Raw genomic sequence first — 116,097 nt, 5'->3', positions numbered from 1 at the left:
ATTGCCTCAGAGTGTAACCATCTAAATCCTACTAAAAGTTAACTCAAAGATGACCAACCCCTTTAATGTAACATCCACTGCCTTCCCTCTCTATAATTACTCACTTATATCCATAACTATAACTACTTATAGTAGTTATTTTGTCTGCTATAATAGCTACCTATAATTTCTTATTTAACTAATCATCCATCATTCAGAATTACACTGAGGAACAAACACTTTCTTTGCCTTTGGTTTTTAATTTTCATTCAAATCTCCCTTTGTTTTTTTTCATGTGACTGGCCATGCAGGGGTTAACTGTGCCTGGTGATGATACGTCTGCTCTGTCCTGTCATTCATACGCTTGTGTAGCACTATACCTGTCTATCATTGGATCCTGACCTGATTCCTAGCTCAGAGGCAGATGCACCATTCTCTTTTGTAAATGGACATTTGTTTAATTAATTGCTCATTTTGTTCTTGCACTGTCAGGCAGACTCTATTTCTCCAGCTATGCACGGCTGCACTGAAGGTGGCGAAACTCTAGGGGCAGATGGCTCTGTCCCAATCATTTATTAATGCCAACTGGTCATCGGAGCCAGTGCTAATTACAGGCAATGTCAGCTAATCCTGCCATTGAGAAGCCTCTGGCTACGGTCTACTGACAGTATGGTTTTATATCAGCTCGCTGGAGGGACCTAGACAGGGACAGTACATGCAGTATTTATGAGGACTACTCATCCCTATAAGTTTGTTGTTGCTACGCTTTATGTAACAGTTCTGTAACTCCACTACAATAACATTCATTTATAAAGCAAAATAATAAAAACAGAGATTATTTCTCTGCATTGCCATGAGTTATCATTCAATATTTTAAAAGATATGACTGGACCATTCCTTTCTACAAGCGGTATTAGGTCAGTAGTGCTTTTCTGAAATATATGACTATTAAGAATATTGTGTATCGTTCATTATTCCCCCGTCATGTGTCCACATGGCTGATGTATAATACTTCACATGACAGAGGGGCCACCAAAAACCCTATAGCCAGCAGTGTCATAAGGAGAGTGCATGAGGCTTTGGTTAAAAAGAAAGGACAGGGCTGAATACTTTGGAAGGAACCCCTCTAGCTACATTGACAATGGAGGCTTGAATGAAGCAACATCAATGAATTTCCTACACAAGATGAAGGTATGGACTCTGTATTAACACTTCCTGCCATGTGTTCTGGAGGCATCATATATGGAACTGTTCCTTCCAGTGGCGAAACTATAGAGGTGGTCACAGGGGGTCCTGGGCCCAGACTGTTTCCTCTATAGTTCTAAAGAATCCCCCCAGCTGCTACCTTTGAGTGAAGACTCCAGGGAGGGAGGAATGGCATCAAAATGGGCCGGCGTGGAGGGGGAAGGGGGTCGGCAGTGGGAGGGGGAGTAAATCGGTAGGGATTGCCATTCGCCGGGCCCCTCCAAAGATTTTTTTCGCTGGGGGGCCAGATGTAATACATTAGTTACACCACTGGTTTCTTCATCTATCCTTCTGCGCTTTCTAGGTTATTATACATTGAATTGACACTGGAATAGTATAAATGTTGCTATGTGCCTTTAATTAGCCTTCTTAAATATATATATATATATATATATATATATATATATATATATATATATATATATATATATATACAGTATACATTTAAAAAGCTCTCTACATTTATCCATTGTAGAGAGTGTTAGTGTTACTTCTAAGCTAGGTATGAACAACTTAGCAGCCTTTCAGATATTAGACTGCAGTGCCCACATCCCAAAAATTGCTGTTGGGGGTACTTGGAGTTGTAGGCAGGCCCAGACTGGCGATCTGTGGTGTCTGGCAAATGCCAGCGGGGCTGCTGTAAATTGCCATAGACAACCACTATTTAGTGGACTGGATGGAAGCTGTTTGGCCTTCTGTCTACTTGAAATGCCAGGGCCTATTTTGACTACCAGTCCGGACCTGTTTGTAGGTCAACAACATAACAGAGCAAGAATTTGCCCATCCCTGCTTTAAAGTGTGCCCCTTCCTCTGTGGGATATAGTTTAAAAACAAGTGGATGGCTCAATTGTTAAATAGTGATATAATGTTTTTATTTTTCAATATGCCCCTGTAATGCTGATCACAAAAGGCAGAAAAGTAACCAATTTCACTTAAACACTCTTTAGTTCTATTTTGTTGGAGTCTGTACAGAACACTGATCTTCTTCCATCAGAAAACACAAGGCTGTCCTCTCTTGACTTTGCCCTTACACTGGTGAGATATTTTTGTTCCAAGATGCAAGCCCAGATAAAAGTTTAATTGTGTGTTTTTGTGACTGGCACTTGACTAGAGGACCAGAGAAACTCTAACTGGAGGCCCTGTCTGTCTCCTATCTCTCACACAATTTCCGTCCTTCTGGTCAGCAGTGGCTTCAGAACAACAACAACTCAAGAGAGATTAAATTTTAATGATACGTTAGAAAGGGCTGATGTAATGGATCATCAGTATAAACACTCAACCATGACCACTGAGGACTGTATACATTACAGATTTACACATCAGCCTCAAAAGTCTTATCTCCTGGGAGAGAACAAAACATTATAAATTATATATATATATATATTTGTGGAAGGGATAATGAACAGCATTTATGAAAAATAATCACAAATTTAAGCAATGGAACTGATTTATTTAATGTAACAGGATATTTACTTTGTGATGCCATTACAGTTGATCAAATCTGATTTAAAGCAGGCCATTTACAGGAAGATGTACTTGTTTGGCAAGGTCACCAGATGTGAATCTTTGCATGGTTTGGCCACCTATGTTGTAATTTTGATTGTTAGCACTTTGAGCCCAATATCAGATATCAGATAAGGGGTCTAGCCATAATTTAGATCGCCATGCTTGAAGTCTTCTAAAAAAAACATTTAAACATTGAATAAACCCAACAGTATTGTTTTGCCTCCAATAAGGATTCATTTTGTTGTAGTTGGGATTAAGTGCAAGGTAATGTTTTATTATAACAGAGAAAACTGGAAAATATTATTAAAAATGCTAATTATTTGATTTTAATGGAGTCTATGGGAGATGGCCTTCCTGTTATTCTGAGCTTTCTGGATAATAGGTTTCCGAATAATGGATATCATACCTGTAATATCTATCCATTTGCCTCATGTAAACTTTAATTGGGGGGCATATTAAAATTAAAGTTTCATGCTGTTATGAATAGGTAATATTCCTTATTGTTAAGATATAATTATCCACCTTCTAACAAAGGGCAATAATTCTTTGCATTAAAAAACAAAAAAACAAATGTAACCGGGATAGTGGTACTTTAAGTCTGTTTGCAAGCATAAATAAATAAATAAAGATTAGTGGCTGCGGTGCTTGGGTATCCTTTTATCCAGGTTGGATGAACATAAAATACTTATGTATGTTTAATGACTCCTTACAGGCAGCAAATAAGAAAGGATATGGTTTCAGCTTCAATAATTGGACTAACAACCCCCTCCTCCCCTTTCCATTTCACTTAGGGGAATCCTGTCTTCCTTACTTGCCTCTTGTACTGAGTGCTGGACCGGTCCTATGGTGAGCAGAATTCATATGGTACCCCTGATACTGTCCACCATATGCTATGGACTACATAACTTATCTTTTGACTATTCCCATCTTTGCCACTAGAGGGCAACCAAGTAATGCAAACAGGAATGCATTGCCAAATATGGGTGAGACATTTAAAGGGCCAGTAACACTATAAAGGAAAATATTTGTATTTACATTTGAGGATTAAATCTGTTTGTCCATCATCTCTCGGGTCGTAGGGGTAGTTATCCCACCTGATCCCTCATTAGCACTGCTAACAATACCTTCCCCCACTACTCAGCTGAAAATTGTACCTAAGGGCTTTATAGCGGCAGTTCGAACTGTCATTCCTAGATTATGGAAGAGTACTAGGCCGCCCACGGTGGCTGAATGGGTAGTGGAACTTAACCAGATACAACGTATGGAAGAATTGTTCTCATACACAACCAAATCCCCTACCAAGTATATTGCAACCTGGGCATCCTGGACCCTTTTCAAATCTTCATTGGATTATACCCATGCTTTAGCTGCTGTATGATGTCCCTTCATGGAACGGGTAATGTCTGCATCTGTGAACTTTGTTTTCCTGTGAACTTGATGATAGCTCGGGATGATGATGTTGTTGCATCCTTAGGATTTATTAGATTGTGATGTGCTGATCCACCCTTGTCTTTCTATTCTTTTGGTGACCCTTGCTACCACTGACTAAGAGGATGATACTGGGTTCTACTTATGCTGTTTCCGAGATGTTGTCAATTATTGTGTACTACTGCTTGCACTGACTGTACATACATCTTGTGAATGCTGCTAGGGGTCACTCCCTTCTGATATAATTTTTTATTGTTCTTAATATTTTATGTTTTCTTCTTTCTGTATATTGTCTTTGTTTTACCCTTGTGAAAAAGAAAAACCAAATAAAGAATATGTAAAAAAAAATCTGTTTGTCCAGCACTTCGTGGAAGTAACAGTCCTATTTTCTATATGTAATTGCAACTGGAAGCAGTAGTTGTCTGTACCCTTTCCAGTGGTGTAACTAGTCATGGTGGTGCACCCAGGGCCCCTGCAGCCCCCCCAGTCCCCACTGAAATCGTTGCCGGTGCGCACCTGGCTCATGCGCCACTAAATTTACCACTGTGCTGTTGCCCACCAAGGGGGTGCGGGTCCAGGTGTGATCACACCTCCGGTATTTAAGACACTGACTGCTTAGCTGGAGTTTATAAGGGTTGAAATAGAAACAGTTAGAAAAGGCTGTGTAATCTAACATCAAGGGAAACCTTTTATCTGGTCAAAAGCTTTCAATTGCTACAAAAGCAATTAATGATTCTAAAAAAAATATGCTATAGCTATTAGGGATGCACCGAATCCACTATTTTGGATTCGGCCGAACCACCGAATCCTTTGCAAAAGAGAAAGATTCGGCCGAATACCGAACCAAATCCTAATTTGCATATGCAAATTAGGGGTGGGAAGGGGAAAACATTTTTTACTTCTTTTTTTTCTTCCTGCTGAAAAAGGCCGACTCCTGGCCGAATCCCGAACCGAATCCTGGATTCGGTGCATCCCTAATAGCTATGGTAAAGTTTTATAATTGGGGCTTGAACATATAGTCATTTTTACCCTCTCATAGCTGTGGAATATGGCACCTTTATCTGCTGTTGCTGACTGCAACTGCTGAGATACAAACCATGCTTTCACATAAGGAGGAGGTGTATAGCAGTGATCCCCAACCAGTAGCTTCCAGTCTCTTGGATGTTGCTCTCACTGGCCTTAAAGCAGGTGCTTTTTTTTGAATTCCAGGCTTGGAAGAATGTTTTGGATGCCAAGTAGAGTCTCCTGTAGGCTGCCAGTCCACATAGGGGCTACCAAATAGCCAATCACAGCCCTTTTTTGGCACCGCAAGGAACTTTCTTCATGTTTGTGTTGCTCCCCAACTCTTTTTACATTTGAATGTGGCTCACGGGTAAAAAAAAAAAGGTTGGGGAACCCTGGTGTATAGTGTATTTGTAACAAATTGGAACCTCTAGCAAATATGAATTTCCTTGCCCTTTAAGGAAACTATGCTTGTCCTCTAAGTGGAACCATTGCCGATAAAATGTATTGTATGTTCAATACATTTTATTTTTTGCTTACAATAGTCTTTGTGAGTTCCTCAACCATTAGTTTCTTCAGGCTGCAACCAACATACTGATGCTGTGAGTCTCTGACAAATTTAACCTGATTTTACTGGCTGATTCCAGCACCAATTTGCAATGCACTAGTGACATACAGCTTGGTTGAGTTGTAAGAAGAAAAAAAAAATTGGTTTGAGGAAGTGCAAAAACATACACTTTTCCTTCAAAAACTGTATGAAAAATGCATAAGAAATACCTATTTGTAAAAAAAAAAGAATTATCCATTACAGCCAGTGTGCATGTATTTTTTAATGAGAAATCCCCTTTAAAGGAATAGTAACACCAAAAAATGAAAGTGTTTTCAACGAATGACAATATAATGCATTGTTGCCTGCACTAATAAATTGTATGTGTTTGCTACAGAAACACTACTATTTATATAAACCAACTGCTATGAATCTATAGGGGCCACCATTCAAGCACAGCATACACAGTGGATAACAAATAGGTTCTGAAGAATCCCATTGTATACTACAGAGCTTATCTGTTATCTGCTGTGTATCCGGTGTCTTTTCTCCTTTTTCAGCATTGAATGGCTGCCCTCATGGCAACACAGCAGCTTGTTTATATGAACTATAGTGGAGTTGTTGAAGCAAAATGAATTTCTTATTTTTCTGATATCAACCTGGTCAGGAAGAAAATGTCTACCTAGAGTTGTTCTGGGCTGTGGATGCAGTCTGTGGTCAGGAAGTCTTTAGGGGGTCCCACAATAATCTTATTGCTGGCTTGTGGGTTCACTTAAACGTTTGTGTGTAAAAAAAAATAACGGAAAAGACCATTCAAAAAATTCACTTGAAAAACACAGGTATGGGAGCCGTTATCCAGAAACCGTTATTTAATTCTGTGAATTACAGGAAGGCCATCTACCATAGACTCCGTTTTAATCAAATAGTTTTTTTTTAATTATTTCCATTTTCTTTGTAATGAGAAAATAATACATTTTACTGGATACCAAGATATAATTAATCCTTATTGGAGGCAAAACAATCCTGTTGGATTTTATTCATGTTTAAACTATTTTTAATGGATGAAATTATGGAAAGATCCTTTATCCAGAAAACCCAAGGTCCCCAGCATTATGGAAAATAGGTCCCATACCTGTAATAGCAAAGCAGGTAATTTGAACATTTCTGAAAACCTGTGATTTTATTCCTTATGAGAGTCCTACAGCTTCCTCTTCTACTCCCTACTCTTCTCTTGTGTTCTCTACCCATTCTCTTTTCCCCAGGGATTCTCAATAGATCTCCTTCAACCTCACCAGATTTGCAGGGCTCACAGTTAAAGAAACATTGTGCTGCCCCTTCTCTATAGATAGATATATATATATATAACATACTCTTTATATGACAATGATTTTATAGCTGCATTTTTCCTAGTCTTTAAAATTTGGGGATGGCCAATAACTAAGTCCTAGGAAACATACATTATGATAGCATTTGAGTGGAGGAAATGTTACTCTAACAAACAAAAAAATAAACCAATAATTGAACAAAATTACAAGCTCATGGAGGTCACTGTGGCATTTTCTAGCTACACCCAGCAGCCTACTTGCCAGATTTACAGATTATTACCCCTTGCAGGATGTTGAGAGATGTTTTTGATGCGTGCACTCCCCTATATAAGAGAGATTACATCTGCAACCTGGGGGAACTCCTAATGAGATTTTTGGAATTGCCTTTGCGGGAGATTTGTAAGAAGATCTCATGTGCCTGTTTAATAAGTAAACTCCATGGGGTGACATGTTTGTCTTCCTTCTGGAACCTGAACCTACAGTTATTAAAAATGAAAATCTCTCCCGGTCTCTCTGCCTGCTGAAACATCAGCTGGAAAGTAGAGATGGAGGTGAAAATAAATGAGTTTGAGCCAAAAACACGTGTTTGCTGCCCCTTGATAAAATCCCAGGGGCTGCGATTACCAGACAATCTCGAGAAACTGGGCAGGTAAGTCATTCTTGTGAGTGCTTGGGAGGATTAGGGGTTTTGCATGTATAGTACAAATAACTTTTGGAGACAGATACAAACCAGCAGGTATATAGTGTATGCTTATTTTGATATAAACGGATATTTAAATAAAATATCCATATATTGTTTCAGATATTAAAATATATGTATCAGTATGGTTGTATTCAGTTACAAGAGTTCGTTTTTGTTGCTACAGATTTAATAGCTGCTCTCACTTTTTTATTTAAGTGCTGCAAGTTTTATCTTTCATTTAATGTAAAAAAAATATAAATTAAAAAAAATGTATTCTGATACAGCTTTGTTTTTGCTTGATTTGGGTTGTGGACGTGCCTAGCCAGCAGCTAGGTCTTTCTTAAACACAATATCTTAAATCTTTTTGCATTCTCTTGCAATAGACTCCTTTGACACAAAGGTTGCTTTGAGTATACAGTACATACCTCTGGTACCAAGCCTGCCTATATCTTGAATCCCAGCTATAAGCTAGGAATGGACTGTTGTTTTGTTTTAGAGAGGAAACAATACACAAAGAAGAAATGCAGTTCTTAAAAAGTGACGATTTTTAAAAATTACAGTAAATCCCCCCCCCCTCCCCACCTAAAAAAGTAACTTTAATTTCAGAAAGTGATATATTGTTTTCAGGCAAGTATAAAAAAGTGGATATTTGATTAAGGTGCCCATGGTGCCTGTGTGGAATTTATCTCAAGCTATGACTCACTAAATTGATTAGAAGTTGTAACCTGTCTAATATTTAATACAGATTTATCACAGTACAGGTATGGGACCTGTTATTCAGCATGCATGGGGCCAGTTTTCCAGATAATGGATCTTTCCATAATTTGGAACTTATTTTTTTTACATTTACTGTATCTAGTTGTAAACACTGATGCTATAAGACAACTATTTACAGACAATCAGCAGTTGAGATCAATTTTAACTGCAGGAGTTGCAAATGCTAACAGTGCTTGGGACCTGAAGGTGAGGGCCTCAACACACAATGCCACTTCCACAGGTCAGATTGGGGGGCTCCCCCCATGCATTTGTTTTTCTTGCAGCGACTGGGGGAGGAAAGGGAGAGTGTGGGCAGGGGCGCCGGTGACAGATTTGAAACAGGGAGCGGGTCTGGCCCAACAGGCGCCCACGAAGCCTATGGGTGAACAGCGGAACACATAACCACTGCAAAAAGCATCACTATGCAATTGATAAACTACCTTGTAACTACAACTGCATTTCCCTTCCCTGCAGCCCTTCCACTAGTAAAGTGATTTGGACAGTTGATAGCTCAGCCCAGGAGGTATATGGGGCCTAGTGTGGTTCTGACTGATTAAGTTTCAATATATATTTATCAAAAAAGTCTAATTTAGATTGTAGGGGGTCCTAAATTTGATATTTCGCTCAGTAACTTCTAATTATGCCACTGCCAAAAGACAAATTTAAAAAGCCTGTCAGGACAAATGCCTGCTGCCTATCCACAATGTAAACTCACAACACAGTAGGGGTCTGCCATTCAGGATTTTCCCAACTAAATCAGGGTCATTGGGAGGTATGATTTCTGCAACCTGGCATTTTATGACACATGTCACACGGTGCTACTTGTCGTGGCTACAAAACGTAAGAAAATATCCTACCTAGACAATGCGGAGAGTTGTCTTTGCTAAAACACGTCACTATTCAAAATACATCATCCAAAGCACTTATTTAGGCTAGAGCCACATGGGGCTGAAATCAGCCTGCTGAAATTTCAGCCCCAACCATGGGCAATAGTTTCCCTCTTCTGTTCACATCCAGAACTATTGTGTTGGACTCCACTGCAAACAGACTCAGTGAATTTCTACAAAGAAAAACAAGACTTTGCATATCATGCTAAAATCCGAGTGTGTTTGCGCCAGAGCCGGCAAATGGTTCCAGATGCAAACAGAAGAGGGAGGCTACTGCCTATGATAGGGTCTGAAATCGTCCTTTGTATTTCAGCAGTCTGATTTTGGCCCAGTGTGGCCCTAGCCTTAGGGCACACCTACCGGACAATGCTATAGATAAAGACAAAGCAGCACCGATGATGATTTTTTATTTAATCATGTGTACAGAGGGATAGGTTCCTGAGGAAATGCTATTGCAGAAAAACAGAATAGGTCGGATGTACCTATGTTTATTACTGCATATAGTAATCAGTTTAATGAAATTAAGAGTATTATTAAGAAGTATCTTCCAGTTCTTTATGGAGGTCATAAACTTAGGGAGGTCCTTAAGAGTGGGTTTTGTTTTGTAAGTAGTAGGGCTCCCTCCTTGGGCTGTTTTCTGGCACCAAGTGAGTTGAAATTTGGGAAAAAGAGAGCAATATGGTTTGGTACAGTGGGCCCCTATGGATGTGGATCATGTTGATGTGTGACTCCTTTGTATATGCTAGTATCAAAAACTTTCCAGTAGAGTAATGTAACAAAGAAAGTATATAAAATGAGGAGCTATGTGAAGTGTAACACATGTGGTGTGGTTTACTTATTCTGCACACATCGCTATACAATGCGGTATCTAGGCATCTGGTATCTACAATGCAGTATCTCTGCATTTTACAGATTGTAATGGGGGTAATACATCTTGCTTGCAGATACAGGGGACTGATAAAGTTGAAGTAAGTGCACGTGGAGGAAATCCACTGAATAAGTTATTGAGAAGAGAGGTCAAATGGATATATCTTCTAAATACAAGACAACTGCATGAACTGAATGACAAATGGGATGTAAATTGTTTTGTTTAAATTGATATAGTAGGTCTGCTTAGGATAAACATTTCCTAATTGTTGCTGAAGAATATTGACATTTATATTGAAACACTTTTAAGTTTTAGGAAGGAGATTTAAAAACAAAGTATCGATTATAGCTATGAAAGAAGATATGAGGATATGAGTTTTTAAAATGTCATTTCAAAAATAATAGTGTTCATGTTTTAAATGTTTAACATTTAAAGGGGACCCGTCACCCCAAAAAAATATTCAAAATCCTATTTAATCACATTAGTCAAGGAAAATGAACTTTAATTACACAATATAAATTATTTGAATCTTGTTCCCTTCAGTCTGGGAATTCATAATTACAGCAAGCAGGCAGGAGCCATTTTGTGGACACTGTTATTAAGGCCAGTCTTGCATCATCTTAGAATCTTGTTTGTGCACCAGAATGGGGGACCTGATGTCCATCCCCATGCCCTGGCTACACAATTAAACGGCGAAGAGAACAGGGGAATGTGGGGAGAGTGACATCTAGGAAGAATGGAAAGGGAACGTAATTGTCTGCCCCAACTCTATGCCTATAGCATAGAGGAGTGGCAGACAATATTTGATTAACAGCTGACTGAATGCTTACAACAGCTATGAATGCTTTAATAAAAAACAGAAATTGGATTTCATGTTTAATTTGAAAAATACTTTTATTATACATATTTTTGTGTCTGGGTGACAGGTCCACTTTAAATGTGATTTTAAATAGAGTAAATATGTTTATATTGATAGAACTTGTAAAGAAGGAAGGGGGTTATTTCACAATTGTTTTTAAAGTGGTATTATAAGGGTTAATTTTGTGAAGGATGGGAGGAGAGACCATGATGTCAGATCTGTTAACCTTTTAAATTCTGTGGTTGTCTACTTGATAATGTGCCCACGGTCGGACTAGGCCCCTGCAGATCCAGGCCTCCTCCTTGCCAGGCTTTTGGCACCACAACCCCGCCCAAAAGTAACTTTGAATATAAAGATCACATGAAATGAAAATGCTAGACGGCTGTTGTAAGATGTCATAGACAGTCACTATTTAATGGGCCTGTGGAGGACTGTTTGAGCCTCTATGTACTTGAAATGCCAAACTTTATTTTGAATCCCAGACCAGATCTGCTGGGTACTCACTTCCAACCACCTAAAACCAGCCCTAGCAATACCTAATTATTGCTATCCCCTGTAAAGGGATCATATAGACATATATGTGGCTGTGTGTTTACAATAGGTATGAGGGGCCTTGGCAGGAGGGGTGTGGGCTCTTTGGGTGAGGATTCCAATGGTCCCAGAAACCCCAGATTGACACAGGTTTGAGTAATTGAGTCACTGCATGAATGGAGTGTGCTTATAGCAACATTATGTGCAAGGGTCTGTGCAAAGAGATAGCATAGTGTTGTGTAAAAGACAAGTATACCAGTGTGATACATGAGCGTGTATAGTTCTGTATGAATGGGAAGAGAGTACAAACATGAGAGAGGATAGTGTACAGAGCTATGTGAAAGTGAAGTGAACAGAATACATATAGCTTTGTGAAAGGGAAATGTTTACTAATATGTGAAAGGAGAGTGTATACCACTGTGTGGAAGGGAAGGGTGTAGAATTAGCTAAGCAGGGAGTGCATGCAGGTGTGTAGAAGAATTAGCACCAGACAATTTCCAGTGGGTAGGGTTGCCACCTTTTCAAAAAAATTGTTAGCGGCCTGTGGTGGGGACAGGAACAAAAAGGTTGGGGCGTGATGCAAAAGGGGCGGAGCCACAACACGCAATGGGCAGAAGAAGGAGAAAAGGTAAGTTTCCAGCGGAAGGCCAAGGGCTTTTGTTAAGGTTATTACAAATTTACCGGCAACTACATTGCCGGTAAATTTGTAATATCGGCCCCGGCCTTGGCAGATGTTTTACCAGCTAGGCCTGTAAAGTACCAGCCGGGTGGCAACCCTACCAGTGGGATACAAACATTGCTTGGCATTGACTAATGCTGTAACACTAAGCTAGGGATCACACTGAATTCATTTACTTTTGCTCTCTTCATACTATGACTGGCAGGGGATACAGTCTGAATTATGATAACAGCCCCTGGTCTTCATTTATCTTATAGGAAACATATTATGTTAAAAAACAAGAATGTGCCAATGCATTAAACTCTTTTAGATATAGAAAGAATGTTTTTAGAAAGTTGTGTTTCTGGTTACTTTATTGAAAATCCCTACTAGTCCCGCCCATTTGTTCCACTTCCTGCTCCCTCTTTTCCCAGGTTGTACAGGGGAGCTAGCGGCACTCAGCACACTACACTATAGGATAGGAACCAATCAGCAGCTAGCCTAACCTGGTAGGGAACTGAATCATGTATTTGTTTATGTGACTGCAGCGCTGTGTCAGTGTCGGACTGGCCCACAGGGATACCAGGAAAAGTCCCGGTGGGCCAAGATGTCAGTGGGCCCTTATGCTACTAGACATTCGGCCTATTTCATGGCCATTCCCTATTTCTATGAGAACAAAGTGGCTAAATAGGTGGAATAATAGATTATAGTATGTAAAGAATAGAGACTAGGAGAATAGAGGGACAATAGAGTGAGGAGAGAGAGAATAATATTACTAAGAGTGGGCCCCTGGTCTAAGATTAATTGGTGGGCCCCTAGTCAAAGGTTTTTGGGTGGGCCCCTGGTGTCCCAGTCCGACACTGGCTGTGATTGGCTGTCCCTCTCCTACTGTGCAGGGATCATTAGGACACGCCCACCCCTCATTTGAAACAGGGACCAGAGAACAACTATGGGTAGCTTCAATAAAGGGGCTGATTTTGAAGACAATATCAATGTACAGCCAAAAGTAAAACCAGCACCATATAGTATACATTATTGCCTACAAAATTAAGGGGATATTATTTATCCTATATGTCTCCTTTAAGAGGTGAAAGTACACCAGGGACATATTATAAGGAATACATCACATTCACATAAATATTTGGAGTCTTATTAAGTACATGGCTTCCTTGAGCCTTTGCGTGCTGCCATCTTCTCCTTGCATTGGCTTTTCTATCCAGCACCATGCACCAAGGGATAGCACCAGGCCTAGTCTGGCAATCAGTGAATTCTAGCAAAAACCAGAGGCTATAAAATGCATAGACAGTCACTATTTATTAGTCTGGTGGGGGGTAATTTTTGGTGGAGAAGAAGAAAAGCAGTGCCAACTCAACCAGATCCACAGGACCAGAGAAATTCAATTAAAATAATATTTTATTTATACTAAGTTAAAAATATAAATCTGCATCTCCATCCACCCTACGCATTTCGCACCCACTCAGGGCGCTTAGTCATTGGCTCTGATGCTCATTTACAGGATATGAGCATTTATACAGAAAAACAACCAATCAGAAAAATTAAGAAAAAAATAGAACAAAAAAATCTTTAAAGAGACAGTATCTCTCGACTCCTTCAGAATTTAAATTTCCTAGAAAATGTTTTAAAATCATTTGTCTGGATAAACAAAAGTCTGCAGAGAGAAAGTATACTGAGAAATGTTTTTAAAATGGCAATATATGTACATACATAATGGCAGCAAAGAACGCACCTAGACACAGAGCTAGTAATACGCACACATATATATATATATTATATATTTATATAAACATACAAACAGACACACTTCTATTTAGTCAGAATTGGTATACATTGTTATATTGTAATGAATAAGGAAATGTAAACAGCTTCTCAAGAATAGTAACATGTTACATCAAATTCAGAATTCATGCCGCAAGGTATTCTAGTTTTAAGATTAAAGATCCAATACACGTCTCTTCGAGACAGAATTTTTGATAGATCACCTCCCCTTTTTAATTACTGTCTTGAAGGCAAATTTTAGTTAGGGGTGCACCAAATCCACTATTTTGGATTCGACCAAACCCCCGAAAGATTCGGCCAAATACTGAATCCGAATTTGCGTATGCAAATTAGGGGTGGGAAGGGGAAAACATTTTTAAGTTCCTTGTTTTGTGATTAAAAACGTACGTGATTTCCCTCCCAGCCCCTAATTTGCATATGCAAATTAGGATTTGGATTCGGCCAGGCAGAAGGATCTGGCTGAATCCTGCTAAAAAAGACCGAATCCTGGCCAATCCAGAACCAAATCCTGGATTCGGTGCATCCCTAGTTTTAGTTACATAAAAACCTTGTGTATTGCCTTTAGGCTGCAAGTCCTCATAGGGGCTACCAATAGTCAATCACAGCCCATATTTGGCACCCCCAGGAACTTTTTGCATGCTTGTTGTTATATTTTGGTAGCAGAGGATGAGTAGAGTATAACCATGGGCATGCCGCCAATGAGGCAAGCTGAGACGCTCGCCTCAGGCGGCAATGACGGAGAGGTTTCCAGGGGCGGCAAAAAGCTGCTCCTGGTACCTTTAAGAGCCGAATTTCCGTTTTTTAAACCGGAAATTCGGCTTTACTAATGCGAGAGAGCGCAATTGTGCTCTCCGCATTAGTGTTCCTGCCTCCCCTCCCAACAGGTAAGTCGGGGAGGGGGGCGGCATTGAAGGAGACGCGTCAGGCGGCCCTTAGGTAAGAATCAGCGCTGAGTATAACAGTACCTTATTAGCAGGTTCATGCAGCCATTACACAACAAACCACACTTGTGTTGCTCCCCAACTTATTTTTACGTTTAATGTGGCTCACTGGTAAAAAAAAAAAAAAGGCTGGGGACCCCTGAATTAGTCTATTGGTGTTTTTTTGGGGGACAGAAAATATGGCGCTGGGAGAATAGAGGAAAGAGGCTGGCATCAGTCAGGTCTCTCAGAGTGTTTACTTTAGAAATACTTTGTATACATACAGGAGACGCACAAGTTGAGTAATGGACATACAGAGCTGGGATAAGAAATAGTTATAATGCAGGTAATACAGTAACAGGCTTATGTAAATAAGTAGCTAGTGCTGTGTAGTAGAATATGTGAGTGGGGGCAATAACATGGGATGAAGGATGGACTCAAAGCTAACACTGAAGTGATTGCAGCTCGAGACTCTACAGTGAGCGGGAAACGAGAGAGAGGGCAGCAAGGATACAGGACACAGGGGATGTGAAGCAATCATTGCTCCGCCTGCCAATCACAGCCGGTCCCTCCCCAGCCGCTCTAAAACACACTCACAGACAGACTTCATGCAAGGAGCTTGCCGGCCGCTACCCTGCAGGTGAGAGGACACACAGCACCCTGTCTGGATCCCCAGCTAAAAAGTAAGTGATCAGTGGGGCTGCACACCTTTTTGGGGACCACAATGGTCTCTTCCCACTGTATTGGACAGTACGGCAGCTAGCCGGGTCAAACCACTTTGGCAGCCGGGGTGTCCGGTATGATATAGTAACTGAATGATGCGCCGCTGCTTATACAGGACGCGGGTGACTTTCATTACATTACATTACTTTCATACTTCTTTTCTGACTTGTTTGTCCTCTGGATGGGCAGCAACTGAGTGTTGAAATTAAGCTGTTTTTATAAAAAGAGCTGCTGCGCTAGTGCAATTTATCGTTGCACTTATAGAGTTAAACCCTCTAGTAGATGAGCTCAGCTTCCTGGGGTGCTGGCAGTTGCAGCTGAAGAGCTTTTGGAAGGGTGCAGAGTGGACCCCTGTTGGGTTGTTTGGGCAAGTTCAGAACAAGCCCCTTTAAGTTCTGGTAATTACTCCCACCCCCATCTCTTCTATTGCCCCTGGTGCACAACTTGTTACTGTGCACTTAGTCTGTAGTCACCTGTGACTATTTAGGGACTATAATATGGCAGTTTTATGGGGAGTAGGTGTCCGCACACATTCTTAGGGTCGCTTAACTGTCAGTTGCTGAACTACATCCTCCCACTGACTGCCAAAGGCAACTGGTGGATGCTGAGAGCTGTAGTTCAATAAAACATCAGCAGGGGCATTTATGTTTTTAACCTGCAGACTAGGTTATCCCTTACTCCCCCCTGGTCTTTAGAGGGGTGCACTTCAATCCTCAGACCCTTTTTTCATACTCGTGTGTTTGAGTGGAAACAAAACATATGAGTAATAAAACAACTGTCTGGAGATCAGAGAGGCTGATATTATGTTTGGTGCCAGGGGAGAATGACCCTCTTCCAAGAGGTTGAGTCAGGATAAGCTGGCAGCGGAGGTCAGGCTTTGGGTAGTAGCTGCTGCTGCTGCTGCACTAGACCTGCTGCCAGATGTACACAGCACATCTGTTTTTGTGTGCCGCGCTGATGAACACTTGAGCTCCGCACAGCAGGATCCAGCTGGGATTAAATGACTTGTAGTTTGTAGAGAGAATCCAGAGTGACAATGAAAAGAAAAAGCCTGGGGGCTCTTTAGCCATTTTATAGCGCTGTGTGCACTGCACCTCTGTAATTAGAGACCACTGCCAGGGCCAAGGAGAGAGAAATAGTCGCACTCATCACTTTGTTCTATATCAAATATGAGAACGCGCAGATCCAGCTGAAAGCCGGGACTAGTGGTGTCGTTTTTTTAATTCCTCTTCCTCCAGTTTCACTGCATTTGCTTGTGTGTGTTTTGCCATCAGGTTCCTTAGCATATGAAAAGAAAACCACAAAACCCCATTTCTCCTATACAGCTGGTAGAAATTGTCAGCAATATGCAGCCCCCCATTTTTCCTACTGGGAAGAAATAGTCCCTTGTATTTATACTGGTGTACAGAATCCCATACTTCTATGATCTTCGACCGAGTCCAATATACCAAAAATATAGTTTAAGTAAGTAATCAGAAAAATCTGACACAAGGTTGAACTTGATGATATGTCTGTTATGTACAAATGTGCAAGAGGCCCACTAGGTATAAACTAAATTACTGGCCTGGCCTATAACTTCTTTTATGCTAAGCCTGAAACTTATTTTTATGCTTTATTGGAATAGGAAACAGTGGGCAATGTGGAGCCACCCAGCTGCTGTTTAACTACAAATTCCCAGAATTGTTCAACAGAATTTCCAATAGTCATCTGTAGGGCCACCGCTTGGATGTCATGGCTTGCATTTGTAGTTCAGCGAAAGTGCGTGGCCCCTCTTGCCTGAGTGGCGGCCTTTCCTGTTACGCAATCAGCTGTGTCTGGGGCTTTTTTCGCGTCTGTGCCACAGCGGGATATCTCTGCTGAGACCAATTTGCACTAATGGCCGTGGCACACCAATGAACCGCAGGGCTTCTTAGGTCAGATGTGGTGGAAATTATCCAGACATGCCCAATTGTTTTTTATTGTGTGCTTGTTCCTGCTTCGCTAGGAGCCGCCGTCAGCTGCTTGTAATACCATCGGCTTCATCGCCTGCACTGCTCTCTTTCCAAACATGACTCAGCGCTCGACACACATTTGTCCTTTGGCAGCCACTGCCTCACGTGTTGCTGGCAGGAACCTTCCCCTGATAAACAAACTACCTCCTTTGTGACGTTGTTCCGGAAACAGCACAATCAAAGTGTAACCGGGAAATAAATATATAAAATGTGGCCCCAAACTTCTCCCCCTTTACTCCCATGTTCCCATTCTGTGGCTCACAAGGTGTTTAATTATATATCCCTGTATTTGAATATAGCTCCAACATCTGGCACAGCACCCCATTTGATGTTACATTTTACGATAGATATACACACAAGGGCCAATTAAATCAAAAGCCGAGTGAAATACAGGTATGGAATCCGTTATCCTGTAACCTGTTATCCAGAAAGCTCAGAGTTACAGAAAGGCTGTCTCCCATATATCGATTATAATCAAATAATCCAAATTTTTTTAAAAATTTCCTTTTTCACTGTAATAATGAAACAGTACCTTGTACATGATCCAAACAAAGATATAATTAATCCTTATTGGAAGCAAAACCAGTTTATTGGGTTTATTTAATGTTTATTTTCTAAAGTATTAAGATCCAAAGTACGGAAAGATACATTATCCGGAAAACCCCAGGTCCCATGCATTCTGGTTAACGGGTCCCATACCTGTACTAGGAAGACCAAAGGATAAAAGGGGTTTATATGTATCAACTATGTACTATCTTGTTTGATATTCGGTACTAGAATGGTGGTCTGCCAGGCCTAGACATTGGGCATGCTGGAAACTATTATCTGCCGATGCATTACTTCTGTCAGTGTATGGTACATCAGCAGTAAGAAAGTGAAGAGAAGTCAGAATCAGAACAGTAAAAATGTCCAGGCCACTTTCTGTACCCCTATCCTTGCCTTTTGAAACTTTAATAAAAATCTATTATACGAAAAAAAAAAAAAATGTCCAGGCCAGGGTTGGAACTAGGGGTATGCAGCTGCCTTGGGCAGCAGTACCACTTGGCATTAGGGTTGCCACCTGGCCGGTATTTCACTGGCCTAGCCGGAAAAATACCAGCCAAGGCCAGGGCCGGTATTACAAAGTTACTGACAATGTAGCTGCCGGTAAATTTGTGATCACCAGTCAAACTGCTCCCAGCCTGCCTCTCAGGGCCGGATTTACATAGTGGGCGCCCCTAGGCCCACTGCCATTCGTCGCCCCTGTCCCCTCCAGCGGGACAGGAGCAATGGGGATTGGCGCATGGAAATTTAGAAAATGATTGTATCTCCAGCGTATCCCCAGTGTTTTTGAACCAATGTGGGTTTGGTTGGGCAGCATGCCGCCCCCCTAAAATCCTGCCGCCCTAGGCCTGGGCCTAGGTAGCCTTTCCACAAATCCGGGCCTGCTGCCTCTGATCCACCCAGCCCACCTATTTCTAGCTACAATACTTACCGATTCCACACTCCTCTGCCCACCCCCCTCAATGGCATGATCCCATCCCTGTGACATCACTGCCCCGCTCATTTGTGTCATGTTCCTCCCCCTCGTGAACCCACCCCTCACCTTGGCCAGTAAAGTTTTCCTAAAAAGGTGGCAACCCTACTTGGCGTGGTTCTGGCCATGCTGTATTTGGCCCCTTGTATGGTGCAACCTGTTTAGCCTGTTGGCTAAATGGTTGAATACTGACATTGGTCTGTGTATTAGTGATATGCAGGTTAGCAAACTCAACCTACACTTGACCCTAAACCGCACCCGACCCATACCTGCGTCTTTCTCGCTCTGTACGCTAGTTCTGTGTTCTAAGACTGTGTACTTCCCCAGTCTGTCCTGCACCCAAATTTAACCTGCAATGGTTGGGCAAATTTCAACCCAAACCCGCCCAACCTGAGGTCAACATGTGGGTCCCCTCAGGTTTCAGGTCAGCCCGCACATCACTACTGTGTATGGGCACCTTTACACAGGAAGATAAACAGGGATCAGATGTTATGCGTTACCTATATAAAATAGGTCACCTGTTGCTACCTGTTTGTATTTGGCCCCCATATAAGCACTTAGACACTGTGAAAATATACTAATTTAATGTGACCATAGAGAGAGGAACGAGTATCTCTGGTGTTTAAGGCCCAACGCAAGGTCCTCGCTTTCCTGGTTGCTGAATTATCAGTAAATATAATCAGCGTTTACTGAAGAGATTCAATTATATAACTGTAATCTCTGCCTGTTATGAAACACCACAATACTCTTTTCCTTGAGCTGCTATTGATTTGCTACAGATTGAAATCGCGTGGAACAAATATTGCATCCCGCTGTGAACCCTGTGCCCCAGGCAAAACTATCATTAGTCTATTAAAATAGCAGCACAGCCCAGACTCTACTCTGTTCCTCGCTTGTGATGGCCGTGTCCTTTGTCCTTATGTTTTGTAGGAGTAAGGCTTTGGCTAGATATTAATTACTTTTTTCCCTAGAACAACATGAGCAGATCTAATGGATTGTCCTCCATAATCCTACCCTATATTCCTATTATGTATAGGGAACAGAAAGTCAAGATATGCAAGGGAGTCATTCTTGAGGAGCAAAACGGCACACCTGGAGCCCTCTAATGCCTACTGAGTGTGGCACTATGTATTAAAGGTACCAGCAAAGGTGGTCTTTGGAGCCCTTGAGCAGACATGAGGCCATATCAATTTTTACTGGAGGAAGAGGGCTGTCTCCAAAAGCTTGTGCCTTCATTTTCTGCTCCATAATAAACAATTTAGGGTGATAGCCCACAGAAAATTTGGTGGGCTTTTAGGAACCAGTTAACCTGCTTTTTTGTTTTGGGGCTCTACTTCCTAGTGATTCTTGGTGACTTCCTTGACCTTATATTTGCAATAGATGATACAGTATTTGCCATACACATAATATTTTCAGTGTCTTGGACAAACAAATCTACCTCATCCTAGGTATAGTATACAGCAGAAGAACCTGGGAATGAAGGAAGGGGCCTATATGGCAGATGGGAATGGGAAGCAAGTACAATAATTGTTTTAGTATGTTAGCAAGGTCCTTAAAGAGATACTGACACCAGAAATTAAATGTTTTACATCTATCATAATATTGCCTTTGAAAGCTACTTATAACTTTGCCATAAAGTATTTGCACAATGCTTTTACATTACCTGTCTGATGCCCCATGTTCCTATATGAGGGGGCTGCCATATTTGTGCAGCAGGAGTCCGTTAGCATTAGAAAATTTAACAGGCCGAGAAGGGACAGTCAGGTTGGCAAAACAGTCAGGTTTAGAAACTTCAACTAACAATAACTTAAAAAAACAAACCTCTCTGCAAAAAACTATCAACATGACCTATAGGTAATTTTTAATGTACATACATATGTTAAAAAGTAGTTTTTTAGTGTCAGTATCACTGTAAGGCCTAAGTTCACAGCTGGCTGCATACTGAATCACGTCACTAGCAAAGAGGGAGGCAGATGCGGGCTAGAGATAGCAATCTGCAGCTCACTACTTCCTCTTTTGTTACCTCACTAAGTACACTGTGCTGGTCATGTGAGGAGAAGGAACTCGGGCTACAAAATGCTATCATTCAGTCTTCCTATACAAAGTGTAAGCTGCAGGCTCATGGGAGTACATAGAGGTACACGTTGTTTTTTAACATATAACAACACAGGACACCTAATGTGTACTAGCAACATACCTGCATAGGTTTCGGGACACCCTTTCTAATAAGTAAAGTTGCCCAATTAAGCCACAACAGCCATGTAATCTCGAGCAAAATACACTGGCAGAAATTTTGGTGCAACCTGAAGATCTCGGTTACTGTCAAAGTGTCGCTGTCATAGGATGTCACCTTCTAATACATTGATGCCCTAACCCCTTGAATGTTGCTCTCAGTGGCCTCAACGCAGGTGGTTATTTTTGAGCACGTGGACACAAGCTTTAGTTGCATAAAAATCATGTGTACTGCCAAACAGAGCCTCCTTAAGGCTAAGGCCACACTAGGCGATAGCGCCGCGATTTGACTCGCGGCGACTTTTAAGCCGCAATCGCTGGGGAAACTTTTGCGCTGGCGTCTATGGGGAATCACGAAAAATCGCCAGCGTAAAAACACACGCGGCGATCTTTTTTCTATTGTCGCTCGAAATCGCCTAGCGAGGCAATTTCGAGCGACAGTAGAGAAAAGATCGCCGCGTGTGTTTTTACGCTGGCGATTTTTCGCGATTCCCCATAGACGCCAGCGCAAAAGTTTCCCCAGCGATTGCGGCTTAAAAGTCGCCGCGAGTCAAATCGCGGCGCTATCGCCTAGTGTGGCCTTAGCCTTAGACTTCCAGACATATAGGACCTACCAAATGGCAATCATAGCCCTTATTTGGCATCCCCAGGATCATTTTTATGCTTGTGTTGTTCTCCAACTTTTTTTTACAATTGAAAGTGTTCTAGCAAGTCGCACATCTGCCCTACTAGACCTGGCCACCTGTAAGAAACATCTAAATAGACCACATAAACTCAAATAAAGTTACCAGTGTGTGATGAAGCCTATAGTTGATTGCTCACTGTCAAGTTTCAAACAGTCTCTGGAAGGAATGTGGGCATAACAACTATTAGGGTTTGCATTGGCAAGCGGTTGCACAGTGCCCTAGAATAAACATGTTACCGTAAGTGTTGGCTGAAGTGATGTAAAGGTTTCTGCCATTGGACTATGGAGTAGCAGAAATAGGTTCTATGTGCTAAATCTCTCTTAACCACCTGGCAGTCTGAAGGATGTCTGGTTTTGGCCAGCTGAATGGCTAGTGCTGATTCAATAGTTTTGGGAAGGAGGAATAGTGGTTTGGGGCTGTTTTTCATGGCTTGGGCTATGGCCCTTGGTTCCAGTGTAAGCAAATGTAAATGTAACAGCATTCTTGAAAATTCCATTTTTTTCAGCCAAATAATTCTCCTGTGCACAATGGAAGGGCCATACATAATTTGTAATAATACTACCCTCACTTGTGGCTGAATGGCTAATCCCACTGACAATGGCTTAACATCTGTTGCAAAGCCTTCATAGGTTCTGTTATATTAGCAAAGGGAAGACTTTCTGAACAAAATGTTTTGATTAGCCAGTGTTCGGATGTTACTGGGGCCCACAACAGTAAGAAAGTGGAATTCAGTGATTACTTGGAAGTCCCTGGTATTTTAAAAGATGTGCTGGAGTTAGTGACTGGTGTGCAATTGTATTATGTGTGTGAGAAACAGGTTATCTACCCTAGGTGATAGGAGGGGTTCCTGAAGAGATCCTACTTTATCTTAGTGGCACATTCACGTCTAATTAAACCTCTGATCAAAGGACCCTGTATGCAATTTTTTAAATAACTCAGTAACAGAATGGGAGCAGTAATATATATATATATATTTATTATATAAAAGTTTCTCTTTAGTTTTGCAGCAGCAGGATTGGATTCCAGTCAGTGTTCATTGTAGGGTAGTCCTGGTAAAACATCAGGTAGTATTACATGGGTGGAATGGGATGGAGGGCTTCATGGAAAAACAGAAGAAGGCAGATGGCATCTATAGGATGGGTGGGAAAGGGAGCAGATGGGATAGAGTGGGGTGGGATGGGAGAGAGGACCAAGATCATTCATGGGTTATGAAATATGGAAGGGCTAGAAAGAGCAAAGATGGTAGAGAGTTCTGTAAGGACATGATTGCGGATGTTAAGTTCAGATGAGGACACAGAACCGGATTTGGTTTTGCGTGTCACATAGGAGTCATACCAGTAACCAGTTCTATTTTGCACTACATTTAAACCTCTCTGTGGCAGTGTTAACTTGATGCCTTGTTCGTGAGAAGAACAACCACTGCCGTCCTCGGTCAGGACTTTTGGTATGTTTTGTTCTGCTTGACTGGACCATGTGGGACAAATCCACCTACATTCTAAACCCCGTATTCTACTTTCTGCTTCCTTTCCAGCTTCTCGGTCTCACAAATACATTTGCAGCAAATTGAAACCTGTTCTTGAACTGCTTTTGCAGTGAACTTGGTGCAGTATAAGAATGAATAATATCTCACAGTTACTTGTAACTGAAACTGATAATCAAAGAGTTCTCATCACTGTGAAGGCATTTGCAACTCCTGAAATAAATCTGCAAGAAAAGGTCCATGGCTTGTTCCTAATCTGCAGCAATGTGGCTAACCATATACAGTCAAAAGAATCTAAATAAAGCTTTTTCATTTAGCAGAGATTGTGTGATAGACCTATGGTTTATGATAACATGGTGCAGACTGTCCCTGTAGGTGACCAACGTGAACACAAAAAGTTTGGCCAATATCAGCCTTACTGACTGATTTTTGGGAGGTATTTTGTATCTGTGCAGAAAAAAAAGTATGGTGATGGGCCTTTTTAAGACACTAAGCATTGGCAGATCAGGAAGCACAAGGAACCACTGATTTTACTTGCTTGTGTTAAAATCCACACATTAGAGTCACTAGCAGAAGAATTGAATCTGTGGCATCTGTCATACCATGGGGCAACAAGTAGAATACCAACCTGAAGACTTCAGTTGTTGTAGGATTCTCAAAAACCTTTAGATCAGCGCTATCAACTGAAGGTCAACAGGCTTCTTTTCGCCTTCAAAAGAATGTTTATAGCACATAAACATAAACTAAGCTACTTCATTCTATGAACTTGTATCAGCTTGGGAGCATTGTGCATAGCAATGTGTGCATATCTCCTAGTATGTACCAATTTTATTCTTGGAGTCATAGATTGTTGTCCCAACACAGGTAACAGTTTATTAATGCCATGGGGATAATGTTTTGTCATGGCCTCATGCCATGGACCAAAGCTGCATAATTGGTTATTTACATGGATGGGTGGACTCTCCTAGTCTGATGGGGTTTGGCTGGTGAGTGGTACCCTGTTGATTACTCTGCTTTAGTTTGATTCTGTCACAATACATTTTATGGAATATGTTCAAAACAGAGGATCTGGCTCACCTGGGGTGGGGGCTTTGAGCAGTGGCAGTTCATTTTGAAAGCAAGTAAGAGTGAGAATTGGGGAGAGTGGTTATTTGCTTTCCTAGATACACATGGAAACCCAGCTTGAAGGTCAGTTACTGTGGTCAATATGTTTTTGCTGTCATGGATATTTTTGAAACTGTGGTTGACATATATTTTCCTATATTTGTACTCATTTCAGGGGCGTAATGGGGACCTTACTAAAGGAAAGTGGTTGAACTGAAATAATTTGACGCTGCCTTGGGGCGATAAATCTCTTCTTCTGCTCTCCTCCATAAACCTTTGCACCGGCAATAATGTAAATTGTTGTTGCTAAAACATATGCAGAAGAGGATATTTATTGTGGGCGACTCATTTCCTCATATGCCATTGCTTACATGTTTCTAGTTTAAAATATTATAACTAGATTAAATATTGTTGACATTTAAATGGCTGTAATTCACAGCCCTCTATCTGGTGGTGACTTGCAACCTGCAACAGCAGACTGTGTCACAGCAGCATTTTTTTTTCAACTTTTCCTTTACGTGTGGACTTTGTGTCCTATTATTACCTATTCCCCACAGGTAAACAAACAGTGGCACAGGGGAGGGGGGGGTCAGAGAGTTTACAGCCCAAGGCCAACCAGCGAAACCTCTTTTGTTTAACCACAGTGTAAGCTCACTGATATGAGATGGTATTTTCCAACAGCTGCCTCCTTACCTTTGCCCTTTTTTTTTTTTAAAGAAACTAAAACAGAAGAATTTTTTGCGTGAAATGTTTACATCAGGGCTGTCAACGTCAGCTGTCAGCAGTTTACCAACGCAGTGTAAAAATCTCTAGGGTTTTATTGTCTGTATTTTAAACTCTTAAACTCATTGGTGCTCCTAATGGTCCACCTCCTTTTTCTTCTGCTTAACCCTTATCTTCATGAGGTAAGGTGAGAATATTGTCTCAGACAGAAATGCACCTGACGAAGGGGTACGCCCCCGAAACGTTGTTTCCTGTTTGGCATTGACAATAAACACGGGTTATGAACCCTTAAGCATCCGTGTGCTGGAGTTTCATCTTATTGCTCAGACAGAAATGCCCCACAAATGCTGCTCCTTATTAAATTAATTTTTTTAAAATAGGAATTTCATCCCTTCTTGTGCCATTGTGCTCTCTGCTCTAGCAATGCAGCCTCCCCTTGACCTCGAAGTTTGGAAAGGTAGGTGGAAAGGGGGTGGCATTAGCAAGGCCTCCTCAGGGGGCCGAAAATTAGCCCTACTTATTACTAACCCATCCTTGTCTTTTCTCTCCTACTGTATCCTACGAGTAGAAAAAGCAAACATACAAGACAAGTAGCAATTTATGAATGCTGTTCTATTTTTTCTATATTGTCTTTTTTACTGTTACCTTGATATTTCCTCATCTATATCCTATAAATATCCTCCTCTTTCAAACCCATTTTTCTCACTTTCTCCTCTTCCATTTTCTACCCTTTTTTTCCTCCACTTATCTCTCACAAATCTCTTCTTTCTGATGCTTCATTTTTTTTCTTCTTCAGTAAACTTGTTTACCCCAATTTATTCCCTCCGCTTCTTTATTTTTTTTTCCAATAAACACAGGCCTGGATTTGTGGCAAGGCCAGAAAGGCCCGGTCCTAGGGCTGCACAAATTAAGGGGTAGTTTGCTGTAAGTAACATGTTAGCCTTTGTTCCTGTTCATATAGACACAGTTGCACTACTCAACTTTGGCACCATGTTTAAGTCATCTTATTCACCAGTGGGCATTCATCATATGAGAGATCATCGCAGTGCCAAAAATCAAGGATAGTGGGGAACTAATGGGCAGTAGTTACCAGAACAAAGGGTAAAGCAATCTCACAGCCAATGCATGTAGGAAGAGTCAGTGCAGTGAGGGTTTCCACTACTTTGCATTATTGCAGTGATAAAGGATACATATAGTGTCAAGAACAAGTAATTACCACTGCACTAATCACTTCTTTAAAAAAAGTTTCTATTAATAAGAATTTTCCCCAAAACACTTGTACCAGCCCTTCCACTTCCTGCTGGCTGCTTTCCCAGCATGTACCAGAGAGACTGCATCTAATATCACTTTCGAGTGTAGGATGGCAGACCTAAAAGGGAACTGAAGTTTTACACAGGATCTACATGGGGAGCTCAAATAAAGGGGTAATTATCAATAATCCTTTGTGGTTCAGATTGAAATTGGGCACCATATATTATCTTCGTTGCCTACATGGTAGGGGTGATTTTCATTAATGTTATAAATTCCCTTTAACAGTGCAACCGAATTGAGTAGAGCCTTTATGAAAGCTATTAAATAGACTATAATAATGGGGCAGGGTTCATTTCTACAGGTGGGTGAAGGTCACTCCATGATGTCATTGGGCAGGCATCCAAACCAGTGGCACACACAGAAAGTCCTATTAATCATTACTTCTGATGTAAACAAAGGGATAAAAACAATGAGCGCCTCTATACATCTCTGCTCTCTGTGATTAAAGAATAGCTAAGCATTTCTGTATGGGGGGGACTGTGCATTTGCTAGGGTACTTGGTGTAGTTAGAACCACCATGAGGGGTTGTGAGAAGGAGCTGCTGTGAAAGTGACTGAGTTTGGGTGAGCTGGGGGCATGTTTTGATGAAAAACTGGAGCCTTAACTTGTGTATTGCTTTTTTGCTAGGATGGAACCGGAAAGTTACCTGAATATGGATGAGTTGGATGACGATGTGTTTTATCCTGATGACTTTGGATACTCAGATCAGACCATGACTTCCTCCACAGTGTTCAACCAGAGCCAGTCCTACACGTGCCTGCTGGGCCGCTTTCACCTCTTCCCACTTTCTCACTGTTGTGGCCCTGGATTCAGGGGCGCAGACTACGAGGACAAGGCTACACAGACTCTGGGGTCACCTTCCATCAGCCAGGACATCATGCTACCATGTGGGGTGTCTGAAACCCCTCAAAGACTTTTTTATGGTAAGGAGGCCTTATCCGAGATATTCATTTAATGCTCCTATCTTACATGTATCTCACAGATTCCATGGACTTTTTTAGAGTATGATACTGGCCTCTATTTTCCAGAATGCTTTTTATACAATAACTCATTAGTCTTGCAGAAGTGCTGTGTGCCACGGGAGAAGGTTGGGGTGTTTTTAAAATACCATTACCTTCCATAACACTGTTGCTGCACCCAAATGTTGCTTGTCTACTACTGCCAGCACACTCTGTCATATTATCAAGAGTTAAATCATGCTGGAAAGTGTAGTCTAGCAATATAAAGCCCCTATCTACACTATCTAATATGTCTGATCTATGAACACATTAAGATTTCAGCAATAAAATTGGCATGAGGTATCATTTTTACTACTCATACAGGTATTATATTTATTATCTGGAATGCCTGGGATTTGGCGTTTTCCAGATCTTTTTTTTTTTCTGTAATTTGATCACAGTACCACAAGTCTACTAAAACAATAATCTAAACATAAAAGGGCAAGTCAACCCCAAAATAAAAAAAATGGCTAATAACAGAAAACATTATTCTAAGCAACTTTCCAATATAGATTTATTAAAAATGTTCTGTGATTTTAAAGTTCTTTGTAAAAAAACATCAGGGGTATAATCCTATTAGCACAATTGAATGTGTTGTAAAAGCAGAGGTACCTGTGGCCTTTTAATAAACACATATGAAATCATTATTGTTGAGGGAGCTGAGCATAGGAAATACTTAACAGTCCTAATGTAAGTATGGCTCACTCTTTACACAATCATTTATTAGTTCAGTGGTTTTCCATATATATGGCTTCTGGGATGAGGCACCATATACTAAAATGTCTTTTTCAGCATTAACATTGCTTAGCCAGGGAAAAAAATAAATGGGTGGGTCCTACTGTTTGTGTGAATCTGTTTGTTATTCATCTCCTTAAATCAGTGCACTGATTTTACGTTAATAAATCTCTGAAAACACAAAACTGGAAGAGGGCAACAATTGTGTGGATGTAAACTAAAAATGGAAAATAATGTGGTTCTAATTAGGAAAACTGGATGCTTGCCTTGATCATCATCTGCAATTTGGCTTCCAGGATTTTTCACTGCCAATTTATGCATAAACACAAGAGTGGCAAACAATTTCTAACTGGGCTTGTACAGGAGAAGGGAGGGAGTATCAAAAGTGCTGTTTCCACTTTTCTCTAAAAACATTCATAGACACTCGGCTTCACTCCGCGGGACTTCTATGTCCTGCTTTTGCCAGACGGAGCTGATTCTTGGCCTACACATAAACACAAGCCGAGAATCGGAAGATCCAATGGCCTCTGCTCCCTCCTGTGTCTGCACTGAGAGGCACTGTGTCAGTTTGGGTGCAGACACACAGAGTGGATTTTGTCTTGAAATTATATACTTGGAGTGAAATCTGCTCCATGTGTCTGCACTAGGGTTGCCACCTTTTCTGGAAAATACTGGCCTTCCTATATATTTATCTTTTTCCCTAATAATAACATTGGGCTTAAGCATCATTTTTACTGGCCAGGCCAGTAAAATACCGGCCAGGTGGCAACCCTAGTCTGCACCCATGCTGATGCAGTGTGTCTCGGTACCGATACAGGAGGGAGCAGAGGCCAGCCCATTGGTTGATTCAGTTGAGATTATTTGGAACTGTTGTAATCTGGTCACCTGTTCTTAGAATAGAAATACATCAGGCATATGCAAGTGCATACCTAAACTAACATTCCCCTTAAATTTGTACCTGTTATATACACACATATTTTGATATTTTGACTTTTTGGGATTCAACCAAATCCCCGAATTCTTTGTGAACGATTCGGCTGAATACCCTTCCGAATCCAAATTTGCAAATTAGGGGCGGGGAAGGATAAGGTGGGAAAAATGTTTTGTGTGAAAAAGTCACATGATTTCCCTTCCCACACCTAATTTACATATGCAAAATAGGATTCAGACTCAGTTCGGCCATGCACAAGGATTCTGCCGAATTCCGAACCGAATCCTGGATTTCGGTGCATCCCTAATTAGTGCAATCAATAATTGTGGATCACACAGAAAATATTATATATACACAAAATTCAGTTGCCAATAATTGTATTTCTGTGCATACTCTCTACAAGATCTAAGAGCACTAGTTGCTTTACATTGTTTAGAGTTGATGGGAACTTGGGGAACAATTTAATGCTGGGGGTCAAAACATAGCAGAGGTGCAGTGATCAAAATGATACTTTAAAATATGACGGTCATAAACTTCTACAGTGTTAATGTAGATGTCAGTAAAGTACAATATACAAAGCAATGGAAAGCTGCATGACAAGTAACTCATGTATTAAGCTGGGGCTGCCAGTGACTTCTTTGAGGTCTAAATGATTAATAGGCAGCCTTCAACATTATAAATCAAGTTATTTGATACTTTTCCTCTGGGTAAAGCACTCCTCATAACTTCCTGTGCACAATGAACATATCAATGGTTTCCCTTCAGAACTGAGGGGTTTCTTTCTTTGTGTTCCAGGACATGCAGGATACCTCTTATACCTCCCTCTGAATTCTCCCGCTCGTTTCGGAGAAGATGTAGAGAACCAGAGGCAGGAACAGAGCGCAGAGCATCGGATCGCCCGCAAACTACAGTGTATTGGAGACCAGTTTCACAGGTTTCATCTGCACAGAGTAATTCATTACTTTTTTTATCTGTTCTAAGAATCAGAGGTTAAATGAAATGCATAAGTGTGTAACACTGTTCAACCACAAGCAGCACCTCTCTCAGCAGGGAAACATTAGGGTCCTGCCCTAAAATAATGCCATAAACACAGGGAAGATTTTAAGATCCTGCCTCTCATCTTTGGCATGAATTCACTAACCACCTATTTATCTATACTGGTAGAGTTTTGTTAATCACCTTTCTATAAAACTGCCTATATCTAACAGTCTTGTGGAAACCTATATAGTTTTAACTTTACCTTGTGTTCTTTATTTACACAGTGGTGAAGAGTGTAGAATCTACTGTACATTTTTTCAATTTATACATGGAACACATTTTTCCTCAGGCCAGTGCTTTTTGCCAAAGAGAATGAATTAAATTTAAATCATTTTCTTTTTGAAGTGGTATTTCACAGGCAGGATCATGGTACATTCATGGGCACACACAGATCTGTACCCCCAACCATGCTGGATTATTTTTGGCCTTTGGAAAGGAAGGTATGTATGGGCGTAATCTGGGTACCTCCTCTGCATTTTATTTTTGAGATGGGTGTTTTGGGTGAAACGGAATCTGTGATCTATGAATATTATTACTATCAGCATTGGTGAATCAGTGGCATTGATAGCATATGTTTTATGTACTAAGAAGATTTAAAAAAAAAAAATTGTTTTGCTAGTATTTAAAAGGGCAGTATACCCCCTCATTCAGCATGAGTTCAATATATTTTGTTAAATATACGTTCTGCCTATTGTTTTGATCACAAAAAAAATTGATGCTTATATTATTTCCTGAGTTAGGGTAGGGGCACAAGACGCGTTAGGTTTTATGTCCTAATAAATTTTCTACTTTTTTTTAAAAAAATATTCAGCTCTTGATTATTGGAGATCCTCACATTTTTCCTTTTGGATTTACTCCGCATTTGGCCCCTGTGAGGTAGATAATTAGATCACCACTGCACAGATAATCCCCCTGTAAAATGGACTGTTAATAAAACAAAGGACATGGAGTAAACAATAGGCAAAAAGTATGTTTAGCACAAGCTCTAGCCATTAGACTCTTGTTGAACAAGGAGGTATACTACCCCTTTTAGGGCAGTGGCACAACAGGAGATTAAAGGGGTTGTTCACCTTCCAAACACTTTTTTTCAGTTTCATTGTTTAACAGTTTAGTTTAGAGACTCGGCGACCCCCCTCCCAGAGCTGCTTTAGAAGGTGAAAATTACACTTTACACTTCAATATTAGGAAAACAGTCACAAATAGAAAATATAAAGTAATTTCTGGTGAACTATCTGAAACCAACTGAACTGAAAAAAGTGTTTGAAGATGAACAACCCCTTTATCACCAGTGATAAATATCTGCTTCTTTGGACAACTAATCTGTTAAAGCTTTCCCACTGGCAATAATGTATCGCTGGTGATTAATCTCCTGGTGTGCCATTAAATGTGAAGGTTTTCTGGGAAATTATGGTCAGATCTTAGTTTGGTTTGGGAATCCCATGAGAAACTATATATATATATCGTCTATTAGATCACACTCAAATGCAATCTCATCCTAACAGATCTCAGCCTTGCACAACCAATTGTTTTTTATAGGTAGATGGTAGGTGGTAGGTGGTAGGTATGTAGGTGTTAGTTGCTTGCAGAAAAATCATCCCAACAATCAATGTGTCCAAATATATGTTATATCTGAAAGTTCAAATGAATGCTTCTATGAGTATAAATAGACACTGCAGCCCTTGGCACCTGCTCTATGCCCAATCAGCACAGAAAAGTCTTTGTGCATTGGCCAATCTGGAAGAGATCTGCTCCCTCTTTTTTACTGCCAGTTATACAAGAATCCAGAGACAGGCTAATTTTTTAAGCATTTTGTTTTTAATTCAGGCACACTACCACCCTGGCCACTGGACCTTAGGTCAGCAGGCAAAATGTGATGCTTATAGATCAGTTAAGGGCTTTGGCATGAAGGAAACCTTTGTAATTGGTAGAAACTGCCTCTGGAATCAAGTGTGGGACAGGTAGAGCCACAGTACTAGACACCAAAACAGGGCCACAAAAGTATTCAAAAGCTAGGACTTTTTAGTGCTTCAAATAGGAAATACAGTGCAGGACGCTACATTCATAGTATCTCCATCCAACCACTTACAAATTCAATGCTATTTAAACATTTTTAAATCTGGGACTTATAAAGATGTATACGCTGTCAGTTAATTATGAACAGAAAAGGGTATGTTGATATGGAAGAAGGCTCACACTTACAACTAAAACAAATCATAAACTCTTGTATAAATGCAAATATTGGCTCCAGCTTGTGGGTGTAGCCTAGGTTCTTTCCCTTAGACACCTATATTTGGGTGTTAAGGTGATACAAGAGTGTTAGTGGTTATATGCGTTGTGTGCTTTGTTGCCAACAACTTCCAAATTAACTGTTGCTGGAAAGATGCTGACAGACCAATCTTCCTTGTTAGCCATGGATCAGCAGGACATTCCCAGGTGATGGGCTTGGCAGTTTTCAGCTATAAACAGCCAGTTGCAATTAGGAACAGTTGGTGACTATAGAAAAATAGACAAGATTTGAGTTAAACACATACACTTGATTAAACAGCCAAGAAAGTGCAAACTAAGAACAGAAGGCACTCCAACACCAAGGGCCAGATTCAGTTCTGTGAGGAAATATAAACCCTTAATCCAGTTCCAAATTTCCCCTTAGCTTTCAATAGGAACATCACGTGAACTGAATCTGGCCACAGCCTGCAAGTGAAGTACTACTAGGGAATAGGGAGGTTTGGCCAAAGGAGAATCAGAATAGCAGAGGCTATAGTTGGCCAAGTCGCATACTGAACACAGATGAAAGCATATTACCAAATACTACTTTTACCCTTTCATAAACTGGCAGTGGGTTCTCTGCTGATTCAGTCAGTGGGGCGTATTTGTCGAAGAGTGAAAGTTGAGATCATTAGGGTTTGCCACTGGGAATATTCACTGCTCTTTATTCACTTGTGTAGGATTATAAGAAGCAAATATATCAAAAGAACGTTTTCTAAATTTGCCCTACCCTAGCAGCAACCCTGGTTTTTGGAGCCATCATATTTTGTAGTGCAGGAAAGGCTGCTAGAACAGGCATTTTTACTTACTGTATAAGTTGTTTCAGTGACAGTTCTATCACTGGGTGCCATTTATGTCTTCCACACAGCTTTTACCACATATTATCAAAGTGGTACCTTTCCTTTACTATATTTATATTTACCACATCAGCTGAAAAGCCTGTTCTAAGCACCGAATATACTTTAAAGAAGAACTAAAGCTTAACTAATGAAGTAGCTAGAAATGTTGTACAATGTGTTTTGTGCTTCTGTACCAGCCCAAGGCAACCACAGCCCTTTAGCAGTAAAGATCTGTGTCTCCAAAGATGCCCCAGTAGCTTCCCATCTCCTTTTCTGCTGATCCACTGCACATGCTCTGTGCTGCTGTCACTTACTGAGCTTAGGGACCCACTCACAATATACAGTACACATAGAATAGAAATGTCACAATATAAGGCTGATTAGTAATTGATACAGATAATTACTACATGGCAGCACAGAAACCAGTGCAATTAGCATCAGAATTTAATAATCAGTCCTGTAGCATCAGCTTATATTACAGGCCAACCTCATTTTCTGCTTGATAAATTAGCGATGACCCCTAAGCTTAGCTTCTCAACAGCTGCTCAGAGCTCACTGAGCATGTGAGTGTCACAGACACTTTCCAAGATGGTGACCCCCTGTGACAAGTTTGAAGTCCTGGATCATTGCTGCTATTGAGAACCTGAAACATTAGGCTGGTGAAATAAGTTCAGTATATAAAATATGGCATTTTTAACCACATTCATTTTTAGGATTCAGTTGTCCTTTATTCAATAAATCAAGCTATGAGTGCCAGCTTTAAACCATAATCTTACTCCATAATAATTTTTTTTTTTTGTACTGTCTTTATTTTTTTCTCAGGAGCATTGCTGGTAGAACAGGTTTTACAGAAATCTGACTCCTTTCTCTCAGTTTATTTTAATCCAGTGACTTTGTGTCAGGGAATAGGTGGGGGGGGGTGGAAGACAGAACGTGGCCAAATAAAAGAAAAATAAATGAAAACACAGAGATGGTGAAAGCAAACTGACACCACACTCGCCCGGCCATACTCCCTCCTTTTTTCCCTGGCCCCAGATAGAGTTGTTTCTGAAGCACAGGGTGGAGCAGACTGAGGTTGGCACGGTGGAGTGGGTGTGGCTTGTAAGTTCTTACCCGCTGGGCTCCCATAACAACTGACAGAAGACTCATGAACTTTTAACCACCCTTTAATATCCACAGCTCATAACCACAATGATCCTGACAGTTTGTGTGTTTGTGTACCCAGAACAGTTTGTATGTGTATGTTGTATTTGGTACAGGGCATACGTGCACTAGAATGGAACTGCCTGTTTTGGATTCCAGACACAATAAGATGTTGATATGGATGCAATTCTGCAAGTATCACCAGTCACAGGAAAGATCCACTTGCATAACTCTTTCATTGTAATTCTCCCTCATAGCCCTGCGCTAGGAAATCATTGGAAGCAGCCCAGGGTTTGTTGTTGCAGAACAGGAAGTGAAAAGGGGTCCTTTCAGCTAAGAAACCGTCAGAAAGCATAAAACGCTTGCTTTTTTTTTTGGTGAATATTAGACCTTGTGCGAACTGACTTACTTTTTTGTATATGTGTGATTCTGATTGGTTGTACTTTCGGCTCCTAGTGTTTTCATTAGATGTGACTGTGTGTGTGTTGGAAGTAACTGTTTTATGGTGCCACTGTACGTCATGAAAATAATCCATTTGTATAATTCCACATGCAAATTGGTTTCTGTCAGACAAGTTGTATCTGATCTTTACATTGGCATGTTGGATCTGATTTTACATTGAAAAGCAGCCTGTTATTTAAAAATGTGATCCAATGAAGCTGCATGAAAATGAATACAGCCAATACAATTGGGATACCCCAAATCAATCGTTTTTGGATTCAAGTCACATGACTTCGTTTGAAGTTGGAATTTTGGGACGATTCTTTGAAAAATTATTGGGATTCAATCCCAAACCTAGTCAGGGGTCCCAGAGCAGATAGAGCCAAAGAAATGGCCTGCTCTGATTCATGGTCCACATAGGGCCAGGGCTTTTTGGTGTGTGGGAAAGTTTATGTTATAAGGGGGTGGCTGGATGGATCAGGGCAATGGTCTGGAGTGCAATTTAGTTAGGTATTTTTAAAAAATATTTGTTCCAAACTCTACTTGTTTGATAGGGCCAAGCACTCATGCCTAGGCAGGTGGTGTACTAATAACTTGGGCCACAGGGAGGGGAGGGCCCTGCTCGCTAGTAGTTTGTAATGGCTGCACAGCAAAATCTTAATCTTGAATTCAGTGCAACCTTCCAATACAATTTACAAACTTATTAAAAGATATATTTGTGTGCAAAGGAACGCCATTACTGTATTTCTAATTTGTTGTCACACCGTATACAGTTCTAAAGGTTAGCTGCTTATTTTTATTATGGGCAAGGTGGCTGTCTGCACCAGGACCCCAGACAGACCTGGGAAATTCAACATCAACATATTTTGGTCAACACTAAAACAAAGTATGCAGTCACCATCTTGCTATTCTGTACATACTATTTTATAACTATAGTCCCTTCCCAAAGGGTATTATCCTCACTACTACTATGGAACATATCACCCTACTATACCTGATATCCCACAGCCACAGTCTCTTCCTAGAGACTATTACCCCCACTGCTCCTATAGGCACCACCTCTCCCTACTATACTTGGTATCTCACAGCCCCTTCCCAAAGGCTATTATCCCCATTGCTACTATAGGCACCATCTCTCCCTACTTTACATGCTATCCCACAGTCACTGTCCCTTCCCAGAGACTATTATCCCACTGTTACTATAGACACCATCTCTCCCTACTATACCTGCTATCCCACAGTCACTGTCCCTTCCCAGAGACTATTATCCCCACTGTTACTATAGGCACCATCTCTCCCTACTATACCTGCTATCCCACAGCCAAAGACCATTTTGATACACTCTGTATCGGACTGAGCCAGCTAGGGCAGAGGTGCCCAATAGTTAGATCGGTATCTACCAGTAGACCTTTAGCTGGTGATCAGTAGATCTCAAGACACTGTAAACAAACAGCTTGTCTAAATTACCCTCCTGTTTCATGCTTTTCATTCAGATATTTATTATGTTACGGTTACATAAGAAATAGTTGTTTGTTAAATGTAGCAATATACATTTTCTCATAAATCAATATTTTTCATATTTTCCATAAAAAAAAACATAATGCTAACAAAACTTTTATGGATGTAGATCCTAATGGGACAACATCACTAAAAGTAGACCTTGCATTAGTAAAGTACGGCTCCTCCTGTGCTAGGGCATACCAGAGAATCTGACATCCAGGGCTCACTCTTAAAATAATTAGATGGAGACTGTGACAAATGGTATAGAGATTTTATCGTCTTATGCTGGAAATTGTAATGGGCTAATGGGAATTTACCCAGACTGGGGCCCACAGGAGATCCTCTGGCAGGGCAATCCAACCCTGCAGAAACTGTGCTGGTACCATTGGTACCATAGGTGTTGCTGTTCATCAAGCAAAGTAACTTTTCCGGCATACATATGGTACTCTGTGCAGAATAGATAAAAAAGTTAGCCTCATAGCTCTTTGTTCCTTTATTTGCAAGTGAGACTCCAGAGCAAAGGGTTGGACAGGGTGAGAGAAAAAAGGGAGGGGGAACCGAGAGTGAGGGGGAGGTGAAGAGGAGGGATCGCGTGAGTGAAACAAGGGACAGCGTGGCCGTGTGTTTTTGTGGCTGGCCTTCCTTCCCTGTTTATATCGCTCTCTATATTTAGCTTCTGAGTCATAAAATATTTTACTTCCCACAATGCATTGCCAGCACCTGACATAGTTTTTTTTATGCTCCCAACAGCCCTGACTGGAGATCACCCACAGGGCACTAAAATATGGTATAAGCATCATATCTTTTTCGTTATTTACTTTAACCCTCACAATGCAAAACGGAACAAGAAATGGCCTATTTGCCTCCCTCTTAATTCAGGGAATGCTGGGAGTCTTAGAACAACAACAGCTGGAAGGCCACAGGATGGACATGTCTGAACTGAAGCATTTGAAATGTCTGTGATTTATAAAGCAGACCTATGTCTCCTACATATACATTTTGTGGCTCTCTAGTTAGTTATTGCCAAACTAAAACTACCAGCTGCCCTAGCTAACCGCAGTCTTGTAGATATGCAACAAGATATGCACAAGTTCTCTGTCCCTGCTCATTACATGTAAAGTGAGGACTCTTTCCAAGAAATCAACATTACTGCTATTAAGCAAGCCTGGGAACAACATAAATAGTTTCAGAAACTTGTTCTGCAGTGCAGCTGTTATAATCCCAAAGTGTCTGATTATTGATCCAAAGGGAAATGTAACTGTCGAGAGCAGGAGGAATTTAGTTTTCCTCCTTAATATGCAATATATCACTACAGAAATAGTATTTATAACACAGGTTCTGTGTAAGGTGTTCTTTTTTGCCACTTTAGCTGCACATAATATGGCTATTCTTTAAAAGCTGGCAGTAGATTTAAAGATTTGGTCATTTGGCGAGGTTGCCAGACAAATTAATATTAATCTAATGTGGCTACCCAAGTGCAGGGGAAAATCTGGCAGAGAAGATTGCTGGCCCAGGGGCCAAAGATCGGATAATTCTGTGGGTCTATGGGGCAAGGACCACATCAGTGCTCCAATGCCCTCCTAACAGGATTTTTAATGTGAGTCGGGAAGTCAGCCAGTATAACTTTAAATTGCTAAAACCTCCATGGGATTTTTACATGTTATATAGATGTTATATAGTGAATAAATTACCCCCTCTTGTAAAATATAAGGATATCATAAGTTACCGAGGAGTTTCATGACCATATAAAAACACGAGGCCGAAGGCCGAGGTAACATCTACACAAATTTCAGTGAGTCATGTGACAGAAATGACATCAGAACTCACCGTTTATAACTGATGACATCAGAACTCACTGTTTATAAGGAAATAATTTACAAGATATTCATAGCTTTTGTGTATTATATAAATATCTAATATGCCCATATTTTTCAAAAGGGGGTACTTTATTTATTATAATACACAAGTTTCAGGGAGTCATGACAGAAATTACATCACTAATCTCCGATTATAACTGATGACATCACTAAGCACCATTTATAAGGATATAATTTACAGGTTAGTCATGGCTCTTGTCTATTATATGTGTAAATATATATACTGTATATTATCTGGGTACCAGATAAATATGTTATAAACTGCATGAATTGCTTTACCAGGATCTGTCTATAAATATATGTGCATTTATTAATATGTGCTTAAATTTCTCATCCATTCTCAACCTGCCAAGTGGTGTTTGGCAAGCTGCACCACATATTAGCATATAAGTTGATCTCCTGAGGCTACTAACGTACTTCTAGAGTTGTTACTAGATGAATATGACAGTAAAGGCAAGTTGTTCCTGTTTTTGATGATGAGGCAATATATATAATAGGTGATCACAAGACATATAGAGCCATTAAACAACATATTCTTGTTGCATTGTGCTTACTACTAGGGATGCACTGAATCCACTATTTTGGAAAGATTCGGCTGAATACCGAACCAAATCCTAATTTGCATATGCAAATTAGGATTCCAGTTCGGCCGGGCAGAAGGCCAAATGCTTAAAAAGGCCGAATCCTGGCAGAATCCCAAACCGAATCCTGGATTCTGTGCATCCCTACTTACTACATTACAAAAGATTGCCTATGGTAGACATTCTTTGTAGTATCACTGTGTACAAGTTATAAGTCAACTGTTCCTGCTTCTGGTTTGCCTGGTCACCCAGACCTCCGTGACATCAAACCACACCACTTATTAGGTACTACCTCCTAATAGTGTCTTCTCTTGAGTTTATAACACTATTGTAGGGCAGTGGGAGGAAACAATGTCACAAGAAGGAAGAAAACAATTGAGGTCCTGTGTAAAGCAAAAGCCTCAAGTATGTTTAATAACATCTTAATTGATGCTAGGGAAATGTGACATTTAATTAATTGTACATACCACTTCATATTTCCTTTAGGAAAATACAAAGGGACACATAATAGAAGGTTTAGGGGCCTTTATATTTTATGGAAAGATCCAGTGGACATAAAGTGTGAAATAACATATACATGTATAGACAGAAGATATCTACCCTTTCATTATCCATCCGCTAAAGGTAAACATGTCCCTCTCTTTCCCACCAGACCCCTCCATTTCCACAAACCGGGCCCTATATTTTTCCCTTTCTTCAACCAGTCTGTTCACCAAATTACTTACACTCCCTCTCATACTTTAGCCAAGTCCCTCATTCTCCCACCCTTGGGTCTATCCTATCTTACTACTATGTGATTCATCGTACCCATTACATTTCTTTATATTACTACCAGAACCATTTCTTTCCCTAGGGCCCATGATCGGATCAGTCCGTTATCGCCCACTTCAATGTCTACGTCTATGGCCACCTTTAGTCAAATGTTGTTAAGGATGGGTCGCCAATCAAAAGAGGGGTCGCCAATCAAATTGACAGGTTGGACGATCAAGGCTTAAATAAAGAGATAAGCCATGTAAATGATAATACAAATCTGAGGGCACTTTGCCTGGAAACCAGAAATTGTCTGAATAATTTCAAATAATTAGGAAAAAAGCATAATAAAGGCCAAATGCAAATCATCCTACATTACTCTTAAAAACAACATTTTCAGGTAAACTTTCCACTTCTCCTTTAGGAAACAAATGCTTGTTGACTGTATTTTAAATTAAGCCATATAACTGGTAATATGCATTGTTATAAAAGTTTCCTCTTGTGTATGTGTAATGAATCAGTGTGAATGCCGCCATACACATGTAAAAGACAATAGCAGGTGCATAGCACAGTGACTGGAAAATACACGGTTTGGTTTCTGTGTGCTGTTGACATGGTTTCCTGGCAACAGACTAGACTTCCTGTCCAGCTCATATGAGTTGTTTATGTTATGAACCCCATAGCTGGAGTTTCTATACACAAGTCATTCTCAGACTTTCATTTAGGCAGTTCAAACGCTTCACATGCTTGACCTCCATCCAGGACAGAAGTGTTCTTAAGGACAGCGGTGCTAATTAATTTCACAAAGGAATGTGCACATTTACAGATATGGTAGTCAATTCATAATGTACAATACTAACAGAAGTCATAGAACAATTAAGGGAAGTGTCTGTTGAAGTGGTGAGGGAAATAGTCTGGGGTAAAAGTCTCTTGAAGCAGAGCTGCTAAGGGTAAGGGGGAGGTCCAAGCAGGTTCGACACTTGATGGCAGATAATCTTGTTGCATAATAAAAGTTTAATGAGAGAGAGAATATATACTTTACTTCCTAGCCAGGAAATGTAACAATATGCTGCCTTTAACTAAAAAGTGAATTGGAAAGCAAAGCACATTTTGCTTTGTGAGCTCCTTGCTGCAATAATGTGGACATTGGATTTACAGAAATATTCTGGGAAAATCTGCTGGATACACTGTAAAAATAGTATCTACTATACAGGGATCCCATCAACAGGGGGATACATCCGGGACTGCTGTGTGGGGTATGGACTGGGGCAGCTATTTCCATTTCTTGGAAATAGCCAACATAACACTTACCTTCTAGAGGGCCCACTGTACTGATAATGGGACCCCCCCCCAATCATATACCCCCTACAAGATTTATTATGTCAGCCCTGCCACTATACAGTATATCAGATCCAGTGGGCTTCTGTTGTGGCATTGAGGAGGCTACATACGTCATATTTTTTCCAAGGGAGGTACTGTAAATGATGGCATTTGGACAGTTTAAAAATATGTATAAAAACAAGTTCTTTTAAATAGGTGTAAAAATCACACCACTTATCAAATATGCCATTGATTTTACACCACATTTTTACACTATTAACGGCAAATAGTAAAGGCAATCATCTGATTGGTTGCCATGGGTTACTGCCCAAGTGCAAATTTACCCAGTTTTTAAAAATGACCCCCAGTGTGTATGTGTATGAGAAAATGTATAATGACTGTGCCCATTACATATAGCCATACACATGCTTGTTCTAGCCTTGTTACAATGGTCCTTTTTTGTATTTTAAAGGTTATCAGCACTAACAAAAGTTTCAACTGCTTTTTCCCTGCTAAAATTGTAGTGTTATCACAACCCTAAAATCAGCCTCCATTGCCCTCATGCTGCCCTCAGCAGCCCTTAGCTGAGGAAAAAAACTCAGCTTGCCAAGTGTCTGAAATCACCCTGTGTGCCATTGCCCTAAGCGTCCCTAAAAAAAAATGGATAGAATGCTATTAATCTTCCAAAGTTCAGCTCAAATGACTGACTGACTCTGGAGAAAGAAAATAAAATGAATATGCACAAAATAAAATAGTGATTTAACTGGCTCCAGCCACTGAGAAAATCCCCAGAGCCCATTATTTATGGCTTTGTGTCAAATGTAGCCATAAAAAGGGGCTGTATTATCTGGGTGATGTTTGCAGAGGAGGGAGGATGGTTATGTTTTGTTCTGTATAAAATCCCAGTTTCGCTGCCTCAGCAGTGTGGTTTAAATTGAAGATTAACCCTGAGACCTTCACAGTGTCAAATCACTTACAGATGGATCACCTCTCTCTCTCCCCTGAACCTTTAGCCCAGAGGGTTTTTAGCGGGCTTGGAAGCCTACAGGGATAGAGTTTTGTGCTGAAATGGTATTGTTACAAGTGCAGCTGTGCCTTTGACAAGTTCAGTGATTTATCTGTCAGAAAAAGCATTTGGCTTCAGACCCTACAACACTTGCAGAGAACATCAGAGAAGAAAAAAATTCTGTGTCTTGAGCTCTAGCTCTGTGGTAAATTCAGCACCCACTGGCTGATGGAACCTTGGGAACATGATGAAGTTTATTACATTTTACTGTATATGCCACATATTACATAATATAAATAATTGTAGATCATGAATTCCATTCTTAGTTCTTCAGAGCAACTGTAGGATAAGATATTTAGACAGATTTCCCCTTTTGGGGAGACTGATGGATATAACATTGTACTAACTAGGATATAGCACCCTGTTGCCTCTATATGTTGACTATAAGTCTGTAAGGCCATAAAGAAGTTGTTGTGAGACTGTGTGACTAAGGTAACAATGCCCTGTCACAAGTACAGGTGCACTATGGAGTGCAAAATTATTGCTGTGATTTGTAGGTACACAGCAGAAAGGACACGGCTCCTCTGGTCCTTTTAATGAATGATACCCATGTACTTGTACATGCACTTGACTGTGGTGCCCAAAGGCTGGCATGCCTACAGGAGGCTCTGTTTGGCAGTATATCTGTTTTTTATGCAACTAAAACTTGCCTCCATACCAGGAATTCAAAGATAAGCACCTGCTTTGAAGCCACGTAGAGCAACATCCAAGGGGTTGGTGAGCAACATGTTGCTCACATGCCACTGGTTGGGGACCACTGTGCTATATGATAAGAGGCTACAAGGTAGGGATCCACTGAGTCTAGAATTCTGTTCAGGATCTAGCTCTTGGGAAATGCTGGAATAATTTGTTAACAGCTGTTGAAAATCTGTGAGTTTTGGCTTCTATGTTTCAACTAATATCTACTTTGTCTTTGCAGCTTCAACAGAACCGAAATCAATTTTGGTCTCAGATCTTAATCTTCTTCCGCAACCTGGTAATGCATCCAGAGGGGAATAGAGCCGGGCTGGGTCAAAGGTGAGAATTGATGCAGAAATGGAAAACTACACATGATCTGGCACAGGCTCCAGGAAAAGACCCCAGAACTGTCATCAGTATCTTTTCCAGTAACGCTGTCTTACAACGGCAGGGAATTCTGTTTAAACACTGTATAGGGTATCCAATAACCAGATTATAGAAGCAGTTTAGTAGGTTATTGAACTCAAGTACATTTCATGGAATGATAAGGTATGTGTGTATTTCACATAGAAAAAATACAGCAAATATCTATCATCTGGACTTTCATATTGACTTCATGCAAAGTAAGAGAAGCTGGAAGTTTGATAGGTGCTGCACAAAGATGGCATCCGTACATCTCGTAATAGTAAGAAAACCAAAAGTCTTTGGGGTTTGAAACAATTAAAAGGTTCATAAATACCTTAAAGGGAAAGAGGAATTTAATCTGTCTGTGATTTCTGTTCTGGGCAATAACTATGTTTCTTCTGAGAGGAGCATCCATCATTAATGCAAAATGCAGCATTGTGATGCATGAACATAATCAAGGAGCAAAATGTCATTTAAATAGTGTTTGAGAGATTTTGAGTTTTATTTTATATGAGCCATGCTCATTTTACACATGGGTCCTGACCTTTTCGTTTAAACGTAGCAAGCATGGGACAGAACGACAGATTATCCCTACACAGACTGAAAACTAAGTCACTTCCCATGTTTTGTATGTTAGCCCCATTTAGTCCAGAAAGAAAAGAAAATATTTGAATTCATCATTAATCGTTTTCCTTAGAGAATATTGTTGCCTGTAATAGGAGAACAAGGATGTGTTGCACCTGTGAGTTTGTCCAGAGGAAAACGCTGACATTCCCCAGAGAGAAAATTGTTGTCCCATGAAAGTTGCCAGCATAATTTAGTTGTAGTATGTAGCCAGGTCCTGTCCCCCAGCGCTCTTTGGATGATAGCAACCTCCTGACTTAAATCGACTAGCAGGTGTTTGTCTCTTTGCACTCAACATCTTACTGCTGGTTATCTGTTGGACTTAACACCAGCACAGTACCTTTAATGTATAGAAGAACATTGATAACACCATCTGTTAAGGGACAATTTAATCATTTATGTGGCCATCTGTTCATTGCGACTACTGATAAAGCCCCCATTTTTTTTTTATTTTTTGTATACTTTAACTACGTACCTCACACATACATGCCAAACTGGACTAATGGCAGATTGGGTGTCTTAAAGGGACAGTGTGTGGTTTTGTGTTATGAGATGGAAGCCACAGGCCCAATGGAGATCATGACACCAGAACCAAAATATTCTGACCTATCTCACCCAATTTTCTCAATTTCCTCACTTTCTCTTCCTTTACCATTCAACTCCACCCATCTTTCATAATTCTGGTCTCTTTTATTTTTATTTACACTCTTTTCATCTCTACCTTGTTTGCTCTACCATTCTCTTCTCTATTTTCCTAGCTTCCACACTCTCACCTTGCCTAACACTGGCTTGCACATGCACCATTCTCCCAATCTTCTACTTTTATTAGTAGTTCTTACAGTCCTTGGGTGGATAAGTACTCACTGTCCTCATGAGGAGAATCCCTAGTTACATTAATAGTCATTCTGGCCCTGAATTATAATGCTACATTGAGAGTAGAAGTGGGTACAAGTAAAGTTAAGGTCAGGAAAGTAGTTAGTTGGTCAGTAAGAAAAACAGATTCATGAGAGATTGTGGAAGAAGAATAAAGAATAACGAGACAGTATAGGAGGAAGTGAAAATTGAAATCTATGTAGCTTATGGTTAATTTTATAGTCTTAACTCTCTAAGAATCTGAAAGATCAGTTTTTAATTTGATTAAATTACAGAAATATGAAATATTTAACTCAAGACAGCAACATAACTGTAGACTATTCTTTCTATGTTTCTCAAGCTTTTGTCTTGCCTAAGTTAACATCCCCTCTACAGATTTTCATACCGTCCCCCCTAGCCTTTATATTAGTAATAATCCCTTTCAAGAAGCTAGCAGAAGGCTTGACCTGGCAGTCCTTAGCGTGGATACATGCAGCATGCTGACGGCATGACCAACCAAACAGAGCTGTAAACTAAATTCTCTCTTACTCTATTTAATGAGGTTTTCATATCCTTAAAACTATTTCATCAGTGTTGTTCTGCATGTAGTTCTGCAGGAACACTGACCCTTTAATGGCATGTCTTGGGTCAGGATAATTTAAGACAGCCAAAGCAATTTTACAGTTGCACATTAGGCAGGACATCCTGTTTTCCTTGTATATTTACATACAGATAGTCTTTAATACTGTATGTATTTCTGGGATGTGAAAAAGTCATTATCATCATGACCTTGCAGAATTCCAAGATTACAATCGTTTTTCCGCTATCAGGATTTAACGGACCTGCCCTATCTCCAATCTTTTACCAGATCTTTTTAGCCCAAGACAGAAAGTTCTCTTTACCCCAACCAAGGCATCTAATAAGATGACTGTATTAGCTTCACTAGCTGTTTGTGAATGATTTGCAAATGTTAATAAATCAGGGTTACCCAATCCTTTTTCCAACCCTGTTATGTTTAATTTTTAATTTACAGTCATTTTTCAAAGAACAACACTCAAGTTCTCTGTAAAGGATGATTGTAAGAAGAGGTCAAACTCTTCTTACAATTATCCTTTACCGAGTTAAAAGGCTTCACTGGACGGAAGAGTAAGAATTGGTCTAAAACTGCGAGTGAATCCGAAACATAATGAAAGGCCACTCCATTTCTCTATTACTGTTCTCGCTTATTACATTATAAAGTTATTCTAACTGGTTGTGAATGATGTGGGAGGTCCAAAGTTACAAAGCACCAATCAAAATCAGTCTCCTTTGCATGTCACTGACATGATATTTTATTCTCTTTTCAACAGTGGGAGAAAGTAAGCACAGTTGTTGCAAATTATGCATTTATTTATCTGTTGGAATTAGTATCCTGTAAATTCAGCTTGCATAGGAAATTGTGTGCATGCACCCTAGTAACGGAACTGTTTGGATCCAATCTGAACAATGTTTTGCTTCTCTGCCTAGCTGACCAGACAATACCCAGTTCACCTGCCACTGTTTCCTGCAGTTGTTAAATTCTGAGCCAGATTATGTTGTGTTGTTATGATTTTATTTTTGCTAGAAGGTTATATGCTGGGAGGCTTTTTTTTTAGTATTAACCCGACACCCTTTTTGTGAATAAGTACTTCCTTACTCGTCCCTTGAGTCTGTAACCTCCAAACCTTTTGTTACGATATTTTTGATTAATGTTTTCCTCTTGTATATTGGTTACTATGCATTTGGAATTTTCTCATGTATAGTATAGGTTATCAAACTGCACACTATCTCTGGCTTAAGAAACAAGGTCACCTGAATAGTGCAAAATATGTTCTGAAAGCATTATCTGTATGTGACATGCACTGGACTCCACCTGTGAATTACACTGATATGCCCAGTCAGTAAGAGATTTCATTTTTATGGCTATTGCAGCATGTGAAGGGAATCAACATTGTTAGCGTTACTCAAAACATTGCTCCTTGTGAGCCACATGAAGAACAAAAGTTGTGATCCTCTTGCTGGCTATACACTGCCCAGTACTTATTGGTGTCCGACTGATCAGCCAAATGGATGGGTATAATATGAGTGGCCTTCCTGGTATGGACAAATAATATGCAAGTTGACCTAAAACCCATGGGTTTACCCAGTTTGGGTTGAAATTTGGGCAACGATTGCAGGTCAGACTGTGGGGAATACACTCCTCCGCTGCTTCTGAAGATTCCCTGTCTTGGAACCAGATGTAGCGTAGTTTTTCATGACCTGCACATTTATAGTATGGATGTCTTTCTATAGTTCCATTCTATTGTGGCTCTTAATTTCCTCATTTACTAAAGCAACATGCATTGCCCAGCATGATGTCCAACTGACAGATATCCATAGTATATATATCCGTCCAACAAACACATACTGAACCGTGTACCCAATTATTTTATCAGCAAACATATAGCAAGCTTTACTGAGTAGAGCTGGAACCAGAAGGAAATAAGTAGGCATGTGTGCTTGCAGCTGTAGCACAGCTCTACATGTCATTTCCAACTAGCTGCCACTGCTGTTAGTATTGCGCTGGCCATTCCTTCTGTCAAGATTACAACTTTTCTTGTTTATGCATCTAAAATAATTTTATTATTAAAAGCGTAAAGAAAAATATTAAATATCTTTTGGTTTGAGGTATATGAACACCGTCTGCACTAGTGCAAACGTTTAGACCCCCGTTTAATTGATGGTTCGGGAATCAAAGCTGATTCCTTTACTTAATCTCATCCCAAAAAAAGGTAACCGAGCCGTCCAGCAGGAAGACTCTGCTTAAAGATAATAGCGTCTTTCTTGGCATGAAAAAAAAATGTCTTTTTAAGTGGTTTAGTACATAATGCAACAAAGAGGTTACATTTCATGATGTACATTTTGTTACTGTAAATACAGTCCATTCTTGTTTAGTAATTGTATCTGATATTTACAATGTTCCAGGCTAAGAGCAATGACACATGGGCCATTTTGATTATCCCCACTTTCCGTGGGAATCTCCTTGGGATGTGCTGAGTACAATGTAAATACAGTGATTAGCCCAGCGGTTCATGATTATAGCCGGATAACTCATCATTGCTTTTCTTGAATGACCATTATGGTGATTCCTACTTTCATGGGGAAGTGGTGATGACCAGAAGTCCAATGTATCATTGCCTGGGAGACGATTAAAACTGTGTTTCTGTTGTGCATTCTGCATCACCTCACATATTTGGGATGCACCAAATCCAGGATTTGGTTCTGTATTCGGCCAGGATTCAGTCTTTTTCAGCAGCATTCGGATTCTGCTGTTTTCTTGTGCCTAGCTGAAACGAATTAGTGTGAAATCGTGTGACTTTTTGTCACACAATCAAGGTAGAAAAAAATGTTTTCTCTTGCACCATTCTCTTCCCCTAATTTGTATATGGGATTTGGATTTGGTTCGGTCCTTTATTTTGGGATTCAGCCGAATCTCAAATCCATTGTGAAAGATTCGGCCGAATCCCAAAATAGTGGATTTGGTGTATCCCTATTAGAAATGCAATTTGTGTTGCCATGACAAGGCATAAAGGGGTTGTAAACCCCAAAATAATATCTTGCCTGATGAAAGATTTAAAAATCTCATTGTTTAATCTGCACCAGTGGTGTTGCTGTCTAAGGGAAAACTGTCCATGTTATAATCAGGAGAAAGCGGTCACCACAATATAAAAAAATCTTATTTCTTCATAAGGGTTAATAGGACTCATTTCTTTATGACTTATGCCCATGTCCCCTAGTAAATGACCATGTTATGGCCAAGACGTAAGTGATCTGTGCACAGGCTTTAATACTCTTGACAGTCAATAAGCCCTAATACATTCTAGTTCCAGGACGGTAAAAACAACAAATACTTGCCTAAAAATTCCATATAAACATGAAGAATTTAGATTAAATGGTAAGAAAATATTTAAATTTTCAGCACCAATCACTGCTCAGTATCAGTAAGAGTATGGCTTTATTTGTAGAGATACAGCTAGCAGACTTGCCAGGACCTGTTGGAGTGAAACTGCTGCTGAAATAACTCTATGTTCAAAAACCCTGTAGTAAATAAATATGTAAAACATTAGCGTGCCGGGGAGAAAGGGCTTGCTCACTCTGATTCATTTGTAGGCGTTTTCTTTGATTTTACTGGTATAAAGAAGAAAAACATTGGCTATTTTGACGTCAAGGACCTAGATTGGCCTGGGAGAGATAAATACAGTGAAATCATGGCTTTGTCCAGCTGTAAATTAGACCCAGATGGCAGTTAGCTGTACTGACCGAAGAATTCTGACAGTAAGCTCTAGAAACATTTATACAATGGCTGGTTTCTTCTCCAGTCAAAATATATAATAGACGTGCAGCACTGGGACAGTCCAGCTATTGGTGGCCGTTATACTAATTTTATAGATTGTGTTTAATGGTCACGTTTCTGTATAAACTGAAAGGGCAAACTTCCTAACACCAGTGTGGTTACCCATAGCAACCAACCATCAATTCAGTTTTGCTGTAGCAAGAGTAATGGAAGTTACAGTAATTAGTTCCTAACCATTATGGGGCCCATTTACTTAGTTCGAGTGAAGGAAAAGAATAAGGAAAACTTCGAATTTTGAATGATTTTTTTGGCTACTTCGACCATCAAATTGGCTACTTCGATCTTCGACTACGAATTTGAATCGAACGATTCGAACTAAAAATCGCTTGACTATTCGACCATTCGATAGTCGAAGTACTGTCTCTTTAAAAAAAAAACTTCAACCCCCTAGTTGGCCATCTAAAACCTACTGAAGTCAATGTTAGCCTATAGGGAAGGTCCCCATAGGCTTTGCTATCTTTTTTAGGTCGAAGAAAAATCGTTCGATCGATGGATTAAAATCCGTTCGATCGAACGAATTGCGGTAAATATTCAACCATAAGTAAATTTGCCCCTATGTGTGTGTGTTTGAGATAGGGACCTTAGATTGTCAGCTCCACTGGCGCAGGGACTAATGTGCATGATCTATAAGCACAGTGCAGTAAAGAATACTAGTAATCCTTGATTGCTATTGATGACTACAGCGTAATAGAACTGCCCAGTGTTTGTAAATGAACCCCACAGAGAGGAATGAGTTTAACGCGATGCATCACTTAATTTGGGGAGTCGTTCATTACTATCCTTGGGTTCACGCTGAAAATTGAGCATACAGCAAAATCCGACCCCCTAAAACGTTTGCGCAAAGTTAAAGAATATTGGAAGTTATCCCACAGCAACAGCTTGAGAGTTACATAGTATAAATTGCCCTGCTAGAGCACTAGCAGCACAGAGATGCATGTATTGATGGATGTTCAACTGTACATATTAAAGCAGATAATCTGATACCACTCCTGGTGGGTGCGGAGAGCTTTTACTGTAAATAAATCCAACGTTTAACTGTAATTAATCTGTCATTACCAAAGAAAATTACCGAATGCTTTGTGAGATGGCAATCCTCTTCACACCTCAGTGCCTTAGATTGAAATTGTATTTGTCGTTTATTTTCTGCTTTGTGATCGTAAGTTGTCTGCAACACTGGATTGTTCTGACATGCACATTCTCACTTTTACCATGAGAGGAGAGAGACCCAGTGATCATGTAGCAATGCATTAACCGCTTCTGCCCTGGGACTTCGTTCTGAATCGTAGGAGGAATTCTCAAATGCAGCCTTCTGAGGCCTCACAAACAGCACCCAGTGGCTCTACCACCCACCCTCTTAATAAGGACAATCTAGAAATGGGCCCTGTTGGTGGGGCCTGAGACCTGGAGCTGAGAATAACCATTATATTGTTTTGGATGAATCGAAAGTTCCAGGGTAGACTGGTTAATTCTGTGTGCAATCAGGACATCCACTGCTTGGGTAATAGTGCATTATATCTGTACATTATTGTATGTATATTTAGTTGTATTCACTGTCCTCTTGTGTTTTTAATATCCTTACTGGTACTGTTTGTAATAAAAATAAAAAAAACCTGCAACTCTTGTGTTGTGTTTCAATGTATAAGGAATTTGTCTCCAGACCAGAATGAAGAGGGTCTTCCCAAGTGTACGTGCTCAGGTGGGAACGTCCCATTTCAAGGACCACAAGACAGATAGGGCTTAATCAAGGTTCGACTAGGCCAGCGGGGCACCCAGACCAGCTCCCTGCTCCAGTCAGTTGTTCCTGCACCCTACCTCCCTCTCAGCCAGTTTTGGCAAGAAACAGGGTGGGGGGCGGCGCTGAAGATGGGTTGCCAGAGGAGCAGGGGGCCACTGAGACAGCAGCCCCGGTGGGCTCTGGGCCCCTCAGTCCGTCCCTGGGCTTAGTGGACATTGGGTAGGGTTCAGGTGAACTGAGGGTGTCGCCTGGGCAGATAGGCGGCTTTTGTAAATCTGGAATTACATGACATGGGGCAGCTGGGAAATTGACAAAATGTCTAGTCCTATGTCAGATTTCAAAATTGAATATAAAAAAAATCTGTTTGCTCTTTTGAGAAATGGATTTCAGTGCAGAATTCTGCTGGAGTAGCACTATTAACTGATGCCTTTTGAAAAAAAACATGTTTTCCGATGACAGGATCCCTTTAAAGGGGTTGTTCACCTTCCAAAACTTTTTCTCAGTTCAGTTGTTTTTAGATTGTTCCCCATAAATAAAGACTTTTTTCAATTACTTTCCATTATTTATTTTGTACTGTTTTTCCGAAATCCACGTTTAAAGTTGAATGTCCCTGTCTCTGGTGTTTGAGTCTGGCAGTTCAGTAATTCAGGCGCAGACTCTACAATGTTATAATTTTGCAACATTTAGTTGATACATTTCTCAGCAGCATCTCTGGAGTATTAGCAACTATTGTATCAATTCTAACAGCTGCCTGTAATGAAACCAAGAGATTCTGCTCAGCAAGGACAAAGATATCAACTAAATGTATCAGTTTAGAACAGTTTTCAGGGTCGGCGAACCCCCCTCCCAGAGCTGCTCCAGAAGGTGACATATTGTCATTTCCCAGCTGCATCTAGTCATGTGACTTGTGCTCTGATAAATTTCAGTCACTCTTAACTGCTGTGAGTGATATCACCCCCTCCCTTTCCCCCCCCCAGAAGCCTAACAACAGAACAATTGGAAGGTAATCAGATAGCAGCTCCCTAATACAAGATAACAGCTGCCTGGTAGATCGAAGAACAGGATTCAGTAGTAAAATCCACGTCCCAATGCAACACATTCAGTTACACCATAAAAATCACAACAGAATCCCTTTAAATTCAGGTATATCTAAGAAAGTACATAGGCTTTCTCCCCAAATCTCACCTTCAGACAGAGTCACTACCACCAGCCCTACAGTTTGTCCTAAATCTATGCCACAACAGGTATTTTCATTTCAATTACTTATAAGCACCAAAAATTACCCGAGCTGCTCTCCAGTAATTACAATAGGAAGTGCTTGAGCAACTTGTGGTATCTCGACACATCACCCGTAAACATTTACCGGCACGAGACACCTCAGGTGCCATAACCCTAAAGCAGTGTGCAGACCAAAAAAACGAACAAGGCTGTGTTTATATAAATAGTTTTAACTTTATTGTGTGTGACGGTGCTTGTGATAAAGACACTAGTCATTGCAGGAGACAGGATATTATTGTACTGCTACCAGCAAACCTATTTTTACCTTTCTGATCACTCAGACTATGCTGGAATAAAGAAGGGCTTTCAAAGGGGCCTACAGTAAGACATCATTGGATTTATCTGCCCTTTCTGAGCAGCTAAAGCAAGAATGCTTTGTCATGTTATGGCTCAATACATCATCCAACAGGTATTAACACTGTTAATATTTAATAGGAAATGAGTTTATACAACTTGTATCTTGAGTGATTTGTTAAGGGCACACGCAATATAACACAATGACTAAGCTTCTGATTTGTAAGCCGGCTGAAGAGAAAGGCCTTACTGCTTAAACTGCTACTCAGCACCCTTTTTCTGATAGGGCTTTTACTCTGAATAAACAACAAAGGCGTCTCTGTGCTCTCTGTTCTCTGGAGTCACGTGCCTTCCTTATGGTGATGACGTGGCAGTCCTGACATTCACCCTTTGTGGTTAGCACTGACCTTGTTTACAGGCGAAGGCAAAATCATAATAGCAACTGTCGTGAAGGCACAAAGCCGCGCTACCCACTGTTATTGTGTAACCAGAGGCCGGCAGTTTAGACTGGGTGCCTGTCTCATGGGAGTAGTGTCCCAGTCACATCACAGACTCTCCCCGTGCCATTTGGAACAGGATACAGGCTGCACAGAGCAAACAGTGTCAGACTGTTACTTCTTATCTGAATAATCACATTGCTGAGGACAGATTTTGAAAATGCATGAAAATGACATAGATGATGAGTTTGAAAAAAGACTCATCTGACGGATCTAGAGGATTGTGGAAAAAACCCATCTGAAGCCTCTCCAATTTATCTAAAATTTCTTCCAAAATAGCAACCAGACCAGGTTCTGGATCAACTTTGTGCCAAGAGTGTTCATTTCAGTAGCCTTGTATTTTTCTCCCCTTGCCAGCTAACCCTTTCTTGAAGCCATCTAATGGATCTGCCAGTAGAATCACTTCAGGGGAGAATTCGACAACTTCACTGCTCTCACTGTCAAAACACTGTCTGTCTATCTAAGCACATTTTCAGTGGTTTTAAAGTTACAGTAGAACCCCCATTATATGTTTTTCAGGAGACCATGGAAAAAATTATGCCAGGGGGGAGGAGGAAGTGGGGCCAACACAGGGGAGGGGGAGGGATTTTGCGCCCAGGTGGTTTCCTTCTCCTTTAATGTTACACTATGGGGGGGGGTGTACAAGGCCTCTCTGTCAGTCACATACACAACCTAAAGCAATAAGTAATTGGTGCAGGACTGTATAAGGGGCAGACTCATTGGAATGACTATTCCAATGGCAAATCTAGATAGTATAAAAAACATTCATAGGGGAAAAAAAGCAGTTTTTGGGTACATCATGACAAAATGTGGATGTAAAATCCTTGAAAACATTACTTAAAATCAGGGAAATGCACCCAGAGCCAGAGGGACACCTGGAAAAAACCTGGTGGGCCCCCAGCTCTTGTGGGCCCCGTCGGCCCAGATCCCCAACCAGGCGGTTGCGGCCAAAAAATTGTGCGCATACTCAGCACAGTAATGCGCAGAAATGTGGTGTGTGCATGCAGACCAGTGTCAGGGGGCATCGGAGGGTCCTGGGGCAGCAGCCCCGGTGGGCCCCGGGCCCCCCAGTTTGACCCTAAATGCACTCATTGAAATGCATTATAAATAAGTGGGACCACAGATAAAAAATGTAAAATAAGGGAAAACTTAAAATCAGGGGACTTAAAATCTAGGTTTCACTTGATGTGTAAATAGAACTGCTGGGATCTGTTTGTCCCTTTGAGTACTTCTTGTTTTGACAAAATGATTTGTGAAGATGCATGGAAGGCATTGGGCATCATTTATTACTGCCACGAAGTGCTGAGGAAAAAGGGGCACAAAATTGCTCCCCTTAATACTCATACACTTTGGACTTGGCACAGGGGCTGTGCTTTACCTTGTGCCAGTTTGAGCATATCTCAATGTACAGCCAGCTTTAGCATTCCTACACAGTTGTATACATTGAACCTCACTATGGAATCATTATGGTCATCGCCTCATATCCCATCCCCCTTTCAACTGTTGCACAGAATTCTAATTTCTGTCCTCCTCCTTCATTTTCTGGATGTTCTCCCTCCAGGCAGCTATCAGTAGGTCTGTGACAAAGCCAACTGACTTTTTTTTTTCTGCACAGAATTAGAAATAGGCAAGTGTCGGTTTCCATCCAACATCAACTGCCTGAAGGGACAAAGCATCGTGTGACTGGCGCCATTTGTCTTATGACAGCCACATGGCACAGCAAAAATAACAAGCACAATGGTGGCAGACGTCCCCTTTGGAAGCAAACAGGCCATGATCCCAGGAAACAGTCTCAAACTGTTGCATTTTTACTTCCCTATGACACAAACATACAGGTAATTGTATATACGCAGACAAACAGCCATGTCGTGTGGCATTAGCCTAATGGTCATTGTGCGGACCCTGTTGGCACTAACAGGCCATTTTCCCCAATTTGTTATAAATGGGATCTGTGCCATGACAGTGCCATTCTTATCCTATATACAACTGACCTAATTTCATGCTATTCTCCTGCACCTCAAGCTCAGTAGAAGTTGTGGGAAGTGAGTGCCATGGTGCTGATCAGGGTGATTGAGCACATTTTACTCTACAGGCAGTTGGCCAGATTTCACATGAGGTTTAAAACAACTACTTTTCAAAGGTCAAAGCACACAAGAGGCCATTTCTGGGTTTAGTGACTACTGAACAGCAGGTAATTTCCACACCTGTTTGTGTAACGCCACTGCCTCTGGTTCAACACGTAGTAGGTTAAGTCTGGATTCCTGCCAACTATTACGTCTTCGGACACCAAAGATAAACAAGGCCTGAGGAGTGCAAGGAAGGGAATAAAGGCGCTTTGGGTTCCTGCCAAAACAACAAACTTTATGAAACAAACAATATCTTACTCCAGTTTATTCTATTCAATAATATAATCACTTTTTAGACCGTTTGCATTTTCTCGCTGCAGTGAATTTGATTGAATGTCTAACTTTCAGGGCTGCCATCTTATGAGATTCTATGATCGAGGGCATAAATAAAAGCACTGCATTGTGCACTAAGCTCTGCTTTCTCTGGCTTCCCATCACATGCTGGCATCACAAAGCAGACCAGCAAGTATGCGGCATTGGGAAAGCAAAATAAAGCTACATATTTTAAAAGACACCAACAGAAGAAGATATAGCAGTTTAGTGGGGAGCATCCTCAACCAGTGTCGGACTGGGATGCCAGGGGCCCACCAGAAAACCTTAGACCGTGGGCCCACTTTCTAAACTATTATTCCTCCTCTCCTCACTCATCCTTTTTATTCTCCTAGTCTTTTATCTCTACATAATATACTCAATTCTTCCATTATTAAACCTCTTAAAGAAATAGCAAATGGCCATGAAATAGGCCAAATAAATAGAAGCAAGAGGGCCCCACTGACACCTGGGCCCACCGGGAGTTTTCCTGGTATCCCAGTGGGCCAGTCCGACACTGTCCTCAACCAACCCTGAATTCTCCTAAGCGGAGGCTGACAAAATAGGGATCTGGGATTCAAAATAGGCCATGGCATTTCAAGTTCAGTACTGCATAGTGGTCGGTTGTGAGGGCCCTGCAGTTATGTCAGCCTATGATATGTTAAAGAGCAACATTATCCAGTACATTCCCCCCCCCCCCCATTTTAGCATATCAGCTGTGAAGCAAAGTGCCCCATAGATAGCTCTGATTAATAATAATATGATATAATTTTAATAAGGCCCCCATACACAGGCCAATAAAAGCTGCCGACAGACCAAGGCAGCTTATCGACCTGTATGTACAGCCCCCGGCGGGCTTTCCCAATCAATATCTGGCTAAAAGTCGGTCAGATGCCGATCGGTCAGGTTAGAAAATCCCGTTGGATCACGGCCGCATCTTTTCGTTGATGCGGTCCCTCAATCCGACCGCCCGTTTGGCCGGTACACATTTTGGGAACAATATCTTTATTAATACACCAGTCTATTTTATATTGCATGTTGAATATCACCCTAGCCCAGTGGTCAAAGGTCAAACTTTTTCAGTTCAAGCCCCTCTTTAAGATTCAACCATTGATTAGGTCAGCCCTCCATAGCTAATGAAATGGCTAGAGCTATAGAAAATATCAAACTGATTTCATACGGTAGTTCCTGATAAAAATGCTTAAACTAAAATGGTTGCCAATATACTCTGCATCTAGTCCTGCACTGTTTATTTATTAAAACATCTATAGTATTGTAGCATTCTAAATTTAGTTCTGAGCCCTAGGCTTCAATGTGGGCATATCGGGGAGAGATCCGCTGTCCATGTGTATGGCCACCTTTACTTAAAAAAGAGAGCAGTTTGACATTTACAGTATATCATCTCTGAATACCCTTCAGCAGAAGTCTTCAGACTTGGGCTTAGGCAGCCCTTTGGAGTCCAACATTAGCTCAACAGTGACTCTGCTCTAATATTCCAAAGATATCTCAAACAAATAATTAATATTTGCCCTATAGGGGATGCAGTGTGCAGCTTTTCCTCTAGAATTCCAGCATTTTTGTGTCACCAGGGGAAGTTGCATTTGACACAATTGTGGGCGATACATTAAGGCAACTGCACATGCATTTCTGCACATTCTGGTTGACATAATTTTCTCCATTCAGCATGAGAGAAACGTGTGCGGTCACCTATTGATGCAGGGTGCTGTGGGAAGGCTGAAACTATAAGAGGTGGCAAAAAGCAGCAGTCAGTATCGGACTGGGATGCCAGGGGCCCACCAGAAAATCTTAGGCTGAGGGCCCACTTTCAAAACTATTATACCTCCTCTCCTCATTCAACCTCTTTATTCTCCTAGTCTCGTTTCTCTACATACTATACTTCTATTATTTAGCCTCTTTGTTCCCATAAAGAAATAGGGAATGACCATGAAATAGGCCAAATGGTTAGAAGCAAGAGACCCACTGACACCTGGGCCCACTGGGAGTTTTCCTGGTATCCCGGTGGGCCAGTCCGACACTGGCAGCAGCAGTCAATGAAATAGGAGGCATGCAGACAGGCCAAGCACAACTATATAGAAGTGCAAGAAGGCCCAGACTGGCAATCTGTGGGTTCTGGCAAATGCCAGAAGGGCTGCTGTAAGATCCCATACACAGTCACTATTTATTGGGCTGGTGGGGGTCTGTTTGGGGTCTGTGTACTTGGAATGCCAGGGCCTAATTTGATCCCCAGTCCAGACCTGAGTGCAAGACGCCATTACTGAATAGGGTTTTGTGTACAACTGACTGGGGGGGGGGGGAGATTTGTGCTTGTGGTCGTAAATGACCCTTTATATCTAAATTACAGAAAGACTGTCTCCCACAGACTCCATTTTATCCAAATAATCCAAATTTTTAAGAGTGATTTCCTTTTTCCCTGTAATAATAAAACAGTAGCTTGTACTTGATCCCAACTTATATATAATTAATCCTTATCGGAAGCAAAGACTAGTGGGCTTATTTAATGCTTTCATGATTTTCTAGTAGACTTAAGGTATGACGATCCAAATTATTCTAGATAACCGGTCCCATACCTGCATATCTTATATCCAATTGAAGTTTAAGAAAACTCCCCATCCGCTGATTTAATCCTCCATGGAGGGGTAGCCCCAGAGTCTGGGAATCTCTGCTCTACTGTAAGAGGATTTTATGGGTCCTAAGGGCTATTCCACACGGGGAGATAGCGACGCGTTTGCGGTCGCGGCGACAAAGCGCCGCGACAGTCGCCGCGACCGGCGCAGGCGACAGTTTTGTATGGGCGCCTATGTAAAAACGCCTGTGCTAACCACACGAGGCGATGCGCTTTTCAACAGTCGCCTGAAAATGCCTCGCCAGGCTTTTTCAGGTGACTGTTGAAAAGCGCATCGCCTCGTGTGGTTAGCACAGGCGTTTTTACATAGGCGCCCATACAAAACTGTCGCCTGCGCCGGTCGCGGCGACTGTCGCGGCGCTTTGTCGCCGCGACCGCAAACGCGTCGCTATCTCCCCGTGTGGACTAGCCCTAAGAACTGAGGTGGCAAACAATCATGGTGCAGAAATGATGGAAGGCTAAATGGAGGAAGGTGATACACAATAACTAGAAAAGAACTGAACATAACACTTTGGCTTTAACTAATAACTGAATCTATGCAGTTCCAACTGTAGTTCAACCTACAGTACACACATTTGGGCCATCAGTTACTACAAGCCTTTCCACTCACTGGTACCAATTGAATATAAGGTGTAGAGTAGGCAGCAGAACTGTATCAGAGCAGTAACCATTCTGTTGATGTAACTTCCATGCCAATTGCCGTCAACTATAATTAACCTGCTGCTTAACAACAGGGTATGTTATCTCTTAATGTCAGCCTGACATTTAATTCATCAGACTAATAGCCCTTCTGGAAGGAGTTTACGGAAACTTAACCCATGGCACAGCCTTTATGTGATTTTAGCATTTGTAAGATAAAGGACAGCAGACAGAGACAGATCTCAGTAGGACACCAGGAATGACCCCATGCACAAGCCACAGGAGCATTTTTTTTTTTATTAGAGCCATGCGGATGTGAAGGGATTTACTACCTTATCAGCAATATTTTTCTTGGACAAATCTGTACAAATACATTCATAAATAAATAATAAGCACACATCAAAACAAATGAAGAACCCATTAATCTTATGACCTGACACAATCAACTAGGGATTTCTACTGGCCAAAGAAAAAAAACACACAAAAGCAAACTGAGTTTTTTTTTTGCCTGTACGAAGTAGAATTTTTATTTTATAAATGTTTGCTCCAGTTGGGTGGGTGGACCCCGCTGACCCTGACCCAAACCCCACCTGCAATATTCACTGCCCTGCTGCCCTTCCCCGATTGCAGCAAAGTAAAAGATGGATGCATAGGGGGGAGGGGCTGGCATTGGGTGGTGCAGGGACAGCTGGCGGGGGCCCCTGAGGGGGTGTAGGGGCCCCTGGGGTAATAGCCCCAGTGGGCCTCACAAATTCTAGTCCGATGCTGGCAGCAATGCTATTATACATGAGATGTATATGTCTTAAAACACACTTATTTAAAGAAGCCTACCCTCACTCTGCTAAACTATCAAATACAATACCACATACTACATCTCTCACCCACTTAATTCTGATCTTGCCCACTCCCACACCTTGTGTCTTCCCTTCCCTTTAGATTATAAGCTCTTTTGCACATGGCCTTCCTCACCTTTTCTAACGGTATTGGTCGTGATGTATGTAACTCCTTATGTTTTACGTATGTAATGCATGTGATTTAGTTATATAAACACATTTACTTTACAGCACTGTACAATATGTTGGCACTCTATAAATACATGTTAATAATAATAATAATATATATATTATTATATTATATATATTGCAATATATTGCAAGGGAATGGTACACATATTGGGAACAATATCTTTATTAATACACCAGTCTATTTTATATTGTATGTTGAATATCACCCTAGCCCAGTGGTCAAAGGTCAAACTTTTACAGTTCAAGCCCCTCTTGAAGATTCAACCATTGATTAGGTCAGCCCTCCATAGCTAATGAAATGGCTAGAGCTATAGAAAATATCAAACTGATTTCATACTGTAGTTCCTGAAAAAAATGCTTAAACTAGGTTCTCTTTGTAGCAATGGTTGCCAATATACTCTGCATCTAGTCCTGCACTGTTTATTTATTAAAACATCTATAGTATTGTAGCATTCTAAATTTAGATTAAATTCTTACTGCATGTCATTATTATAGATATTGATTTATGCAGGTAATTTCAGTGTAGGGAGGTGTTAGAGTGGGTGTGTGTATGTATGGACACTGGGTTTCATTTGGATTAAACTTGATGAACTTTGGTCTTCTTTCAATATATCTATGTAACTATGTAATGTAAATGTATATATGTGCACTGAGTTTCATTTGGAGAGGTTCAACATGATGGACTTTTGTCTTTTTTCAATCCAACGTAACTATGTAACCATGTACTGTATAAATATATATATATATATATATATATATTGACATTTATATAAATAAATTATGATGATGATGATATATATATACACAGTATATATAATACACAAGAGCCAAGAATATCCTGTGAATTATATCATTATAAACCAGGGTTCCCCAACCACTGGGGACAGTCCTGAACTGGGCCGCCTAGCTTGCAATTAACGCCGGTGCTCTAAATTGGACGCGCAGTTGCCGCTGACCCCTGCACCTGTCATTATTGTCCCAATAACCTGCCCGTGTGCATTGTCAGATGTTAACCATGTCTAATTTGCCTGGTGTGCAGCAGTTTCAGGCTGGAATAATAAGGACTAAAAGGATAAAATAATGGACATCCCTTTGAAGCAGTAAGATGAGCAACATAACAGGCAAACAATAAGATTAAAGGTGCCTAATTATTGTCCTGAAGCATAAAAATATCTCTTCTAATTGGATATTCATACTTGTAAAGCTGCTCTTTAAAATAAATTAGCAGTATATTGATGGACTCGTGCTTTTGTGTCAGAGGTAATTAGCAGCACCAGCGTGTGTTTCGAGACCCACTCGTCCCTAGGTATATGGTAAAGTTAGATAATAGGTAGCGGTTCACTTTTATAATTCCGTGCGTGCATTCCGTAGAAATTGATAGCGCTCATAGTATTTGTGTGGGGGCTCGGGTCTCTTTTCGGGATTGTGCCTATTAGACAGAAAGCGCAAATAGTGAAGTACCGCAGCGATCTTTAAAATGGCCCGCACTGGGCTTGTACTTACAATATTTGCCGCTTTTGGATCATATAGTAGTGTTCGTAGGGGCAAATTTACTTATGGTCGAATATCGAGGGTTAAATAAACCTCGATATTCGACTGCCGAATTGAAATCCTTCGACTTTGAATATCGAAGTCGAGGGATTTACCGCAATTCATTTGATCGAAGAATTTTAATTCACCGATTCTTCTTCGACCCAAAAAAAGCTAGCAAAGCCTATGGATACCTTCCCCATAGGCTAACATTGACTTCGGTAGGTTTTAGGTGGCGAACTAGGGGGTCGAAGTTTTTTTAAAAAGAGACAGTTCTTCGACTATCGAATGGTCGAATAGTCGAACGATTTTTAGTTTAAATCGTTCGATTCTAAGTCGTAGTCGAAGTAGCCCATTCGATTGTCGAAGTAGCCAAAAAAACCATTTGAAATTCGAAGTTTTTTTTATTCTATTCCTTCACTCGAGCTAAGTAAATGGGCCCCGTAGTGTCGGTCAGCTCTCTTCTGCTTATAATCCCAGCTGCGCTTCTTTCCCGGGTAAAGTGTGTTCCTCGTAGACCTCGTTTGCCAGCGGTTCCGGTCTCAGATATTTGTGGTCAGTTCCTACGTCTTGAACTCAGCAAAACTGTGTTTGAATGTAGTTTCGTGGGAGTAGTACTTCGGGATTGTGTATCAAATAAGAGTATTCTTAATTAGAATGAATAATTTCACTTTTATTTCCTTAAAACCCAACGTGCTTCGTATATACAATATACTTCTTCAGGGACAATTACCCATAGCACAGTTCGGTGCTATTTAAACGGTTACAACTCATTGCTTGCATTAGCGCTTAATTAATTACTTATTCAATACAGGTTCATGAATTAATGATTTCATTTTATAATTTCATTAAATAATTAAATAAATCACAGATAAATTAAATTCATATAAATATTAAAATCCAAGTAAAATAATTAATGTATTAAAACTAGTTATTCTTTTAAAAAAGATTGCCAAGTCAATTTCTATATTCAATCCTTGTGTTTGTAATTTGTGAATCCAATAGGTTTCTTCTTTCGAAATTGACTGTATTATATCTCCACCACGCCATTGGGGATGTTTTTAGGAGATTCCCATGAATTTTAATAATGACTGATCTGAATGATGCATTGTTTTAAAATGGGCCGATACACTATGGGTCATTAGGCCCTTTCTGATATTATTTACGTGTTCCCTAAATCTGTTTGTTCTTCCTACATATTGCAAATTACACGGACATTCTAATAAATATATAACATTTTTGCTATTACATGTTATAGCAGTTTTTATATTAAATAATTCATTTGATACATTAGATTTAAATTGCAAAATCTTATTGTTTTGTCTTCTACATGTTTTGCCGGTAAAAGCTGCCGTCAGACAGTTTATCAGCACGTGTGTAGGGCCCTCTGACGGGCTTTCCCGATCGTTATCTGTCCGAAAAGTCGCCAGATGTTGATCGGGCAGGATTAAAAATCCTATTGATGTGGTCCGCGATCCGACCACCCGTGTTGGCTACATTATGATTTGATTGTTGGGTCCTAGGGCCCACTATCGGATTAGCCTGATATCGCCCACCTCAGTGTGAGCATATTGGGGAGAGATCTGCTCGTTTGGTGACATTGCCAAACGAGCGGATCTCTATGTGTATGGCCACCTTTACTGTACTATTCGTTGCTATAGCAACCAGACACCTCCTAGGTCTGATGGCCACTCTGTAGCTTTCCCGCTGTGTCTAGTTCCTAGGAATTCTGCATTGTTTTCTGACCTATGGATGTCACACAGCTTTCCATTTATTTCCTGTTGTTGTAACAACCCAGTACAGCTGGTATCTGCAACAGTCCAAACAATGGGTATTTTAGTTGTGGGGAATTTGACTGGAGTAGTGTAACACCTGGGTAATATAATCTCATTTATTATGTTGAGAAAACAAATATGCACTGTGTCTGCATCAGCAAATACACTGTATTTCAGAAAGGCACATTTTCCTCTTTGCCAATGTTGCTTCAGGCTGATAATTCTAATTACAAAGAACAAGAAATAGCTGTCCATTAAAATAGTAATAAAGTTCTCTATTATTGAATGTGAAACAATAACTAGTACTCCAACAACGACTTATCATAATGTACTTTGGATGGCTCTTTGCACGTGTATCCTACATCCTCTACTATATGCAGTTACTCTATTGCTATGCAGCACTTAGATTGTCAGCTCTGTGGGACAATACTGTTACATTATCCTTACGGGTGTTTCCAAACAGTGCTAGTGTGTTCTGAGTTTTGTGTTGGCCCAGTCACATCACTTACAGCTGTGGGCTCTTCATGCCAAGTCTCTTTTGGCTCTGTCTACTAATAATTGTTTGTGGCCGCGAGCCAGGGACAGCAGCCAGATTCTGTCTCACTTGACTGAACGCGAGACGCAGAGTTTATTAATTCACCGTGAGCCCCATTGTCTGGGCTCCGGCCTGCGTGTTTATTTACTTCAGCAGGGCCTGTATTGACTCAGGCAGAGCATGGCCTGGCTGCATTGTTTAACTCTACAGCGACCTCGTGTAAACTTTGTGAGGTGCTCAAAACAAGGAGTTAGTGCGCAGGGACAGCTGGCGCTCTGAAGCCTCTGCACTCAATGGGCCTTAGTTACTAAAAAGTGCTCAACTGCATTTGCACCTGATCAGTGATTGGGGATTAACAAATACCACAAATATATTCTGCATCAAAGTGGGGGACAAAGGGGACTGTAATATATTAACCAGTCGCTGCTTAAAAATCCTCCTTAGTAAAGCAGGGGGCGACTGCTGACACTGGTTGTAACCATCGCTCTTTCTGGGCCCTGGAACGTTGCACAGCAGGATTGACAATGAATCTGATCATGACAGAGAGAATTCCAACAGGAAAGTACAGACAAGGATTAGAAGAGCAGGGTCAGCAACAGGCAAAGGGTCAGGCAGGCAGTGAGATAATGTATTCAGGACCAAGCAAAGAATCAGGGCTTGACAGCTTATACGGTGTTGAAGTGTGGACCAAGGAGGAAGGTGTATCACAGACAGGCATAAATAATCCAATACAGGGTTTAAAGGGGGTTACAGGCAGAAGTCAAGGCAGGTGGCAATCAGCGTAGTAACGGATCAAAGCAAAAGGGTCAGGAACCAGAAATCAGTAATATAGCAAATATAGCACACCCAGGAACTCACAGGAGTAAGACCTATATTCGAGCATGAAACCCAGGTCTTTAGCATTCTTTTATTTTAAATTTGGTGCCAAACCGCAATACGGTGACATGAGGCATGGGCGTTGTCATTCTGAATGCAGCACTGAGGACTGAGGAGTGCCATCGGGCGCACCTCACAGGCACGCATTAAAACAGTGTCGTGAGGACCAGGCAGAGGGTCAGGGCAGACAGTTAGATAATGTAGTCAGGACCAGGTAGAGGGTCAGGCTGTAGTGCCATAGTGTAGTCAGGACCAGAGACAAGGTCAAACCAGGAAGCAAAACATACGGAACTGTAACACTGTCAGCTTGGGCAATGAATACGAGACATGAATTTTAATTTGGCCCGACGACTTACACCATGGCAAAATGCACACTGTGCATCGGAGTGCTTCGGTCCAGATGCACGCTGCATGAGGACATGTGCCGATGTGCGCCAAGAGGCAGAAGGGAGCACCAGCCTTCCAGAGCATACATTGGGGACTAATTTACAAAAATAGGGAACTGTGAACTGTGTGTGGTTATTTTGCACTGTGCCCCAAATGCATTTTTCGCATTGCACCATGAGCCAAATAGAGTGCACCCCAATTGGTACATTGTGCTTCATGCAGGCCCGGATTTGTGGGAAGGCACCTAGGCCCGGGCCTAGGGTGGCAGGATTTTAGGTGGGCGGCATGCTGGCCAACCACACCCACATTGGTTCAGAAACACTGGGGATACGCAGGAGATACAATTTCCATGAAAATTTGCATGAATAAAGGGTAGGGGACAGGGGGGACAAACGGCAGTGGGCCTAGGGGCGCCTGCTATGTAAATCCGGCCCTGGCTTCATGCTTTGCAGTTCTGCATTTAGGAAGGGCAGGAGACAGACATCAGTCAGGCATCCCCTTGAACACTTCCTACAGCATGCAAGTTGGGTAGCTGCAGACCAAGTGCAAGTACAGTAACAGAGCACAGCTTTACCTGCAAATCATACGGGTTCAAGTGCTTTGTGTATCAGCCCTGCCCCTAAGGGGGCTTTAAACTTTCATTTAAACAAAGGCATTTAACAAGACAAATGACAGACCCTGAGGTTGCTAGAAGCCTGGGAAAAACATGGAGCACAATGGCAAAGTGGTACCAACTGATGCTCAGATTCCCTATATGTTTGCAAAACAAATTAAATTCCATAATAGGACTAAATACCTGAAGAAAGAGGCCTTGGTGGTGCAACCCCTTAGGCAGAACACTGATCTAGGAGAGGGCCAGCGTTTTTCCCATTGTTGATATGCCACCATATGTGATTTAGCCCAGTTCCTTCTGCTTTACCTGGGCTACTATGTTATAATAGCAACTGTTATATAAGCAGGCATTCTAAAGTCAGCCTTTATGAAATAAAGCCACAGCTAACACCAGCCTTTATACAGTATTGCCTGCTGTATGTCCAGTATAATATAATGCCATACTTATATGTCTGGCATTACATTGCCACCCTGTATATAATAATGTCATATATATATATATATATATGCCCAACATTATACTGCCAGCTTGTATAAAATAAATAAAATAATACCATAGTTATAGGACCAACTTACATTGTGAGCAGGGTCCTACAATCCTAGTTTTTAATTCAGCGACCATTGTTTGCACATTATTGTAAAGCTGGCCATAGATGTTGAGATTTTTAAAAGATCAGATCCTGATGGTGAGACCACGATCTTCTCGGAACGATCGTACGATCGTACGAATTGACCATCAACTAAAAAGACCAATTTGCCAGGAAAACAAAGGGGAGCTGCCTGCTTGGCCCTGTAAACATAGATAGATTGCACTGGGACCAACAAAGATTTTTTGACCTGGCCGATCAATTTCCTGACAGATGTCGGCCGAAAAATCGCAAGATGTACGATCGTTCGAATCCCACTAACCACACGATAATTTAGAAGGATTGGTCGGGCTTCCCTAAAATCGGTCGTTCGGCAGGAGAAATCTTTGCGTCTATGGGGACCTTAAGACCCCTGATCATTTTCCTACTAATTTGGCCAAATTAGAGCCTCTGGATAAAATGACCTCATAAGAGCACTGATACGAACAAACCCAAACAGACAGTAAAACTAGACTCACTGTCTAAAACAACTATGTTTTACTGAAAAATTATAATAAAAATAAAGTACATAAATAAATGGAGTATATTGCCCCATTTAATGGATAAGTGACCTATAAACATATGAAGGCACAGCAGTCACATCTAATATAAATAAAGAACTGAAAGATTCAACGGAGCCAAGCATACAACCACAAGTAAACCACTAAAGTTTTGTAAGCACCGTCCCCCCTCCCCGTGCTGAAAGGGAGAGATATATAATATGTACACAGTGCTGACTCTCACTACTAGACTATATGCACGTCGCACAGCAATTTGTCATGCTCCCAGAAAGCTACATTTTGCAGGACTCCATTATACTGTAAGAACCAGACTTGGACTGGATGCATGGGAAAAGCAATGTATTCCTTGTATCTTTCCTATAAGTCATTTTATTTCTGAAAAGAAGTTTAGAATTTGAATTCGAATTCAAATTAACTGGTACTTCTAGTCAATTCATTTCTTTTAGTTATGTTTTTTTTTTTGTGATGGTTACAACCTCTTCCATTGTCTTATCAGTAATCATAGGCCAATGTGTGGTTATAAGGCTGGAATTAGAAGGATGTTCACTTGGTGACTATCCAACAGCTGCTGAATTGTCCGTGTTCCACTGGGAGACTTCAGCTGTCCGTATTTTTTTGGGACTTGTAGCTCAAAAATAGCTGGAGGGCAGAAGGCTGGATGTTTTTAATGCTTACGCTTAATGCTTATGCTTAATATTATAATTGTTGTCTTGTGACTTTTATCAGCATTTTCCTCAGAAGGAGTCTCTGTAAATCTGTTTGACAAGGCAAATGTCATCTTTGTCCAACCCTAAACCTTACCTTCCCGGCCATCTGTGCCCAACTCTAAACTTACAATCCTGGCCATCCTCTGCCCAATCCTAAACCTTACCTTACTGGTCATCTCTGCCCAACCTTATACCTTACTTTAATGGCCATCTCTACCCAACCCAATATCTAACCTTCCTGGCCATCTCTGCCCAACCTTATACCTTATCTTAATGGCCATCTCTGCCTAACCTTATACCTTACCTTAATGGCCATCTTTGCCCAACCATAAACTTACCTTCCTGGCCATCTTTGCCCAACCCTAAACCTTACCTTCTTGGCCATATCTGACCAACCCTAAACGTACCTTCCTGGTTATTTTGGCATAGCCTTCCTGTTCTTGGTAGTTATGCTACCTATGTTGGAGAAATATGAGGAACCCAGAATGCTAGTGGGGTTGCAGAGGGGCTCGCCCTATGTCATTATATTAAAAAAATAAACTGGCTAAATTGACTGTGGGATTTAATTTTCCCATGGTGATGGCATTAAACTTCCCTATTACCAGGAGAAATACCATGATACTATTGCCAATAGTTTTTCCTGTATTGTGAGAGGCTGTGATAATTAAAATAGTTGTGTGGGACAGTCCTAAGGTGAGTGATGGGAGAGTGGCTAGAACAGGGACAGTGTTAAGCTGGCCATAGATGCAAAGATCTGATACAATCGGACAGGTTAAAAGATTTCTGTTGGCTGCCGATATTATCTCTGCGTGTATTGCCGATCGTATGATTTTCAGAGGGAGACTGTCACTAGCTTTTGTCGGACATAATTATCGTACGATTGCTGTCAGGGGTATAACATCGGCTGATCTGTTCTTTTCTACTTTATGTGGTCTGAATGGTTAGTGGCAGGTCGGAGATGGGGAAGTCCGATCGTTCGATGATTCATACAATCGGATCTTTGCATCTATGGCCAGCTTTAGGCACATGTGAAATTTGCACCTGTAAAAAGTCACCACAAAATACTCACTGTAGCATGTAGGGTGAATATTTTCTTTGCCCCATGTGATGGCGCAGCACTATAGGTACATAGAAAACTTGTCCGACATACTTGCTTCTAACCAGGTGTCAAATTCAGCATTCTCTCAGTTGCACTGTAACGGAATTATGGGCCAAAATTAGGTAAAAACGTGGTGGAGTTCAGTAGGGACAGTCCTGCTATGGTGGCCTTGTAAGCTTGCATGTGAGAAGGTGAGAAGGTTACAAGGTAAGATAAAGGTTTTAAGAAGAATAAATAGCTAATTTCAGAAAGTACTTGGGGATAACACTAGAGATTTAATGTGGGGCTTTATATTTTTTGTGGGTCAAATCCCAAATGTGTCGGCTGAACAAAAAAAATGATCATCGGTACTTTTATTTGACAGCCTAGAATGCCAACCAAGGGACTCAAAATTGCATTGCTAGACTGCAGAGTTTTCCCTCTGTGTTTTGGGGGCTGCCAGATACCGCCCAGCGATCCTTCCCCATTATTAGGTCTGTATCCAAACTGAGGCTCCTGGTTGCAGCACACACAGTGTTTACAATGATTCCTGAATCTAGTATGGGGGCACAACAGGTGACAATCTTTCCACTGGTGGTACCAAATATTCTAACCTTTGCTAGATACATTTCTGTTTTTTTAACAGAAATTTGGATTGTTTTAATGCAAAGAGTGCAAAGATGCAGGGATGTAACCTACTCTCCCAGGGCTGTAAAAACTATATTTGGGCCCTTGCTCTACAACGTGTACAACCTGCGATCCCTAACTCCCCCCACCCCTGAACATCTGGCGAGAAACAGATCCAGAAATCCTGTTTTCAATCAAACAAAAAGTACCAGGCAGGGCCATCAAGAAGCTCTCCAAAGAAAACACTAGTGAGGAATAAAGTCTATAACATCAACATAGCGCAAGTATTCCCTGCTTACTATATCAACCCCTGCAATACAGTGTAACATATTAATAATAATAGAGGCATTTACTACTGACATATCAACTCTACAAAACCCTTGCGAGCAATAGGAGAGTTTATATTGAACAATGCTGGTGAACTTCTTCTAAATTCTGGAGATCTCAGCACTTTTTGCATATTTTTACAATGTCTGTTACTACTGTTTGACAGATTTCATTAAGTGTTTGCCTGTGGAGAGGGGTCTTTATTAACTGGGTCTATTATATTTATTAAATAACGGCAATGAAGGCGTGCACAGTCAGGTTTAAAGGTAACATAAAGGACTTGCAGTTTGAAAATAATATAAAGTAAAAATGATAATTTGTGCATAACATTACTACAGGTATGGGACCTATTATCCAGAATCCCAGATAAGGGATCTTTCCATAATTTGAATCTCCATACCTTAAATCTACTTAAAAATCATTTAAATATTAAATAAAACCCAATAGGATTATTTTGCATACAATACGGACTAATTATACCTTATTTGGGACCAAGTACAAGGTACTCTTTTATTTTTACAGAGAAAAAGGAAATCATTTTTAAAAATTTTAGTTATTTGATTATAATGAAGTCTATGGGTGATGGCCTTCCAGTAATTCAGAACCTGTATATCCCGAAAAAGTACATGTGTGAAAGACCAACGGGGAGGCATGTATTCACTTGCATAATATCAATCTAGGTCTTTAACAAAAGAAACAAAACATCTAGTAAATAGTATTACATAAGTTTCATTTTATGATACTGAAAAGAACTGTCATCAAGTGCATGGATAGAAGAAAACACATGGATGAAAGAAATTGTAGAGGGGTTAAGCTCTTCATGAAAGTTCAAAAGACTGTTTTAAGGGTAGCTTAGGGTATTGGCAATCAGGCTGCATCTGGGCACAACTTAAACATTTTATGCAGTAGGAGTGAGTGTGGGTGAGGATGTATATGCCTTTATTTAGTATGTTATTTAGCTTCTGTAATGATGAATGCTCTCAGATACAACAGAACCAGCATATGGGGCTCAGAGGGACCAACAGTGGCATAACTACCGGGGGAGCAGGTGGTGAGATTGGGCCAGGGCCCGCACCCCCTCTGGGCCCCCCGGCAGCTCACATGCACTGACATCAGCGTCAGAAAATGGTGTACGGAGGGGGGCAGGGGCCTGGCTGCACCTCCAGCGCCAGGGCCTGCCCCCCTCTAGTTACGTTACTGGGGACCAAGCTGGGGCCCGGACTGGCGAACAGTGTGAATATATGGAAGAAAATATATCTTCTAAAAGGATTTCTCCTATAAAGGGTAAATAAGAAAACAGGGTTGCCCAGTCCAATCTGGGGTTCTTGAGTTTGAAGCTACTAGATCAGTGGTCCTCAACCAGTGGCTCATGAGCAACATGTTGCTCGCATACCACTTTATTGTTGCTCCCATCTGCTTTAGAGCAAGTGATCCTTTTAAATATCTGGCTAATATGGGCACACAGGTTGAAGACTCCAGTTGTTCTTAGCCTGGAAATGTCTGCAGGCTAATATGCTCCCTGCCCCTGCTCCATTGATTTGAATCCAATCAGCCTTTGTGTGGTCATACACAACGGAGCTTAAGAAGAGGACATCCCGGAGATGCCTCCTTTTGCGTATTTGGGCTGACCTCAGTTTCAGGTCCGCTGTGTATGAGCAGTGTGAGATTCAAATCAATGGAGCAGGGGTACTGAGTCTGCAATATGCAGGCTGACAACAGCCACTGACAACAGCCTGTGTGTGTGCCCTTAGCCAAAAGACAGAGATTTGCTTAAAAACAGAGCCTGCTGCAGGATGAAAGTCCGTCTGAACTATTAAATAGCCAATCGCAACACTTAGTTGACAGCTCACACTTTTGCAGGATGCTTGTGTGGCTCCCCAATACTTTTTACATTTGAATGTGGCTTACGGGTAGAAAAGGTTTGGGAGTTTGATATGAAATGGATTAAAATACAAATTGCATCCCTTATAAATAACTTTTGTAATTAGTTAATTACTTCCCAGGAAGTCTGACAATTATTCCAAGTGTCAGTAGACTGAGGGGCTTATACTGATAAAGACTATTTAAGATTAAAATCCATTCCTCAACAGTCCAGACTTCAATCACGTTGCCTGTTGTTCTTTTGCATAATGGGCCCCACGGGTACAGGTCACTTGGGATGTGGGTGTACAGGTGAATATCGGGAATGTAAAAGTGCATAACACACCAAGGCCCTCTCCTCTCATTGCTGTAACAGGCCGAAGGGCATTTCTGTATCCCTTTACCTTGTTTCAGGTCATGCAGTGCTCCGTTGGGAATAAACACTTCAATAGTTTCCAAAGCTGCCCTCGCCCATGCCCCCAGAAGAACAGGTTTCCAAGAGATACATGGTGGTAACCTTTATTAGCACAGGTGAAACTGTCAGTATTGCTCCTGTGGGGGTTCCCTGAAGTCGTCATTGCTGGGGTGCACTGAGGACATGTTTGGAAACAAAGCCTTTATGCCTTGCCAGATGCAGCACAGAAGATTTTCTCCATGAAGAAGAAAATTACAAGTAGCCCTAGGGGATTTGAGTCACACTGACTAGAGAAAACAATGCTGACAGGTCACATACATGTGGCAGGCGTTTGCATGTAAACTCAGTGGCAGCAAAGAGTTAAGCAGCAGCGTTCCCTGACTCTTACCTAAAGGTGAGACCCCTGCTGTAAATCACATCTCCAGCTGTCAGTGGAACACAAAGCAGCCTTTTCTTGGAAAGCTTCCTGCTTTGGTTACAGTCTGACAGCTCTGCAGAGTCAGCACAAACTAATCACGGGCTCTATCTGGAGGCAGCATGGCTGAGGGGGAGGGCAGGGGAGAGTGGGGGTGAGAGGGAGAGAGGGGTAAGGGACAGTACTGTGGAGGAATAGCTGCTCACTGAGGCCAAAAGGATCAAGACTGCAGACTAGGGCTGGCAAACTGTGGCGCCCCTTGATGTTGCCTAAGAACGATGAGAAATGAAGTTCAACGACAGCTCGAAATCGACAAGTTATCTGCCAACACTAGACTAGTGTATAACTGGAGAATAACATAAAAGAGTTCCACAAACTTTAAAATATATGCACAGGTAACCTTGACTTGTGTGGACTTCAGAAGCTACTACTACAGTATATATATACTGTAATATATACAGTGTTGGACTGGGATACCACCAAAAAAAAACAAAAAACCTTAGACCAGGGGCCCACCAAAAGTTTTTAGACCAGGTGCCCATCCTCAGTACTATTTGCTTCCTTTTCTCACTCAACCTCTGTTCTCCTAGTCTCTTTTCTTTACATACTATAATCTATTATTCCACCTATTTAGCCACTTTGTTCTCATAGAAATAGGGAATGACCATGAAATAGGCCAAAACTTTAGTAGCATGAGGGGCCCCTGACCCTACCGGGAGTTTTCCTGGTACCCCAGTGGGCCAGTCCGACACTGTATATATATATATATATATATATATATATATATATATATATATATATATATATATATATATATATATATATATATATATATATATATATATATATATATATATATATATAATGAATAAACTACCCCTTCTTGTAAAATATAAGGATAATATGTTACCAAGGAGTTCAATGACCATATAAAAGCAGGAGTGTTTTTATATAGCTCATAAATAACAAATACAAAAACAAACAAATAAAAAAAGTATTGTGGAAGTGATACCTATCTCTACAATTTATTGTAATAGGTTTTTTAAGGGAAAAGTACCCCGCTTGTAGCCAACAATTTAAGTATCAATAGGTCACTTGAAAGAAGATTTTTAAATACTCTGTGATTATTAATAATATTCAGTTTACCTATGTCCCAAATTACATGACATTGATTCTAATAAACTGAAAATTCAAACTAAACTGCAGTGTGATTAATCCAAATGGTCAATTTAATAGCTAATTAAAAAAATTCATGATTAATTAATTGCCATAAAAAGCAGTAGAAATGAGTTCATTCAGAATTCATAAATTAGCTTGGATAGTAATGGGATTAAGGACAGGACTACATGGCTGATTCAGCCGCCATCATACGCGCTGCGCAAAATCGCAGTCGTCACGTCGGATGCGACGGAAACAAGGTAAGTAATTCAATTGTCGCATCGTGTAGCAGCATTGATGCGACGCAACATGACTGCACGATGCGTCTGCATCCGACAGTCGTGTCGCCGGACACCATGTGACAATTCTCTTACCTTATTTTTGTCGCATGCGACAATTTGCATGCGTTTTGTCGCAGCGCATCGGATCGCGACAAAAATCGCTCGTGGAGTCCTACCCTAAAGTGCAGTGCAATAAATACCAACCACTTTCTTATTCAAATAATAGTGAATCTAATTAATTAAATTAAATAACTATGAAATTCCATAATTTGAACCATAAATAGGATAAATTAATTAACCAATATGCTCAAAATCATAGAGTAGACTGAGAGAAAAAGGAAATTGCAGTTGGTGGAGTTGTGCCAAAAGCTTACTGCCCAATATCTTTATAGACCTGGGACACCAAAAAGGTTGGAGTAGGCAGGGTAACCGGAACTGTGGTATCGTAATTAACTTGCCCTAATCTGTGGAGATGCTAGGCTAAACCTAAAAACAGTGTCAGACTGGGCCAGCGCGACACCAGAATAAAACCTGGTGGGCACTTTCCCTTGTGGGTCCCCGCCGGCCCAGACCTGCTCCCTCTAAAAACAACTCTTGCACCTCTGCGCTTCCCCACACGCTTGCTGAGTGACTGCATTTGCGGAAGCGTGCATCACACTGGCACGCATCAGCGTTCGCACAGGCACACGTTGCACCAGCAGGCGCGTAGAGGAAAGCCAGGAGGGGGCACCCGGGACTGCCTGGAGGGCCCTTCATGTGGCAGTCCCGGTGGGCCTCCATTGCTCCAGTCCGACCCTGCCTAAAAACCACAAATCCTTGGCCCTTTGTAAAAGAAGGAAGTATTGTAAGGACAAAGGAGATTGAATAGAGCAAAAAGGGCTCTTCACCCCCCCCCCCCCGCGGATATAACCCAGACCGGACTGTAAATTAAAAGATTTAAGTATAGTATAAAACCAATTAAAGCAAAGGATACTTTTCCCTTAAAAAAACTTATTGCAACTAATCAACTCTGACAACAGTCAGATAATATTTTTAAATAAGTAAATAAAGGTATCCATCCATTCATCTTTTTGTCCTAATTTATTACCCATGAATACTTTTCACTGATCTAACAGTATATATGCTGTGCCTTTCCAGCTTTTATTTGTATTTTGCCTGAGGAAGGGGCCCTGGTGCTCCGAATGCTTGCAATGTATTTTTATTGTTAGCCAATAAATACAATACTTTTTGTATTTGTTTTTTTTTATTTTTATTTGTTATTTTTGCTACTGACTAACCACCGTTTTTGTTTTGTGCTAAACAGGTAATGGAACTCTAAGGTGAATTCTAATATCCTCATATTCTGCAACAAGGGGTACTTTATTGATCGTAATACACAAGTTTCAGTGAGTCATGTGACAGAAATTACATCACTAAGCTCCGATTATAACCAATGACATCACTAATTATATAATTTACAGAATATTCATGGCTCTTGTGTATTATATATATATATATATATATATATACACACACTCCATTATTATAATTATTAACGTATTTTTACAGTGCCAACATATTTGCAGTGCTCCACTGTATAAGCGAATTGCCTTGGTGCCAGAAAAAAACACTTGCAAAGTGAAAAAAAAGTTGTAATTTATTTAAATGGGTTATTCACCTTTAAGGTAACTTTTATTATGTTATAGAACGGCCAATTCAAAGCAACTTTTCTATTGGTTTTCATTATTTATTTTTTATAGACATTTGCCTCTTTCTTCTGACTCTTTGCAGCTTTCAAATGGACTTTGCTGACTCCCTTCTAAAAAACAAATGCTCTGTAAGGGTAGGAGTAAACGACGCGCAGCGTCTGCATCCGTCACGTTGGATCCCCACTGTGACACCATGCGACAATTCTATCTCTTACCTTATTTTTGTCGCAGCGCGTCGGATCACGCCAGAATCGTTCGTGTACAGGGATGGGCGAATTTGACCAGTTTCGTTTTGCCAAAAATTCGCCACCGGCGAAATGTCACTGACACCCATTAAAGTCTATGGGCATCAACAAAAATTTGTTGCGCGGCGAAAAAAATTCGCCCATCCCTATTCGTGTAGCCTACCCTAAGGCTACAAATGTATTGTTGCTTTTTAATACTGATACTTCTATTCAGGCCCTCTCCTATTCATTCATTCCAGTCTCTTATTCAAATAAATGCATGGTTGCTAGGGGAATTTGGACCCTAGTTACCACATTGGTTGAGAAGCAAATTGAACTGCTGCTGACTAAAAAGCTAAATAACTCAAAAAAAGGCAGGGGATTTCCACCATGTGGTTTCACATTTTAAGGAAGAGGGGAATTAACCCACTGTATCCCTACATTTATATACAGTATATATATATATATATATATATATGTATATATAGAGGGAGAGAGAGAGAGAGAGAAAGAGATTCCAGGCAATTATGTTTACAGAGCACATCACTGACCAGTGGTAAAGAATACATTGGTTTTAATAATTAAGCAGGCCATACACAAACAGATATTTTTGTATACAAGACAAACATCGTTTGATCGTTCGATCGAACTATTTGCGGTAAATCCTTCGACTTCGATATTCGAAGTCGAAGGATTTACATTCGACAGTCGAATATCGAGGGTTAATTAACCCTCGATATTCGACCCTAGGTAAATCTGTCCCTAGCTGTTGCAAAACAAAAAATAACTCCCAGCATGTTCCAGCTCAGCTCAGCTGGGAGTAGTAGCATTATGCATTTTAAAACGTTACCTGGTCAAGAGTTATTAGGTCATACATTCCTAGAAGGACATTCCAGATGTCAGTAAAATGGAAGATATATGGCAATGCATGTGTTAGTATTTCTGGGCTATGGGATGAGATTTACCCAGCATTTTTCATTTCCTGCTGTGCACAATATACGGCTAGAGGACAGCTTCCTCAACAGCCAGAGGGCAGCTTACATTAACATTGCCACCAGACTGCAAAAACATAGGAGAGGATAGAAGCTGTGCAGCAGAACCAGAGCCCGCTTAGAAGAATGGAAGCCCACTTGGGGCCTACTGAGTGAATTAAAGAACTTCTAACACCAAACAATGTAAATCAGTCATTAGAACTGAAATATAATTGTTATCCTCTACATGCAAACTGAATCAATATTCTGCTAAAACATTCTTAGGGTCAGCTATTAAGCCAGACGTGCTTATATTTGGGTCTGAGCTCATTGCAGCCCACTGACGTCAGTTAAAAAGGTGGTTCACCTTTACGCTAACTTTTAGTATGTTAATATGGATTATTCTAAGCAACATTTCAATTAGTCTTTGTTTATTCTTCACTAGACATTAAGCCCCTTAAATTAACGGGCACTAGAACATATGTCGTCACATACCTCCCAACATTTCAGAATGGGTAACATTAGTAGGCAGGGCCCCCTTTGTAGCACTGGTGGCCAGGGGGTTAATGCTGGTGCCCAGGGGGTGTTAACATTGGTGGCCAGGGGGTGTTACCATTGGTGGCTAGGGGGGTTAACATTGGGTGGCCAGGGGGGGGTTAACATTGGTGGGGGGTTAACATTGGTGGCCAGGGGTTAACATTGGTGGCAGGGGGGTTAACATTGTGGCCAGGGGGGTTAACATTAACATTGGGGGGTTAACATTGGTGGCCAGGGGGGTTAACATTGGTGGCCAGGGGGGTGTTAACATTGGTGGCCACGGAGGTTAACATTGGTGGCCACGGGGGTTAACATTGGTGGCCAGGGGTGTTAACATTGGTGGCCAGGGGGTTTAACATTGGTGGCAGGGAGGGTTAACATTGGTGGCCAGGGGGGTTAACATTGGTGGCCAGGGGGGTTAACATTGGTGCCAGGGGGTGTAACATTGGTGCCAGGGGGGTTAACATTGGTGGCCAGGGGGTTAACATTGGTGGCCAGGGGGTTAACATGGTGGGGGTTAACATTGGTGGCCAGGGGGTTAACATGGTGGCCAGGGGTTTAACATTGGTGGCCAGGGGTAACATTGTGGCCAGGGGGGTTAACATTGGTGGCCAGGGGGGTTAACAATTGGTGGCCAGGGGGGTTAACATTGTGGCACAAGTTGGGGTTGACATTGGGTGGGCTCAGGGGGTTAACATTGGTGGCCAGGGGGTTAACATTGGTGGCCAGGGGAGGTTAGCAAGCATAGGCCTGAACACTTCACATCCCCCTGTTACCTGCTTTCTACTCCCTAACTATTTCTCCCCTCCATCCAAGCACAAAGACGACATCTCGCCTCACCTGCGAGCAAACAAGTAGCTGACCGCGTCAGAAAATCAAGATGGCGGTGCCGGCTGGGCTGCAGCAAGCTCTCGCGAGACTTCGGACCCGTGGGGCACGTGCACAGTAGCGCATTTCCACGGACACAGGGACTGGGACTGGATGCAGAGACACTTGCACTTTATTATATAGGATTACAGTTTTTGAATTATTTGCATTCTTCTTCTGACTCTTTCCAGCTTTCAAATGGGGGGTCACTGACCCCATTCAAAAAAAAGTTCTGTAAGACTACACATGTATTGTTATTGCTGCTTTTGATTACTCATCTTTCTATTCAGGCCCTCTCCTATTAATATTCAGCCAGAGGGCAGCTTACATTAACATTGCCACCAGACTGCAAAAACATAGGAGAGGATAGAAGCTGTGCAGCAGAACCAGAGCCCGCTTAGAAGAATGGAAGCCCACTTGGGGCCTACTGAGTGAATTAAAGAACTTCTAACACCAAACAATGTAAATCAGTCATTAGAACTGAAATATAATTGTTATCCTCTACATGCAAACTGAATCAATATTCTGCTAAAACATTCTTAGGGTCAGCTATTAAGCCAGACGTGCTTATATTTGGGTCTGAGCTCATTGCAGCCCACTGACGTCAGTTAAAAAGGTGGTTCACCTTTACGCTAACTTTTAGTATGTTAATATGGATTATTCTCAGCAACATTTCAATTAGTCTTTGTTTATTCTTCACTAGACATTAAGCCCGTTAAATTAACGGGCACTAGAACATATGTCGTCACATACCTCCCAACATTTCAGAATGGGTAACATTAGTAGGCAGGGCCCCCTTTGTAGCACTGGTGGCCAGGGGGTTAATGCTGGTGCCCAGGGGGTGTTAACATTGGTGGCCAGGGGGGTGTTACCATTGGTGGCTAGGGGGGTTAACATTGGTGGCCAGGGGGGGTTAACATTGGTGGGCAGGGGGGGTTAACATTGGTGGCCAGGGGGGTTAACATTGGTGGCCAGGGGGGGTTAACATTGGTGGCCTGGGGGGTTAACATTGGTGGCCAGGGGGGTGTTAACATTGGTGGCCAGGGGGGTTAACATTGGTGGCCGGGGGGTTAACATTGGTGGCCAGGGGGTGTTAACATTGGTGGCCAGGGGGGTTAACATTGGTGGCCAGGGGGGTTAACATTGGTGGCCAGGGGGGTGTTAACATTGGTGGCCACGGGGGTTAACATTGGTGGCCAGGGGGTGTTAACATTGGTGGCCAAGGGGGTGTTAACATTGGTGGGCAGGGAGGGTTAACATTTGGTGGCCAGGGGGGTTAACATTGGTGGCCAGGGGGGGTTAACATTGGTGGCCAGGGGGGTGTTAACAGTGGTGGCCAGGGGGGTTAACATTGGTGGCCAGGGGGGTGTTAACATTGGTGACCAGGGGGGGTTAACATTGGTGGCCAGGGGGGGTTAACATTGGTGGCCGGGGGGTTAACATTGGTGGCCAGGGGGGTTAACATTGGTGGCCAGGGGGGTGTTAACATTGGTGGCCAGGGGGGTTAACATTGGTGGCCAGGGGGGGTTGACATTGGTGGCCAGGGGGGTTAACATTGGTGGCCATGGGGGGTTAACATTGGTGGCCAGGGGGGTTAGCAGCATAGCCCTGAACACTTCACATCCCCCTGTTACCTGCTTTCTACTCCCTACTATCTTCTCCCCTCCATCGAGCACAAAGACGACATCTCGCCTCACCTCGAGCCACAAGTAGCGTGACCCGCGTCAGAAAAATCAAGATGGCGGCGCCGGCTGGGCTGCAGCAAGCTTTCGCGAGACTTCGGACCCGTGGGGCACATGCGCAGTAGCGCATTTCCACGGACACAGGGACTGGGACTGGATGCAGAGACACTTGCACTTTATTATATAGGATTACAGTTTTTGAATTATTTGCATTCTTCTTCTGACTCTTTCCAGCTTTCAAATGGGGGGTCACTGACCCCATTCAAAAAAAAGTTCTGTAAGACTACACATGTATTGTTATTGCTGCTTTTGATTACTCATCTTTCTATTCAGGCCCTCTCCTATTAATATTCCTGTCTCTTATGCAAATCAATGCATGGTTGCTAGGGTAAATGGGACATGCAAACTGGAGAGCTGCAGAATAAAAAGTTGAAGAAAAAAATAATAAAAATTGAAAACCAATTGCAAAATGTCTCAGAATATCACTCTACACATCAGGGGTCCCCAATCTTTTTTTACCCATGAGCAACATTCAAATGTAAAAAAAGTTGGAGAGCAACATAAGCATGCAAAAAGCCCCTGGAGGTGCCAAATATGGTATGTAACTGACTATTGGTAGCCCCTATGTGGACTGGCAACCTACAGGAGGCTCTGTTTGGCAGTACAACTTTTTTATGCAACGAAAGCATTCCTTCAAACCAGAAATTAAAAAATAAGCACCTGCTTTTAGGGCAGGGGCACACTGGCAGATTCGGGGAGATTTAGTCGCCTGGCGACTAATCATCTCTTCTTCGGGGTGACAATCTCCCCAAACTGCCTTCCGCCTGCTATAATGAGAAAACTCCACTTGCGGCATTTCGATTTCCGAAGTCGCCCGAAGTTGCCTCACGAGGAAACTTTGGGGCGACTTCGGAAATCAAAGTGCCGCGAGTGCATTGTGCAGATGATTTTTCATTTTAGCAAGCGGAAGGCAGTTCGGGGAGATTGTCGACCTGAAGAAGAGGCGATTAGTCGCCAGGCGACTAAATCTCCCTGAATCTGCTTGTGTGCCCCTGCCCTTAGGCCACTGGGAGCAACATACTAGGGGCTGGAGAGCAACATGTTGCTCACAAAACACTGGTTGGGGATCACTGCTCTATGAAGGGGCCAGCCCCCGAAACGTTGTGAATTTTGTTGACACAATAAACAAGTAGGGGATACTCCCCTTTGCAAACGCTATTGTGTGCCTGCACTTCGTTTGGAGATCACTGCTCTACATCATACTAAAAGTTAATTTAAAGTTGAGCAACCCCTTTAATCAGAAGTGTCCCTAATTATTCATATGCTTTGGTAAACTTATTAAGGACTATTTTCTGATGCTATTGAACCACTCTCTCTCTAATATCTCCCCATTATTAATCATCTCTCTTTTACTTCAGATTCAGGCGGGTACAACTAGGAGCAAGACCAAGGGGATACACAGGGGGAGTGGTTGGGGAATGACCACAACTCTCTAAAAATAAAGACCCACCAGATTGTTGACTCCGTTGATTGTTCTTTCTACTCTCCATCCTTTACCATTATGTTTTCTGAGCACCTTCCATGTTTTTTTTCCTACTTGTTCATTATTAATCATACTGCCCTTCTGTTTTCTCTCTGTTCTCAGTGTTTGACTTTCCATATTTCTTCTCTCCTTTACTATTTTCCCAGACTCTTTTCCAGTCCTCAACACTAGGCCAATAAATGAAAGGCCAACTTGCCACCCTTTACATTTGTTTAAAGAGTGCATCCCTTAATAATGGGGCTCTGCTGTTTCTTCAACTAGGTGTGGGTACAAAATAAAGAGATAGATTTAAATGTCAACACCTCATTTATTAAGCTGTACCAGTGTTATTAAACCTGCCGATTCCTTTCTGAATGTATTTGTATTGGCCTGCTACAGGGACTAGGCACTGATTGGTGTGTGTATTGATTTTGTAGGTGTAACATACATGGGAAGCAAACACAAGCTTTCTCGTTACATTCCTTTCCTCTATCTCACCATGAAGAATGTAATAACAGTGGGAGAATACAGAAGACTCATGCTACTGGGGGCTCAGAAATGACAGGGAGAATGTTCACGATAACAACCAATGAGCAGTTTCAATATATGTGCATGAAACTGTTTTCCCAAGTTTGGAGTACTTGGGTGCCTTCAAAAAAATTTTTTGCTGTTGGGTCCCGTCGTGCTTGCATGGGGTTCCTACGGGTACCCCAGTTTCCTCCCACACTCCAAAACTATCCAAACAGGCTAATTGGTTTCTGATTAAATCAATCATACTGTATATAAATACAATAGGGACCTTAGACTGTAAGCTCCACTGAGCAGGGACAGATGTGAATGATGTAGAAATATCTGTAAAGCACTGCAAAATATGTATGTGCTATAAAAATGGCATAATAATATAAGTATAGGATCTATTTTGGAGAATGTTTGGGACCTAGGGTTTTCTGGATATGGGATCTTTCTGTAATGTGAATCTCCATACCTTAATAATAAATAAACCCAACAGGATTGTTTTGCCTCCAATATGGATTGATGCAGCTTAGTTACCAACTTCTTTTTAAGAATTAGAATTATTTGCTAAGAAATGCACTCTATGGGAGATGGCCTTCCTGTAATTTGGAGCTTTCTGGATCACAGGTTTACAAATAAGAGGTCCCCTACCTGTAATAATGATTGATAAAATAGTTCAAGGAGGGTTCAATCTGTGGATGGGGCACTGGGTAGTAATACTGCCTCAGGCACAAATACTACTTGGCCTGTCTCTGGTTTTCTGGATAAGGGGTCTTTATTTGTAACGTTGAGGACAAAGCTGTAAGACCACAAAAACATTTACTCAACAGTAAAAATAACAATAGGATTATTTTGCTGTGAACATGTATTCCTTCTAGTTTACTTACTATCAAGTTCAAGGCACTATCTTTGATGGAGAAAAAGCAAATCGGTCAAAAATGAAGAAAAACAGGACCCAGTAGAAAACATGTGGCCTTGTTTCAGATAGTTTTTGCAGAACAGGTTTCTGGATAACAGATCCCATACCTGTATAAAAGTATGCATCCTGCCCCATAAACCTTCATGAAATGGCTTGTAAATGGTTAAAATCTGCCCCATATATCCAGACGCTGGGCCTAAATCTTCTTGAAAGTTATGCTTACAAGGCAGTGTTGTGTTAAAAAAATCTTCTGGCAGCACTTATTGATTATTTTTTTAGTGACAATTGTGAGTTTAAACCTTAATAAACAGAGTCTGAAACAGGTGGGGAGGCGGCTGTTATCCATGTATCTAATCACTAAACCATACTGCTTGGGGAACGCCGGCCAAGCTTTCAGTGGAACCGTGCCAGAGCTGAGTGCCAATTTGCAGGGCGCAAGTAAAATGTGATCCACAGTGTTGAGCAGCCCCTCCGTTCTGATACGCAGCAACGTGCCAACACTTCTTCTGGCACAGCATGTGCTGTGCGTGCGCCAAACACAAATCCCAGCCACTCCAATCAGCAGACACAATAAAAAGAAGCAGATTCACAGTGTCAGAGAAGCAAGATTAATAATAAAATGTGTTGCTGCGAGAGTAAAAAAAAGGAGGGATACATCGGCGTGAGTGTAAAATGATTAAGGCTATATGAACTGTGAAATAACCCCTCTCGCACAGAGAGAGCACATCTCCTGATTAGAAGAGTATCTGGAGAATAAACATTGTGTAGCCAAATGAATGAATGTGTATATTCTTGTAAGTGGACATTACTGACTTCAGAGTCAAAATTCCATTTTCTGATGTGGCATACAGAATCAGAGGACAGAGTTATCCCAAAGAGAATTCCTGCAGGCCCTCAACCCAAACCCAAACGGCATTTTATTACAGAAATAATCAACCGAGAAATGTGGCCTTAGAATCTGGGAACAAATCTCCTCTGGTGCCTTTGCCAAATAGACAAATAGTGGAGGATCTTTTTTTTAACACGAAACAAAGGGCAAGAAGTTGGAGCTGGGAAATTATTTTCACCTGTAGTAATGCAAATGATTCCTCACTATGAGGGATGAACTCCGCGGACGTTTATAATTGGACTCAACGAAAAGTCGCAGGTAAAAACTACATTACATCTGACACGACGCAACTGTCGGATTTGAACGCAGAAAGCAGAAATGATATTTTGCCTCCTGCTACTACATCAGACTTGTCGTCTGCGTTTTGTCGAAAAATGTCAGCGGAGTTCAGCCATGAGGGTGAGGAGGCTGTGGAATGCTCTGCCTAGTGAGGTTTATTTGGCACAGATGCAGCAGAAGCAAGCCAAGTTGCAAATAGGTGTATATATTTATTGGCTTACAACATGTGTAAAAAAAGGCAATACTTTTGGACAGCTGCCCTTTAGCAAGGAGAATGAAAGTTCCAATACAAGGGGGTGCCAAATGTTAGGGCACCCGCCAAGGATTGTAATGATTTACTTGACACCCCAGGCCGGTGCTCCTGTTAGCAGAAAATTGCACCGACCCGAGGCACTAACCATCGAGCTATCCTCTTCCTTTGCGTGGGTGCACATGAGCAGTGGATGTAAAGGCCAGAAAGAAGAGGTGAGGAAGAAGATTGCTCGCTGGCTAGTGCCCTGGGCCCATTGTGTCAGCCCCAATATTTGGCACCACCCTTGTATTGGAACGTTCTGTCTCCTTTAAGAGGGGCTTGGATGTCTTCTTGGACAGGAATTATATCCAGGGCTACAATAATATTTAAGGCTAAGTTTATAAGTGTAAATATATAGGTGTGTATATACACAGTCTGCAAGACCTTCACCTTCAGCCCTTGGTATCCCCATCACAATGACGGGAATATGGGCTATTGGGATGAGGACCACATTAACAAGTTGATGCAGTCAACTCCCTGGCGAGATAACCAGTCTGATCAATATCTGCCCAATTTTCGTCCACATATCAGTCATATAGTCCCGTCAGTGTGCCCCATACATATAGGCAGATAAGTTGTGGACAATCTGCACGTGTATGGCCACCTTCCAAAGACAGTGGCTGGTTACAAGCCAGTTCAAAGGGTCATTAAATGTTATAGAACTGTATTTCTCTGTGCAGTAAATGCAGCAGCTGAGTGTTTCCCATGGATGTTATCCTGCTGACCAGGAAGGGACTGGTTCCCACGTATCACCAGCCTGCAAGTGAAAACATATATGCCGGCTACATACAAGGTGTCAGTTTCCTACTGTTTTTGCAGAATGAATTATTAATCCAACAGGTCTATAGTTAAGACTGACGGCAATGGCTTGGTTTCTTTCAATGCTATTTGCTTAGGTTTTTATTTATACGACAGAGGGTAAAACACCCATAAGATGTGTTTTTGTTTTATTTATAGTTCCTTAAACTAAAATATCAGGACATTACTTTGAGAATGATTCAGAGTTCACATTGATTGCCCAGGGGCCGACAGCCCAGGTACAAATCTGACCACATGTAATATCTGTACAGACTGAGCTCCCATCATTATTCAATCGCCTATTGGTTCATGTTGGTGATCTGCACGTTGTGCCGAGCATGAGTGTTATTTCCAATAGCCACTGGCAGCGCACACCCCAGATTTATGCTCTCTCTTTCCTTCTTGACATATGCAGTGGTGTGAGACTCCCCAGGATCTTTGCTTCCCTGTTCATGTACAAGCTGGAAGGCAGCGTTGACTCTGGCTTTGTGCTTTGGGGTCTCTTGCCCCTTAGCCTAAATCTGTGAGCCTCGTAGAGGCAGTCAGTCGCTCTATCAGGCTGGGTCTCTTTGGAAGTTTCCCCTGACTATTCCAGCTAAGCACGAGTTACAAGGAGCGCGCTCTGTGTCTCACTGTTACATTGGAGCGGTGTTTCCACACTGATTTTCACACGCATTTGCTGTGCTCAATAAATGTGGGCGCCAGTGTTTATTAAAAATACAAAGCTAATTTATTGCTGAGGCTCACAGTAGATCTTACAGCTGTTCCCATAAGGACTTACTCAGGAATGGTACAGAATTAATAGCTACTCAGATGTCTCTGGCACAAGCAGGGAAGCAGTTATAGCGTCTCAGTGCCAGGTATAGTTGCTCGCTGGCCAGTATTTCAGCGGCCTACCCAGTAAAATTCACAGAAAGGCCAGGGCAATGTACTTGCCATTAATATATTGATATGACTGAGTACAGAGGATTTGTTGTCTTTGTATTTTGTGGTCACACCCTTGTTGCATCCCAGACTAATATTTTATAATCGTTTAGTTGTGAGCATAGCTTTCCCTTTTTGCTTGCCATTAAAGTTTTAATTCCCAATTATTCTGCCCACCAATCAAGTCCAATCCCCCCACCAGGGATGTATTCTGGTCTGGTGGCTGCCTAGGCACCGAACCTCTTTGAACCCATCAACGCATGCACATGACATTGGTGGAAGTGACATCATGCTGTACTGTGATGTCACTTTTACCCAATATGCCCTAACCTCTACCATTGTACTGCCGGATTTCATGGGAATATATCCAGCGGCTGGGAAAGAGGTTATTTTTTCTTTCCCCCAAAAAATGATTTACCATATAGGCATCTGAGGGCCATCCCCTTAAAACTGCTGCCCTAGACACAGGCCCTCGAGTGCCTTAATGGTAAATATAATCATGCCCCCCCCACACCTCTATGGAGCCTGTAGAAATTGTTCTTTTTTGTTTTGATATTTTCATCCTAACTAAATAGTTGGCGCTATTCTGACAGCAGTTAATAACTAGTCGGCAATACATGTGTGTATAATGTGAAGACCTTGCCCAGCACACTGAATAATGTAATTTAGAACATTCCTCTGTAAAACAAAAGGAAATTGAAGGCCTCAAAGCAAATTTTGCTCTTTTCACAATTGGAAAAAAGCTCCTATATGAATTTCTCCATACCCAAGGCAGTTAACCGTAGCCCGCAAACACCCCCAGTACTGTAACATTTGGGCACACATTTGCCAGTGATCACTAGGCACCTGCCCCAAAGAGCAGTGCTTTTATCATTTGCCACAAAGGACTATGGACTGGGCCCCTGGCTAAATACACAGCTGTAATAGCCCATAGCAACCAATACAATATTTGCCGTCAACAGTAAATACTACCTTCTAATTAACTTATATGGGTTACTAGGCCTGTTAATATTACATAAACCCTAAATGTCTAGAGGCATTCAGTAATATGGATCCTGGCATAGTTAACAAAACACAGCATTGCCCTGTTAGTGCCACCGCACACATGCTATTCAGGAGTGGCCATGGGCACAGCACACTGAGGGAACTAAGGGCACTTACACCTTGCAATGGATCAACTGGAACAACCAGGTTAAAGGAAAACTATACCCCCCAAACAATATAGGTCTCTATAAAAAGATATTGTATAAAACAGCTCATATGTAAAACCGTGCTTCGCAGAAATAAACCATTTTTCATAATAATATACTTTTTTAGTAGTATGTGCCATTGGGTAAACATAAATAGAAAACTGACATTTTAAAAAATAAGGGCCTCCCCCTGGGATCATACGATTCACAGTGCACACAACCCAAACAAACCATACATGTTAGGTCACATGAGCCAATTAACAGGCAGAGTTGTGTCTTTTGCTTTCACACTTCTCCCTGTTACAGTTAGAGCTGCAGTATTTCTGGTCAGGTGATCTCTGAGACAGCACACAGACCATCACGAAATGGTGGCTCAAGGCAAGAGATGTAAAAGTGTAATATTTACTTAAATATATATACCAGTTTGGTAAGATTCTTTAATATGCCGCTTAAATTGATATAAACTATCTGTTGCTCATTTTAGAGGTATAGTACTCCTTTAAGGGTCCAGTGAGTATTTTAATCAGCTCTGCAATATATTTTTTTCATAACAAGTATACTTCCCCTTCGGTTTCCTCTGCCAAAATTGAATTTGTAATGTGTACACATATTGGGCATACAGTCCCTGTCTATGGATGGAAATATTTTTTTTTTAAAAAAAAGGCTGAATTTCCTCTAATGGCAGACAGTGCAGTCTGCAGCAGCAAGTCTCTCTTCCCCTCATTGTTCAGCGAGTATCTACAAAACAGGAAGCGGCTTCCTCCAGGCTGTGCCGCTCAGCTACCCCACAGACTTCTCTTGCACTCGCCTGCGCACACATCAACAAAAGGCCATGAGCTTGCATTACCCTCGCAAGTCACAAAATATGCAATCTCCTGCCCAAATCCATGTGCTGGTTTTATAGGAAAGCACCATAGCTGTGATATTTACCAACATTGTGGGGATTGGCTTGTACTACTCCCATTCTGGATCTGAGACAATCCAGGATCCTGTCTGGGTTCTGGGTTACAGTATTCCCCCTCCTTTTTCATCCCTGCTGGTCAGCCCATTTTACCATCAAATATATCCTATTTAGGTTAAGGGTGCAACCCCCTGAAAAATGTATTGGACCTAACTGTCAATCAAAAACTGACTCCACCTACTGCATGAAGACAGAATGAAAATGTGACAGGTTGCTCAGAGGGGGAGAGTGAAGAGTAACTTGATTATTTCATAAATGGTACAGAATTTTTAATTTATTATATATAGAAAGTTTCTTATTTCAGCAAAATAAAGCTTATATTAAATTGTCATTTTCAAGATAGATCCCCTTTAATAAGACTGCAGCTCAGTTACTGGCTATGGGTAAATGACAAATGCAACCAATCATTCCTAAACTGTGCATAAATGAAGGTTGAGACATGAGTCACAACCAGCAGTGAGAGAGCACATGCAAGTTTATTTAGAACAATGTGATCTTTTGTCTTTCTTCACTGGGTAAATCTGACAAGTCAGTGAGGCAACACTTCATTAACGTAATAGCCTCATGCACATGTGCATTGCTGAGAGATGTGGAAAATCGTATGCCGTTGCCTACACCTTCATCTGCATCTGTAACATTCTAAACTTTCGAAATTGCCACTTTACAGTGATTTTTCTCATTTCAACAAACTGTATTATGACGGACCCATGTTGAAGGATCTTATTTTAGATACAGAGTGGCATCTGGTGGCAGAAAGTATAATGCAAGCAAATATGCTGTATAACAGAACGACAGACTTCGAGCAGAAAACATGGGGGATATTTGAAGCTATGGACCATGCATACACTTAAAAGGCTGGCAAGTTATCCTTTAATGTATAAACAAACCTCTGTGCTGCCTGGATTCTAGCAGAGGCCTATTTATTGTATTATTCCTATTTGGTGGAGGGGGTACCCAAATATACACTGGTACGGTTGTGAACAGCAACCTCATCTGTTTAGTAGCAGCCACATCTGAAATACACATGATAAGCTAATCAATGCCAATGCATGTGCCTGATTGTAAATTAGCCTGCATCTCTACTTATCAATCTCCCAACATGTATGTTTCATAAACATAGAGGCAGGTCTGGACTAGGAATTCAAAATGTACTCTTATATTTTAAATACACAGAGAAGTCAACAGCCCCTGCACAGGCCCAATAAAAAGGTGACTGTCAATGGCATCTTACTGCGGCCCCTATGAAATTTGCCAGAATCCATAGATTGCCACTCTGGGCCTGTAAAGGGACATTTAACAGTCTGCAGAATCAATCCAAATGAATCAGGAACTAGCCATGCAGCATACACATTTTATATTATTTTTAAATTAATATTATATTTATTTGGGAACCTTAACCCCTTTTCCTGCCAACAATGCATATGCTAGCATGCACACAGCATAGGTCTCTCAGGTTTCTGTGTTGTAAGGATACAGTACAGGAAAGATATTTTCTACTCTGGTTCAGTGATAATTGTCAGGTTCCTGGTGCAACTTGAAGTGATATGTTTTCCATATATCGGCATGCTGTATGTTATCAATTGGTGAGAGTCCTACACCCTTCCCCCCCCCTGCTTTCCTCTATCACTCTTTTCTTTTCCTTTTTCTTTCTATTGTATTTACTCTTTGTTATATGATACTTTCACGGTCCACCTACCTCTACTTGCCAGGAATTTCTGATTTCCTGTGGCCTGCCTGCTGTATTATCTGACTGGATTGTGGAAGTAATAAATAAAAAGTTGAAAAAAAAAACTGAATAGTATCAGAGATGCCAATTCAGATACAAAGAGATCCAGGTGCATCTTGGCCGTGCCTGCCCCACTGCCCTGCTCTATTGATTCTAGTGGATATCGAAGGGGGTGATGATTCTATTCATTTCAATATAGCTGCTAAATAGTCTTCAGGTGCAAATTACTTACATCAGGTGATAGATCTGTTCCTGCCACTGACCAAGGAAGGGGGCTTAAATAAGAGAGACTACAGAAAAATATGGGTACATTGACATGTCTGTAGTCTCCCAGGGCAAGTTCCTTGTCTAATCAGTGTCGGACTGGCCCACAGGGATACCAGGAAAACTCCCGATGGGCCCAGGTGTCAGTGGGTCCTCATGCTGCTAAACATTTGGCCTATTTCATGGCCATTCCCTATTTCTATGAGAAAAAAAGGCTTAATAGATGGGATAATAGATCATAGTATGTAAAGAAAAGAGACTAGGAGAATAGAGGTTTAGTGAGGAGAGGAAGAAAATAGTAGTGAGAGTGGACTCCTAGTCAGAAGTTTTTTGGTGGGCCCCCGGTCAAAGGTTTTTTGGTGGGCCCCTGGTGTCCCAGTCCGACACTGTGTGTAATACACCAGAACACACAGCAGGAAAAAATACAATCCAGTTTCACGTAACTTTAGATTGTAAGCTCTAGTATGCAGTGCCCTCTGATCCCATTTTTATTCTGAAACCCATGTATCCCCTGTATCCTGTATAGCGTTGTGTGGGCCAGGCGGAAACACACGGGACTCGCAAGTTGGGCAGGTTTGTGCGAACTTCAGCACCAGATTGGCAGGTTGTGGACAGGTTTGGATTTGAGTTCTTCCTTACACTCTCCCTGCATGCAACCTTACTGTGCCAGCTTTTGCCTCCGGCAGCCTCTGTTTATGGATACGCACCTGCAGATGAGTGAACAGATGCACACACACGCACAGTCTTTCTCACTATGGAGAAAAGCCCCAAGACAGGGGACCGGACTAGGGGGAGGCGACAGAGAAGGTATGTGCCTGGCGACCCCAGGTCTGGACTGAGAATTTAAATAGGCCCTGGTATTTTAGGTACACAGAGGCCCAAACTTTCTATGGCACGTTATAGCAGCCCCTCTGGCATTTTCCAGAACCCACAGATTGCCAGTCCGGGCCTGGGCCGCAACCCCCAGTTTTGCGCCCTAGGCACGCGGCTCTTCTGCCTACCCCTAGTTTCGGCCCAGAGATGGTCAGAGTGGGGTACAGGTCTATAAACTGATCATCATCATCACTGATGACAATGAAGGTCCTTTTAAAGGGAACACCTCCCACTTTTTGCATAATGACAGAAAATGCCATTAAATTCCTCTGCATGTTTTGAATGAACGTACAATGAACCTTAATTTGGTGGAATCCCCTTAAAGAGTAGGATCTTCCCCAGATACTCCCCTTGTTTGCCTCTAGCTGCCTGCGTGTGACACTGGCATAGATATACAGCTAGTAGTGACTATGGCTCATCTCTGCAGCTGCTGCACTTCTGTATCCAGTGGCTGAAATGAACAGCAGGGGGCGCTGATGTTACATCTTCCTGATAACAACACTGTAAAAACTGCTCATAGCGAGACTAGAAACTAGAAAAGGAAAAGAGAACACTCTGAAAAGAAGGATTTTGCATTATTTTGTTCCCGAGGATTTAATTGTAATCAGAATAACAGCAAATGAACAGTCTTTAATGAGGGGCTCAGCTTGTTGCCAGGGCCACAGCCATTTCCCCCCTGGGACATCTTGTTGCACAATGTACATAGGAAAAGCCTGGGCTGAAATTGGAAGTTTCAAGAGGTTGCACCATTAGAGACATATGTAAACCATAGGGTTATTACCTGAACCAATGCAGTCTCCTATCGGCTGCGAACTTCAGACTATCTGCCGCCAGAGGGCGCTGGAGGATAGCGCCGCACACTCTTATCAGCGGACGCTCTGCACTGCCTGACTTCCCTCTATGGTTAGTGAGTGAGGCTAAAGCTGCGGTTCCGGGATACGTGTTTCCGGCGCCGGCGAATGCTGAGATCATCACTGAGACAAGATGGTTTTGTTGGAGAGTGAGCAGGTAGGACGGAGGGCCCTGGGCTGCTGGAGTGAGAGTGTGGAAACCGTATAGAAAGAGGCGGTCACTGAGTGGGAGATCTGGGAGAGAGAGAGAACAGCTGGGTCTACGTTTGCTGTTGAAATCCTATTCCGCTGTTTGTAGGGACTGCTGGGAGTTGTAGTTTACTAGTGACTGGTGTGAAAAGAAGTCCTGGTCAGATGTGAAGAAGTCTGGATTACAATGATGTGAAACTGGCCATTGGCCTTGTATTGTAGTGTGCGCATTGCATTGTGGGTTGGTGCCTAGTGCATCATGGGATAGAGGATCATGGGATAGAGGAGGAGGAGAGGATCATGGGATAGAGGAGGAGGAGGAGGAGGAGGAGAGGATCATGGGATATGGCAGGGGGTGTCCAAAAAGTAGATTGGGATCTACCAGTAGACCATTAAGCTGGCCATAGATGTAAAGATCTTTAATATATCTTTTCGTTATCGTGAGACCACAATTATCTTGAAACGATTGTTTAAATGTACGATTTGTCCATCAACTAAAAAGACAATTTCAGGCGATATTGCCAGGAAAACTGAGGGGAACTGCCTGTTTGGCCCTGAAAACATAGATAGATTGCACTGGGGCCGATACTTTTTTTTTTTTTTTTTTTTTTAACCTGGCCGATCAATTTCCTGACAGATGTTGGACGAAAAATTGCAAGATGTACAATCAATCGAATCCCACTAACTTCACGATAATTTGATGGATTGGTCGGACTTCCCTAAAATCGGTTGTTTACCAAAGAAAAATCTTTGCGTCTATGGGGACCGTTAGTTGGTGATCAGTAGATCTCAAGACCGCTTGACTAACTTACCCTTTTGTTTTATTCTTTTAATTCAGATATTTATTTTGTTATGGTAACATAAGAAAGTTGTTTTTCAAATATAGTAATATCTCTTAAATCAATATAAATAATATTTTCCATGGAACAGAATGCTAACAAAGCTTTTATGGATGTAGATCATGATGGGACATCACTAAAAGTAGACCTCACATTAGTAAAGTATGGGCACTCCTGGGATAGGGGCAGCCAGCACACGGCTTATTAGTGTGGAATCGGGACATGGAATTTCCACTTGTGCAGTTCAGGGGTAACTAAACCCCATATACAGGTGCTGAGTTTCAGACTCAGATGGCCCCTCCTTCCCTAAAGCCGCTCACACTATAATTTGGCTGAATGATTTGGTACCAGTTCACTTGTCTTACATGTATATGTGAGAGAACTAACTGGCTGTGAAGGGGGAAACTTTTGCACTCTTTTTAGTAAATCAGACTGGGGGGGTTGTAAATATGATTGCTTTAATGAGGCCGGGCCCTCTTGTTGCTGTGTATTCACAGGCCCTGCTATTGCAAGGGCTGCACTGCTCTTGCAGTTTTACCCTGGAGCCTAATGGTTGTGTGGGGAGGTGCCATTCTTTCTCCCATATGTCTCCTTTATATACCTGAAAACTAGTCATACGCGAGTCATTCAACCCACACCTGACCCTAACACGCAAAACTTTAACCCACAACCAACCCTAATCTGCAAAATGTTGCCACTGTAGGACCTGCACCTAAATTTCAACCTGAACCCATTCAGTCTGTGGTCAACCCACGGGTCCCCACAGGTTTTGGTTTAACCCACATATCACTACTGAAAACCCTTGTAGGAGCCTATTGTCAGGTGAGAACTGTCTGACAATAAATGTCAATAAATGTGTTTGGAATGTGGCTTCTAGTAGAATGACCAGAGCACAAACACAAGAAGTTTGGGGCCTATATAACTGCCTGTGCTAAGCACAGTTAAAGGGATAGTATGTATTTCTATTGCCCCACAAATGTACAAACGTCCAGACCCAAAAAAAGGGCTTGTTTTGCAATGTTTCTGTATAATTTAGTGCTAAAACCTATGCAGCCCTTTAACCTCTGCTGTTTTGTCTCCTTTTCTTCCAGTTTCTCACAGAACTGACGCGTTTGTTCCAGAAATGCCGGACATCGGGGAGTGTTTATATTACACTAAAAAAATGTAAGTTACAGGAGCTTTTCATATGGAGGAATAGAAAGTTAGAGTAAATGCTAAATCCAACATAACCTTCATGTTGCTTCTTGAAGTAGTACATGTATGGGATCCCTTATTTGGAAAGCTGTTAACCAGAAAGCTCCAAACTTTGGGTTTGCCATCTCGCATTGAGTCAATTTGAATCAATTCTAATTTTTTTAATATGATTTCCTTTTATTCTGATACTTGATGGTAACTAAGCTGCATGAATCCATGTTAGTGACAAAATAATTCTATTGGGTTTATTTAATGTTTACCAGGTCTAAGATATGGAAATCCAAATTACAGAAAGATTTCTTATCTGGGAAAACGCCAGGTCCAGAGCATTCTGGATAGTGGATCCCACTTCCAAACATCTGTACATTTTCAAGCTGTGTAGAGACTCAGTGGGGGATGGATTCGTTCTAAATACTCTTGTTACTAGGAATTCTGATATTAGATAATTCTATATTAAGTTTAATTAACCCTAGCAACCATGAAGCTGATAATTCCAAATGGGAGAGCTATTGAACAAAGTGAATTAATTCATAAACCATACATTAAAACGGAGACTAATTGCAAATTCCCAGTTAATTTAAATTAAGTAAATTTAAAGGTAAACTACCCCTTTTAAGATTTTTCTCCTATTGCCAAAAGATGATGGTCGAACGAAGCCAGTTCCTCGGAAAGGCCAGTCTGAGAGTTTTGAACCAGCAGATAACAAATGTCTTTTGAGAGCGTCGGACGGAAAGAAGAAAATCAGCACAGTGGTAAGAGCCGTTCTTATTCACTCAATGTATCAGTTGCCCCATAATAGCAAGGTATCCGTAACCTTTCTTTCTACTCTCCCCTAGGTCAGCTCAAAAGATGTCAACAAGTTCCAAATGGTGAGTTCCAGATCACTGTTTATTTATATATATAGCCTATCTTAGGCTCTTGTAAAGAGAAAAATGGGAGTTAAAAAACACATTGTGCCATGATACATGTTGGTTTATGTAGGTACCATTCAGATAATGATTCTGTTAGGGAAGCACGCTTATAAATGTAGCATTTAAAGCGATACTGTCATGGGGGGGAAAAACATTTTTTCAAAATGAATCAGTTAATAGTGCTGCTCCAGCAGAATTCTGCACTGAAATCCATTTCTCAAAAGAGCAAACAGATTTTTTTTATATTCAACTTTGAAATCTGACATGGGGCTAGACATTTTGTCAATTTCCCAGCTGCCCCAAGTCATGTAACTTGTGATAAACTTCAATCACTCTTTACTGCTGTACTGCAAGTTGGAGTGATATCACCCCCTCCCTTCCCCCCCCCAGCAGCGAAACAAAAGAACAATGGGAAGGTAACCAGATAACAGCTCCCTAACACAAGATAACAGCTGCCTGGTAGATCTAAGAACAACACTCAATAGTAAAAACCCATGTCCCACTGAGACACATTCAGTTACATTGAGAAGGAAAAACAGCAGCCTGCCAGAAAGCATTTCTCTCCTAAAGTGCAGGCACAAGTCACATGACCAGGGGCAGCTGGGAAATTGACAGAATGTCTAGCCCCATGTCAGATTTCAAAATTGAATATAAATAAACCTGTTTGCTCTTTTGAGAAATGGATTTCAGTGCAGAATTCTGCTGGAGCAGCACTATTAACTGATTCATTTTGAAAAATTTTTTTTTCCCATGACAGTATCCCTTTAACCATACTAGTCCGACAAAACCTCTTACAGAATTGTAATGTTTGGGAGAGATGCAATGTAATTGTTTTTGTCTGGCAGCATGTAACTTTTCAGTTATAGTTTTTAAAAGGAATACTAAGCCATTACAGTGCATTCACCAGTAGAACTAACACCATCCAACAAGCTCAAATAGTTCTAAATTATTGTAGAAAAGGAATCTGGATGTCATGATAATGCAAATGTTTCCAGCGATTTAGTCCTGCATCTTCTATGAAGGTTGTCTATGTTTACTCCTTTTCCAGGTATCCTGCATGCAAAGTTGTTTTATTTGGGGGGGGTACTCCCAGACTTCCTTCCTAATTAATGCCGATCTAACACATAGTATTCTACAAATGCAAGACTGAGGTTGCATTTAGCAGGGAACATAGAAAAGGGCAATGTCCCTGCTAGCTTATTAAAGGAGCAGTCACGTCAAAAATAATAAAAATTGTAATGCAGTGTTGCCCTGCACTGGTAAAACTGGTGAGTTTGCTTCAGAAACACAACTATTGTTTATATAAATAAGCTGCTGTGTAGCAATGGGGGCAGCCATTCAAAGGAGAAAAGGCTCAGGTTACACAGCAGATAAGCTCTGTAGAACATAATGGTGTTATCCACTATTTAACCTGTGCCATAGTATTTTTTTCAATTTCCAACATTGCTACACAGCAGCTTGTTTATATGAACTATAGTAGTGTTTCTGAAGCAAACACATCAGTTTTACCAGTGCAGGGCAACACTACACAATACTTCCATTATATTAAAACACTTTTTTAATTTTTTGGTGTTACTGTTCCTTTAATTGGACTAGCGTTCTGGCCCTTTGTAACTCACTTTTTATTTTTGTTTTTTTATAAATTTGCCAGGCCTACTCCAACCTGCTACGGGCGAATATGGATGGACTGAAAAAGAAAGACAAGAAGAGTAAAAACAAGAAGAGCAGTGCTGCTCAATAACGGACTTGCTTCCTTGTACCTGACCCTCCCAATGCAAGTGATGGGTATAAAGAATATTCTTGCTGGGCTGGATGGCTAGAAATGGTTAAACTTTTAATTTACTGCATCTCTGCTGCTGAGATCATATTATTTTTTTTATTTTTTTTTAATATCCAGATGTAAAGGAGTTTTACTGCTCATATTCTGTGTCCTGTTGGGGCACGTATGGTTTGTTCATTAAAGAAAACGCTAAATTTCATTGCTGCTTCTGTGATGCCGGCTCTCTTGTGTTTCATGGTAAGCGTTTATAATATGGGCAGCGCTACAAAATAACATTATCCATGTGGTCTCTATATACTAGTGGAAATTAAAGCGCAAGAGAAGAAACTAGTGGAAAAGGTTTATTTAATAGGACTCAACACAAAGCCAGAAGTCACCCACCAACCACTAAAGAGATTTCTGTTGTCTGGCTAATATCACTGGCACAGCAAACACAATGGCATATTCAGTATGGGCGGGGCGGTACTTTGGAAAAAACCTAATCGCTTCAATTTTCAGTTCAATTATTATAGACTGCTGTTCTGATGGAGAATTTTTTTTTTTCATGTCTTCTGGCATTGTAGATGTCCGAGAAAGTTCAAGCCAGGAGCAGAATTTAGGGATGCACCAAATCCAGGATTCTGTTTGGTATTCAGCCTGTTTTTAGCAGGATTTGGATGAGTCCGTGTTTCTGGCCGAACTGAACCTTAAAATCATGACTTTGTCACAAAACAAGGAAGTAAAAAAATAAATAAATAAATAAATCTCTCCCGCCCCCACATCCCTTTGCTGATATGCAAATTAGGGTTCGGACGACTCTTTTACAAGATTCGGGGGTTATGCAGAATCCAAAATAGTGGATAAAGTGCATCCCTAGCAGATTGTACAGCTCTTTATCTAGTTGCTTACAAAGGGGTGAATATTAAAGGAGAAACACACCCCTTATTAAAAAAAACTTTTTACTTACCCCTCGGTGCAGATTCAGGTATCTGAGTTCACGTCAGTCTTCAGGCAATTTCGGCGCATGCGCAGTTGCCGTGAACCGGGAAATTGCTCCAGGTGCGCATGTGCCGAACGAGACCGGCGTCTGTCTCGTTCTCAGATTACTGAAGACCCGGAAGATGGCTGCCGTGAACTCCGATCCCTGAATCTGCAAATAAAGTTAGGGACATTTGCCCGGGGTAGCAGCTAGGCTGGGGTGGGTAGGGTGGTTTTATTTTATATTTTTTTTGTGTCTCTCCTTTTAAGCATCTGTTTTGATAACTGTTCCTTTGTGAGTAAAATCGGAGTTATGGGCAAGTATATCGAGGCTAGCATAGCTCCATTCTTTATCATTTGGCCACTGGTGGGGCAATTCAGCTGTTCGGGGTTATAAAGGTTTTGTCTGTCGCCATTGCATATTTGATGGATGCAGATCTATAGGAACATTAGGCTGATTTATAAACACTGGGCAAATATGCACCTGGGCAGTAACCCATAGCAAACAATCTGTGATTAGCTTTTTTTTCAGCCAGCTGTAGGTTGAACACGGAAAGCAATCTGGTTGCCATGGGTTACTGCCCATGTGCAAATTTGCCCAGTGTTTATAAATAACCCCCGCTAAGTCTGAGCAGTGTGTGATTCTGAATTGTGCAAGTAAAGCTGGAGAGATCAGTTGGGTATATACAGGCTTTTCATTTCGTGGCATGATGGAGATCTGTATTACAAGTACATGGTTGGGCTGCAGATGTCTGCTATGATGGGCTAGCTGGCGAACTGCACTATATTAACCCTTTACTCCCCTGTAGCCCATCTATCAAGCTCCTTCCATCATTGTGCCTCTTCTCTTCCTCCTGGTATCCTCTTTCCATCACGGTGCAGATGTAGGTGAACAGGCCCTGGTGAAAGGAAGAGCAGGAGTCGCTTATTAGTGATTTTTGCAGTGTGTGTGTCAACCCATCATTGTGTAGAGGCAGTTGTGTACAACTATGATGTACTTCATTACAGGGTGGACCAAGATCTTAACCTGCAAGAGCAAGCTGTGTAATTAACCCTTTGCAGTCTGCTATTGCCCCAACGTCCTGGCTTTTTAGATGCTTGAAGCTAAATAATGCCACATACCTTCCATGCCTCCTCCACCTCCAGTGTCCATTTGTCTTGTAACATGGGACGGACTGCAGAGATAAATTCAGTTCCCACGTACTGCAATAGAAAAAAAAAAATAATCCAGATTTAATATTTGCCACTAAATCTTCAAATATGGATGCCGGGCTTCATAACCTATAGCACATGGGTGTTTTGATTCATGGGGAACATTAGCAACCATTGAAATGCCCCTCCAGACAACAGAGCAACACAAGAACAATGATCTGTTTTACTTCTGAAGGTAAAGGTGCTTAGAAAAGTGCCCTGAGCAATCTTACAGTACAGTTTAAAGGATTACAGCCCGTGCTATGAAAAATAATTCCTCATCAGCTGGAGAAGCCCCACTGCAGGGTAAATAAATGGATTAAATATTTAATTAGTAGAAAGAAATCATTGGCACATGATAGAGAGAAGCCCTTGGGTCACTGATTGACGGCTGTGAGGCGCCTCCTTATCTGAGCAACTCATATCAACCAGTGCGCCATGTGCCCCCAAAGGGGTAAAACCACCCTCCATTGGCTTCTATTAAAATTATCCAAATGTCACACCCTCATTGTACCCCTGACTAAATAGTGGTGAGCACAACTTTCCCTTGTTTGTTATAGTTTATACAAGAGCAGTGACCAGCTCCATGTTGTATCTCCGACCCTTCCCAGCTATAGTCAGGTGATCCCACTGGTGTCTAATAAAAGGGCAGCCAAGTTTGGGAGTTTTACTTTGCAAGTAAGTTGCAGGTAAAACTTAGTCCCTGTGTAAAATGTATAATGAAGCAATAGAATTCTTAATGAATCAGATGAAAATTGAGCGTAGAACTGGCCAGATATGGGATGACTTTGACGTAGTTGGCCAGCTTAAATATATTACAATATATGGACAAACAATCCCTGTTTTGTTTAAAGGGTAAGGCATTTTTCAGTAGCAGTATGCACAAAATGTCTCTGTCTTAGATATATTGATAATGGGTTGAGTCAGAGGACTCTTGTATTTGTTTAGAATCATCCAAATATTTAAGACTGTGGTGCCTGCATGTAAATGCACTCTCTCATGGAGCTGTGGTTCTGTTGTAAATTCATATAAACCAGACCCACTTTGCCTCCTCTATCCATATTTGTATGTATTGAGGGAGAATTCCCTTTAGTCTAGTACAGTGATTCCCAACCAGTAGCTCATGAGCAACATGTTACTCCCCAATCCCTTTGATGTTGCTCCCAGTGGCCTCAAAGCAGGGGCTTATTTTTGAATTCCAGGCTTGGAGACCAGTTTTTGCATAAAAAACAAGTGTACTGCCAGAATCTCCTGTAGGCTTCCAGTCCACATTGGGGCTACCAAATAGCCAATCACAGACCTTTTTTGGCACCACCAGGAACTTTTCATGCTTGTGTTGCTTCCCAAATATCTTTACATTTTAATATGTATGTATATTTTTATTTGTAAAGCGCTCCTTGAGGGCAAAGCACTGTACAGCAAAAAAATAAATTAGTCGTAACAAACAAGGGGTCATTGGAATAAAAAGTAACCAGTGCATAATTAGAAATACAATTCACATAAATATAAAATATAATTACAAAACAGATTAAGTGCTCAGTGTCAAGGAAACAAAAGGCTAGAGGACCCTACCCCGTAGGGCTTACAGTCTAAATAGGAGGGTAACATACAGACACAATTCAGAGGGGTATTAAAGGGGAAGGAAACCTAGTCGGCGCAAACCCCCCACCCCCCCCTCCCGTTTGTTGCCCACCCGTTGTTGAACGGCGCATGCGCAGTAGGATCATTTCGCCGGTACGGATCTACTGCGCATGTGCCAAAAGTCACGCGCATGCGCAGTAGATCGTACCAGCGAAATGATCCTACTGCGCATGCGCCGTTCACAGCAGGAAGAAGATCGTGTGGAAGAAGATGTCGTCGGTGAACTCCGTGGACTGGACCTGCGCAGAAGGGTAAGTAACAAGTTAGGGGCATTTGCCCAGCGGGACGGGTAGGCCAGGAGGGAGGGTGGGCAACACACGGGAGGGGAGGTGGGGGGTTTGCGCCGACTAGGTTTCCTTCCCCTTTAAGGTTCTGGGGGTTACAGTTTGTTACACTGTTATATAAGTGCCAGTTCAGGTGTTATCCAAGTGCTCCCAGAGGTAGTCTTTGAGTTTTGTTTTAAAAACACTGAAGGAGGATTCTCTCCTGAGAGATTCAGGAATGGCATTCCAAATATAAGGAGTCGCAAGAGAGAAGGGTTTGATACGGGAAACAGCAGTAGTAGTGGGGGGTACAACCAAGCGGTTGCTCTGAGAGAAGCGAAGGTTTCGGGCAGGAACATATAGAGAGACAAGAGATGAGATGTAGTTAGGTGCAGAGGAATGAAGGGCTTTGAAGGTTATGAGGAGGAATTTATAAGTTATTCTTTGTTTTATAGGAAGCCATGATAAGGACTTCAGCAGCGGTGGGGCCTGTACCCTTTTGGATGAGAGGAGGATAATTCTGGCAGCAGTGTTTAATACAGACTGTAGAGGGGAGAGATGGCAGTTAGGGAGGCCAGTTAGTAAAAGGTTACAGTAATCTAGTCTGGATAGGATTACTTTTTGCCCATGACTTTTTGCTCATGGGCAAAAAGATTGGGAACCCCCTAGTCTTATGGTTTAAACATACACCAAGAACATATTGTCACTCATGAAACCTGCCAAACGACATTATATTGGGCTGGAGACCCCCTGATACCCTACAAAACATATGTATCCAGCGCTACTCCTGGGCTTCACATAATTATTTAAATAGACAAGATGGGATAAGACTTAATTTTCTAAATGGTCATCAAAGTCCACGTATTGCTCACCATTAGCCACTTTTGGGTCCAGGTGCCTCATGCCCCGGACCCCTCGTTTAAGTCTTGGAGTCGCTACAATCAACCTAATCTCCCCACACACGGGACCAAACAGGCACAGATTTGTGGCTAGGCCACATAGGCCCGGGCCTAGGGCGGCACATTTTTGGGGGCGGCATGCCGCCCAGCCGCTCTGTGGGGAGCCTGTGCTCCCCAGTGCTCCGGCGCTCGCACGCTGGCGCTTTTGCCCCAGCGTGTGTTAGTGCGGGCAGGCGCTAGGACCGCGCGGAGCGCACGTCCTAGGGGCGCCCGCCCAGTGAATCCGGCGCTGGGACCAAATACATAATAGGTATAAAAATGGGCCTTGCCCCAACACTAATGTGACGCAGGTGCTGCCACCCTGAGTTAGTCGCTAAGCGGAACGTAATCAGCGCATCAACCGTTTCAGCAGCGCACTTTGAAGAACCGCACAATTCCAGATCACAGGTAAAAATAGACCGTCTTTATTTCCACATGATTCACAAACCTAGCGTCCAAGGTCTGCCGCTTTTCATGGCTATGCACTTCCTCAGAGACCTCATTTCCCATTAGCATACCCCTGCCCTTAATGGTACTGGCTTCCAATTGCTACAGGAATGGTTTTGGTTTCTACACATTTACTTTGCAATTTGAGGGATCAGCATCCAGAGCCCCCATGAGCAACAGTTTATGGGATCAGAGATATATATATATATATATATATATATATATATATATATATATATATATATATATATACACACTAATCTACTATGACAGGGGCAACATGGAAAAAAATAGACTCAAGATGCTCTGTTTTTCTTTGTACATGGGCCTGCTTCTTTCACTTTAAGGTGCAGCTCTTTGAATTCCTAGAATAGAGTGCAGAACAGATGCACTTGCATTTTCCCCAGCTATTTCTGGAGAAGAGTGTGTGGAAGGCGGCACATTGCCAGGACATCACTAGTTAATCTGGCACAAGGTGTAGAGTGTAGTTACAGAGCCAGTGCTTTGGGAATAGGCTATAAGGGGGGCATATAAGGGGTGCAATTTTGTGCTGCTTAAATCTCCAGACCAGTGGGATTAATAAATAAGGCATGAAATATTATGCCAAAACATTCTGTACAGGTATGGGACCTATTATCCTGTATGCTTGGTACCTGAGATTTTCCAGATAAGGGATCTTTCCATAACTCGGATTACCATACATTGTCTACAATGTATTTGATCATTAATTAAACCCAATAGGCTGGTTTTGCTTCCAATAAGGATTAATTATATCTTAGTTGGGATTAAGTACAAGCTACTGTTTTATTATTACAGAGAAAATAATCTTTGAAAATTTAGATTATTTGTTTACACTGGAGTCTATGGGAGACGGCTTTCCCGTGATTGGGAGCTTTCTGGATAATGGGTTTCTGGGTAACGGATCCCATACCTGTATATATGTATATATATATATATATATATATATATATATATATATATATATATATATATATATATATATATATATATATATATATATATATCGTACACCTAAAGATTGTCTTGATCATGACACACATTAATTAGAATACCTGGTAGTATCTGGGAGGAGCATTGTATCTGTAGTGGCTTCTGCCAAGGTCCATGGCCAGCTCTTCTAGTCGGGCAGAATCTGCAATCCGGGCAACACTCTTCTCCACAAATGACAGGACCCTGGAATACACATTATATTTAGCAATTTTCGTTCCAGACAGTAGAGGTGCAACCTGGATATTGAGACTGGAGATCAGAGAAGCAAGAAACGGACAGAATGCTACTTTCTCCCCACAAACAAAGCAATTAAACCACTGCCATGAGTCCCTGCCCCAGAGCTCATTTATAATGGATCTTCTTGTACCTGCACTTTCCCAGGGAACAAAGGCCCATTAGACAAATCTCTGTATTAACCTTTAAACCCATTGATCATGCCGCCACTCAGGAACCTTGTTCTAAAGGTAAATCCAATTAGAAGAGACCTTAAAAAATATAGTATCCCAAAACGCTCCGCCCGCTTGGCTCAGGAAAAGGGTGCAACTTTCCTCGATCAGGTCACCAGTATCCTGATATCTGTAACTTGATTTGTAGAGAAATGAGGAGAGCACTCTGCAAGCAAATATGCTGTGGTTATCTTTTTATTGCTTGACTACTTGTAGAAGAGACCTTGTCAGATAATTCATTGCCTTGAACTGTTGCTGTTCTCTGAGCACTTTCCAGTTTCAAGGTGTCCTTGTTATAAATGGGTTCCCCAAACCACTCCCTTATTCATTAACAGTCTAAATATTTTAGACACCGGCCAAATGATGTGAGATTTAATTTTCCCTTTAATGTATTCTCTTTTTTTTTTTAATTGATGCAGCAGATGTTTTGCGCTTCTACCCAGCTCACTGTCAACTTTCATTCCTCCTCCTTCATCTGTCCGTCTTCTTCATTTGCCTAAATTTCATTTAATCTAAGATCAGTATTTGTTCATGTCAGAGCTTGGTGCACATTAAATCCCATCTGCCACTTCCCAGTCCAACCCTGTGCCATAGCAACATGCCCAGTGCCAATACAAACTCTCAACAGACACTTTTCACCCAGTGCTACTGCCCCATCAGTGCTGAAAATAATTACAGCCATTGTAAGAAGGGCTTATGAGTTGCTTATATGTACCCCTGGTATATAGTGATGAGCGAATCTGTCCCACTTTGCAGCAAAATTTGTGAAACTAAAAAAAAATGAGTGAAACTGCAAAATTTTGCAAAATGCATTCAATGGGCATTTTTACATGCCACAAATTTTACATGCACAACCATTTTTCTTGCTCTAAATGCATTAAAGTCAATAGGCGTTTTTTCTTATGGCGACTTTTTTGTCCAAATGCATTAAAGTCAATGGGCGTTTTTTCTTTTGGCGACTTTTTTTGTCCCAATGCATTAAAGTCTATGGGGCAAATTCACTAAGCTTTGTATTTGCGCCAGCGTCCGCTTCGCCGCGCCTTTGCCTTTGCCAGGCGTATTTTTGCCAGCGCTACGCAAATTCACTAAAATCCGAAGTTGCGCTCAGGGGAAGTGTAAGGTTGCGAAGTTGCGCTAGCGTTAATTCGCCAAGCAAAGCAAAGTTACGCTAGGTGTGCTTAATTTGTATATGGCGCCAAATTGAAGTTACAATGGAGGTATATGTAGCATCACTACAAATGCCTGGGAAACCTTCAAAACAGCAAATAAAATTTTTATTTTGCCCTACACATGTGCCCACTGTATAGTTAAGGTGCCATGAGTTAGGAAATGTAGGGGCGAAGGAGGGTAGCGAATTAACGCTAGCGTTAGGCGCTTCGTCGTTTAGTGAATTTACCCCTATGGGCGTTTTTATTATGGTGACTTTTTCTATCCTACTGCATTAGGGCAGAGACATGCGCTCAGATTCAGTGAGATTAGTCTCCCAGCGACAAATCTCCTTTTCTTCAGGGCTACTAATATCCTCAAACTGCCTCCCGCGGCTAAACTGTAAACCGCTGGCGGGATGGAAATCAATGCGCTTTGTTTTCTGAAGTTGCCTCACGAGGAAACTTCGGAAATCGAATCGCCGATTCTTCATTCAAGCAGACGGAAGGCAGTTCGGGGAGATTGTGGCCACGCAGAAGATCCGATTAGTCACCAGGCCACTAAATCTCCCCGAAATTGATACAATAGTTGCTAATACTCCAGAGATGCTGCTGAAAAATGTATCAACTAAATGTTGCAAAATTGTAACAGAATCTGCACTTGAATTACTGAGCTGCCAGAGATATGGATATTGAACTTAAAATTTAAATTTTTGGAAAAATGGTAAGAAATAAAAGATGGAAAGCAAATAGTCTGAATACAACTGAACTGAAAAAAGTGTTTGGAAGGCGAACAACCCCCTTAAAGGGAAATGTAAACCCTCAAAACAAATAATTGTAAAAACCGTTTGATCTTCCGCTGCTTAGAACTGACCAGCAGGTGGTGCAGTTGTTTTCAAATTAAAAGGGAACTGTCGCAAAAATGAAAATTTAATATGAGCTTCATCATACTGAAATAAGAAACTTTTCTAAATACAATCAATTAAATATTCTGCATCGTTTCTGAAATAATAAAGTTTATGTTCACTATTCCTCTCTCAGAATCTGTTTCTCCTCATTCTGTCTTCATGCAGGAGTTGGGTGTCAGATGAATGATCCAATATATCTTATAGGGGGGCTCCTTTTGCCTAGGAGATGTATTAGAGCTCACGCTATTTAAATCACCAGACATCGGGGCAAATTCACTAAGCGCCGAACGCCGAATGCTAGCGTCAATTCGCTAGCGTTGGGCATTTTCGTTACTTCACAAATTCACTAATGAACTCTGGCGTAAATTCGCTAGTGTTACTTCGCACCCTTACGCCTGCCGAATTTTCGCTCGGACGTAACTACGCAAATTCACTAACGCACGCAGTGAACTGAACGCTACCTTTTACGCTAGACTTCCTTCACCACCTCAGACCAGGCGAAGCGCAATAGAGTCGATAGGGATTTCTTCAAAAAAAGTTCACATTTTTTCTAAGTCCCAAAAAACGCTGGCGTTTTTTCTATATTATGGGTGATAGGCTGAAAAAGATCGAAAAAATTTTTGGGGCTCCCCTCCTTCCCCCCTACATTTCCTAACTCATGGCAACTTAACTATACATTGGGCATATTTGTAGGGCAAAAAAAATAATTTTATTTGATGTTTTGAAGGTTTCCCAGGCAATTGTAGTGATTGTACGTATTCCTCCATTGAAATTTGAATTTGGCGCCGTATGCAAATTAACCATCGCTAGCGTAACTTCGCTTCGCTTAGCGAATCAACGCTAGCGCAACTTCGCAACCTTACGCTACCCCTGAGCGCAACTTCGGATTTTAGTGAATTTGTGAAGCGCTGGCAAAACTACGCCTGGCGAAGTGCGGCGAAGTGCGGCAAAGTTACGCCTGGCGCAACTACGAATCTTAGTGAATTTGCCCCATCATGTCTCTCTACATGCAGAATTTGTGCAAAAGGCAGTTTATTTTGTTACATTTTGTTTGTACTGGAATCACTTATATGAGTGAGCTCTGATATATCTGCTAGGAAAGGGAGCCCCCCTATAAGATATACTGTATCATAAGATATATTGGATCATTCAACTGACACTGACAACTACTGAATGAAGACAGAATGAAGAGAGACAGATGCTGAGAGAGGAATAGTGAATATTAACTTGATTATTTTTAATTGATTGTATTTAGAAAGTTTCTTACTTCAGTATGATGCAGCTTATATTACATTTTCATTTTCGCGATAGTTCCCCTTTAGTTATATTAGCCGTTTAAATGAAAACTAGAAAAAAAATATGAAAATGGCAAACATTTGTTTTGAGGGTTCACAGTTCCTTCAATTTAAAGAAGGGATCCCCAACCACAGGCTTGTGACAAACATGAAGCCGCTAGAGAAAAACATTGAGGCCATTCTCTTTAGATCATGTAAATGTCCCCAGTTAATAATAATAATAATAATAATAATAATAATATAGCCTGCATCTACTGTACTAGAACAAGTCCACTTTAGCTCTAATAAGAGAAATTGTGGAAGACGTATTCCTTTAAAACTGCAGAATATTTCTTTACCCATATTATTCATTTTTTTTTGGAATCTTTCAAAAAGAGGTTTTATTATTTGAAGCTGATGTCATTTCTTTTCAGCATCAAGGTGCTGAACCCATCAACATATATTGGGCAATTGACACATGTTCTTTATTCGTGCACACTATTTTCTTCTGTTTTTCAAAGTCTGTTTGTGGCATGTTTGGGTATTTTAATTGTGACACAATATTGAAATCTTTGGTTTCTTAAATCTCAGCCGAGCAGTGATCCCCAACCAGTAGCTTGTGAGTAACATGTTATTCTCCAACCCTTTGGATGTGGCCTCAGAGCAGGTGCTTATTTTTTAATTCCTGGCTTGTTTTGGCAAGTTTTGGTTGCGTAAAAACCATATGTTCTGCCAAACAGAACTTCCTATAGGCTGTCAGTCCACATAGGGGCTACCAAATAGCCAATCACAGCCCTTATTTGGCATCTGCAGGGATTTTCTGTACGATTGTGTTGCTCCCAAATCTTGAATGTGGCTCACAGGTAAAAAAAAAAAAAAAAAGGCCGGGGACCCCTGATTAAAATATATTAAATAAAGCTGCAAATCTCTCAGGCCTGACATTGCAAAGGGATCTATACAGACAGAGCACAGGGTATTCCAGTTCCAGTGTTGCCACCTGTCTTGTTCTGGAACAGTCAGTCCGGCTGTCACACAGGCTGTCCGGCTCAAAACTGTTTTGTTGCCCTAAAAAGTCAACTTCTGGACTTGTACCAATGCCCACCCACTGGATTCCAAGACAACGAAGGGTTGCAACCCTAATGACAGTTGAAAATATGCTCCTGGGCAGTAACCCATGGCAACCAACCCAGCTGTAAATTTGCCCAGTTTTCATAAATATATCTAATAAATGCCCATGCTGCACCACCACCTGCTCTATCTGTAAATCTGGGACTTCCACTATCTAAAGATAGAGCTAATTTGTCATTTAGAGGGGTTGGTCACCTTTAAATTAACTTTAAGTATGACGTAGAGAGTGATATTCTGAGACAATTTGCAATTGGTTTTCATTCTTCCTAATTTGTGGCTTTTGAGTTAAGGTGGCCATAGCTGTTAAGATTTTTAAAAGATGTTTTCGTTATCGGAAGACCAAGCTTATCGTGAAACGATTGTTTAAATGTACGATTTGTCCATCAACTAAAAAGACCATTCAAGCGATGTTGTCTAGTTGAAGCCAGGAAAACTGAGGGAAACAATTGGACAATAGATTTCACTGTGACAATAAAAATTTTCTAACCTGGCCGATTAATTTTCTGACCAATGTCGGCCGAAAAGTCGGTAAATGCCCGATCGTTCGATTCCCACTAACCTCACGATAATTTGACGGTTTGGTTGGATTGGGGGGCTTTAGTTAGCATTTTATCTAGCAGCTCTCTAGTTTGCAGTTTCAGCAATTTGGTTGCTAGGTTCCAAATTATCCAAGCAGCCATGCACTGAATTGAATTAGAAACTGGAATATGATTGCGAGGGGGTCTGAATAGAAAGATGAGTAATACATTTTAGCAACAACAGAGCATTTGTTTTTAGACGGGGTCAGTGACTCCCATTTTAAAACAGGAAAAAGTCAAATAATTAAAAAACTATAAAAAAATAGGCCAATTGAAAAGTTGCTTTGAATTGGCCTTTCTATAACATACTTAAATTTAACTTAAAGGCAAACCCCTCTGATATAACTTACCTCAGCCCATGAGCCCTTAGATCTTTGTTGTCCCTCAGTCCCTGCAAATCGTCCACATCACGGAAGAGAAAAAACACATCTTTGCACTCGGGGTGAGTCTCAAATAACCTGGAACCACAGAGCAGCAGCGCCTTATAATTATTATACTTTATATAGCACCAACATATTCTGTAGCATCATTCACATGAAACAGCACCATCAATAATGACTGATTCTGAATATCTGTGCCCTGTTTGTATTGCATTGTTTAGGAAGTGTTATGGCATAAAGGCAAACTGTAACTGTGCATATGAGCAGCTTGGAGTTGCTGGGCCCTTTAAATGCAATGGCACCGAACATGCTTCATAGAGAATACAAAGCATTCACCAGTGACTTTATGGATTAGGCGTCCGGCAGTGGTGGGACGAGATTAGAGTCGACGAGGCCCCCCTCGGGCAAAGACATAGAGAAAATGAATGCACTGATCCAGCCTGTGCTCATAGGGAATGACAGGGATATTATTTTATATCTGATAAGTTTATAGTCATTTATTTATATAGTGCCATGTATATAGTGCTGTGTATAACAAAACAAGGGTTACAGAATAAGAAAAGGATCAGCAGACTTTGCTCAAAGAGCTTGCAATCTAAATGAATGGATGTTTTTGTTTTTTTAGCATGCACAGACTACAGCTCAATATATACTAGTGACAGCAAAGTGCAATTCCATTTATAAGTGCAAAATGATGGTTTAATATGAGAAATCCCTTACCTGACAAATATGATGACCCCGACTTTGGCAATATCATGCTGAATCAGCCTCCAGGACTCAACAAGTAGTTGTTGCTGCGGCGGAGACAGGTTGAGGGTTGGCAATGAAGATGAGGTGTCTATTTGGTTAAGAGAGTCTCTCCACTGCCATCCCAGGCTGGATAGGATACAGCCCATTATTACTCAGACTCCCAAGATGTTAGCAGAGACTCATAAAGACACCATGGTGTAAGGTCCTTCGTCAGACTGGGAAGCAGCCAATGATTAGTGTTGATTATTTGAATGTCAATGGCCTGAGATGAGATGCCACCATGCAGGGTGCTACTAAGTGCATAGTGACTCCTGCAGCCCTAAGTATTCGTCTTGTCTCCTCTCAGAATCATGAGGCTCCAGCTGTGACGAGGAGGAGGCAATGTGTGGCTGCTGGAGATCCTCACATGTTGTGCGTCTGTCATGGCTCCAGGGGAGGAAAGGCTGACAAGCTACTAACCCATTAGAGGCAGAAGGACGTGAGCAAGTCACCAAACTGCCTGCTTATAAAGAGTCGCCATTCTGACAGCAGCCAGATCAGCCCCCAATCAATGGCCTCTGTCACTTGGAGTCCAAACAAAAGGGGATGAATCTGCCTGTCACTGGGGGCGGCTGGTGCTCTGCTGATCTCAATTGCAGTCAATAAGTAAACAAGATTATGAGCCTCAGACTCAGGCATATAATGAGGGTAACCTGTAGAGTGCAGCTCTGAATGTCAGCGAGCCAGGCACAATGGATTTATGGGAAGAGACATGTTCCCCTTTTTTTTGACTAACCCCTGAATTTGGGCGACAGCTAGGGTTGCCACCTGCCCGGTATTTGGCCGGCAAAAATGCTAGTTGATCCCAATGCTATTAATAGGGTAAAAAGATAAATACATAGGAAGGCCGGTAATTTTTTTCCAGAAAATGTGGCAACCCTAGCGACAGCACATTTACCATCTCCTCTCTATTCCAATGTACAATGTATAGAAGTGGGGCGCCATAGCCCTTATTAGAGATCACATTGAGCACTAGAAGCACATTATTTGTCTGGCTCCAAGCACTTTGGGTTATTAATAAGCCATTAGCTGGGGCATCGTTAGGAATAATCAGCGCAAAATTGAATTACTAACCATGTAAGTTAAAGTGGTAGTTCACCGTTGAGCTGAATTTTAGCATGACGAAGAGCGTTATATTCTAAGACAATTTGCAACTGGTCTTCATTTTTTAATTATTTAACCTTTTCTTTAGAAGCTCTGCAGTTGGGACTTTCAGCAACTATCTGGTTGCTAGGGTCCAAATTACCTTAGCAACCAGGAAGTGGTTTGAATGAAAACCGGTTATTGTAAGCTAAATAGAAAGATAAATGATAAAAAGTAACAACGATAACAATAACATTGTAGCCTCAGAGAGCAATAGGTTTTTTTTGGCTGCTGGGGTCAGTGACCCCCATTTGAAAGTTGGAAAGAGGCAGTAGAGGAAAGCAAATTGATAGATTGATGCTTTCTCAAGAATATCCCTTAGGGCAGAGACACTCGCTTCTATTTCGGGAGATTAGTCGCCCATCAACAAATCGTTTCTTCTTTCGGGGATTAATCTCTCCGAACTGCCTTCCCGCCGACGATTTACATTCTAGCCGCTTCGTTTTCCGAGGTCGCCCGAAGTTTCCTCGTGAGGCAACTCGTAAAAAACAAAGCAACCTCGGAAAACAAAGCGGCTAGAATGTAAATCACCGGCCGAAGTGATCGGAGTCCCAGCCGTCAATTTACATTCTAGCCAACGGGAAGGCAGTTCCGGGAGATTAATCGCCCAAAGAAGAAGCGATTTGTTGATGGGCGACTAATCTCCTGAAATAGCAGCGTGCAGACTGAAGGTTCTTGCTCATAGTGACGTTGGGATATGATAGGCTGTCTGGAGGGCAGACTAATACTATAGCTGAGAGTATCATGGGAGTAGTATTTGGTGCCATGTGAGAGAGGTGCACACTTTTGTTACTCCACAGTGACATCCAAAATGCTCAATGCTAAATTAGTCCATTTACTTTCTTGCTGGACCAGATCTAATCCACACAAAGTCCCCCAACTGACCATCACCGAAACGGTTCACTTTACTGTTCTGTGGTGACTAGAGAATATACAGTACTTGTCCCACTGGGGTTTTTCATTTTTTGGGGAGTTCTTGAAATTGTTTGATACAGTTTGTCTGTTGTACAGCTGGTGAGTCAATGATGCAGAGGTTGGAATATTTTGGTGCAAAAAGGAGTACCTTTGGTGTTCTCTGCTGTGAATGGGAACCGCTTAACTTTTTTTTTACGCACAAAGAAGGCCTAAGGTGGAAACAATGCTGTGGTGCAGACAAGTGCTCCATAATACCCTAAAACGGAAAATTCTGGTTGACTACTTTTGCAAAAGCAGTGTGTTTTCTATATACATATACAGTTAGATCCATAAATCTTTGGACAGTGACAACTTTTTTCTAATTTTGGGTCTGTACATTACCACAATGAAACAACTCAGATGCAGTTGAACTGCAGACTTTCATCTTTAATTCAGTGGGTTGAACAAAAAGTTGCATAAAAATGTGAGGCTTTTTTTTTTTTAGCACAATCACTTCATTTCAGGGGCACAAAAGTAATTGGACCATTGACTCAAAGGCTATTTCATGGGCAGGTGTGGGCAATTCCTTTGTTATATCATTATCAATGAAGCAGATAAAAGCCCTAGAGTTGATTTGAGGGGGGTGTTTGTATGTGGATTATGGGAACAGACAACATGCGGTCAAAGGAGCTCTCCATGCAGGTGAAACAAGCCGTCCTTAATCTGCAAAAACAGAAAAAACCCATCTGAGACATTGCTACATTATTAGGAGTAGCAAAATATACAGTTTGGTACATCCTGAGAAAGAAAGAAAGAAAGCACTGGTTAATTCAGCAACACAAAAAGATCTGGACGTCCACGGAAGACAACAGTGGTGGATGATCACAGAATCATTTCCATGATCAAGAGAAACCCCTTCACAGCAGCCAAACAAGTGAACAACACTCTCCAGGAGGTAGGCGTATCGATATCCAAGTCTACCATAAAGAGAAGACTGCCTGAAAGTAAATACAGAGGGTGCACTGCAAGGAGCAAGCCACTTATAAGCATCAAGAATAGAAAGGCTAGATTGGACTTTGCTAAAAAGTCAGCACAGTTCTGAAAAAAACATTATTTGGACAGATGAAACCAAGATCAACCTCTACCAGAATGATGGCAAGAAAAAAGTATGGAGAAGGCGTGGGACAGCTCATGATCCAAAGCATACCACATCTCTATAAAACATTTGGGAGGCAGTGTGATGGCTTGGGCGTGCATGGCTGCCAGTGGCACTGGGACACTAGTGTTTATCCATGATGTGACACAGGACAGAAGCACAAGAATTAATTCTGAGGTGTTCAGAGACACTGTCTGCTCAAATCCAGCTAAATGCAGTCAAATTGATTGGGAGGTGTTTCATAATGACCCAAAACATACAGCCAAAGCAACCCAGGAGTTTATTAAAGCAAAGAAGTGGAATATTCTTGAATGGCCAAGTCAGTCACCTGATCTGAACCCAATTGAGCTGCATTTCACTTGTTGAAGACTAAACTTGGGACAGAAAGGCCCACAAACAAACAGCAACTGAAAGCCGCTGCAGTAAAGGCCTGGCAGAGCATTAAATAGGAGGAAACCCAGAATCTGGTGATGTCCATGAGTTCAAGATTTCAGGCTGTCATTGCCAGGGTTTTCAACCAAGTACTAGAAATAAACATTTTATTTTCAGTTTTTTATTTTGTTTTCAACTAAGTATTAGAAATGAACATTTATCACTTTTGAGCCCCTAAATGAAGTGATTGTGTTAAAAAAAAGGCTTTAGTGCCTCACATTTTTATGCAATCTTTTTGTTCAACCCACTGAATTAAAGCTGAAAGTCTGCAGTTCAACTGCATCTGAGTTGTTTCATTTAAAATTCATTGAGGCAATGTACAGAATCACCAAAATTAGAAGTTAGAATTAACTGTTGTCTCTGTCCAAAGATGTATGGGCCTAACTGTCTATATATTATACACATTTTTTCTCCAATTATCCCCCCTAGAGCGTCAGAGGCACTGAATACATTAAATATGCATTAGAATGTAGCTTCTCTTTCCTGTGGAATAAAGAGGACTCCCTGGTGTGATCTGTCGGAGATCTCCTTGGCTCTGTTGTTATTCTTCCCAGAGGCACAGAACAGAGATGGGGCCGCTGCTGCATCTAAATAGCGCTCACCCGCCAGCTCATTCAGCAAAAGCCCCCCCCCCCCATTCTCTCCCATCATCAGAGGAGACAGGCAACTTGCTGCTTGGGGTTGCAGGGAAAAGTGATGGATCCTTAATTGGTTCAGTAAAATGTTCATGTGCAAAGGCTGGGCATAGGACTCACCCTGAGTGACACCACATAGACCTTACCTTTCCTCTAACCATTATTACATTCTATCTATTCCTATTAAAAAGTCGAGGGACCAGTTTTCATCTCATGGTCCGTCCACAGCCCCATTCTGCCCCCAAAGTCAGCAGTCTCTTATTCCTCTTCCTTCCCTGTCGATTATTACATATATACTTATATGCCTGGACTTGCCTCGTCCCTTTCTGATGTCACTGATAGCGTCAGTACAGCTATATATAAGTGATGCCGGAATGCTGGGTTTGATTGGAAGGGCAGACTTCATGTCATGAAATAGACATTATGGGGCAAGCGGTGAAAACTCACCAGCGCCGGCTTCGAAGGCAGCGCAATAATTTGCCAGACGAAAATTCGCTCAGACAACGCTAATTCACTAACATGCGAAGTTGTGTCCAGGGCGCCAAACGCTGGTGAAGTTGCGCTACCGTTAATTCGGCAAGCAAAGCGAAGTTGCACTAGCGTTGGCCAATTTGCATAAGGCAGGAGGTTAAAGTTGAATGGAAATATATGTTGCAGCAAATACATTACATTACACAAGTCCAGGGAACCTTAAAGGAATAGTTCAGTGTGAAAATAAAAACTGGGTAAATAGATAGGCTGTGCAAAATAAAAAATGTTTCTAATATAGTTAGTTAGCCAAAAATGTAATGTATAAAGGCTGGAGTGACTGGATGTCTAATAAAACAGCCGGAATCCAACTTCCTGCTTTTCAGCTCTCTAACTCTGAGTTAGTCAGCGACTTGAAGGGGAGCCACATGGTACATTTCTGTTCAGTGAGTTTGTAATTGATCCTCAGCATTCAGCTCAGATTCAAAAGCAACAGATATGACCCATGTGGCCCCCCTCAAGTCTCTGATTGGTTACTGCCTGGTAGCCAGGGTAACCAGTCAGTGTAAACCAAGAGAGCTGAAAAGCAGGAAGTAGAGTTGTGACTGACTTGTTATACATCAAATCACTCCAGCCTTTAGGGCTAGTCCACACGGGGAGATAGCGACGCGTTTGCGGTCGCGGCGACAGTTTTGTATGGGCGCCTATGTAAAAACGCCTGTGCTAACCACACGAGGCGATGCGCTTTTCAACAGTCGCCTGAAAAAGCCTGGCGAGGCATTTTCAGGCGACTGTTGAAAAGCGCATCGCCTCGTGTGGTTAGCACAGGCGTTTTTACATAGGCGCCCATACAAAACTGTCGCCTGCGCCGGTCGCGGCGACTGTCACGGCGCTTTGTCGCCGCGACCGCAAACGCGTCGCTATCGCCCCGTGTGGAATAGCCCTTATACATTACATTTTTGCCTAACTAACTATATTAGAAACATTTTTTATTTTGCACAGCCTATCTATTTACCCAGTTTTTATTTTTATACTGAACAATTCCTTTAAAGGAGAAGGAAAGTTAAAAAAAACAACCTCCCTCTTTCTCTTCAGCATTACCCCCCCTCCTGAAACGCTGCATTGAAAAGTGCAATGGTATTACTGTATTTGTGCACTTGCATTCCAAACATTTTCCATAGTATAAGCTTTGGCGCCGCCATTTTCAAATCACCACATCACTTCCTCCCTGCGCATCACCACTAGTGCGCATGCACCTCTTCTTGACCCTATGACATAACCAAATAAGCGCGTGTATGTATCTACAGAGTCAGCATAAACAGGGACCCATTTCCGTCACATTCATATTGCTTACAACAGTGCACATTTTTTGAATAAGCACAATATGTTCTACAACGATCGTTTCACTCCTCTGCTTCTCCGCTTGCTGCAAACTGTAAATCAAAACCAGCAAGCGCAGGAGCTTCAAAGCTTTCCCATTCTTACCCGACAGCAGGGAACATCAGTCATATTGACAGGTTTGTAAATGCAGGTGGCGGCAAAGACGTTAGGGATGACAAACGAACAAACTATTGGATCACGTGACCCGAACGTCATCCGTTCAAAGGGAAGCCAGGAGGTCATAGTGCGCATGTGCAGGGCACTGCTGAGACTAATGGCGCATGCGTGTGCCCTGATTTGAGTGATTTATGGACTGCAGCAAAGATATCCGTTTCTGTGCAGCTTGCCATTTATATGAAAAAGGATTACAGCTCAAGAAATAATGAGAAACTGAATGAAGAAATGCCTGCTGGTAAAAGTATATACATCTTATGGCCAATAATTACAGCATTATTTTATTTTAGACTTTCCTTCTCCTTTAATAAAAGAAAATAGAGTTGTTATATTGCCCTACACATGAGCC

General features: G+C 41.5%; 3 protein-coding genes and 1 long non-coding RNA gene across 5 annotated transcripts; 2 read left to right on the top strand and 2 right to left on the bottom strand.

The window, feature by feature from the left end:
* The first annotated feature begins 14,906 nt into the window (after nt 1-14,906).
* On the top strand, nt 14,907-50,826 carry bmf.L (Bcl2 modifying factor L homeolog). 2 transcript variants are annotated; one of them, XM_041573373.1, is made up of 5 exons: nt 14,907-15,673; nt 27,384-27,679; nt 30,186-30,370; nt 30,804-30,898; nt 43,160-50,826. In XM_041573373.1, the coding sequence occupies exons 2-5, from the start codon at nt 27,385-27,387 to the stop codon at nt 43,197-43,199; spliced, it is 615 nt and encodes a 204-aa protein (XP_041429307.1). In that variant the 5' UTR covers nt 14,907-15,673; nt 27,384; the 3' UTR covers nt 43,200-50,826. The 2 variants fall into 2 exon arrangements, with proteins under 2 accessions (XP_041429307.1, XP_041429308.1); XM_041573374.1 differs by having other exon boundaries at nt 14,915-15,673; nt 30,216-30,370.
* Nucleotides 32,252-91,510, bottom strand: LOC121397166. Its single transcript, XR_005963547.1, has 2 exons — nt 91,388-91,510; nt 32,252-32,951 (listed from the first exon to the last, which is right to left on the bottom strand). It is a non-coding gene; the product is annotated as an uncharacterized LOC121397166 (long non-coding RNA).
* On the top strand, nt 91,463-96,569 carry LOC100037226 (signal recognition particle 14 kDa protein). Its single transcript, XM_018231223.2, has 5 exons — nt 91,463-91,614; nt 93,577-93,649; nt 94,319-94,431; nt 94,516-94,548; nt 96,242-96,569. Exons 1-5 carry the CDS (start codon nt 91,591-91,593, stop codon nt 96,329-96,331), a joined length of 333 nt encoding a protein of 110 aa, XP_018086712.1. The 5' UTR covers nt 91,463-91,590; the 3' UTR covers nt 96,332-96,569.
* Nucleotides 96,570-96,698: 129 nt separating this feature from the next.
* Nucleotides 96,699-110,622, bottom strand: LOC108699250 (myoglobin). The gene is made up of 5 exons (XM_018231220.2): nt 109,398-110,622; nt 108,648-108,755; nt 102,881-103,001; nt 98,450-98,530; nt 96,699-98,226 (listed from the first exon to the last, which is right to left on the bottom strand). The coding sequence occupies exons 1-5, from the start codon at nt 109,571-109,573 to the stop codon at nt 98,110-98,112; spliced, it is 603 nt and encodes a 200-aa protein (XP_018086709.1). The 5' UTR covers nt 109,574-110,622; the 3' UTR covers nt 96,699-98,109.
* Between the last annotated feature and the right edge of the window lie 5,475 nt (nt 110,623-116,097).

This window comes from Xenopus laevis, chromosome 8L (assembly GCF_017654675.1).
Source record: "Xenopus laevis strain J_2021 chromosome 8L, Xenopus_laevis_v10.1, whole genome shotgun sequence".
In the NCBI taxonomy this organism is placed as follows: domain Eukaryota; kingdom Metazoa; phylum Chordata; class Amphibia; order Anura; family Pipidae; genus Xenopus; species Xenopus laevis.
Note: the sequence above shows the minus strand (reverse complement) of the source record. Positions and strands in the feature narration are given on the sequence as shown.

Bases quoted from the DNA above. Each gene is read 5' to 3' on its own strand.
- LOC108699250 (XM_018231220.2), bottom strand. From the start codon at position 109,573: ATGGGCTGTATCCTATCCAGCCTGGGATGGCAGTGGAGAGACTCTCTT. The intron at 98,531-102,880 runs GTATTCTAATTA...TTTCTATTGCAG, and splicing joins CTCCTCCCAGATACTACCAG to TACGTGGGAACTGAATTTAT. The intron at 98,227-98,449 runs GTATGTGGCATT...TCCTTTCACCAG, and splicing joins AGGTGGAGGAGGCATGGAAG to GGCCTGTTCACCTACATCTG.
- LOC100037226 (XM_018231223.2), top strand. From the start codon at position 91,591: ATGGTTTTGTTGGAGAGTGAGCAG. The intron at 94,432-94,515 runs GTAAGAGCCGTT...ACTCTCCCCTAG, and splicing joins AGAAGAAAATCAGCACAGTG to GTCAGCTCAAAAGATGTCAA. The intron at 94,549-96,241 runs GTGAGTTCCAGA...TAAATTTGCCAG, and splicing joins ATGTCAACAAGTTCCAAATG to GCCTACTCCAACCTGCTACG.
- bmf.L (XM_041573373.1), top strand. From the start codon at position 27,385: ATGGAACCGGAAAGTTACCTGAATATGGATGAGTTGGATGACGATGTG. The intron at 30,371-30,803 runs GTAATTCATTAC...TTCTTTTTGAAG, and splicing joins ACAGGTTTCATCTGCACAGA to TGGTATTTCACAGGCAGGAT. The intron at 30,899-43,159 runs GTATGTATGGGC...TTGTCTTTGCAG, and splicing joins TTTGGCCTTTGGAAAGGAAG to CTTCAACAGAACCGAAATCA.